This window comes from Suricata suricatta, chromosome 5, assembly GCF_006229205.1.
Source record: "Suricata suricatta isolate VVHF042 chromosome 5, meerkat_22Aug2017_6uvM2_HiC, whole genome shotgun sequence".
NCBI classification, from domain to species: Eukaryota; Metazoa; Chordata; class Mammalia; order Carnivora; family Herpestidae; genus Suricata; species Suricata suricatta.
Window position 1 is genome coordinate 133,888,444 of NC_043704.1, and position 144,179 is coordinate 134,032,622.

The 144,179-nt window shown below is 39.7% G+C and overlaps 1 long non-coding RNA gene and 4 pseudogenes across 1 annotated transcript; 2 read left to right on the plus strand and 3 right to left on the minus strand.

The window, feature by feature from the left end:
• Positions 1-44,356: 44,356 nt before the first annotated feature.
• On the minus strand, positions 44,357-44,514 carry LOC115292975 (annotated as a pseudogene).
• Positions 44,515-48,769: 4,255 nt separating this feature from the next.
• Positions 48,770-49,732, minus strand: LOC115291273 (annotated as a pseudogene).
• Positions 49,733-52,356: 2,624 nt separating this feature from the next.
• LOC115291275 lies at positions 52,357-55,640 on the plus strand (annotated as a pseudogene).
• A 5,258-nt stretch (positions 55,641-60,898) lies between these two features.
• On the minus strand, positions 60,899-80,094 carry LOC115291276 (annotated as a pseudogene).
• A 6,078-nt stretch (positions 80,095-86,172) lies between these two features.
• On the plus strand, positions 86,173-114,308 carry LOC115292952. Its single transcript, XR_003909256.1, has 5 exons — positions 86,173-86,265; positions 102,663-102,792; positions 110,825-110,924; positions 112,375-112,460; positions 114,241-114,308. It is a non-coding gene; the product is annotated as an uncharacterized LOC115292952 (long non-coding RNA).
• The last annotated feature ends 29,871 nt before the right edge of the window (positions 114,309-144,179 follow it).

Here is a 144,179-nt window from a genome sequence, read left to right on the forward strand (position 1 = left end):
GGGCATGTCCTTCTCAGCCTTCAGTGATACCTTGACTGGCCTCTGCCCAATGTTGGGAAGCTCCCACTTGCTTATGAAGAAGGAAGGTGCGCACTGGCAACATAGCGAGTCAAAAGCAGCGCTCAGTTTGTATGACATGAGGAATTCAGATTCAGAAGAAAACATTTTAGACCTTAGGAATGGATGGATAATCAGTAGAGACACAAAGACAAGGGGGTGTCCAGCAGCAGTGCCAGGGAATTCAGGGACATCTCTATAGAGGGGGGTGGTAGCAGCCCAGCGACCAAGGGCAAAGTCTTCAAGTTGTGAGTGTGCTTCCTAGTGCTTGTCATATTTGTGGAAAACAGTATGTGTGTGTGTGCACTTGTGATAATGCTTGTGATAAAAGGGAGTGAAAACTGGTATGCATTACACATAGCCCTGTACATTAACATGAACCAGTAGTTTTATTTAACAAATGTCTTGTATGATTTTTGTAGCTTTTTTGGTAAATTTTATTTTTAATGTTTATTTATTTTTGAGAGAAAGAGCAAATGGAGGAGATGCAGAGAGAGGGGAACAGAGGGTCTGAATTGTGCTCTGTGCTGACAGCAGTGAGCCTGATGTGGGGCTCAAACTCAGGAACTGTGAGATCATGACCTGGAACGAAATCAATAGTCATATGCTTACCCATCTGAGCCACCCCGGTGCCCCTTGGTAAATTATTTAAAGTGCTGTAAAAATATTTTTGTAAAATACAGTTGTTTGATTTTGTAGGACATTCCTAACTGCAATTCTTTGATTAGCAAACACTGAGTTCTTAATATTACAGCTGGGTTTAATGAGACTGAGAGTTGTTAGGATTATTGGAATTAAAATTAGAGAGAGAGACTGAGAATTTGGTTGATCGCTGTTGGAAATGTGCAGTTGTGCCTGAAGTTCAAGCTTGAGGAAGTCAGCGATTGTTGCCCTCCCTGAGAATTACTAAAATGCCCCCAAAGGTCTGTGTTGGGAAACTCAAGGACAGCACCCCTTATATAAAGGAGCCCCGGTCTGTAGAGGCCAGAGCATGGCTTTGAACACTGCAGGGATAGCTTTTGACTGGAAAAATATTTCAAAGCACGAGAGCCAGTCATAGAATTCATGCAACAGGGGACACTGTGACAGGTCACTCTATAGTTCACCTTTGAAGCCTGTGTTGTTTCATGTGCAGTCCCATTCACTTACTATATGATTCTAACATCTCCAAAATTCCTTTTTATTAAAAAAATGGGTAGAAACACTGAATAGACATTTTCCCAAAGAAGATATGCACTTGGACAACAGGTACCTAAAAAGTGTCTAAACACCATTAATTATCAGGGAGATGCTCATTGAAACCACAATGAAATATCTCACACCTGTTAAAATGGCTATCAGCAAAAAGAGAAGTGTTAGCAAGAAGGTGGAGAATGTTGTGCACTGTTGGTGGGAATGTAAATTGGTGCAGCCTCTGTGGAAAACAGAGTGGAGGTTTCTCAAAAAATTAAAAATAGGACTGCCGTATGATCTAGCAATTTCACCTCGAGGTATTTATCTGAAGAAAACAAAATCACTATCTTGAGAAGATGTCTGCATCCTCATATTTATTGCAGCATTACACACAATAGGCAAGACATGGAAACAATCTAAGTGTCCATCAACAGACGAACAAATAAAGAAAATATGGTGTATTATTCAGCCACACACAAAAATAAGGAAATCCTGCAACATTTACAACAACGTGGGGGCACCTTGAGGGCATTAAGCTAGGTGAGAGAAGTCAGAGTTAAGACAAATACTATATGATCTCACTTACATGTAGAATAAAAACAAAAAAAATAAGATATGAACTTCCAGTTCTAAGGTAAATAAGCTCTGGGGATCTAATGTACAACATGGTGATTATAGTTAACAGTACTGTATTGTGGTTACTTGAAAGTTACTAAGTGAGTAGATCATAAAAGTTCTCATCACAAGAAGAAAATTGTAATTCAGTGAGATGATGGATGTATTTGTGGCAATCATTTCACAATACTTATATATATATCAAATCATTATATTGTATATCTTAAATTTATACAATGTGATATATCAATTATATATCAATAAGAGAATGTTAAATCATAACTCATACGCATATAAAATAAACACATATCAAAGATTTTACTTATCTGATTAATTACTGAGGGAATCAGATATCATAATTTTCAAAAGAAAAAAAACCACATGCAGTTGTAAACATTGAGGAGTAGTGAGATGACTTTACAAATAGATGCAAAACTGGTCTCTATCCAAAGGACAATAATCAACCACATCTCCACTGGACGCAATCATTTGCATTTGTATAGACAAAAGCATTTGCATTACAATCCATTTTCTATAACTTAAGAGTTGAAAAATAACTCAAACACAATGAAAGGTGAAGATAATCTCCAAGGGCATGCTAGTCAGGGCCTCTGGTAACTGTTTTTAAAGCCATTGTACAGTTTTCCACAATTGTTGCTGACCAATCTTATGTGCCAAGGAGTATGAATAATTTGGGAGGAATGAAAGAAAATAAAGCTTGAGATTTTTGGTAGGGCTAGGTCTTGAGGGACCTTTTATGCCATTTTTAATCTCAATTTTCATCCTGAGAGTAAAGGAGGAACCATTGAAGTTATATAAAGGGCTTTCCCACACTTTCCTTGGCTTTTATTCATAAGACAGCAATTTCTACTTTGAAAGATATATTTCTAGTAGAGCATTTTAGGTCAGTTGTGAAGTTCTTTTGGGTTCAGCATCTTCATGAGGTAAAATGGAGATCAACTGGCCATCTGCAAGGGTGCTCAGTGTAAGAAGCACATTAACACACCCAATGTTTGGTAACCAATCTTTGATCTTAAGAAAAAAACAACCCAACTCTGGGTGACTCAGTTGGTTAAATATCTGACTTGATTTTGGTTCAGGTCACGATCTCTCGGTTCATGAGTTCAAGCCCCTCATCTGGTTCTGTGCTGACAGCACAGTGCCTGCTTGGGATTCTCTTTCTGCCTCTCCCCCACTCATGCTCCCTCTGTCTCTCACAATAAATAAATAAACACTAAAAAAACCCCAAGATACTTTGTGTGAGTTATCTGTTACCATGGACAAATTACTCCCAAAATTAGTGGCTTAAAACAGCAATAAATATTTATTATCTTGCCCTTTCTGTGGCTCAGGAATTCAGGAGTAATTTAACTTGGCTGTTTTGGCTTGAGTTCTCTCATGAGATTGTCAGATGTTCGCTGGGTGGTTGTTAGGTGAAACTTGCCTGGAGTCATAATCAATTTGGCAGCATTATGAGTGAGCCACCTATACACTTCCAAGATGGCTTACTCATAAGGCTGCCAAATTGATTATTGGTGTGAGGCCTCAGTTTCTCCTTAGATGGGCTTTTCCACAGAGCTGACTGAATGTCCTCATGACATACCTCTGACTTCTCCCCAGTGGAGTAATCCAAGATAGAGAGCCAGAGAGAAGTCATCCTTGTTATAATGAAGGGTTAGAATTAAGATGGCATCACTCCTACCGCATTCCATTTATTATAAGTAAATCACCAAATTCAGCCCACATGCAAGTGGTAGAGAATTAGGCTTTGACCTTTGAAGGGAGGAATTTCAATGAAATTATTAATGTATTTTAAACCCACCACATGGATAATTAGTCTTAACTCATATTATCAGTTATTTATATTAACACTGTTGTATCAAAACTGTGCTCATCTACCCTTTCAATTAGTCCCTATTTGAGCAAGAATACAGGTTGCTATTTTAAATTGCTCCCCACTACATGACCTTTATGGGTGGACAAATTTACAGTACCCATATTTGTGTACTATACAGATTCAATTTGTGTACTACTGTACTGATGTAGGGTAATATCCATATTGTGTGTGTATATCAGTCCACAGGAACAGGCCACCCTGTTTATGAAAGTGACAGGTTTATTTACATCGAGCTTAAATTTAGAGCACACTGGAGGTTTTCAGTTGCACTCACCCATCTTTGCACACTAAACTCCCAGAAAATCTACCAAATCAATAGACTTGTCTTTTAAAAAAATTTCATATTAAAACTATTGCTCTCATATAATGGGTAGTATATATCCCTGTAAGTTAATAAAATGAACATGCTTGGATTTAGATGTTCATTTCTGGAAGCCCAAGTACTTTCTATTTTGGTTAATTGTTGATCTTGCATTTTAACCAGCTCTCTGCTGACCTTATGTACAGAACTTGTGCACTTTTGTTTTAGATGTCTTCATGTTAAATTTATAGGCAAAACACTCTTTTGGACAGAAGTTGCATTTATTTAATCTTCAGGGTTGTTGCCAGAAGGGGGCAGAAAAGGTACCCTCTGCTTGTTCTTGGGGGAGTGTAGTCAGCCAGTAGTATCCATTGTGTGGGCCGCTGATGACAGGTCCCTACGAGCGTGTTAACAGCAGTTTCCTGCTAAGAAACAGCCGCCTGTACCATATGTTTATTGTTAGCCAAGAACATTTCACAAGCAGTAAGTTTTAACACTCCAGGGTGCCTCTAATTATCTGAAGGGAGGTGGCAAAATTTTCAATCTAGTCTGTAAAACAAAAATCTATCTTAATTCATCCTATTAAAATATTCAGAACCAATAATTAATTTCAGAAAAGGAAGATGTGGAGGGAGTGGTTGTTTAGAAATTGAAGGAAGAATAGCTGGCCAGCTTCTGAGCTTGAAAATTAGGGCCTGAGAGGGAGAGGGACAAGTTGGATCCCAGGTCTTGGTTGACATATTCTCTGACCTTCCTTTGTTTGCATTTTCTAGATGGTGCTAACCTACCCTAACTTAACCCTACCTGATCAGGAACCAAGACTAGTTCTGTATGTCCACTGTTAAAATTTTAGCAAGAAGTTTTTTTTTTAATGCTAGCATAGTAATTAGGTATAATGTTAATTGATTAAATTCTGCAAAACAATGGAAATAACACTGAAATGCCCTTGAACTTCCCTGTCTGGAAAATGGGCAATGGCATGATGGTAATTGACTTGTATTTCTTGTCTTAGTACTCACATGCAAGCATGCTCCCTGAGATATATTATTAAATGTACCTTACAGTTTTAGAAATAAGTTCTTTTGTTTTTTATTTTTTAGTGTTCGTTTATTTTTGAGAGAGAGGGAGCATGATCAGGGGAGGGGCAGAGAGAGTGAGAGGGAGACAGAATCCAAAACAGGCTCTAGACTCTCAGCTGTCAGGATAGAGCTCGATGAGGGGCTCGAACTCATGAACTGTGATCATGACCAAAGTTAAAGTTGGACACTTAACCTACTGAGCTACCCAGGCGCCCCTATACATAGGTTTTGATATAGATTTTTGATTTTAAAAATGTATTTATTACTGTATATTTCAAAAACTTAGAGCTTATCCTCCACCTTTATTTATATTATTTAGACATGACTCTAAGTGGATATGGCCCTGTCAGTGACTTTGTATCTCTCTGTTGTCATTGTTGATGATATTTAGAGAGAAGATGATTCCTAAGAATATGCTGAATGGAAGCGTGTGTTTATTAACTATATTGTTTTTTGTGAGACTTGTACAGTAACATGTCTGATGCCACTTTCTGTTTCTGGAGAGGTCCTGAGAAGCCCCATCTTCATAATAAAACATGGCACCCTTAATGCTCTGTGAAATCCCCCTAAATTACTTACCTTTAAATGTCATTTATTTTATCAGTGGTTGAGGCATTTAGATAGCCAGGTAATACACAAGAACTTTTCAGTTTGTCTAATTAATCCAGGATTAACCAAGTTTTTAAGGAAACAGGATTTGAAACAACAACTTTCACTATAAACGAAAGGATTATAAATCAATATCATATCATTTACTTTTAAATGTATGGTGTTGGAGGACCCAAGACCTTCCATATTTCAGGCGTCTAGCACTTGATCTTTCCACCATTTGGGAAGTGAAGTGCTGTGGGTGTTTGTTGAATAGGGTGGGGATTGTTCTTTAAGCTGGCCGCTCTGCCTAGAATCCTCACATTTCAATCACTGCACAGAAGCTCATGCCAGGTGTACTATTCCAGGTGGTCAAACCATATAGATCAGCCATTCTAGGCATAGAGTAAGGCTACACTACATTTTGTTTGTCCATTTACCAATTGACACATCCCTCCCCCAGTTTTAGTCTCTCACCAATAATGCTATTATGACAACACCTGGGCAGTTCACTTGGTTAAGCATCCAACTCTTAATCCAGGCTCAGGTCATGATCTCATGGTTCGTGAGATGGAGCCCAGTGTTGGGTTCTGTGCTGACAGTGCCGAACCTGCCTGGGCTCCTCTCATTCCTTCTGTCTGCCCCTCCCTCCATGTGCGTGTGCTCTTTCCTCTCGAAATAAATAAACTTAAAAAATTATGCTATTATGGATATTTAAAATCAAATCTTTCTTGCCTTTTGTTTTCATTGTGGCAAATTTCAGCCACATACAAAAGTAGACAAAACAGTGTAATGAATCCTTATATGTCCATTACCCAGGTTTAACAGTTGTTAACTTATGGCCAATCTGAGTTCTCTTCTACCCCATTCACTTTTCCCATAATTGTATTAGTTTAAAGTAAATGTCTGATGTCATCACTTCATCTATAAATATTTCAGTAAATATCTCTAAAAGAGAAGCTCCTTTTATTTTATTATTATTTTTTAAAGATAAGCCCCTTTTAAAATAAACATAGGCTTTGGGGCTCCTTGGTGGCTCAGTCCGTTAGGCATCTGACATTAGCTCACAACATGATCTTGTGGTTGGTGAGTTTGAGGCCCTGGGTGGGCTCTGTGCTGACAGCTCAGAGCCGGGAGCCTGCTTCAGATTCAGTGTCTCCTTCTCTCTCTGCCCCTCCCCCATTCATACTCTGTCTCTCTCTCTCTCTCTCTCTCTCTCTCTCTCTCAAAAATGAATAAATGTTAAAAAAAACCACATAAGTCAGTTGAATATCCAAAAAAAAACACGTAAGTCAGTTGAGTATCCAACTTCAGCTCTGGTCATGATCTCATGGTTTGTGAGTTCAAGCCCTGCCTGGGGCTTGCTGCTGTCAGTGCAGAGCCCACTTCAGATCTTCTGTCCTCCTCTCTCTCTCGGCTCCTCCTCACTCATGCTCTGTCTCTCAAAAATGAATAAGCACTTATAAAAAGGATAATTAAAATACCACTAGCATACTGGAAAATAGTACTGACTCCTTCAGTTCCTATACTTAAATCTAAATTGGATAGCCTCAATGTGTACATATATAATTTTCATGTAAGTATCATAAATTTTAAAGTTTGTTTGAATTAGCAAATATGGTTCACATACTGCACTTGATTAGGACACATATTCAATGTTTCTTTTTAAACTGTAGCTTCTCCCTTCATCTGTATCTCTGTCCATCTTTCTCTCTTTTAGAATTCATTTGTTGAAAGAACTGGGCCATTTCTTCTTTGGTTTCCTGTAGCCTGACTTTTGCTGACTGTGTTCTCATGGTGCAGTTTAACATGTTTTTATGTTCCCTGTATTTCCTGTAAATTGGTAGTTGGATCCAGAAGCTTGAGCAGAGTCAAGTTTCATTTCTTTATCTGATTTTTACTTATTTCTTTTTTTGCAAAAACACCTCATAGTGGGTGTTGTTCTTCCTTCTGGAGGTACATAATGCATGTTTTCCCCCCTCTTTTTGGGATAGCAGCTACCTATGAACCTCATTCATTTATCCTCAGTTCATTAGTAGTTGCAGCGTATGTGATTCTAGTGCTTTATAGCTTATTCTACTTTAATCAAGAGAAATTACCCTCCTCTACTGTTTTGATTACTCAGTGGTACAGTTGATAAAAGAAAGCAAGACTGAATGCTTTATTTTTTCCCCTTTACGTACAAGTTTTCAAAATAGTGAGCTAGTTCCCTAGCATCCTTCAATGGTGACCATCTTTTTAAATTATGTATTTTTTAAAATAGCATTATAGATTAAAATTCAGTCACATTTGATACAATTCTATTTTAGTTTTATTTTATTTAATTTTAGAGAGAGAGAGAGAGAGAGAGAGAGAGCATGAGTTGGAGGAGACAGGCAGAGAGAGAGAGAGAGAGAGAGAGAGAGAGAGAGAATCCCAAGCAGGCTCCACTACACTCAGTGGAGCTTAATCCCACAACCCTGGGAGCATGACCTGAGGCAAAATCAAGAGTTAGACACACAGCCAACTGAGCCACCCATTTGCCCAATATAATTCCATTTTTTTAAATTAAAATTTTAAGTTTTATTTAACCCCAAGTTAGTTAATTTACAGTGTAATAATGATTTTAGGAGTTGAATTTAGTAATTTGTCACTTACATGTAACACCCAGTGGTCATCCCAACAAGTGCCCTCCTTAATTTCCATCACCCATTTAGCCCATCCCCCACTCAACACCCCTCCAGCAACCCTCACATTGTTTTATGTATTTAAGAGTCTCTTATGCCTTGCCTCCGTCTCTTTTTATCTTATTTTTTCTTCCTTTCCTCTATGTTCATCTATTATGTTTCTTAAATTGCATATATGAATGAATTCATATATTTATCTTTCTCTGACTTATTTTGTTTAGTTGTAATACACCCTAGTTCCATCCACGCTGTTGCAAATGGCAAGATTTCATTCTTTTTTGATTAACGAGTAATATTCCATTACATGCACACGTGCATGCACACACACACAGACACACACACGTGTGTGTGTGTGTCTGTGTGTGTGTGTGTGTATAACGTCTTCTTTATCCATTTGGACTTTTGGATGGACATTTGATGGACATTTGGGCTCTTTCCATAACTTGACTATTGTTGATAGTTCTGCAATAAATATTGTGGGGCACGTGCCCCTTCGAATGAGCGTTTTCTATCCTTTGGATAAATACCTAGTAGTGCAATGGCTGAGTTATAGGGTGGTTCTATTTTTAATTTTTTGAGGAACCTCCATACTGTTTTCCAGAGTGGCTGCCCCAGTTTGCATTCACACCAGAAGTGCAAAAGTGTTCCCCTTTCTCCACAGCCTCGTCAACATCTGTTGTTTCCTGAATTGTTAATTTTAGCCATTCTGACAGGTGTGAGATGGTTACTCATTGTGATTTTGATTTGTATTTCCCTGATGATGAATGATGTTGAGCATCTTTCCATGTGTCTGTTAGCCATCTGGATGTCTTATTTCAAAAACTATGTTCATGTTCTTTGCCCATTTCTTCACTGGATTATTTGTTTTTTGGGTGTTGATTTTGATAAGTTCTTTCTAGATTTTAGATACTAACCCTTTATCTGATATGTCATTTACAAATGTCTCCTCCCATTTCATTGGTTGCCTTTAGTTTTGTTGATACAATTCCACTTTAATATTAGATAGATATGTACTAACTTATATTATCACCCCACATCTGCATATGTGTCCTCAGAGTAACTGAGCTCCTCTTGCTAAGACAGAGAAAGAATCATGGAACATATTGGAGATGATATAGAGGAGGTGATGAGGCAGAATATCCTGATCTACTGGCAATTCAAACGTGCTTTTGGAGCATAAGAGAACATTTCAGTGGGATAGAACTGTTTTATACCTTGACTATGGCTGCATTTGTCAAAAGTCATAGAACTGTACATTTAAAAAGGTGAACTATCTGTATATGAATTATACATAAAAGAAAATCATAATTCTAACTTACTTTAATATATATTCATATTCTCTATTTTAAAATTATTTGTAGTGGCTTAATAAAAAATTATTATTAAAATGCTTGGATTTGGGAAAAATACTGCCATAACTCTAATTTCATTATGGTGCCTTTATGACTTAGGGTAAATTTCTTCTTTTTTTACAGTGTGAAAATTTGAGTTAGGTAAGTTTTAGTGATTCCCACAGTTTGTTGCACATTAGAATCATCTGGGAATTAAAACAAATTATTTATTTATTTATTTTCAGAGAAAGAGAGGGAGTGCAAGCAGGGGAAAGACAGAGCAAGAGAGGGAGAGGGAGAGAGAGAATCCCAAGCAGGCTCTGCGCTGTCAGCTTGGGGCCCAGTGCGGGGCTCCACTCCATGAATTGTGAGGTCATGACCTGAGCCAAAGTCAAGAGTTGAATGCTTAGCTGACTGAGATACCCAGGTACCCCTCACCTGGGAACTTTTAAGACCCTGATGTCCAGAATATCTGAGAGTTGGAGCCAAGCATCAGTGTTCAAAATTTTCTCCTTGGTGATTCCAATGTGTAGCCAAGTTTGAGAACCAATTATATGGGGTCTTCACTGGTTTTTAACCATGCTGCATAATGGAATCACTTGGGAACCTTAAAAGAGACTGCTGTCTGGACTGCTTCTCCCATTGTTTAAAGTGCTCTGGGGTTGTGGCCTGAGCATTAGTATTTTTAAAAGTCCCCCAGGTGATTCTGTTTTTCATTCAAAGTTGGGAACCTCTATTCTATATAGTGTGACCTCAAAAGTTCTCACTTCTCTGGGATTACTGTTCTCAAAGTGTAGTCCTTAGACCAATAGCATCAGTATTACCTTGAAAAGTGTTTCCAAAATCCTTCCCAGATTTACTCAATGTGAAACTCAGAGGATGTGACCCAGAAATCTGTATGCTTGAAGTCCTACAAATGATTGTGATATGCAGTACAGTTTGTGAAGCATTGCTTAGGGAATTTTGGTGACTGTTCCTTAGTTTTTGGCAGTAGAGATGGACTCTCTCATTGCTAAAACCTGCAGGAAGCTCCTTGTGGATTTGGCAATTCTAGTATCTGAACCCCAGGTCAGAGAGACATTATTTTGGTAAATTTGATTGCTCTTATTCCCAAGTGGCAGTGTGAATGGTGTAGGGCTCTAAGAATGGCCACTCTATTCACACAGAGTTATTTTAGCTAACTATGGAAAATACGAACAATAGCATCTTTTAGATGCACCCAGTTACACTGCATTGCTATTAACATGGCCTAGTTCTCTGTGATTCTGTTTTAGAATTTTCATGAAGGTCTTCCTTTGTTGGATCTGCTTTGATTAAAAAAAAATAGAGCAAAGCTCATCCTGAAAGAGAACCATATTCATAATAGAAAGTCCAGGGACTTCAGTGATTCCTCATCACAATGTCGTCTATTTTATCATAGCTCCATTTAAAAAAAATTTTATTGTAACACAACTTCATAGAAAGTTGAAAAAGACAATTTGCCCCAACTGCATTTTATCCTGATTTAGAAAGATCTAAACATGTGTACTTTAGAAAACTGTAGCATATGGAAGAGTTTTATCCTGTATGTCGGCAGGATGCGGCATGGAGCCAGTCATTTCAAATCTATGATTTGGAATGGTGGTGGAAACTAGTAACCTTGAAGTAGACCTATCTTATGGCTTGTCAAAAATAGACATAGAAAGTAAAACTGACAATATGCTTTATAAATGAAACTCCAATTGAAGATCAAAAATTTGATTATCTCCAGTGTTGTATGACACTTAACCTCTTCCTCCAAAAAAGGAAGATCTGTAGGTTCTAAAGCAGACTCACACTTTACCTCTTTTTCCCCACCTAAATATATTAATATTTAAAATATATAAATCACAAGATGTAGCAGCAAAACAGTTCTTAAATGTAGCCCTAGCCACTTTGCTAAGTATGTATACCATCTATATATTTGGACTTGATGTTTGAATTGCCCTAACACAATTTCATTCCTTCTTTTTTTTAATTTTGTAAGACTTTATATTTTTTGGAGTGATTTTGGATTCACAGCAAAATTAAGAAGAAGGTACAGAGATTTTTATGTACCCTCTGCCCCCATAAATACAGTCTCCCCCATTATCAATATCCCTCAGAGAGTGGTATATTTGTTACAGTTGACAAGTTCACATTGACACATTATGATCACGCAGAGTTGTTACTTTACATTATGGTTAACTCCTGATAGTATACATTCTATTGGTTTAGAAAAATGTATAATGGCATGTATCCATCATTATGACATCATAGCCAGTACTTTCACTGCTAACAATCCTCTGTTTTTTGCCTGTTCATTCCTCCACATGCGATCCTTGGCACCCTAGACTCCCACCCATCATCAACTACTGATCTTTTTATTCTCTCCATAGTGTTGCCTTTTCCAGAATATCATACAGTTGGGATCATGTAGGATGTAGTATTTCATAATGGTTTCCTTCACTTAGTGATATAGATTTAAAGTTTCTTCATGTCTTTTCTGGCTTGATCTTTTTAGCACTGAATGATATTCCATTGTGTAGTGGACCACAGCTTATCCACTCATCTACTGAAGGACATCCTGATTGCTTTTGCATTTCAGCAATTATGAATAAGCTGATATAAACATCTGTGTGCAGGTTTTTCTCTGGATATAAATTTTCAGCTCCTTTGGGTAAACACCAAGGAGTAAGATTGCTGGATCAGATTTTTAGTTTTGTAAGAAACTGCTTCAAGCTATCTTTGAAAGTAGGGGCATCATTTTGCTTCACCACCAGCAATGAATGAGAGTTCTTGATGCTCTCCTTTGCAAACATTAGGTGTTGTCAGTGTTCCACTTTTGGCCATTCTAGTAGTACCCCATTGTGGCTTTATATTTTTAGTTTTGTTTGTCCATTTGTTTTGTGTTTTAGAGTCCATGTGTAAGTGAAATCATATGGTATTTGTCTTTGTCTGAATTATTTCACTCTTTTTAAAAAACTTTTTTTGATTATTTATTTATTTGCAAACAGACCTTTTTTTGTGGGGTTTTCTTTCTTTTTTTAATTTAAATATTTATTACCAAGTTGGTTTCCATATAACACCCAGTGCTCTTCCCTGCAAGTGCCCCCCTCCATGACAATCATCCCCTTTCCCTTCCCTGCTCCTTCCTCAGCCTTCAGTTTGTTCTCAGCATTCAAAAGTCTCTCATGATTTGCCCCACTTCCTCTCCCCAACTCTTTTTCCCCACTTCCCCTTCCCATGGTCCCCTATTAGGTTTCTCCTGTTAGACCTATGAGTGACAACATATGGTATCTGTCCTTCTCTGTCTGACCTATTTCGCTTAGCATGACACCCTCGAGGTCCATCCATTTTGCTACAAATGGCCAGATTTCATTCTTTCTCATTACTATGTAGTACTCCATTATACACACACACACACACACACACACACACACACACACACACACACCACATCTTCTTGATCCATTCATCAGGTGATGGACATTTAGGCTCTTTCCATGATTTGGCTATTGTTGAAAGTGCTGCTCTGAACATAGGGGTACATGTGCCCCTATGCATTAGCTCTTCTGTATCCCTTGGGTAGATCCCCAACAGTGCTATTGCTGGGTCATAGGGGAGTTTTATTGATAGTTTTTTGAGGAACCTCCACACTGCTTTCCAGAGTGGCTGCACCAGTTTACATTGCCACCAACAGTGTAGGAGGGTGCCCGTCTCTCCACACCCTCGCCAGCATCTGTAGTCTCTTGATTTGTTCATTTTAGTCAGTCTGACCGGCGTGAGGTGGTATCTCAGTGTGGTTTTGATTTGTATTTCCCTGATGATGAGTGATGCTGAGCATCGTTTCATATGCCTGTTGGCCATCTGGTGTCCTCTTTGGAGAAGTGTCTTTTCAGGTCTTCTGCCCATTTCTTCACTGGATTATTTGTTTTTTGGGTGTGGAGTTTGGCAAGTTCCTTATAGATTTTGGATACTAGCCCTTTATCTGATATGTCATTTGCAACTATCTTTTCCCATTCTGTCGGTTGCCTATTAGTTTTTTTGATTGTTTCCTTTGCAGTGCAGAAGCTTTTTATCTTGATGAGGTCCCAATTGTTTATTTTTGTTCTTGATTCCCTTGCCTTTGGGGTTGTGTCGAGGAGGAAATTGCTGTGGTTGAGGTCAAGGAGGCTATTTCTTGCTTTCTCCTCAAGAAATTTTATTGTTTCCCATCTCACATTCAGGTCCTTTATACATTTTGAGTTTATTTTTGTGCATGGTATAAGAAAGTGGTCTAGTTTCATTCTTCTACACGTTGCTGTACAGTTCTCCCAACACCACTTGTTCAAGAGGCTGTCTTTCTACCATTGGATACTCTTTCCTGTTTTGTCAATAATTAATTGGCCATACACTTGTGGGTTCAGTTCTGGGCTCTCTATTCTATTCCATTGATCCACGTGTCTGTTTTTGTGCCAATCCCATACTGTCTTGATGATGACAGCTTTGTAGTAGAAGCTAAAGTCTGGGATTGTGATGCCTCCCGTTTTGGTTTTCTTCTTCAATATGACTTTGGCTATTCGGGGTTTTTTGTGGTTCCATATGAATTTTAAGATAGTTTGTTCTAGCTTTGTAGAGAATGCTGGTGCAACTTTGATGGGGGTTGCATTGAATGTGTAAATTGCTTTGGGTAATAATGACATTTTCACAATGTTTATTCTTCCGATCCATGAGCATGGAATGTTTTTCCATTTATTTGTGTCTTTTTCAATTTCCTTCATAAGTCTTCTATAGTTTTCATCATACAGGTCTTTTACATCTTTGGTTAGGTTTATAAAACCTAGGTATTTTATGGTTTTTCGTGCAATTGTGAATGGGACCCATTTCTTGATTTCTCTTTCTGTTGCTGCTTTTTTGGTGTATGAAAATGCAACCGATTTCTGTACATTGATTATGTAGCCTGTAACTTTACTGAGGGATCAGGGATCCCTTTCAGGAATCAGTTCTAGAAGGCTTCTGGTAGAGTTGATTGGGTTTTCCATGTAGAGTATCATGTCATCTGTGAAAAGTGAAAGTTTGACTTCTTCTTTGCCAATTCGGATGCCTTTTATTTCCTTTTGTTGTCTGATTGCTGATGCTAGGACTTCCAGCACTATGTTAAACAACAGTGGTGAGAGTGGACATCCCTGTTGTGTCCCTGATTTTAGGGGAAAGCTCTCCATTTTTCCCCATTGAGGATAACATTAGCTGTGGGCTTTTCATAAAGTGCTTTTATAATGTTTAGGTAAATTCCTTCTATCTCGACTTTCTCGAGGGTTTTTATTAAGAAGGGATGTTGTGTGTGTTTCAGCCCTGGCAGGCCGGTGGGGACAGCGGGGCAGTGGATGGTCGCAGGTTCCTGAGGGAGGGAGAGGGAATTGGGGAGTAGGGAGCACAGAGAGTGAAGGCAAGGCAAGCGTTTCTGTTCAAGCCTCTCTTCTTTTTTTTTGAGAAAAAAATCCACACCTTAAATAAATACAGGGCAGGAAGCGAAGCAGCTGACCTAGGTTGGTTGCTAGGATACAGAGTCAATTGATTAAGGCTAGGTAAAGGGGGAACCAAACTAAAGTTTTTAGCACAGCCCCTGATGGCCAACACCACCCTGCCTGTAGGCGGTTGATCTTTGTTCTTTTTGCTTCCCCTGACAGGGAGTGGCACTTCCCTGCCTATTTTTGTAATTCAGGTAACTCCCCTCAGGGAGTTAACATTTCCTTCCAGTAAACTGCCGAGCAGCTGAATCTTTGCAGCTTCCCACAATGTTGTATTTTGTCAAATGCTTTTTCTGCATCTATCAACAGGATCATATGGTTTTTATCATTTCTTTTGTTAACGTGATGTATCACATTGATGGATTTGTGAATATTGAACCACCTCTATAACCCAGGAATGAATCTCACTTGATCATAATGGATAATTCTTTTTATATGCTGTTTAATTCGATTTGTTAGTATCTTGTTTAGTATTTTTGCATCCGTATTCATTAAGGATATTGGCCAGTAGTTCTCTTTTTTTTGTTGGGTCTCTGCCTGGCTTAGGATTCAAAGTGATATGTGCTTCATAGAAGGAGTCTGGAAGTCTTCCCTCCATTTCTATTTTTTGGAATAACTTGAGAAGGATTGGTGTTAACTCTTCTTTAAACGTCTGGTAGAATTCCCCTGGGAATCCATCTGGCCCTGGATTTTTATTCGTTGGGAGATTTTTGATAACTGATTTGATTTCTTCACTGGTTATGGGTCTGTTCAGATTTTCTATCTCTTCTGGTTTGAATTTTGGTAGCGCATGTGCTTATTTCCCTCTCTAGGTCCATCCATATTGCTTCAAATGGCAAGATCTGCTTTTTCTGTGTGGCTAAGTAATACTCCATTGTATATATACCAGATCTTCTTTGTCAGTTCATCTCTTGATGGACACTTGTGTTGCTTCCATAGTTTGACTGTTGTAAATAATGCTGCAATAAATATAAAGATACAGTATTTTTAAAATTAGTGTTTTCATTTTTTTCAGGTAAATACCCAGCAGTGGAATTACTGGATCATACAGGTTTCTGTTTTTAATCTTTTGAGGAGCCTCTGTACTGTTTTCCAAAACAGTTGCTGCATAGCACCAATAGTGCATAAGGGTTCCTTTTGCTCTACATCCTCACCAACACTTGATATTTATTGTTATTTTGATACTAGCCATTGGAATGGAGGTGATATCTCACTGTGATTTTGATTTTTATTTCCCTGATGATTAATGATGTTGAGCATCTTTTGATTTGTTTGCTGGCTATCTGTATGTCTTTTTTTGAAGAATGTCTCTTCTGGTCCTCTGCCCATTTTTTCATTTTTAATTAGATTCCTCTTCTTCTTCTTCTTTTTTTTTTTTTTTTTTGGTGTCAATTTATATAAGTTCTTTATATATTTTGTGTTAAAAAAATTTTTTTTTATTTTTGAGAGACAGAGAGAGACAGTGCGAGCAGGGGAGGGTCAGAGAGAGGGAGACATGGAATCAGAATCAGGCTCCTGGCTCTGAGCTGTCAGCACAGAGCCTGACATGGGGCTTGAACCCATGGACCGTGAGATCATGACCTGAGCCGAAGCCCGACGCTCAACCAACTGAGCCACCCAGGCGCCCCATATATATTTTGGATATTAACCCTTTATCATGTATCATTTGAAAATATCTTCTCCCATATGAAAAGATTGCCTTTTAGCTTTGTTGATGGTTTTCTTCATGCACAAAGGCTTTTCATTTTGGTGTGGTCTCAGTAGTTTATATTTTCTTTGGTTTCCTTTGCCCAAGGAGACAGGTCTAGAAAAATGTTGCTAAGGCTGATGTCCAGGAGTTTACTGCCTATGTTTTCTTCTAGGTATTATATTGTTTTAGGTTTTATATTTAGGTCTTTAATACATGTCAAGTTTATTTTTATGTGTGGGGCTAGAAAGTGGTATTTCATTTTTTTGCATGTAGCTATCCAGCTTTTATTGAAGAGACATTTTCCCCCCATGATGTATGCTTGCCTCTTTTGTCATAGATTAATTGGCCATATAAGGGTGGGCTTATTTTTCAGCTTTCTGTTCATTTCTATTGATCTTTGTATTTGTTTTTGTGCCAGTACCATTCTTTTTTGATTACTGTAGATTTGCAGTATATCTTGAAATCTGAGATTGTAAGAACTCCAATTTTGTTTTTCTTTCTGAAGAATGCTTTGGCTATTCAGTGTCTTTTGTAGTTCCATATACATTTTAAGATTATTTGTTTTAGTTCTGTGAAAAATACTATTGATATTTTGATAGGCATTGCACTGAATCTAGATTGCCTTCAGTAGCATGGAAATTTTAATAATATTAATTATTTCAACCTATGAGCATGTATGTCTTTATATTTGTTTGTATAGTCTTCAATATCCTTTATCAGTTTTAATAGTGTTTCAGAGTACAACTAAACTTTTACCTCCTTGGTTAAATTAATTTTTAGGTATTTTATTCTCTTTGATTCAGTTGTGAATGGGATTGTCTCCTTAATTTCTCTATCCACTACTTTGTTTTTAGTATATAAAAAGCAACAGATTCCTATATATTAATTTTATATCCCTCAACCTTACTACATTTATTTATTAATTCTAATAGTTTTTTGCTGTATTCTTCAGAGCTTTCTATATATTGTATGATGTAATTTGCAAATAGTGGCAGTTTTACTTCTTCCCTACCAATTTGGATGACTTTTATGTCTTGGAAGATTGTATGTTTCTAGGGATTTATCCATTTTTTCTAGGTGGTCCGAATTGTTGACACATATTTTTTTTTTTTTTAGCACTGTAAGTAATTGATCTCCTAACTTTACTGTGTGTTTTCTTTTACTCATGAAATTTCTTCCTTCCAAAAGACTAGTTATGGTCTTTTGAAGAAGTGCTTTTTTATATTTCTTGTAAGGCTGCTTTACTGGTGTTGAACTCCTTTAGCTTTCATTTATCTGGGAAACTGTTTCTTTCTCTTTCAATTCTGAATGATAATCTTGCCAAGTACAGTATTCTTGACTGCAGGTGTCTTCCTTTCACCGCTTTTAATATATCATGGCAGTCCTTTCTGTCCTGTAAAGTTTCTGCTGAAAAATCAGTTGATAGCCTTATTAACTTTTTCTTGCACTTAACTGTTTGCTGTGCTCTTGCTGCTTTTAAGATTCTTTATCTTTAAACTTTGCCAGTATAATAGTTGTATATCTTAGTGTGGACCTCCTTGGGTTGATCTTCTGTGGGGCATTTTGTGCTTCTAGGACCTAGATATGTGTTTCCTTCTCCAAGTTAGGGAGGTTTTAGCTATTATTTCTTCAAATAAGTTTTCTTCCTCTTTTTCTCTCTCTTCTCTTTCTGGGATTTCTCTAATGCAAATGTTAGTATGCTTGACGTCCCTAGAGGTCCCTGAACTTATCCTCATTTTTTTGGTATTCTTTTTTCTTTGCTCTTCAGTTTGGTTTCTTCCACTGTTCTGTCTTCTAAATCACTGATCTCTTGTTTTGCATCCTCTAATTGTTGTTGATTCCCTTTAGTGAATTTTTCATTTCAGTTAGTACATTCTTCAGCTCTGACTGGTTCTTGTTTATATTTCTGTTTGTGGAAATTCTCACTGCATTCACACACTCTTCTCTCAAGCCTGTTTTGTATCTTTATGAACGTTACTTTGAGCTCTTTATCAGGTTAATTACTTATCTCTGTTTTGTTTATCACTTTTTTTCTGGGGTTTGCCTTGTTCTTTCATTTGGAACACATTTCTCTGTCTTTATACTTTGTCTCACTCTCTGTGTTTGTTTCTATGTATTAGGTAGGTCAGCTCTGTCTCCTACTCTGAAAAATAGTGGCCTTACATAGAAGGTGTCCTGTGGTGCCCTATAGCACTATCCCCCTTGGTCACCAGAACCAGGGACTCCAGGAGTGTCCCTTCTGTGGACTGTATGTGCCCTTTTGTTCTGACTGGGCTGCAACTGCTGCTGGTACTTTGGGTGTTGGGGCTGCCATTGACCTGGTTCTCAGCAATCATTGGCTACAACTGCTCTGAGCACACTGGTGGGCAGGGCTTTTCTTCCAGTGGCTGGCCGAGAGGCACGGTTGTACCTACTGGAGGCATGCTGATGGGCAGGGCTGGTTCTCAGTCCAGGTGGCTGCAATGAATTGCCATGGCTGCTGTGGGAGTGCTGATGGACAGAGCTTTTCTCCATTGTGGCTGGCTGAGAGGCTGGACTGTAGCTACTATGGGTGCATTGGTGGGTGGGGCCAGCTCCCTCCTTTCCCAAGGAAGGATTTACCCTGGAGGGGCATTGGTCCTATCAGGGCCTGTCTACTGTGTATGGTGGTAGAGGAGCCACTTTGTAGGGACTCCTGCCAGGGGATCCACAGGGGAATGCTGGATGGGGCAAGTGGTGCTAGCAAGATTGATGGAGAGTTTTCAGAACTGGTACCCACAAGCATCTGGCTAGGTAGGCTGAAGGAGGGCAAGAAAATGGTGCCCACCACCACTTCTGTTCCCAGAGGGAGTTCCTACAGATCTCTGCCCCTCTGGCACATGTCCTAAAATAAGTCAATAAATCTGTTCACATATTATCTAGGTATTTTTCAATCTGCTCCTTCTGAGCTTGGTCTCAGGCTGAGTGATATAGTGTGTTGGCTCTTTAAAAGCACATATTCATTTTCCTATAGATCTCTGGCTCTACTTGAGTTTAGTCCTGCTGATTTTTAAAGCCCCATTAGTTCAGCCCCACTAATTTTCAAACCCAGCCATTATGGGTTTTCCAGGGACAGAGATGCCTGGTGTGGAACTTGATCCCCTCACTGTTCCATGCTTGTGATATCCCTCCTGCTTGTGGGCAACCCCCTGGGGGTTTGGCTCCTGACCAGGCCTCTACCCCTTCTACCCTTTCGGTATGACCTACTCTTTATGATTTCAGCTATGGATGACCTCTTCTGCTAGCATTTAGGTTGTTTTCCGAGCGAGTTGGAAATACACACAGCTGTTACCTTGCTATGTTCATGGGAGATGGTAAACTTACAATCTTCCTACTCCACCGTCTTCTGGGTGACTGCCTTGTTTCTTTTCTTTTCTTTCTTTTTTTTTTTCATTTCATCTCAATCCTTTCCAAATGTTTGTGTATTATTAATAATTTTGGAATGAAGGCTTTGAATAAGAGACTTCAGTGAATGAGCTGATGATGATTAAAAGGAGATGAAGATTTTGAATTATTACAATGAAAAATTAAAAAAAGATTTTGAAATGTTAGAGAATGACATTTATATCCCCATGTTTCAAATAATTTAATCTAAATATTACCTTAATATAAGTAAGAGAAACGAAGTGTCAGAGTACTTTGTTAAAATAATTCTTGGTTTTGGATGGCAGCTGAGATTAAGAAGTGGAATGAATGTTAAAAAGAAATCTTTGATTGGTGGTTGAATGGAATTTAGGGAGGGTGCCTGTGAGTCAGAATGAAAATCTTTGGTAGTGACAGTTTTTATGCTATTTGGGACTTATATCGAAAGGGAGGTTTCCAAACTAAATTTTGGGCTGTAATTTTTATTGAAATAAGTACTTTGTAGCACCTTCAAAATATCTCCTCTGTGAGTGAGGTCCTAAGATTCGCTCTGCAAGCTGCAAGTTTGGAAGGGCCTGTAGGAAAATTCTCTTGGGCCGCTCAGGACTCTGGCACCGTTATGGGAATGCAACTGTGTAAATAGCAGGTACAGGATTAGCTAACCCTCCTGGGATGTGCAGAACTAAGCAGCCTGCTTCTGTAAACATGGAAACCAGTTTAAGAAGAACCAAAGGGATGTGGATTCTTCTACTGGAGCTAAAAAAAGTTGTACTTAAAGTCTGCATTTGGAGATACAGATATTTGCTTAAATTTAACTTTAGGCTTACTTTTCCTTCAGCATGCTGACTGGGACCAAATAATTCAGATTTTTCACCCTTCCTTTGTTGAGCTATGGAAATGCATAGTTATGATAAAGAAGAAAGAGGTGTGTTTGTGAGGAAGAGTGTGACATGGATATGGGTGTAGAGGATTTGAAAGGAAAAGTGTGAAAAAGAAGAGAATAATAGACAAATTTGAGAATTATGACTATTTAATCTGTTAGAACTTAATATAAATTAAATCTAGCTAAGGAGATACATTTTTATGGAAAATTATATTCATTTATTTTACAACATTTCATCCTGGTTCTCAAGTTTTTTCATTTTGTCTTTTAATCTTCATCTTTCATAAAGATCAACTCTGTGCCTTGTTTAATTTTTGTGCCTATAAGTCAGATAATATAATGGCATATGAATGACTCAGCCACCAAATGCACAGAGCAAAGCCTGCAGGAAGGAAACAGAGTTTGTGGGTGGGTTGTTTTATATCCATATTTCAAAAGGAGTCCACATTGCCTTCTTCTGAACTCTCTAAAACTAAGAACTGCATTTCCACGCTGTTTGTTGGTGAGATAATAAATTACATTTACAAAATTAGGGTTAGTTCCTTTGTAACACTTCTAACATTTTTAGGTCCTAGTTTTTCATGATCAGAATGCCCATCTTTTTATTATACCAGTACTTTTGTGCCAGTAACACATAAACCAAAGCCAAAAAGTGAAAAAATAACAACAAGAGAACCATCTGAAGATAAACTCTTGATGTGTTCTGGAATACAAGAGAGACATGTCTTTACATCATGTCTGAGCCTCTGAAAGTACTTGGTTACCTGTTTTTGGCTATCCAAGGGGCCTACTACATATGTATTAGTTATCCATTGGTGACTGACACATTGCCCTGAAAACATCCTCAGCGATGGCCTTCAGCAGCTTACAACAATAACCATTCTTTCTATTACAAAAGGAGTGGCTTAGGTCGTTCTGACTCAGGGTCTCTCATGAGGTTGCAGTCAAGATGCTGGGTGGACTGAATGCTGTTCTGGGGCAGCAAGTACAGTTTGCTTCCACAGAGTGTCAAGTTAGCCCTGGCTCTCAGTAGGAGACCTCTGTTCTTGCCGTGAAGACTTCTGCATAGGGCTAATAGAGTGTCCCCACAGCATGGCAGCCAGCTCCCCTCAGAGTGAGCGATCCAAGAAGAGCAGGGTAGAATTCACAATGTTGATGACCTAACTTTGGAAGTCACACATCACTTTCACAATATTCTCTGGTTATGCAGGGCAGACCTATTATATATAGATGGAAAGGTATGAAAACCAGAAGATGGAGGTCATTGGGGGCCCTTGTGGAGACTGGCTACCACAAAATGCATTTCCAAAAGTCAGGAAGAAAAACGAGACTAGGACTGTGGGCAACTATAACAGTTGATATTCTTTATTTCAGGAAGCACATAATCCCCTTACTTTAAATGTCATAATCTAGAATTTTTCACCCTATCTTGGCTTTAAAAAACAGAAGGTTATTGAGGACAAGCATGCAGCCTTTAGATCAAATAACATTGGGTCAGAAGAGAACTGACAGTCCACTAAAGGTCAGACACTTAACATGAATTCTTTCTCTCATTTATGCCTCACAACAGCCCTTGGAGGTGAATGGTGTTAGTCTCATTTAACAGAGTCAAAAATTATGGCTCAGAGAAATTCATAAATTTGCTCATAGCCATAGAGCTATTAAGTAGTTGTCATCATTCAAATCTGGATTTGTTTGATGATACAGTTTGTGAGTTTCTTATTGCATTATCTAATAGTGGGCGGTCCACTCCAGTGGGGGGGGGGTACCAGTGCCTGCTCTCCTCATTGGTGAATATAGGACATCTTGCAGACAGATAGTAGGCAATTGATTAATATTTGTTGAATAAGTGAAATTAATTAATGTCTGTATATTCTGAAATTACTATCTGAAAGATACATTTTGATCCTCAGATATAGATAGATATCCTTTAGATATATTTGAGATTTCAGACCTAGATGAATTATGTCTCAGAACATTTGAAAAAAATCTCTGCTTATAACTAGATGAAATAACCTCAACAGACATGGGTAACAGTGTCTGGTATATATCAGGTACTCAGAATTGTTTAATTCCTCGCTTTGCATTTGTAGAAATTTTGTCCAAATCACTGTGTGATTGGGGAAACATGTGTACTTCCCCCCCAAAAAGTTACAGAGGTTATAAGATATAGCTATCAATAGCTAGATAGATAGCTATCTTTGCCATCAAATTTATGACAAGATTTTAGAGTAAATTGACAAAGGAGTGTTTTAGGTGCTTTTAGAATACAGCAATCATTGGGAACTAGCCTTGGTATATATAGGCAAGGCATACTGGTCCTAGGCTGTCTGTTCTTTTGCCCCAACTTTTTAATATTTATTTTCTCTATCTTTGCCTTGTCCATAGTCTAGCAAGTTGGTTTATGGTGAGGATTTAGGACCAAGTGGTATCATTTCAACCTTCAGAGTGGCATGAGACTAGAAGTCAGTACCTGGGAAGTCACTCATGTCTATGTGGCAAAGTCCCGATAAAAACTCTGGACACCAAGGCTTAGGTGAGTTTCTCTCATGGTCAGTACCCCATGTGTATTGTTACACCTGATTGCCAAGAGAATTTAGTGCAGTCCATTTGTAATAAGCGGTAATTGGAGTATAATAGCTTTCAGTGAGCTGGTGGGTCTATCTAGTGAATTATGGAGCCTGATGGTGGTCTCAGGGACCACTCAACTTTTAATTGGTGTCAGAAGTAAACGCAGTCTTGGGGACCTCTTTAACTCCAGCAACTGGCCATCCAGTTGCACATGGAACAAAACCTATAATGGAATTGGGGGTGCTAAATGGGAACCTCTGGAAGGTGTGATTTTCTATAGGGAGTCCCAGAGCAGCAATGAGAGAGGTACTTTCTGGGTTTCAGGACAAAAGGAAGTCTATCTTGGTCTACTCTGTGGATGAATGCATCTGTCACAGTATGGATACTCCTCAGTTTATTCTCTTTATTTTGGAAGTGATCTCAGAAAGCAGGAGACAGGGAATGGGAGAGGTAGAAAGAGAAAAATCCAGTTTAAGGGGGTGTTATCAAGGTTATTGTAGGAAACAAGAACTTGATTTTTCTGGGAGCTCCTGAAAAGCATACCTCTCAAAGATATCCTCCCATAGGATAGGATCAGAGTTGTTTATCCAACCATTCTCATTTGCCCTGGGGTTGAGGACTGTGTCTGGGAGCAAGCTCTGGATGTACTTGCACATGGGCTGAGCGAGCTTCTGTGGCATCAGAAAAGGCCCTTTGGCAGAAAGCAGCAAGATGAATGACATTCTTGCCTGGGAGCACTGTCACACTGAGGGTAGTCTGAGTGCATGTAGGTTTCAGCTGAGACTGAAATTCAGCATATCCAAGACAATACGCTCTGGGACACCAGAGGTGTCTGCCGCAAAGTCAGAGGAATAAACTCTACTGGAATTGGAGTCAAAGGTCTGATCTCCAGCCTGCAGTTATACTCACTCCCAACACTGAACTCCCAGCTTTAGTTTTCTTATATAGAAGATGAAGATAATATTATCAGGACGTACTGTTTAGAGGATACGGAGCCAAGCCCAGTGTACCACTAGGAGAAGTGAACTGGCTGGCAGCCAGGGGATTTCAGGAGGAAGTCTATAACCCGTGGAGACTAGGCTTCTTCCTGTCCTGATAGAGGTGTCCTCTTCCGAGGCAAGATTTGTTAACCAAATTAATGAAGACTGACGCAGCAGGGAAATATTAATTAATTAAAGGTTTACTTATTTATTTTGAGTGAGACAGAGACAGAACAAGCATGGGAGGGGCAAGGAGAGAGGGAGAATCCCAAGCAAGCTCCACACTGTCATCACAGAGCCCACTGCAGGGCTCGAACTCACATAACTCTTAGATCATGACCTGAGCTGAAATCGAGATTTGGACACTCCACCCACAGAGCCACTCAGGTGTCCCATAAATTTTTTAATTTGAGTGAGCAAGGTGAGCATCACCAAGAATAGACAGTAATATTCTTTGATTAGGGCATATCGTCTTTGTAGGTAAACTATTTTGGAAGTTCAAAGTCAGAATGTTAAGTGGGAATAGGATTCAAATAAAGGTAGGGGGTTTCATGGTTTGAATTTTGTATCACCAGGGTAAGGGTAGCTTTCTGTATCCCTTTCTATAATAGGGATATTAGCTTCTCTGCCTTGTCATTATGAATGACCCAGCCATTGGCAAATATCTTCAAACTTGCCTTATGCATGTCTAGGATTCAGCTGACTTTTATAAATCAACTTTGCGTAACTCCACCCCTCTGCATTTTATTGATTTTGTAGTGCAACTCACAGAGGGCAACTGTTTGTTTGTTTGTTTTTAAACCAAACTCTTTAGGGAGAAATTCATCCTCTACCCTGACTGACAGGGGTTTGTACAATTTAGATGACATTGTTAAACTGATGAACATTGTATATGGTACTCTTCACCTTATTAAGGCATGGAACCCGTGGGCAGTAATGGGCTCTGTCAAGTAGAAGAGTTTGGTAATCAATGAAATAGAAAAGTACTTTTTAACATTCTTACGTTGGTGGGAAACTTAAAGGGCTTTTGTAATCATGAATAGAAGAGCTTATGTTATTTCAGCTTTTCAGTGGCCAAATGCTGTGTTTACACCTAGATTACTGTTGATCAAATTATAAATTGATTTTAAAAGCATTGTGAAAGACTTTATAAGGAATTATCAAGTCTAGTAAAAGGGGAAATAAAACAGAAGTTTGGGCTTTTTTGAACTTAAAATATAATTCTTAAAAAGCTACATATGAAAGAAATAGTGCTAGTCTGGAAATCGGAAGCCTGGAGCACTTCCCTTGCTCTGCCAAGCAGAAAGCTGAGATTTTGGCCAACTACCTCTCTGGGATTCAAGTTTCTGCAACTGTAAAGAGAGAATAAGATTAGTTAATTCTATTTATATTTCAACTCCCAAATGCTTTGGATACATGTAATTATGGAGTCTTGGGAGGGGGAGCAGTAGGAGCCAGATAGTTTTTAAAAGAGTGACTATTTGGCAGGGAACGGAGAGAGGAGAAGAGCTGCAGGTTTCTGCGGACGGGAAATCACTGACAGGTAGTCCAGGAAGTTACAGTCTCACATTAAAAAATTTCTGGCACTAAATGGTAGTGAAAATCCTTGAGGAAAAGACCACAGGAAGCCCCTCATAATGGTGAGCAGCCATCCAAGTTTTCCTGGAAACCAGTTTATCAGAAAGCGGGACTTTCTCTGTACTCCTGACATGCATTCTACACTTGTCCTCGGCTGTTCAGGCTGCTGTCCTGAAAATACCACAGACCAAGTAGTTTGAGCAACAAACATTTATTTCTCATGGTTCCAGAGGCTGGGAAGTCCAAGGTCAAGCCACCTGCAGACATAGTGTCTGGTGAGCGCCTGCTTCCTAGTTAATGGATGGCCATCTTCTGGCTGTGTCTTCACATGATGGAAGGGTGGGAGGGGAGCTCTCTGGGTCTTTTCTATGAGGGCACTAATCTTATTCATTAGGACTCCATCCTCATGACTTAATCATATCTCGAAGACCACACTTCCTAATACCATCACATTGGGGTATAGGTTTCAATGATGAATTTTGGGGTGGGGGGAGGGGACACAAACATTCAGTCTACAGCAACATTATTTCGGTATAGGCTTCAGTTGTGCCTATATTGATGGCAGCCAACTGGTTGCAATAGTTGACACCAATAAATGTGAAATCCTACAAATGGTGTTTCTAAAAGGCACCATTTAAGTGATGAATACAGTTTGAAAATCATAGGCCAGGGCATGTGCAGGAAAAGAGGCAGACTAAGAGAGAAGAGGACAGGCAGACTCCCCCCACTCCCTCCCCAGTGTTATATATCCAATTATCTGTTCATTCACGTCTTTGGTATGACTGAGTACATCCTCCATGTGGAGCACAACGGCAGTTGCTGGGAATGAAAACAAATGAATAAAAACCCAGATAATAGAGCAGGCATATCTGTCTCATGACATTTATTTTAATCTACCTTTTTGTTACTAAGCTTGTCTTCCCATTCCTCCTCCAGAGCGCTGTCCCATAAGCACCTCACTCATCTTGGTACTGAGCCCAGGGCCTAGTACTTGGTAGGCACTCAACAAATATTTGTTGAATTGAATTTCCATTATCTCCTTTGCTCTTTCTGCTTTAAAAAAAAAAAAAAAAAACCTCTTTTCCCTTTTTGGTCTCAAAGGATTCCACTAATATTTTTTCTCTAGGACCTAAAGCACTTGGCAAACATTTTCCAAGATCTTTACAGCCTGTCTCTGAAATAGATAAGAAGTACCCTGATAGCAATTGCACCCATCACTGGCTATGGTCTCTCTTGGTTCTCTTCTATCTTATTATTACTGATGGTTCATTTGAGCCTCCACAGCAGGTCAAGACACAGTTTAATAGTGCTCATGGCTCATTTTGGGCATCTGCAGGGCAGTAATCTCAGGAAATATGCGGGCTTCAAAGGTGCTTATTGGAGGCAAATTCAGATCAAAGCAAACAGCACAGTAAATTTGCCAACTGTAGGCCTCGTGTTCCACAGCACAGGGCCTAGAAAGGTCTCTTGAGGACATAAGCCAGCAGGAGCCACCTGGAGTTGTAATTTTCCAGTCCTTCTGGAGACTTAGGTGAGGTCACTGCTGTTGATTCCATTTTGAAGTTTGGCAGCAGGAAGGGATCTTGGGATTTAACTTTGTCCCAGTGTCACTACATTGAAAATAGGACAAAATAGGAAGACATTTATGACAAGGCCCTTTGCTTTTTGCATAATGTCTGAAATTGAAGAACTAAAAATATTACTAAGTTAAAACAATCCTCAATTCATTCCTATCACATTCCAATGAAATAGATGAGGAATATGGTATTTTTTTCTTTATAGAAAGGACAACTGAACCCCTTAGTAATTATTGAGGGTCACACGTCAAATTAACAACAGCAGTGTTTGCACACAGACATCTAGAGTATAACACCACAGAACACTTCTTGTTCTCAACAACTAGTGCACATTTGAAACAATCCAAACTGTTGTACTTTGCTCAGATTATAGGGTCACAAAACATGTGTCAGGTGTACTGCTTTATCTAATTTACTTCTCATACATTGATGGGACCTGCTCTTTGCATTGTTAAATGACTCTTACCTTTAGATCTATCTAAATGATTCTTCCTTTCTCAGCAGGCAGTTTGTAAACAAATGTGCCTTTTTGCGCTTGGGCAAATTCCTGCACATGGGCAGGAAATGCCCTTAAACTTGGAAGAGCAGTTGGAAAAATTAATTGATAGCAAAGTAATTAAGCCAGCCAGTCCTTCTCAATGTATGTGTGTGTGCCCATCAGAATGTCTGTGTGTCTGTGTGTTATTATAAGTCATCAGCAACTCTTTAATGTTTATTTTTGAGAGAGAGAGAGACAGACAGACAGAAGGCAAGCAGGAGAGGGGCAGAGAAAGAGGGAGACTCAGAAAGCGAAGCAGACTCCAGGCTCTGAGCTGGCAGCTCAGAGCCCAATGTGGGGCTTGAACCCATAAACTGAGATCATGACTGAGCCAAAGTTTGGCGCTTAACCGACTGAGCCACCTAGGTGCCCCGAGTCATCAGCAACTCTTAAGAAAAAAAATAGAACTGTTTACAGTTCTGTAGGGTCATGAGGGAAAGATATAGTAGGAAGCAATTAACTAATGTAGTAGTAATGCTTTATAGCTAACTTTAAAAAAATTTTTTTAATGCTTTTCATTTATTTTTTGAGAGGCAGAGTGAGACAGCATGAGCAGGGGAGGGTCAGAGAGAGAGGGAGACAGAATCTGAAGCAGGCTTCAGGCTCTGAGCTGTCAGCACAGAGCCGGATGCAGGGCTCGAACCCACGAACCATGAGATCATGACGATTATGACCTGAGCTGAAGCTGGACGGTTAACTGACTGAGCCACCCAGGCGCCCCTTTAGCTAACTTTTAAAAAGTTTTTATCTGTCTATCTATCTATCTATCTATCTTAGAATTAATACATACGTGTGGTTAAAAAAATAAAAAAATGTAAAAAAAAATTCATAGTTACAAGATTCCCTCTTGTTTGTCCCCCATCTGCCAAGACCCCTCAGCTGTAGGGAATCATTCTTCTTAATTTCTGACATATTCAGATTTTCAGAGTTTCAGAACATTTATAGAAGCCAATTAAAATCTGATTTCTTTCCTCCTTACTATTACACAAAAGGTAACGGGTTACAGACAGCCTTTTATAGCTTGTTTTCATCACCTAACAGAAGATATTGGTGATCTTGCTTTAGTGGGATATAGAGAGTGCCTTCCAACCATAGGTACTTCACTGTTTAGATCAATAGTTTTCAAATTTTGACGTGCATCAGAATGACATGCAAGGCTTGTTCGAATACAGATTGCTGAGCTCTATCCCCAAGTCTGATGCAAGAGGCCTGGGGTGGGATCTGATCATTTGCACTCCTGGTAAATTCCCAGGAGCTGCTGATGTTGTCTCAGCACATGCTTTAAAAATCACTGTTCTGGGGCACCTGGGTGGCTCCGTCTGTTGAGTGTCCAACTCTTGATTTCAGCTTGGGTTGTGATCCCAGAGTTGTGGGATCAAGCCCCACATTAGCATGGAGCCTGCTTAAGATTCTCTGTCTCTGTCTCTGTCTGTCTCCTGTCTCTCTGTCTCTCTCACCCTCTGCCCCATCCCCACCTCATGCTCTGTCTCTCAAAAAAAAGAATCACTATTCTATGGGTGCACAGGTGGCTCAGTGGGTTAAGCAGCTGACTCTTGATTTCGGTTCAGGTCATGATCTCCCAGTTCAGGAGTTCGAGCCCCACGTTGGGATCCATGCTGACAGTGTGGAGCCGGCTTGAGATTCTCTCTCTCTCCCTAGCTCTCTGCCCCTCCTCCCCTCTCAAAATGAATTACACTTAAAAATAAACTTTAAGAATCACTGATCTAGATGTACCATAATACATGTAGCCTGTGAACAGAAAAAAAAGATTTTTCTGCCCTCTTGCTGTTATAAACTATGCAGAAGTGAATATTCTTATTGTTATTTCATATATATATATATGTAAGCATTTCTGTCATGAATTTTGAAAAGTATGAAAAGTATATTTTCTAGATTGAGGGTTATGAAAATTTATAATTTTGATATATAGTGCCAAACTTGTGGTGGTTATAATTTATCTACCAGCAGTATATGAAAGTACCTATTACACTGTACCAAAAAAAGTCTATTATAAAACTTTTTTTGCCAGTCTTATAGGCAAAAAACAGTTTTAATTTACATTTATCTTTTTAAAAAATGAGGGCCATATATATTTCTTTTCCGAAATTTACTTTCTTGTGTAAGTTATCTAATCATTCTATATCTCAGTTTCTTTATATTTAAAATGGAAATATTAGTAATTCTAAGGAATTAGGCAGCCCAAGCTGCTGACCCCCAAAACTTTATTTTTGATCCTAGATAATCAATGTAATTCCACTTTATTTCATCACAAAGTTTCATTCATTTGTCCATTCATTTATTCATAGAATAATTATTTAGCACCTACAAGTATTGTAAGTATGGGGGATAAAGAGGTGAAAACCTTATCTTCAGGGAACTCGCTGTTCTAGAGAAGGCCATCATACAAAGGATTACATCACAGTAAAAGAATGGCTGTACCGGTCCTTACAGAGCTGAAGAGGCATCAGGACAAGGAACCCTACTGCTCCTTGGAGGAATCAGGGAAAGCTTTGTGCCTGAGGTGCTTTGAACTGACACTTGATGAAGAAGAGTTTGCCAGATGGATGGGTTGGGGAGGGTGTCCTATACAGAAGAACAGCCCAATCAAAACCAAAGAGGTATGAGAAAATATGGGTATTAGTGAACTATAGCACTGTTAATGCTTAAGGAGTAGGAATGGAAGAGTGACCGCTCTGATTTTCTAGTTCTCCTTTGCAATGGGAGAAGGACCTCAAACTCTTCAAATTGGCTCATTCAAAACCCCAGACTATCTCTTGAAAGTGTCCCTCATATTTCCAGTAGCCAGTTTTCTGTCTTAGTTCTCTCATCTGGTCCTCTTTTGACCATGGCATTTATGATTTGGGCTCTTCTTTGTTTCAAATGAAGATTTATCTGCAGCCTTGCTGCATGAGCTTGCCAATTTAATGTTCCATCTATTTCCACATAATTCTTAATGAGAGAGTCAGAGGTTAATAGAAAAATAACATAGAGGGAATATATTTTAGGCTATAACTTTACGAGTGTATGTTCTCAAGGACTATTTGTGGAAATGGGGAGATGCTCAGATGTATTACTGAGTAAAGAGAGAGGATGCAGGATGTCTTAAAGCTATAACAGGTGTTGTGTCTGTTATCTTTCATACATAAATGCATCCACCCATCCACCCACCAAGCCAGCCATCCTATTTATTTGGCTATACAACTTTTCTTTTTAAAGTTAATGTATTCAGATACATTACTGCATCATTCAAACTCTCCACAGACACCAGTTTTAGGTTGTCATTGGCTACCATCCATGTATCATTCGGTGGATGGACCACAGTTTGGTTGTTTATCCTATTATTAGACATTTGGGTTTGTACATTTTTTCTTATAGTAGAGTTTGTCTTGAATAGAAGACAATGGGTAAAGAAGATCGTTGTATAAAAAATGTTTGAAAAAATAAGCCAGGTATAAGAAAGGTATTTTGGCTGTCATAGCAACAACAATAATGTCAACAATGAGTGTTTCCATCAATTTAGCACTATTGGACCTGGCATTATGTTAAGATCAAGAGTCTGGCACATTTTGTATCTTGGGCTGCATAGTTCTCCAAAGGCTGCACAATGAGGTCTGTGTTGTTATCAACCCTATTTGACACATAGAGAAAAATTTTATGTTTTAATAATGTAGCGTACCTTTCTGGGTTGTCAGATTTTGATGATTCCTTGTCTTCAAGCTGTTTTGTATCTCTGCAGATAGATGAAAACTCTGTCTTTTCCAGTAGAGATTTAATTAACTTTTCTCACTGTTGCCCACTCATAAATAGTGTAGATTTAGTTCTTTGAATTATCCTTTGAACCGGTTGTAACATCTGACTGGTTTCCTCAATAATTAATGCATTATATAAAATCTTTGACACATGTTCATTTTCTATTCATTTGTATGAGTCATGATTGTGCCTTTTTTTTTTTTTTAATTATCGTCCAACAGGTAGAGAAGTTGGTGTAATGTAGCTTACATAGCTAGTGGAGACTTGTCTCACACAAGACACAGAGACAACAGGGCACATGCTCTTACTCTCCATGATATGCTCAGAAGCTACAAGATAAAATGGAGAAGGAAAAGCATGTTGCCTGTTGAGACCCATGTGCTAATGGGTAAAGCCATTGTTTCCTATGGGGAACTCAAATTGAACAGATAAGTTCATTTAGGAAGAGTTGGAAAACCTACATTTTGCCTGGAATAGGTTCCGCTGAAAGGCATCGCCTGGCGTTTGGGAGTCAGAGCAATTAGCAGAGAAACCAGGCTGCTCTGCTGGGCTTAAGGACATTTCCTAACAAAGTCTACTCTGAACTTGGAATTTTTAATTAACATTTCGAGAGAGTGGTCACATGGGGTAGCGTGCCCAGGGTGCTGTAGCGGCTGCTTTGTTTGAGTGAAGTCTCTTAGTGTTAACAGTTGGATATCTGCAGATTAAGCGCAGACAATACTTGGAGAGACAATTGAAAAAGTAATTTTTTGATGCTTTCCCCAGCTGCTGCTGAGAGATTAGCTGGGAGGTTACCCAGGCTCTTTCACTGTAGCTGATAAAACTTTATGAGAGCAGCATGTGAATTTCTACATTAGTGTTGAGTTAGCTGGGCAAAGAATCTGGAAACACTGTTGCATTCCTTTAATGGGTTGTGAATCGACGAGTCTAGGCTTTGCCTGCTGGACATTGCTCCTGTTGGGAGGAAACCTATCACTGAAGGTAGTTAAAGAAACCTATACAAAACAGTTATTTTAGTTGTCTCTCTGGCATCCATTCCGCTTCGTCCCATTCTGTGGCCACCATGATCCATGTCTTCTATACCGGGCTCTGGAATAGGGAAAGCCATTCATGGGTATTTGTGTTTCATTGCCACAAAGATTGGTCAAGGTGGGTATGACTGACCTGGACAGAAGGCGACCTGTGGATGATATTTACCAGCTACAGTCATTGTTTAGGGATGGTCCAATCAGAGTAAAGTGTAGAGTTTTTGTTCAATTGTTTTTTTGTTGAAAACTCATATCAACCCTGGATGTGTTTGAGGAAACAACCACTTCCTGTTAGCAATGCTGCTAGGTCCATAGGAAAAGCCATCCTAAAGTCAACTGGATGCAGACAAGTGTCTAAAGAGTCGCAGAAAAATAAAACTAAAGACTTAATGAAATTGCACGTAAGGCCATTTAACCTCTGGGCTTTTCAGTGACTTGAACCTGTAAATTCCCCTAATAATTTCAATAAATCTGATTTGGGTGTTCTGTCACTTACAGTGAAGATTCCTACCACCAAACATGGGATCTTTTTGTGGTCACTGCTGCTTCCTGCTCTTCACATGGTGCTGTATTAAGTGTGAACAGGGGGCTTCGGATCACGACTGGCTCGAGTCTCACCCATAGTGGAGCAACTGCGATTATGCTCACTAGTGTCCTCTGCGAGCTCGAAGAACCTCTTCAATCTTGCAAGCTCTTCACCTTTTTCTAGCCCTTGAAGTTAGACGTGTAATTTTTGACTGGCTTTCTGTGACCTTCCAAGGAAGTGAAAATTCCAAGGAGAGAATGGAATTGACCCCAATTAAGGAGAGCTGGAGAACTCTGGACAGATAGTGTGTCATGGAATTTTGTCTGGGGAACACAATTTTATAGATTTATAGAGTATACTTACATTTGTGTATCTTTAAGACGAAGGGAGTCTTCACGCCTGACTCCCCTACCAGCTCCGTAAGCTCCCTAAAGACCAGGAACCATGTTTGTTTTATACACTACTGTATGTATCCCCAGTGCCTAACATGGTGGCCGGCCCCCGGGAATCATTTAATAATTATTGGTCAAATTAGAAGGATCAGCAAATGAACAGGAGTCAAATGGTACAGAGGTTTTGGTGGGTTTCTCTTCTTACTCTATCAATAAAGGGTTTTCGTTTCAGAACTCATGATCATAATTCCAGGTTCCTCTAAAACAAGATTACTGGAAATTTTACCCCCTCCCAAAATCTTTTTTTAAACCTTTTCTTCTACTTGCAAAATAAATCCATAATCCGAATTTCTCTAAGAAGAAAGTTGTTTCCTTGAATACTGTTGAACAAGTGTAAGGTTGAGGAAAACCCTATAAGCTATGTGCAAATGGATGAATACTATGTATGCACATGAAGAACTACATCGCATTGATTGTTTAAAATCATGAAATAACTTGCAGAGTCAAGGTCCATGTATTTGAGCTGCCCACTTTTGGTATTAACTACTTCAGTTCCAAATAGCTAAACATGGTAAAGATAGAAAAAAAAAAAAGAAATGCCACAGTTAGCTCCTTTTCTTTGCTGTAAGACATTTGTTGAAGTATTAACTTTTTCCTTGCCTAAAGGGACAGAAACTGCAAATCCAATTCTGCTAACTTCCAAGGAAGACTAGATAAGGACCGTTCAATTACAAGTTGCTTATTTATCTAATTCTCTTGGCAGGATTTGCTTTTGGTGAAACAAATCACCTGTTGAAGGGGGAAAAAAAGCCATTTAAATGATTAAAATCTACTTCAGCTAATTTCCTCTTTAACCTATTTGTAAGCCAGCAAGAGCTGATAATTGTAATAAATAGTTCTAATGGGAAGCTTTAGTTCACATTTGGATCTTATTAAACTTTGAAAAACTTCCACCATCTTCTTTTTGAGCTCTTTTGCTGGGGCACAGTTTTCAAGGTAGGCTTCTGTGCATAGGGTTTAATGCATGAGCTTTGAAACTTCAGAGTCTGAGTCAACTTTGCCATGACCAGCTGTGTGAAGACTGCTGTACGAAGACACTTCTCAGTTTTTTTTTTGAAACTCAGTGTTTGCAGGTTTGAAATGATTTTCATGATTGTTATGATAACTAAATGAGCTAATATAAATGCTGAGATTATAGGTGCATAGTACTTAACAACGTCTGGGATACGGTAAGCACATATTAACAGCTAGGGTTCATTATTAATATGAAGCTCTGAAATGGAAAAGCTAACTGGATGAAGAGGGGGTCCTAAGAAAACACAGATCAATTTCCTCTTTATAATTAATTATCAATTGCTAGGAAATTGCATATAAGTAATAGACATCCGCTCTATTATTAAGAAAATACTAGGGGTCCCTGGGTGGCTCAGTCAGTTAAGCGTCTGACTTTGGCTCAGGTCATGATATTATAGTCCATGAGTTCAAGCCCCACATCAGGCTCTGTGCTGACAGCCTGGAGCCTGCTTCAGATTCTGTGTCTCCATCTTCGCCCCCCCATCCTCATGCTTTGTCTCTCTGTCTCTCTGTCTCTGTCTCTCTCTCTCTCAAAAATAAACATTTAAAAATTAAGAAAAAAAGAAAATGTTAGAAACAGGCATCTTTTAAAGTTATGGTACCAAACTACTTCTGTGATATATATACCATCCATTTGGATTTCTTCTTTTAAAGTATATTTTATCTTAGGGGTCAGAGTGTATAACATTTCTTGGATAGGAACATCTTAGTCCCAGTGGAGAATTAAAATCAGTTAATGTGAATGTCAACCTTTCCTGTTGGTGTTTTAAAGTATATATCCTTTAACAGTGAAGAAAGTGTAAAATGGAGAAAGAAGTTGACTGCAGGACCCAGTGAATGTAGATGGTGTGAGAATGTATGAGAATAAAAATGGAGAGAAAGATTAGTAGCTACTTGATGCAGTATATGTGTGTGTGTGTGTGTGTGTGTGTGTGTGTGTGTGTGAGTAGGGGAAATCATATTGCTATTTTGTAGGCATGTCATTAACCTCAATTTTTACTCTTTCTTGAGGCTGTAGAATATGAATAATAGTCCTGGACAAATGAGTCAACTTTTGGTCTTCTGTGCGGAGGAGAGAGTGGGATCTGTAAAGTGACTTAAGTATTTATTAGAAATTTTGTTGCGTGAGGGGAACAGTTTGGTCTACTGTCTCAAGATATTTTGTTCAGGCTAAGCTTAAAATTGATTTATGTTTTGAAGAAACATCAATTGTTTCTGTCTCTTAGAAGACCAGTTAAGGCCAATTTAGATGAATTTAACAGTAGACAAAAAGCCTTCATAGTATAAGTAATCTATATGCAAAGAGAAATAATAGGGAATGCCTGTTTTTATTTATTCAGCACTATGATTTGATTTTAGATCTAACTCTTATTTATAGTGGAAAGCTGAGGAATTTTTCCCTAGTCCGGAGTGGTTTTAGCCCACAGATAAAAATAGCCACACATCACAAAAAGCACAGAGTTTGGTACCTCTGCTCTCACTTTAATGTTCCTTGATTTCCTAACAATGTGCTGATTAGACATAACAGAGTTCTGTGGTAGAAAGTGAGGCAACATCCTGAGCAGAAAAACAAACCGAGCAGTCGAGGCAACGGGCGGGGCCTCAGAAGTTGGTAGTTGTCTCTGTCTCCTAGTTCGTCATTTCTCTATATCACCAACATTGTGTTCTTAGCTATCATTCGGTTCTGCCTTGATGGCTGACCTTGTCTTTATCAACCTTTCTTTATCCTCGCTGTCTCAGGGCCAGTTTCTAAAATGGCCTCCTGAACGCCATCATCTTACCTCCCTGGATGAGGGGGGATAAATCAAGAACAGGAGAAAGCACAAAGCTTCTTATTGTTTTCTTAAACAATTCTTAACTAACAATTCTTAAACTAGAATTAAAACTGAGTTGCCATTTACTCTCATGATCTGAATTCTTGGGTCTCCAGTCCGCTCAAGTCTGTGTGTTTCCATTTGGGGAAGAGTCTCTTCTTACCAGCTTCCTTCTGGGAAATAAAATCATTTCGCTCCTGCTGAATCTATATTGTCAAGGAGTTTGCAAAGTGTAGGTATGTACTACAGGTTGTTTTTGCTTTTTGTGCTTGTGTTTAGTGTATTCTATTGGAAGGTATTATGAGGGCTGGGGAGAGAGAGAGAGATTAGGTGGTGTCTGCAGCTTTCATAAACAGCTAGGACTTGGATCAGAAACTCTCCGAACTGCACATTTGCAAGTAGCTTCTGCCGTAGTGGAGCAACAGAGCTCCAGGGACCCCAGAAGAGGTAAAATTTCTTGTGGTTTTAATGCCAGACCTCAAGAATAGAATTAGCCAATAAAGAGTAAAGCGATTTTCTTTAGTGTCTCAGAAAACACAGCTAATAGGATTTCAGTCAGTGTGAAAAGCGTGTGCACTGTGACTGAAGAAGCAGGGGTTGTTGGAGATGCTATAAATTAGTTTGAGGGTTGTGGTTCCCAAAGTGTGGTCTTCAGACCATCGGTATCAGTATTACCTGGGAATTTGTTAGGAAGACAAGTTCTTGGTCTCCAACCTAGGCCCACTGGGTCAGAAATTGAGGGAAGGATCCAGAAATCTGTGGTTCAATGAGGTGATTCTGATGCATGCTAAAATTTGAGAACCATTATTTTAGGGCATTGGCACCATTTGTCTTTCCCTAGTAACCTTCCTGAAGAAGTAGCTTCCTTCAGTTTCCACAACCCATTGCTCCAGGCCTGAGAACAAATATATGTGTTGATAGCAGAACAAGAACTGATGACACAAACCTTGAAGGGCTTTGTATTTCATTTTCCTAAGACCTGAAGTGACCCTCTTTTAGGTGCTTCCATTTTCTCCCAAGCCTTAGCTACCTCAGTCTCTCTTACCTTTGGTAGATGCCATCACTTGTTCTTTTCACTGCGGAACTGAGCTGTTCAAAATGGTAGCCACTAGCCACATATCACTATTTAAATTAAAATGAAATAAAATGTAAAAATGTACCTCAGCCACGATAGCCACATTTCAGTTGTTCAGTAGCTACATGCGGCTAGGAGCTACTGTATTGGACAATATAGACACAGAACACCTGTATTTCTCTAACACTAAACTTGTAAATCTACGAGTAGTTTGCTCATTTCTGTGGTGTAAGTACTACTACCACAGACATGTAGTAGAAATACTACTTCCAAGTTGTCAACATATCACTGAATGTGGAGTTAGTTGCAAAGAGCTACACAAACTTAACTTTTGAGAGACAGAGTGAATTAGTTCCAAGGTACCAATTTTATGGAAGAAATTCTTCCTTGATGGCAAAAAATGGTGATTCTGTTCTTGACATTCTAGTTTCATTTTACAATGATACTGGCTTTCCAAGAATACAGTATTAATAGCATAAGTTATTGGCCACCTTAAGTCTATTTTAGGTGTAAGGTGGAACTATACAATATACAATTTAACTTAAGACATCTTTTCCATGTCAACGGGGGAAAACGGATTGGGACTAGTGTCTTTTTTTAAGTATTTATTTGTGTGTGTGAGAGAGAGACAGAGTCAGAGTGTGAGGTGGGGAGGGGTAGAGAGAGGGAGACATAGAAGGCTCCAGGCTCTGAGCTGTCAGCACAGAGCCTGACGCAGGGCTCAAACCTATGAACCTTGAGATCATGACCTGAGCTGAAGTCAGAAGCTTAACCAACTGAGCCACCCAGGCGCCCCTGGCACCAGCGTCTCATAGTGTTTGTGCCCAAAGCTAAACCACAGAAGATGCTAAGGTGCATATGTTCTTGTCTGAATATTATATTGAGTCAACAGTGGTGCTTCAGTGATTCTTTCTATTAACTGACGGTGTTTATAATCCTATCTGGTTGTATATAATAAGCCTAATAGTAATGACTTGCTTATTAATAGAAAATGGAAGGGTTGTTTTTGATCTTTGAGGCCATGAATGAGTTGCAAATATGCTGTTAAAGGTGAGCAATGTGCTTAACTTTTTAAATATTTGCCATTTTTAAAATGCTTAGAAATTCTTTTTGAAAGATTGAAGATTATTCATTTAAATTACACAAGTTAAAGAAGACCCAATTGATATGCAACCAAGGCTAGCTTTTAAGTATCATAATCTTATTTGGCAAAGACTTTTTTTGACCAGGACATTACCTAATCTGTGTGCGTGCGTGTGTGTGTGTGTGTGTGTGTGTGTGTGTGTGTGTGGGTGGTGACCTGGAGGTTTATGGGCTTGAATGATGCTCTTGCATCACTAAGATAGCACCTCTTCTGTTAGATAAAAGTAAATTTTAGTCCATGGATTTCACACCCCAAATACTTGGAAATGAGAAAGGTAAATAATTCTTACCATATTTCCTTTATCAAAAAAGAAACTCCCTTAAGTCTGAATGCCTCTGTTGCTAAGACTGTTTGTTAATTGTGGTAGTCCTAATCAGATAAGAATTATTAAACTGATAACCTCAGTGAATCCATTTATTTCTGCAGAAAGATTATACACCTCTGTGTCAAACTGGGTCATTTTTAGGCCCTTGGGAGACTGCATTCTAATGCTGGTCCAGCTAAAGTTGGGTGTCCTTGAATGACAGCTGCTAAAAATTCAATCAATAAGTGGTGTCCAAATGTCAGAGAGAGCAGTATGAAGCAGGGACAGGTTGAGACAGTGTGCAGGATTTGATTCTGGGCATCAGAGTTTAAGTTTGACTCAGAAAAGAAATAAGTCAGCATCTTTAATCCCCAAACATTATATGCCATCTAGTCAGTAGACTTAGCAAAGGTCAAGCAATCAATATCATTGGCATTAGCAGAAATATGTTATGGGAGATTATTTTACTCCTTGAAATTGTTTTTTACGTTCCAATATACAAAAAGGTAGGCAGACTGTCAGGTGGAGTAAAAAAGAACTTGTATGACAATGGAATGAACAGGTTATTGGTTAAATTAAGATATTCCGTGAAATTGGAAAGTAATGGAGGGGTCTCAAATGGCTTCCTCATTTGTCTCTGTTAGGGGTTTAATATTTTGAATGTGCACCTATCCCTTGGGAAAAATTGGGCTGCCTCTTGTATCATCAATTCAGTAAGATGGAAACACCAGGAGAAGCATAGCATGGTTCATCATGTTGTTGCTGTAATCTTGACTTAAACCAGAAGAAAACCATGAGTCAGTTTTTGCCCTTGTACCTGCAAAATCACTTGGAACATAGTAAAGGAAAGATAATTAGTGAAAACATTAGATTCTCCTGTTAAATTACATTTATAGATTTGCAAACTGAGGGGAGAGGGGTCATATATTTTCCATTTGTATATTATTTCTAGACAGGTAGAAGAACAGTTACGGAATGGAAAAAGATGGATAAGAAACTGAGAAGGAGGAAAAATGACTTGGTTAAAAGCCTAGTCATTTGAGAACTGAATAGTCATTATGTGAACATATTCAAATAAGAGAATTCATCGAGGCCATTCAAAAGTCAAAAGCTGAAAGCCCTCCTCCCACCCACCCACACACAAAAAGAGTTCTTAGTTCCTTTCTTCAAGTAAAAAAAAAATTCAGATAGTGTGTGTGTTTTGATTTTTACCCAGAAAGACTCATATTGTAATTGATCAAGAAATTCTCCTATGGTACCCTAATTTTTAAAAACTTTATATCACACATATCTGCAATTTAAAACATTTTAGATATATATATATATACATACATATATATCTTTAAAGTTTATTTTTTAGAGAGAGAGAGCAACTGCATGAGTGGGGCAGTGGCAGAGAGAGAGAGAGGGAGACAGAATCGAAGCAGGTTCCAGGCTCCGAGCCAAAGCCAGACACTTAACCGACTGGGCCACCCAGACGCTCCTTTAGATGTATATTTTTTAACCAAAGGTTGTGACATAGTTAGGAGACAACATCAGTGACATTTTTCTGCTTTTTCTTAAATTCGAGATTGCTTTAGAATGAAATTGGGACCAGGTATTAATGAGAAATTGATGGTCTTAAATGGTAATTTATGTCAGATCCAAAGGCTCTCCTACAATATCTTCAGGTAGCTGGGCGTGTTCCAGGTTTCAGTGTAGAAAAGTGATCTTCTACATTGCTTGAGAATCTCCTTTCTGTTCAATCTTATCAGGACAATCTGGAGAGCACAGTCTGTGGTTCATCCACTGAGAAGAGTATGTGTGAAAAAAGGGTATGCTGGGAATGTGGAGGGTTCCCAGCCAATTGTATTTTCTGAGCCGGTAGTAGATACCCGTCAAGGCTCCGGGGCTCTAACCTGTCCCTGTATCTACACCTTTTGCCTGGAGACTGCATTTCCTCCATGAGTAGACAGAGTCTGCTTGCCTTGAATGTGGACATATCCTATGAATTGCTTTGGCCCCTGGAATGTAGAAGTGACAGCCTGCTGTATCTGAGCCTGGGTCTAAAAAGGATCAAGAAGATGTGGTATATATATACATTGGAGTACTGTATGGCAATGAGGAAGAATGAAATCTGGCCATTTGTAGGAAAGTGGATGGACCTCGAGGGTGTCATGCTAAGCGAAATAAGTCAGGCAGAGAAGGACAGATACCATACGTTTGCATTCATAGGTCTAACAGGAGAGACCTGGCAGGGGACCGTGGGGAGAGGAGGGGGGAAAGAGAGCGGGGGAGAGTGAGGGACACAGATCAAGGGAGACTATTGAATACTGAAGACGAACCATGGACTGAAGGGGGAGGGGGAGGGAGAGGGAGGGAGGGGATAATGGTCATGGTGGAGGGCACTTGTGGGGAGAAGCACTGGGTGTTATATGGAAACCAATTTGACAATAAACTATTAAAAACAAAGGCATCGTGTTTCCCATATGTCCACTTGCTGAGAACGCTGCCAGGAGAACAGTGTCGGCCTCGCCTGACAGGGGACGTAGTCTCATCAGCCGGAGACGCACGAGAGAGCCCAGGCAGTACCCATCAGCAAGGCCATTCTGGTTGACTACCCCAGACACGAGAGCAACAGATGCTTAATTCTGGATGCCATTGAGGTCTGAGGCTGTTATGCAGCACTGTTGAGGCAAGAGATAACTGATAAGGGGCGCAAGTTTCCAGATAGACTGAAAGTGGGGAGTTCTGATGAGTCCTTCGAGGAACCCTTGATGCTTTATTAAAATAAACAAGAAGACCTTGAAGCAACAGGCTTGCTTAGCCTACCCACCCCCAGGAGGCAGTTAGCTGACTGAGTTGAGTTGACCTGGGGACAAACGTTTCACCCCCCCCCCCCCCCCCGCTTGGTACTATCAGTATGCAAATGTTATTTGTGTCCCTCCAAACCTGACAGAGAGACAGGTGTCTAGAAGTTACCAACTTAAGACTCACACGGGACCTCCTTGGGTCCGTATTCTCCAGCAAGGAGCTTAGAAGTGGTTTAATTTGTCTTTGCCATCAAGGCAGAAAGAGCAAATTTTCCAATAGAATGTATTTTAGGAATTTAAATATATATTCTTCTTCTCCTTTTTTTTTTTTTTAAGTTACCAGGCCCCTTTCTGGTATATGGAATCACTCTGTGTGCTCTCCTTTAAAGGCTGTCACTGAAGTGTCTTCTGGCTTTTCCTTGTACTTCTTCCCCTTACTAGGGAAAACAATGGAATTCTGTGAAAGCCCCAGGGGTTTTTGAATCTCAGAGGGACCAGCTTTTACCTCTGAAGAGAAGGGGGAATTTGATTGAAAATAGAGGCTGCTTATGATTCATTCAGGGGAACTTTTCCTCTCCATCATCTTATTTGCCTAGTGATTTGATCCTATGTGGCTCTTCAGAGCCCACTGTGAGATGATTTGCTTCAGCTGCCCTGGATCTTTTTCAAATATTTTCCAAGGACAAACACCCTCCCTACAGGTTTCTGCGGCTGCAATGATTGTCTTGTCTGGGGATTGTATTCTGATTAATTTAACTTTAGCTTCCTTACTGCTTCAGTGGATTCCAAATTTGTCATGGTTTAAAAAAAATTCTCTGGGGAAGTTTCATAAAAGAAGTTGGTGAGAACAGGGCTTAGGATTTATTCCGCTTAGCAACCTTTAGAATGTGGCGGGGGGCTGAGAGGCACAGAGATGAAGAACGGAAGGGGTGCCAAATTCTTCCTGATGCATGTTCATAGGTCAGGCATAATTCTGTTCTGCAGAAATTTCAGTGATCATTATTCTGCGTAGAGGTGCTCCAGCCAGTAGAGCAGAAAGCAGTGAAAGGCATGCAATACGTGACTTCAGCCAGCAGGGGGCGAGAGCGCCACAGCCATAACCCACAATCTCTACCGAGGTTGCTTGGATCAGGTATTGCACACTGTTCTGGAAGCCAGCTGGTTCTGAACTCGGTGTAAACCTTTATTTTTGTAAGACGTTTGCCGTCATTAACTCTCTTCTGCGGACAGTATACGGAGTACAGTCAGTATGTCAGGATTTGAAACTTGGTGGCTCCGTTTGTTAGCTTTGTCATTTCTATGTACCTCCGTCTTTCTTATCCGAAATAACGGGAAAAGAACATTTGCCCGGAGGATGACTGAGCTAACTTATATAATGCATTTGGAACAGCGCCTGGCTCTTAGTAAGTACTTGATCAATATCAGCTAATAATAGTACATAGCCTTTCCCTTTGCTCTCCACCTTCCTTCCTCTCAAGTCTGAATGTAAAAGCAAATTAGTATAGCGATAGATTATGCAGGCTGATTTCTTCTCATTTTCCAAAACTCATCTCAAAAAACACAAAATCAACTCTGTGGCATTTCTGCCAAAAATGCTTACGCTAAATCTAATAATGAGAAAATATCAGATAAAACCAAATTGAGTGGCATTCTACTAAATAAATCAATGGTGTTCTTTCCTAAAAAGCGACAAGGTCAGGAAAGACAAAGGAACAGTTCTAGACTGTAGGGTACGAAATAGACAACTGAATGCAGTGCCTGAGCTAGGAATTTATTTTGCTATAAAGTATATGTTAATGCGTGAAATTTGAATAAGGTTTGTATGTAGGTACGACAGTAGTATGAGATAGTATTAATTCCCTGATTTTGCTAATTGTAAGCTATGGGAGAGAATGTCTTTGCTTTTAGGAAGTACACACCGGAGTATTTAGGAGTAAAGGGGGCACAATTTCTGTAAGTTACTCTCAAATGACTTTAAAAATGTATATTTGTGATATACGTATCATACATATGAGAGCATATTTGGTATAACATTTAGCACACCTGGAGAAAGGGCATATGAGAATCCTTTGTACTATTCACGCAACTTTTTTTTGTAAGCCTGAAACCATATGAAAGTACAAAAAAAAAAACCTAGAAGTAAAAATAAAATCTCTCATCTTAGATACTACCCTTGATCTTAGCCAAAAGGCCAAGAAGTGATAAAATCCCTCATCTTCGATGATGCCTTCTTCACTAAGAAATTTTTCTGATGTTCCCCTCCCTGAATCTTAGGTGAGGTAGACGCTCCCTCCCTATGTGCCCTTGACCTGTGGCCCGCCTCTCTGTCACAACAGCCATTACACTGTATTGTAACTGCCTGTTTATGTCATTAAACTGTGAGCCCAGCCAAGGGGAAGGCAGGGACTCTGTGTTACCCTTCACCTTTGGGTCACCTGAGCCTAGCTAATACCTGGCACAGAGAGGAAACTTCTCATGGATTTGCTGAGTGATAAGGTAGTGAAACTCGGTCTTATATCCAAGGTCTGATTTTCTAGGGGCCTGTTACGAGTTTTAGGCTCGCTTTTTAGTAGGGATGTGGCACTGGTTTGGGACTTGGCACATCTAGTCAGGAAGCTGAGTTCCGTCACAGTGCACATGAGAGTCTCGTTAGTTTATTTATACCTTAGCTTGAAGATACTGTGAAGATAGAATTAGAGCTCTTTGAAAGAAATCCAAATAATCAGTGGACTCTCTTTGTCTAGGTGTTTAATTGGAGGGAATTCCATTGTTTATGGTCAAAGTCAAGGGTGTTTAGTATTAAAAGAAACATGTTTTTCCATAAAATGTGGCCCCTGAATGCACACCATGTGGTGTGCAGTGAGGAGAGAGCAATCTGGGCTGGCTGCAGAACTCACTGTAAGGGCACTAGTGAGACGCGTGTGTGCTCATGGGGCTTCCTATTTGTTCCCTGTTTTATGGGTAATGTCTGGGATTTACAAAGGGTAGGTTCGTCTGTCCATAATGAGCTGACGTTAAAATGTAATGTCATAAAGAGGCTTCTCACTCCTTTATTTGATTTCCATATTAACTCACTCTCTTAATAGGATATGCAGAGTGGGCACTGCTTCCCCTGCCGTTCTTATCTAATATTAACTCTCAAGCTAGATATTTTGCTATTTGACAAAGATAACAGTGCAAGAGATAATCAGTATAACTTTTATCTTTGCTAGAAGCCATAGAAGCCTATCTAGAAAAAGTGCAAATGTGCACACATGACTCCAGAGAGGAAACTCAACAACACGCTGTAAGCACTGTGAGAACTGTTTCCTACTGAGATTCTTTACGTGTAACCTGGTGGACGGGGTCATAGCATATGTTGTCGGTAGGAATCTCTGTGAGGGAGAAAAATGGGATATAGGGGCTCTGGTCAGTACGAATAAACGAGCAAGAGCTCTAACTTCCCCACACCTCAAAAATAATTCCTATGCATCTCATCAGAGATTCATTCTGAATAACAGGTTCTTCTAAAAACTGCTGTGGAAGTTAAGACTCCCCCCACCTATGCTTCAGTGTGAACTGGTTTTCATCAGGCATTTTGAATGCTGCTCCTCTAACACCTCGCTGCAAAGATGAAATAGTTAGTGGTCTCGTTTGGAGGAGGAGGAAAGGGCAATTCTAGAGGAGGAGATAGTTTGGAAAATGTGCTGACCAGGGGGAAATGCTGAAGTGGGATGCTTCGGAGAGCCGTTGACAGTATCTTAGCTCTTGGAGTTTGGGGAACAGGGGAGGGAGAGGAGCGGAAGTAGTCAAGGCCCCAGAAAGAAAAGGATGCAGTAGACAAATCACATGTTGACCACGTAGCAATGGTGGCAGGAATCCCACTTAGCATGTCACCAAATAATATTTAGGTCACAGTTCTGGAATTGTCTGCCTTGATGAATTACCTGGCTTATTTCTCTCAAAGAATGAACCGTCATATGCATCAATGTTTATCTTAGAATAAAGATCAGTGAACACTTAATTAAACAGACAATGTTCCTGACACATTGGCCATGCCTACTGACACTTGTCTAGGATCTTACCCCCTGGAACTTAATTTCTCAACAAAGTTTGCTGAGAACTTCAACAAAACTAACTTCCACTGAACTTTAAAAAAAAAAAAAAAGAACAAATTCTAGAGCAACCAACTGAATAATTCTGTTATATGAACCATCACTATAAATGGCTCACTTATCTAAATGGCATTCGATTTTACATGGGCATTCATGATTTTTTAAGACAGACTATGGCTATTTCTCCAAACCTTAAAAATCCCAAAAGATAGGAGCAGCAGGAAGAAAGGTTTCATTTTTGTCAAAATCAGTCTTGACTTCGGTGGATTGCAGTGTCTACACGTCATTGTCACATTCTTATCCACTCAGGCAGATGCCTTTGGTCTATGTAGCCATAGGAGCCTTTGCAGTATAAACCCAACAGCTGAAGAGCAGTAAAGGTCAGAGCTCAAAATTAGAGAGAAGGTACCTGGCTGGCTCAGTTGGTATAGCACACGACTCTTGATCTTGGAGTTGTGAGTTCAAGCCCCATGTTAGGGATAGAGATTACTTAAAAAGAAAATTTTAAAAAATTAGGAAGAAAGGAGCCAAGAAATGGCTGGGAAGAGCTTGAACTTGCTGAGGGCTTTATGGGGAGGGAGTTAAAGGAAGAAAGTCTGTAGGAATGAGTTAATAGGGCACAGCAGGCGAATAGTCTCGTCGATTTTCTAGTTCTTTGTTCTCTCCTCCCCAATTTTCCCCGATAGTCTCTGAGGGTAACTTATTAGAGGAAATAGACTCTTTTGGGGGATAAATAAAGGTTTATATAAGGCTGGTAAATACATTTATGGGCCATTCCAGTCCACTTTCCCTGCCATTGCTTTTCTTCTGGTGTATGTTTCCTGTCCTCTGGACAGCTACGGTCATCCTAGCACCTCTCCCCGAGCCTTCAGAGTCATCCCTACGTTGCTACAGGGAAGTTTTTTAAAATACAAGTATTAATGTTTGACAGCCCTGCTTAGAAACGTTCAGTGAATTTCTATTTTCTGTGGAATATATCTCAGGGTTTATAGCATTAAGAACCTTCATATTCTTTTCCTCAACCTTATCTCTTATGACTTTCCTTTATTCGTTCTGGCTTCACAGAATTTTTATAATTTATGTCTGAGCTTTCTTACACATGCCTGACAAACTGCTACGCTACCTTCCAGAGGCAAAGTCAGGAATTTTTTTCATCTTTGGAAGCACAGTCTTATAGCTTTACCTCCTAATTCTTAAATGTTGAAGTGAGTGAGTTCACTGATGTGACCACTCTACCTGGCACACGTATCTAACTGCGTGTTTTCTTACAACCTATTGTAATTGTTTTTGCACTCATCTCACTTGCTAGCTTTTGACCTACTTCAAGGTTGATACCTAATTGATTTATTTTTGTAGATGTAACACATGGCACCTAATAAGTGCTTAACAATTGTCTATTGGATCAATGAATGAACTGTTCATGCTTAAATCCCACTATTTAGTTAGTAGCTCCATAAGTGAAACTAAGGACTATTTGCCTACAGTCAGCCCAGCCCCGGGCTGGGTCCCTGTGGGGGATGGGAAGTGAGGGCACACTGGCTGGAGAGAAGGGTTTGGGCCAATGCAGATGTGGGTTCATTTTTTTAGGAAAAAATAAACAATAGGTGATGGGAGTGCCATTATTACAGATTGGAGAGATTCATGATATGGCAAGATAATTATTCGATTAAGTAATGTGAATGGGAAATATACATTGTAGAGGCGGCCATGTGCATGTGTTTGGACAGGGATGTAATATATGGAAATAGTAGAATTAGATAAACATGAGTTGGTCGGCAAGAAAGTACCTGTTGTGGTGAGTAAAGTACTTGAAGCTATGGGAGCAGTGAGGAGCTGGGAGTTCTCTGGTTCTGATATCATGTCACCTGTAGTGAGAAGTTTGTGTGAGAACAAAGTCTGTGATCTTTTTTTTTTTTTAATGTCTGATCTTATTTATTTGTTACTCTTATAGAAAATTTTGGGTTTTTTTTTTAAGTTTGTAAAAAAATGTTTAGGGGCACCTGGGTGGCTTAGTCAGTTAAGCGTCCAACTTCAGCTCAGGTCATGATCTCATGGTTCGTGAGTTCGAGCCCCACGTCTGGCTCTGTGCGCACAGCTTGGAGCCTGGAACCTGCTTTGGGTTCTGTGTTTCCCTCTTTCTCCGCCCCTCCCTTGCTCACACTCAAAAATAAATAAACATTAAAAAATATTTTTTGAGAAAGAAGGAGGCAGAGGCAGAGAGAGAGGGAGAGGGAAGATCTGAGGCAGGGTTTGTGCGAACAGCAAAGAGCCTGATGTGGGGCTCCTACCCATAAACTACGAGATCATGACCTGAGCCGAAGTCAGACGCTCAGCTGACTGAGCCGCCCAGGGCCCCTGAAAATCTCATTTTTGACTGGACTCAGAGGTAGAGGCGCTCGGGGAGGACAGCCCCTGTCTCTTGGCCGTCTGTTCCTGGCATTTTTCTTTGGCCTCCTTCATTCTCTTGGCCAGAAGTTTAGCCTATTCTGCATCCTCTTCCTTATTTTACTTTGTATGTTGTTTCTCCAGAGCAGTGCACCGTTTGTGTTACAATAACAAGATGCTGAATCTTGGGCGCTTCGGTTGTAGGTTTCTTACCTTCTCTATTTAGGGGCTTTCTCACAACATACTGGCGGACATCATCTTCTTTAGAGAGACTGGAAAGTCTGTGGCTTCTGCTAGCTCTTTTAGGCCCCAGGTGATGAGGCAGAGTAGTATCAGTGGTCCAGGAATATCCTTCTCCCCTTTTATTACAAGGACCAAGTTGAGAACATTGAGATTGGCATTCACAGTGCAACTCCAGATTTGTGCTCTCTTTCTCCAGTCCTCCTTGGTCTGTACCAGGAACTCCCTTTACTCAGCAGCAGGTGGACATGGCCATGGGTCAAGACACCCTGTTTCATGGAGAAGCCTCGTTTGTCATTGCCGCCGCTAATTGGGACCGTGTGACCCTTCCATTCTTCACGCAGAGCATCAGCAGCAACTTCGGTGGCCATTCGCTTCTTATAAAAGGTGCAGAGTTTGCATTCATCATCTACTCCGATGAATTTCTGGCAGCCAGGAGCTGGGAAAGAGTAGTTCAGCCTCTTCCTAACGTGCCCTGCCGCCTCTGAGGTCCCACAACAAAGAGTGACTGTGATACTATTTTTTACTGCATCAGGACCCTCCTCCCCAAATATGAGGAACCTCCTCACACTATGCAGCAATGTCTCAGTGACAGTGAGCAATAAAGGTTCATGAATTTTCTATTTATTGGTGCTGTAACAGCTGCTACAGTTAGAGGCGCACAGCTTGGTACCTCAGCTGTACACAAGTTTCTGACGCCATGTGTAGCTCTTTAAAAAATATTTTATAATGAAAATATTCAAACACACAAAATAGAGAGATTTTACCCATGTACCCATGAGCTAGTTTTAACAAATATCAGCATTTTGTGGTCCTTTTTAATGACATATGTTAGAGCAAATTCAAGGTTCATATTGCTTCAGACATCAGCATATCATGATGCATCTCTGATAAGGATATTAAAAATAATATAACCACCAAGCCATTATCACAGCCAGGGCTGCTTTTAATATGTTCTGGGACTCACTCCCTTCCTTTCCCCTCATCCCACTGCCCTGGCAGGCTGTGCACACGGTGCCCCATTATGTCCGAGCTTTGCCTTTCTGAGAGAAGAGTGAGCCATTGTACCCATTCTCCCTGAGCGACCAGTCTTCCGTTTGCCAAACAGCGTCTATGAAGAATGAGGTTTCCTGGCATTTGCCTTTGTCCAACCTGTACCCGATTTTAATCAGCAAAAAGATGTATTCACTCTGTACCCTAATGTAGCACAATTTCAAGTCTCCCCTCTTCCTGATAGGACAAAAAGGTTCATTTTTAAAAATCAGAGAGCGTATTTAAAGATGTTAAGAGAAGAAAGAATGTGGATAGATGGTAGGGAATTTCAATTTATCAGAACTTCTGTTTTGATTTTTAGTTCAGAAGCTAGGGTCTTGAGATTTATATCTTAACCATGAGAGGATGCTTTTAGAAGTTTTATAAGTGATGTTTAGGCTAATAATAACAATCACTTTTGCAATTTATATTTCTGAAGAGAGTGATGGGAATGAATCCCCTGGTGCCCTTAGCGTGTTGAAAGTGTAGTATGGAGTTTCTAGACGAGCCCACAAGCTCCATCAAAGCACACACCTAATTATCTTGTACACTGCACTGGTGATTGCACCGGGTGTATAGTAAGTTCTAAGCATCGTAATTTCCCTGTGAGTGTATGTTGAATGAACCAATAAAGGTAATGTACAGTTTATCCTCCATTTAAGATGTCCTGTTAGCGAGGCTGAGATCTAGCAAGATCTATGAGCTATTCCTTCCTCTCCAGCAGAAGCCACAGATGTTGACTTCATCCTGTACTCCTTACTCATCTCCTCCCTGGTCTATGGCTTGGATTGTGTCTCTCCTTCACAGCTTTCAGCTGCTGCCGTCCGTTAGTGGCACATGACTGATCCAGCATCTGTTCCTTCTTACCGAAGGCAGAGCTGGGAGGGAAAAGCTAGAACTCTACGATTTCCACTAAACCACAAGCTTACATTTAGGGAGGCATGTTGTGGGTACCAAGAGGGAGAAAGAGAATCAAGTGGGTGGAGATATTTGAGTAGTTTATATAGGAAATTAAGCAGCGATTATGAATGGGAGCCATGGTTATGTGCCACACTGTCCTCCTGAGTTTTTAAGATGAGAAGTCACCATTTACTGTAATATCAGAATCCAGGTGCTCCTTGCGTGGGGACTTTTCTCCATTTTAGAGAAAAATTGCTCTCATTTGTTGGTAACATGTAGGGGCAGGAAGGAAGGGATCTGTTAGTTTCAACGATTGCACCTAGCTTAGTGTCTCTTGCATTCCTAGGATTGTAGCCTTTGTTAGTAAAACCTGCACAAAGATGTTTGCACGGATGAACACCTACCAGTTCAGATCATTCGGCTTTTTTTCTGAAGGTGTGAGAGGAGGGGTTGAAGGGTGACTGGGTGGGAATGGCTTTTAAAGAAGACCTGTTAACTGTAAATTTTCGAGAAATGAATCGTGACTTTATTGCTTTATTCATTTATGCAAATTTACAAATAAGATGGTTTCAGGCAAACAGGCAGAAAAAAAGGAGGAAAATGTGACTCCTAGCTTTTTCATCATGTTATTTTTAGAATCTTGATCGTTACTATTTGTAATTGCTGGTTTAATGACTTTAATAGTTGCCAGTTTAAGTCTTTTAACCTGGGTATGCTGACTGCAGTGACCGGTAGACCTCATATGTCTCAAACATAATAGACGCTGATTTTTTGTTCATGTAACAGTAGTGGGAATGTGCACAGGTGAGCACATTGCTCTCCTGTACGGTTACTCAGGGACGCGGGCTAACGAAGCCTCTGCCATGTAGAGGCTTTAAAATGACCCCAGTGTTTCTTTTTCTTTTTCCTTTCTAGTTTGTTTGTATAGAAAAGACCAAATTTGTATGTGTCAACTTTGGAAGTGGGATACAAAATTTCTTCTTGTAATCCCTGGGTTAGATATGCATGGGCATATCTAATGGCAAAGGAGTCTGAATAATGGACTGGTTTAACCTAGGTTCTCTAGAAAATAGAATCGGAGACAAGGACTAGGTACTGATGCTTTATTTGAGAGATGCAAGTCCAGGGCAGCAAAAGTGAAAGAAAAGGGAAGTGAGGCAGGGAAGGACGTTAAGCAAGGCAAGGTAACATATAGGCTATTACTTCACAAGAAGCTGAAAGAGATAGCAAGTCACTTAGCAGGTCAACACACTTGGCCAGGCTGCATGGTGAAATCACTTTTGGGAACATTCCATTGGAGGGAGAAAAGGAAAGAGAATTTATCTACTTGGTTCTTTTTCCTCTCTTTCCTCTTATGGGTCACAGTTTGCCCCACAGTTTTCCCTTTAGCACTAATGGTTTGCCCGTCCAACATCTTCAGCAGCTTCTTAGAAGCAAAAACAAATGGTCGTTGGTGTGGCATTTCACCTGAATCTCCGTTAGAAGGAGGTGGGAGAAGACGGGGACCCCACAGTGTGGCTGGTTGGTCTCAAGTAACAACAATGCTGAGAATGTTGGTTGTGATGGCAGCTTTCTGGAGGGTAAGTGAAGTCAGTACAATCTGTAAATTGCAAAAAGATGCCTTACAGTCTGCCCCTTGCACCGCTGAGATCTATGTATGCCCTCCACTTATATCTAGTTCACAAACCAAAATATGGAAACAACATTTTAGGTTTGTTTGTTTGCTTGTTTGTCAGAACAAAAGGACATCTTTCTGGAAAGTAGAGGTACAAGTCCAACCAGTCACAGAGCCACTTTCAAGGTGCATTTTCCTAGAAGAGGTAAGGCAGGAACGCCAGTGAAAAGCTACTACAGCCCCTGCTTCTGCAGTGGGTCCTGAGGCTGTAACTGATACCTATCACTTCTCTCCTCCACCGTCCATTGTGGAGTTCCTCACCCTCAGCAAGTACTTCCACTGGTATGCTTGTCTAGTGGGGCAACCCAGACGTTCAGGGAAGATTTTTAAGCCCTTTGTTGCCTTGTGTTACTGGATAATGGTTGTTCTAATTGGCCAATGACAGTTAGTAGTGGGTATAGAAATACTGTTCTGAATAATAGTAAGTATTCACGATAACCACACTTCTGGTTTTGTGGAGGAATAATTTATTAATTATAAGGGGAAGGGAATATAAGGAATTAAACAATTATATAATAAACATAAAGAGGGAGAGAAGTATAGAGAAGAACAAAGAAAGCTTAATGCATCAAATCAGGTACTTAACAACATCCAAACTTCTGGCTGGGGAAACCCCATGTTGAACAGCCCGGTTGGAGTCCCGATTGAGGGGACAATCCTCATTGTGATTTATGGTTAGTCATTAAGTTTGCCTATGTGCAGTCCTGAGTGAGCTCGTGTTTCTGTCTCTTTTATTATACCTCACAGTCTTAGGAGTCTGGGCATCTGCATATTTCTCTTCCCTCTCTAATCCATTCCAGGGTGCCAGCCTGGTCTGGCTCAAGTTGGTGAGGTACAGTGATACCTCTTGGCATCAGGAATGAAGGATTAGTTCTGAGCCTGAGGCCAGATACAGAGTACAAGCCAACTAAGGCCTCCCATGATTGTGTATGTGTGGCTCTGGGAAGAAATGCATGACAAGTCACATAAACAATTTCTATACAAAACAAATACTAAGAGATGTCTTAGTGGATGTCTGTATTCTTAGATATTGTGTAAAAGTAACCCTAAGATCTTATGGTCATCAGGGTTGATTACCTCAGCCAGTACGGTAGCTCCTTTCTGTTGTGGCCACAGTCATGGAGAATTCAAGCAATCCCAGTGGTAGATACAGCTTCCAGTTCAGTGGAACCACCATGGCATCCTCCAGAAAGTGTTCCATTTCTGAGAATTGGAACCTGAACCCAACAGAGCCTACGGTTGTGAGATTGAATGTACAAATGCCACAAGTGGGCTATTGAGTGTAATGATAAGACTGGACACTCATATTCCTCTTTGTCCTTGGACTTTTGTATTCAGGTTATTGGAGACATAGTACCACATGATAAATATTGGTGTAGCATCTACACTGCATCCTGGAGGTCTGAGTTGCAAATCTTCAGTGTGTTGTTCCTTAGCTGAACCTTTAACAGATCATTCCATTATTATTATTATTTTTTGCATGGCTACTTCTGAATGATAAACCCATTTGTTAGAAAGGCATGGATGATCTTAAAAATACACTCCTTTAATCAACAACAAAATGGATAGGTTCTCTTACATTGGCTCATGCTGTGACTCTTAACTGTGCAACAACCTCTCCTCTTCCTCTCTGCCATCTGCCTGGCAGCTGCAAAGCAGCAACCAAGGGTGAGTGCATCTCCATCCCTGTTGGCCAGGCTGATGTCTAGATTGGCAGTGCCGGATGGGAGCTCTGTTGCCTGGAACACGGCCTTCAGCCTGACGGCCAGGTACCACGTGATGAGGCTGCTGGGGGAGGAAATGACTCCTTCGACATTCTCTTCAGTGAGACAGGTGCTGGCAAGCAGGTGCCCAGGCAGTGTGTGTAGACCTGGAACCCACAGTCATTGATGAAGTTCACACTGGCACCCACTCCAGCTCTTCCACCTTGAGCAGCTCATCACAGGCAAGGAAGATGCTGCCAATAACTATGCCCGAGGGCACCACACCACTGGCAAGGAGATCATTGACCCTGTCTTGGATTCAGTTCAGAAACTGGCCAACCAATACACAGGTCTTCAAGTGCTTCTTGGTTTTCTCCAGCTTTGGCGGGGGAACTAGTTGTGGGTTCACCTCTCTGCCAATGAACATCTCTCTGTCAATTATGGCAAGAAGTCCAAGCTTGCCCCCCAGGTTTCCTCAGGTACAGCTGAACCCTACAACTCCATCCTCCCTACCTATACCACCCTGGAGCACTCTGATTGTGCCTTCATGGTGGACAATGAGGCCATCTATGACATTTGTTGTAGGAGCCTCATTATTGAACGCTCAGCCTACACTAACCTAAATATGTTGATAGATCAAATTGTGTCCTCCATCATTGCTTCCCTTAGATTTGATGGACTCCTGAATGTTGATCTGACAAAATTTCAGACCAACCTGGTGCCCTAACCCTGCATCTACTTCCCTCTGGCCACAATATGCCCCTGTCATCTCTGCTGAGAAAGCTACCATGAACAGCTTTGTGTCACAGAGATCACCAATGCATGCTCTGAGCCAGCCAACCGGATGGTGAAGCGTGACCTTTGCGGTGGTAAATACCTGGCTTATTCCCTGTTGTACGGTGGCCATGTGGTCCCCAAAGATAAAAATGCTATCATATTCACCATCAAGACCAAGAGTATCATCCAGTTTGTGAATTGGTGCCACACTGGCTTCAAACTTGGCTTACTTACCAGCCTTTCACTGTAGTACCTGGTGGAGACATGGCCACCAAGGTACAGCAAGATGTGCACGTGCTGAGCAACACCACTGCTATTGTTGAGGCCTGGGCTTGCCTGGACTACAAGTTTGACCTGATATATGCCAATCGTGCCTTTGTTCACTGGTATGTGGATGAAGGCATGAAAAAAAGGAGAGTTTTCTGAGGCCCATGAGGACATGGTTGCCCGTGGGAAGGATTATGAGGAAGTTGGTGTGGATTCTGTGGAGAGAGATGGTGAAGAAGAAGGAGAGGAAAACTAAAGTTAAAAATATCACAAAGGTATTAGTTTTACAGGGAAGCTTATTCTGCTTTGAACATTGAAAAGTTGTGCTCTGATCAGTTAATTTGTATGTAGCAGTGTATACTCTCATATACAATTATTGATTGATGCCTTAAAACACAATGCTTTGTTACAGATCTAAGCTATCTGTTTCTCTGATGGGTTTGAATAAAGTATTCCTGTCTTAAATGAAAAGAAAAAAGAAAAAAAAAAGGAAAACACAAAACAGGGTATGTCAATAAGCCTAAGCTTTATGTGAAGAATCTGAATACTGTACTCTTAGCAGAGGAAAATATTATGTTTTATTATTGGATAGAAACTTAAGAGATCAACTAATTTTACCAGCCCATTTTACCAAAGAAAATGGAGGTCCAGATAGAAAAGAGTGGCTTAATGTGGAGCAACAGCTAATTAATGCATGAATTTGTGCTGCATCCAGGTTTTCTGACTTCTAGATCCTTGAAAATTTGATTCTATAAAATCATTTTAAACAAACAAACAAAAACATGGGCTCATCTTTTGAAATTTCAGAGTGGATTTTTAGAGACACGTTAGAATAGTTTCAAGGTTGCAATTGTCTTTGTTTATCTTTTGCCATGAGATATAGTAGAATTGGGGGAGGGGGAGGTTGTTATTCTTGGAAGTAGTACAGTTTTCCATGGGGAAGCCAGGGAAACATTCATCCTCAGGCAATAATTACTTTCCACTCCTTCTGGAGTTGCTGAAGCCTCACCTCCTCTAGCAAGCCTTCCCTAAATTCTTTACTTTGTGGCAAGCTTGTCTTAATTCCCATGGGAACTATTGGCCATCTTTTCGTTATTTTTACTGCAAAACAATTATTACAAGATCACAAGAAAATAAATGAAAAGGAAGAAAAGCTACCATCTTGTCATTTCAACAAATTAAACTATTTTCACTTTTCAAAGTTACATTCAGCATTTCACATGCAGATATAATTTGTATGCCATTGGATATTTTTGTAATCATGGCATAGATATATATTTGTAGTCATTTCCTCATTTGGCAATGCATGATCACTTTTTCAAGTTGCTACATGATTTTCATAATTTTATTTTAAATAGCATTACTCATTACCTTTTGGATATTTCATAGGAATATTGCAATTAACATGTCTGAGTGGACTCAGCTTTTCCATTCAGCATCATGCAACTTCAGGCAGAAAAAGTCCTCAGCTTCTCCCTTTCATTGCTATCCACTACTTCCATTCAGTTGAAAAGCCCAATTTTCTACTGCCTCAATATTTCATAATTATAAACTCTTTTTTCCCACTTCATCACTGGTTTAGGCTTCTTGAGGCTCACCAGTCCAACTGCAGTAGTACTGGTTTCTACTAGTATCCTTCTTATGGATGTGCAAGTAATCTTTCTAAAATGAAAATGTGATACAGTACTTCTCTGCTTAAGAACCTTCAGTGACCTTCCTTGGTCTATGAGGAGGTTATCAGTACTTAAACCTGGGGTTATTCTGCACAAAAATGTAGATTTCTGGTTCCTCTTGGGGCACTGAACATCTGGGCACAGTGGGTCTGCATTCCAGCCTGGCACCAGAAGGCAGAACGAGAGGAGGCTGTTTCTATAGAAAGGTCATATGCTTCCCAATCTGACCTGGGGTCCCCCTCAATCTGTCTTGACACTCATGGGCTTTGAGTGTGAGATCCTTTACTATCCAAGCTAAAGCCTCGATTCCTGTGAATGGCCTGTAAGGTTCTTCATCACAGGCCCTGTTGAGTTCTTTAGCCTCATTACTGCACTTATCCAGAGATAGAGAGTGGCTCCCAAACGTGCTCACTGTCTTTCCTCACTTTCTCATGGCTAGGGAAACTCCTTTTCTTCCTTTCAGATGTGGCTGCATCGTCACCATCATCTCCTCTATGAAGACTGTCCTGAGTTCTAAAAGCTACCAGGTGGCAGAATGATCTGGAAGGGCATTTTACTTCTCATCCTATTCTACAACTAGTATTTCCCTGTTCACGTGAGGAGATCAGGCAAGAAGCTTTCCCTTGCTGCTGCCTCCTTAATCCTTCTCCTTTCCTTTTCTGTCTGGTTCTCTTTCCTGCTTTCCTAATCTTTTCCTGTCTATAAATCTATTTAAAAATTTATAGAAGGGCTGTTGAAGGCACTGGATGCCTCGGGGGATGAGTGATGTTCCTGCAGTGGCAGGGCTGACATCTGTGTGAGACCAGCAAACGTGTGATGGCGGCACCATGGGTAGGTGGTTTTTTTTTTCCCCAAATATGTATTTTTGAGAGAGAGAGAGCATGAGTCGGAGAACGGCAAAGAAAGAGGGAGACACAGAATTCAAAACAGGCTCCAGGCTCTGAGCGGTCAGCACAGAGTCCAACGTGGGGCTGGAACTCATGAACTGTGAGATCATGATCTGAGCTGAAGTTGGATGCTTAACCAACTGAGCCACCCAGGTGCCCCATGGCAGGTGCTTTGAGTCAGGTATGAGCAGTGTGCTGTGAACGGGTGGAGGAGGGGGTGCTGGCCAGCCCTCTTTGGCAAAGGCAGTGGAAGGTGATTTCTTACATTTTAAAGGATTTCTTAGCAGGATAATGGAATCATGTGTTCCTCATAACTCTGTCTTATGCTTTCTTCTCATCTTTAGATTCCCTTCTAAGCCTCCCTAATATTTCATTTTAGAATGTGACAGGTTGTCTTATTTTGATTCTAACCCCATTACTTATCTCTGTGACACTGGCTAGACCACTTAAATTCTCCATGTCTGTTTCTTCATTTTATTTTATTTTAAAAGTTTTTCATTTTAGAGAGAGAGTGTGCATGAGTGAGAGCAGGGGCAGAGGGAGAGGGAGAGAAAGAGAGAGAGTGAGAGAATCCATGCCCAGTGCAGACCCCCTACTCTCCAGCTGCACAGGCCAGAGAACTAGGGGTTATACTTGATTGTTGCTCTTCATCCTCACCTATTCAATCAACCACCAGTACCTGTGGCTTCTTACTCTGAAAGGTCTCATATTTGTCCATTTTTTCCTGTTTTCACTGCCTTCCACACTCGTCCAAGTTACCATCATTTCTTTTAGAGTAAATGCAGTTACCTTCTTATGAGCTGTATAATTGCTTAATGAGACACAGAATATTATTTTCACCTTGTGTCCACTGAAAGCATTCTCTATCTCCATTGAAAGAATGATTGGAATAGAGGACCCCCCCAAACACAGTTCCCACACTTGAATCATATCACTGTTAAGGATATTAGGTGATACCAAGATATGGTAGGGCAAAAGGAAAGTAAATTTTTTATGACCATTTTGTGGTCAAATATCCAGTAGAGAAGACGAGGATAGAAAAAAGGAAAGAGAAGGGAGGAGGAGTAAGGGTGAAGAACTAGAAGATGGTAAGAATATGAAGGCAAGTGAAAATTCATAGCATGGAGAGTCAATAAATATATATTTTTTTAGTGCTATAGCTTATGTCTCCAGGGCTGAAAAAAAAAACCCCATACAATGCTACAGCTTAATTGTCATTCTCATTTGCTTGTCTAAGAAATAAATCTTTCCTTCTTCCTTTTTCTTCTTATACAAGTTTTCAAAATCTTTTAAGAATTTGTCAGGGTATAATCTGTTTTGGGGCATGTGAACCTCGTTTTACGGGTAGGTAAATGCAGTATGTCACAGAGGAACCTTGAACCCAGAGGACAGAGGTGGCCATGAGCAATAGGCCCATGCGAAGTTCCAGAAACTGGAGCAGAGCTTTGGTCTTTTGTTAGGTCATGGAATTGTTGAGAGCTTAAAGACAGTTATTCCTAGATCTCCAAAGAGACGAGGGGTCTCTAGCTGACATCTGATTGACATTTGCATCTACACAAAATTGGTCCTTCCTACATGACCAAATGATATTCCGAGAGAAGCATGTACATCTCAGAGTTTCTTTTCTTCTTTGTGAAATATAGCCAAATAATTAACTGTTTTAATTTCAGGATTGAACAAATCAGAAACTGTTTTGGGAATGGCATTCCAACAAGCTGGATTTTATTCACGGCTCTGCCTCTTAACTGGGTTCTGAGGGATTTGCCAATGGGAAGTAACTGAACTTCTCTGTGACCTGCTGTTTCTCATCAGTAAAATAAGGGATTTAGGTCAGCCATTGTTTCCTAAGCTTTGATCTATGGATTCATATAATAGAAGATGTGAGGACTTCCACATTTCCATTCACAGCTAGAACTACTTGATGTCCGATTTACTTCATACAGGCCCAGTTTGTGCCTGTTCTCTGGGATCATTATTAACAGTGCCCCATTTCACTCTCGGAGATGTCCAGATGTGGGTAATACCCTCACAATTACCCCATTAATAGGAGTTCCTGGAATAGAAAAATTTAGGTTAAATAATTTTAAACAGGTGTTTTAACAGCAAAACTTTGCAGAATCTTTAATATGTTAATTTCTCTTACAATTCTTCAAAAGAGAAGGATTGTAGTTTCTAGGATTTTGGCTTTGGAATCCTTAGTTTGCTTCTTCTGGGAATAGGACAATGGGACTTATTTTGGGAAAGAGTATTAAATCATCCTAATTCAGTAAATATTTATCAGCTACTATGTGCCAAGCCCTGGAAGAGACAATGGAGAAATAGTGATGGATAGAACCTAACTTTGCCCCAAAGTAGTATATAGTCTGACCCATGGGAATTAAGATTGTACACAAGGAATCACAAGGTCACATTCTAGTTTTAACATTTTATTATGATGCCATGTAATTAGATGCCAAGATAAAACAGAGTTTAAATCCTGAGTGGTATAATCTGTTAGCATTGTGTCAAGTGAAGGTTTCTTTCTTTCTTTTTAAAAATTGATATTATTAATTTTCTTGCTCTTGGGTCCACATTTATTAGAACTTGGAAGCCCACCCAGCAGCCCTCCTCCTAGTCCTAGGAGTGTGGCCCCGAGGGCCTTGTAACTGGCCTCTCCAAAGCAAACAGCCCAGAGGCTCTACTTGGGCCAAAACAAACAAAACAGTCAGAAATGTTTTCTGGAAGGCATATGGCTCCTCCCACACTTGCAGATGTTCACACTGGTCTGAGTGCACATCCTCCCCAGAGCTCCCAGCCCACCAGCTCCGTTCCGGTACACCCTCCTTTCCCCTCTAGCCCCAAGGTTTCCTTGTGCTAGGGCAGCCACTTGGCAGGGTCCTGGGGCCAACAGAGGCTGGGAAGTCAGAGGGGGAGACTGGACCTGAGTGCCTTTCCCACTGTGTCCTCTCCAGAGCCTAGCTGCTCTGGAGTTCCTGCTGGAACTTCTGGAAGTCTTCCTCAGTGAACATGATGCCCTCAGCTACCTTCTTCTTCATCTTGGCCAAGGGCTGGTCACAGGACTTGCGGCCCCAGTTCTGGCCCACAGTCTGCTTAGTGACTGACTCAGCCACTGTGCTTCTCACACTGGTCATAAACTTCAGGTTTACTCCGAGGTAATCTTGACACTCTCACTTCTGGAACTCAGCAAATGCCAACTTGGGCACCTTTCACTTGGCGGAGTTTTGTGTGTTTCTGGGCTTGGGTTGTCTTCGCTTACCAGGTGCGTGTCACAGGGGCACCCCTGGGCTTGGCCTGGCCTGGCCCAGGGTGCCTTGGGCACCTCCAGCAGCTCCAAGCCCCACTGAAGCAGGGCCAATGACACGGCTGCACTTAGCTCCACTCACAAGCGCACAAATTATTACTATTCTTAATCCCAGTAGAGTTAACCTACAGTGTTATGTCAGTTTCAGGTGTGCAAATAGTGATTTAATCAACCCTTCCATACATCACCCAGTGCTCATTACAAGGGCCTCCTTAATCCTTATCACCCATTATCCCCCCACCCACTTCCCTTCTAATAACCATTAGTTTGTTCTCTATAGTTAAGGCTCTGTTTCTTGGTTTGTCTCTCTCTCTTCATTTTCCTTTGTTTGTTTGGTTTCTTAAAATACACATATGGGTGAAATCATATAGTATTTGTCTGTCTCTGGTAGGTTTATTTACTTAGCATTTTATATTCTCTAGGTCCATCCATGTAATTGCAAATGGTAAGACTTCATTCTTTTTTATGGCTGAATAATATTCCATTATATATATGTATATAATTACATTATATACATATATATATTCCATCATACACACACACACACACACACACACACACACACACCCCACCTCTACTTTATCCATTTTCCTGTTGATTGATATTTGGGCTGCTTCCATTATTTGACTATTGTAAATAATGCTGCTGTAAACATAGAGGTACATGTATCCCTCTGAATTTGTTTCTGTATTTTGGGGCTAAATACTCAGTAGTGGGATTATTGGGTCATAGGGTAGTCCTATTTTTAACTTTTTGAGCAGCCTACATACCATTTTCCAGAGTGGCTGCACCAGTTTGCATCTCCACCAGCAGTGCCAGAGTGTTCCGTTTTCTCTATATCTTCACCAACACTCATTTAAGTGAAGGTTTCCTAGATTCAATACTAGATGAATATATTCACTAAGTCTTTCAGAATATTCATGCCTATGAAGACCATCTTATTTTAAGATTCAGAGTCTCAACAGTGCCTATGAGGAGATGATTGGTAGGGGTGTTTGTAAAAAAAATGTTGGAAATACTACTTTGTTGAAGGCTCTTGTGAGTAGATTGTGATTAGACAGTTACCTGGAGGTGAGTTTTTGGTAGAATTGTTACGGTTAACAAGAGTTAGCACTTAGGAGGAAACAGTCACATGATAATTTATTCACATATAAACTCATTTATTCCTTACAAGAATCAGATTTTATTAGTATTTGCTCTTTACAAAAGAAAAAGTGAAGCCCCGACAGGTTGAAAAATTTACCAAAGTTGTCATAGCAGAGCCAGGATTTACACCCCAGCAGTTTTCTCTGGAGCTTGCGTCCTTCTTCACCACTAAATGTCAGCAGATATTTGTGTGGCTCACTGTGTGAGGGTTTCGGTGCCCTCACCTTAGTAGCCTGAAGTCAGCCCTGCTGAGAGTGTGTACACCGCAGAAATCAGTAAACACTACAAATCATAGCTTCTCCTCCCGACCAGAGGTGATTGTTAAACATTTAGCAGCACGCTCCTGGCTGCAGACACATTTGGAAAGCTGGGACTGAGAAGTGCGGGTGTTCATTGGGGAATTGTTAGTGCTCTTTGTGTGTTGTCTGCATATTTTCATCAAATGGGGGTCCATTTTAGTCTGCATTGGAAGAGGATATGCAAAATGAGAATTCTCATGATCACTAAATAATTGGATCTGGAGAGTCTTTTCAGAAAATTAAGTGCTCTATGTGTTATGCCCAGATTTCAATATCGTCCCCCAAAACCAGAGACTGCAGGGAGACTGAGTCACGCATGCAAAAGCAAAGGGCTTTATTAGGATTATGGGCTCGGGCTCACAGACTTCACCAGCACAGTGGATCCGTGCTGAGAGCCCCGGACAAAGGCGGGGTAGGGCCTTTATGGGTTTGGGAAGGGGGAGTTACAGGAAATTGTGACCCAGGTACAGGGGTCCAATCATTATTGCCTAACATCACTGGCAGTAACTTTAACCATACACATTGCTTAGAGTGTTTGTTACTTTTGACGGGACCCAATCATGACATTTAGAGTATTAACCAATTACAGAGTGGACCCAGGACCCTCACGTAGGGTGTAATTAGCCTTAAGCAATAAGTGATTATCTGTACCTGCTATCTCTAGGCCCGCCCTTAGGAGTGTTAAGCATTTTAGCTGGCCGCTTCTGATTGGGTGTTACTAGGGTGGTCCCTGGTTGAGCAATCTGTACCCTTTTTTGTCTAATGATTCTGAGAAACCGACACTTAGGCCTCCAAGGTCAGAGGGAAACTTGAAGCCTGTCATGGAGTCAGTCTGGTTCAGACCTGTGTCCTTACATATGCAGGTATTTCATTTCAAGAAATTCTGGGAAGGAGTTATTGTCCAACTACAATTCTGCTGAAACCCATCATTTGCCTATTTCTCATGGCAATTACACTTTGAATTCATATTCTAGTTATGTGTGTATGTGTATTTTCTCCCAATTAGACTACACAATCCACGCTAGAATCATGTCAGATCAGACCACAACCCAGGAGACCGCTTAGTAATGTTTCCAAAGTGAGTTAAATGTTGATTGCATTAATGACTTTTCTTTTCTCTTTCAAATACTATTTGATTATTTAGGCAGACTGGTAAAGGAAACACTTCAAGAAAGCACTTTCTCTAATTCTGAATCACAAAGATTTTCTCAAAACAGACAATCCAATCTGTTAACCTATTGAAATCATACATGCCTTCATAATGTTTCGGATTCTATTCTTGAAGATGTAACTTAATTATAATTTTATTATTGTTGTTTCAAGTAGTACCAAAAGACTGACTTTTTTGTTTCAAGACCTACACTAAGGTAACTACTGGGTTGTGTTTAAACATCTAGCTTTAAACCGGTTTTATTTTGTTTTTGTTTTGTTTGCTCTTTTCTCTTGTTAACTCTCATCTTAGCTGTTTGCAAACCATTTTTTTTCTAGATAAGCAGCCCTTTAAACGTTAGATTACAGATTCTATTTTGAAAGGCTTTTTTAAAAATGTCTGGATGGTTTATATTTATTCAAACATGTTTAGGCTCAAAAAAGTGATTTTATCTTTTAAAATTCCTTTGATAATTAAATCTATTTGGAGTATTGTTTAGAAAAGCTATTCTTTAGAAAGGGTGAAGGGGCAGATTTGGTCTTTTCTCCTTGCTACTCATCAGTCTGCTAGCTACTCAGCTAAGGACCCATAACTTTCGTGTGACCTCACTTGGGAATTTGATAGAAATGCAATGTCTTAGACCCCACCCCAGACCTACTGAATCATAATATGCATTTTAACAAAATTTCCAGGAGATTTGTATGCGCATTAACGTTTGAGAAAAACCAATCAATTGGGTCTTTTTCTGAAATTCACCCTGCTGCAAAAGCAGCTGACTGTAATGTATTCTTCAATGCAGACCACATTTTGGAATTCTGATTTATTTGATGGCTTAATGTTTATTGACTGCACCTGGTGTGCTAGATGCTGCAAAGAAAATTTGAACCACCCGGCCATTGTTCCATAGTTACTTTACTCTAAAATAAGAAGATCTAGGCAATTTACTGTTTTTTTACTTTCATGTGTGCTTTCAAAAGTATATATATATATATATATATACATATATATATATATATATATATACATTGAAAAAAGTATGTATATATATATATATATATACACATTGAAAGAAGAAAAGGAGTTGGGTAGAGGAAACAGTGAGAAAACAATCCAACTACAGAGGATGTGGTCCATTGTTAAAATAAAAGTAGATGAAGGATATTCACATACACAAGTAGAAATGAGAGGAATTCTGTCAATCATGTGTTTGATGCGGGGGGAAGCAAACATCTGGATGGCTGAATTTTGTGTAGACGAGGTATCTGGATAATTGCTTGTATTTTCCACTTTTCCTCCAGATGTTTTAGTGTTGTGTTGATGCAGCTCAAGACATTGCTTCCGGACATTTCATGCATTTTTAGTAGAAAAAATTCTGGAAACACTGATTTTATGTCTCTATTTCATTCTTTATGAGAATTATAGTATTCTAAATCTAGTATTTGGTCACGTTTTGCCCCCTTGTATAAAAGTACCATTTTACATAGTGGATGTAGGAGACATTCTTAGTCGCTATTATGAAGATATGTTGAAATAAAAGTAAGAATTTTGAAAATGTCCAGAATGTCTCCCCCAAATGTGCCACTTTGGCATAAAGATTATGAAGGCAATTGAGAATCCACACATCAGGAAGGGGGTTTTTTGTTTGTTTGTTTTGTTTTTGTTTTTGTTTTTTTGCCTTCCCCTGATCTGCTAAAAGCAGGCATAGATTTCTCTTTGTGAGGGTGTCTCCCTCCTCTGAGCTAGGGAGAACAATTCTTTTACTGCAGTCAACTGAGATGAGTCTGCACAAACGAACCTTACTAAGATAACCCTCCTATTCCACTACTTTCCCTCATACATTTCTTAGTGACTTTCATACAATTTATTATTCCTCAAAGCCTAACTCCCTTTTCTTTGTTAAAATGGTATATAAATCCCACAGTCCAACTGCTTGAGTTTCACTTCTTTACTGTGAACTCCTATGCATGCAAAATATTAATATATTTGTATTCTTTTTCTCCAGTTGATGGGTCTTTTGTCAGTTAAGTTTGCATGCCCCCAGTCACTGAATCGAAGAGGGTACAGGAAACACATCCTGCCTACCAATTTTAACTCTACTAAAACTTTCTTTTAAAACTTTAATAAATCCTTTTATAATGAGGAGAAGGAGAAGTCAAGAAGGAAGGACAGGAAGGTAAGATATGAAACATGTGGAAAGGCTGAGACATCAGTAGAAATGGAATGAGAGTTTTTTGGAATTAGCTATTTAATCATGTGTTTCATCTAGTCATTACTCACCCGCCAGTGACTGCAGGCACACTGTATGGAGAGATTATTATTGTCACACCCTAAGCCTGCAGTGAGGTCAACTGTTAGATCAATAACAACTCTGCTCCATCAGATAAGGAATCTAAATGAGAATTGCCACTGTTAATCAGGTATCTTGAAATCCTTGAACAGGGCAGTGTGATAAATGATTGCTGACTATTCTTCTCTCTTTAACCTCAGTGGACTTTGCTCACCCACATTTTTAATTAACTAATTTAGCTCAGGACATTTAAAATGCTCAGATCCTTTCAAAATTCTCCCCCAGGAGGTTATTCCTAGAGTAGACATCAGTAAGAATGTCCTTCCTTTCATTGTAGAGCTATATTTGGCACATTTTGATTTTTTTCTTGAAGAAATACATTTCTAGGGAAGACTATGGTTTCACATTTCACTTAGCACTTAGTTCTTTACCTCCCAGAATGGTAGCATTTTAAAATTCAGCAGAAATATGTTCTTTACGGTATATTAAACAAAAGTCAAAGCTGTGGAAAATTACAACCTTTGGTGCAAAAGGAGATACCCTCTGCATTTTTGAAAGCTAATTAGTAATGAAAAATAAATTTTTTTTAATTTAATTTTTTTGTTGTTTATTTTTGAGAGACAGAGAGAGACAGTGTGAGCAGGGGAGGGTCAAAGAGAGAGGGAGACACAGAATCTGAAGCAGGCTCCATGAACTGTGAGATCATGACCTGAGCCAAAGTTGGATGCTTAACTGACTGAGCCACCCAGGCACCCCAGTAATGAAAAATCTTTTAGAAAAATTATTGAGTTAAACTGGGGCTATGGAGAAGTCTTAAAGTTAAAAGATATTTTGTACTTTAAAAAAGATTAGGATTTTGGCAGTTATAAGTAATATTTAGTTTTATATTTTATAGTCATTATCTTCTAACATGTATTAAGATCTGAAATTTCAAAACTTTGAATTTACAGTTTCTGTAGAGAAGCTACATTGACAAAAGCCCATGATGTTATTTATTTTTTTAATGTTTACTTTTGAGAGAGAGATAGCAAGCAGAGGAGGGGCAGAGAGAGAAAGAGAGAGAGAGAGAGAATCTGGAGCAGGCCCCACCCTCTGAGCTGTCAGGACAGAGCCTGACGCAGGGCTCAAATCCACAAACCATGAGATCATGACCTGAACCAAAGTCGGATGCCTAACTGGCTGAGCCACCCAGGTGCCCGTATTTCTTTTGAGTAATTTCTTAACGTTTGAGTTGATGTAGTTGACAGAAACAAGCCTATATCGCCTGCAGTTTTACTTTCCAGCTTCTCTCATATCCAGGGAATGAGATTGATGAGACAGTAAAATAAAAACTCATGACTTCTTTTTCTTTCTCTAACTTGACCGGTAAGGTAGTGAATGCAGATAAATTCTGGGTTTGCGGTGTCCCACCCACCTGCAGCTCCTCAGCCCCAGGCCAGAGGCCAGATGGGAGAACTTCGCTGGGCATCCCTGGAATAGGGCAGTGGCTGGACAGGAAGTGAGGAGGGCACTGATGGCAGCAAGTGGGTTGAGGGAGATGGGGATCCAGGTGCAAAAGGTGTGTGGAGTCCGGACATGGAGCAGAGTTTCCTACCTGCCGTGTGGCTGATGGAAAATCGTCCTGCCTAGTGAAGGCCAGGGGCATGGTGGGAATGAACAGGTCACCTGCTATAGTGGGCTGAAAACAGGGAAGACCCAAACCCACAGACAGGTCTTCAGGCACATCCAGAGTTCTGGCCTGAAGGAGAGCAAGGCAAGTCCCGTCCAAGCTCAAGGCCTTGCATATGGACCAGGTTTCCAAGGACAAGACGTTCCAAAGACAAAGTAGCACCACATGTACTGCCTGGTCAGGGACTGAAAGAGGACCTCAAAAGTGGCCTTCCTCCCAGGAAGGACCTCCAGCTTTCTTCATGCTTATTTGGAGAGCAGGCTGCTCACTCTTAGAGGGGACCTTAAACACTGGGTGGTGAGTTGCAAGGATGAATCCTGATATTGGCATGTCACAGTGGCGTCTGAAGGGACAGGTCACTCCAGAGCCTCAGGCACTGGGGACAGGAGTGAGACAACCCTGAGACAGACATGGGGTGCTGCACTGGTTTCCCAGGCTCTAACACCTGCCATCCCCCATCTGGCTCTGGATGTTCTGGAGGGCCTTAGATATGTTGGTTTGTCCCTCTGTTTTCAGCCCCCACCCCTTTCCCATCTGCCTCTCTTTACCACCCCCACCCTGTGACCTGGAGATCAAATACTGAAGTTTAACCCTTTCTGTGCAGAAGCAGAGCCAGATGGGCCCTGGAAAAAATGTGTTTTTAATATTATAAAATATAAGTGGGTATTAGGGTCATGACACTTTCTCAGCTGGACAAGCAGCGGGGTGAGGCTTTTAAGTTTCAACCTCTCTTCCCTTTTTTCATGTTTATTTTTGATGGGGGGAGGGAGACACAGAGTCCGAAGCAGGCTCCAGGCTCCGTGCAGTCAGCACAGAGTCCGATTAGGGACTTGAATACACGAACTGAGAGGTCATGACCTGAGTCAAAGTCTGACGCCCAACTGTGAGGGCTGTATTGTGTCCCCTCCCCTTACCCTAAGCTGTGTTGGTTGTTGGTTTTGACAGAGGATAAAACTATCCCCTCCAAAAAGCCCATGAAACGAAACAGCAAACCCCAAAACCCCACTATGAGTTGTCCCAGCAAGTTGTTGAAAACTTGTCTATATTTGAGTCCAACTTTCCATTTCCAGAAACCTCTTTATCTGTTCAGATGAGCTCTGTATGGCTTCCAGCATGAAAACACACACGCATCTCTCCTGGTTATCTTAATGCTAGGTATTTTAATTGTTGCCATGTATGGCATTTATGAACCACTGTTTTCAGTGATTTATTGTAGCAAAGCATCCCCAAACATAGTAGTGTCAAATCACAATGGGGAGTCAGAAATTCCAAATATATGATGGAGAGGGTTTGTCTCTGCTGCATTTGGGCTGGGGCCTCAGCTGGGAAGACTCACGTGGCTAAGTGGTGGCTCGAATGGACGGAGGCTGGCAGTTTTTGGAAACTTCCCACTCACGTGTCTGACACATGGGCCGGGATGACGTCAGGGCCGGGCTCAGCTGCGCTGCTGGCCGGCGCACATCCACGTGGCCTCTGCACGGGGACTGCGCTCCCTGGAGCCAGGTGGCTGGGTTCCGAGTGGGAGCGTCCCAGGAGGGAGCATCAGGGCCGTGAGCGTTCTGAGACCCAGGTGGAGTTGCATGGCCTTTTGCGAGGTGCCCTCAGAAATCACAGAATGTCACTTCTCTGCTGTTTGTCAAAGCTGTCACAGGTCTGCCCATGTTCAAGAGAGGGGATATTGATCTCACCTCTTGATGGAGCAGTATCAAAGAGCTTGTGATCATTTAAAAAAAATTTTTTAATGTTTATTTTTGAGAGAGAGAAACAGAGACAGAGAGAGAGAGACAGACAGAGTGAGAGTGGGGGAGGGGCAGAAAGAGAGACACAAATTGGAAGCCATCTCCAGGCTCTAAGCTGTCAGCACAGAGTTCAAGGAGCTGAACCTGAGCTCATGACCTGAGCTGAAGTCTGATCCTTAGCCAACTGAGCCACCCAGGTGTTCCTGTGATCATTTTTTAAAACCACTGCAACACCCGATTCATAGTGATGTTTTTTTCTAAGAGATTTTTCCCTACTAATTATCTTAACAAGCAGCAGAAAATACCTGGCGCTTTATGGGGGGAAACCAGAGGTGAGGGCTGTGCTTGATGATAAAGTGCAGGAATCTCCTCAATGAGTTCCCTTCTCTCTCCCAGTATTACCCAGTTTATCAACCTACACACTGGGCTCCAGAAAAAATGTTAGGGGGAAAATTAATTGCTAAGAGAATTTTGTGTGAATTATGTTTCTCCCAAGTTCCCTTACGGTCTGTCAGGCTGTTGCATTAGCGTCCGTGCTGATGCAGCCTTCAGTAACTATGGCTCTATTAGCTGTTCATTTGCGGCATACAATAGACCCCAAAACAGAGGATTGCTTTTGAATCCAGCCATTGTTTCATGGATATTAGAACACAAATCACTGCATATTGACCAGGGTTGTATAGATGAATGTGATAGCATTGCCCTCAACAAAATATCAAAAAGATGCATAAGGCTAGAACAAAAATAAGAAGCACTTAAGCTTTTCAAGGTATTGAATTTTGGGTACTGAGCTAATAAGTTCATTTCTTCAGATGCTTGAAGCTGTATGAACAGACACGACTACACTTTCTAAAGCACTCATTTCGGTGTGGATAGTGGGGGGCAAGAGGCCAGAGAAGCACAATTACTGTAGGTGACACTCCCCTGACACTTTAACAAGCATAGATCATTTTTATTGACACTCAAACATGTGCGGTGAGTTTTAACATCCCAGATTTACAGATGGGCAAACTGATGTCAGGGATTTTCTGCAGCTTGTCTAAGGTCACTCTGTTTCAATGGTGAAAAGATTTAAACTCCTCAGATATAATCGCCTTTGGAAAGTCATACCTGATCCTCCTTAGCCAAATTAAAGTACTCTTCCTCTGTGTTCTTATAATACCTTGAAATTTCTCCATCTCCACCACTTTGGGTTATAATGGTGTTTTGTGTTTCTTTCTCTCCACTTGACTTGACGGGAAGGATCGTGTCTCATCTATCCGTACCCACTAAGGATGTGAGCTACAGTGACCTGTGCGGGCTTGTAGAATGAATGCATGATGGTGAGTCCTTTAACATTAAAATTCTCCCAACCAACCCACGGTGCATTTCAAGGAAGAAGCATTCTATTAGAGTATGGTGACGAAGAGCTGGTATTTGTGGATAGGACGGAAGGAAGCTATAGACATAAAGACCTGTGAGTCATTGGTGGCATTGTTTTATCTTATTCTCTGGAATACACCAGGAACAGTAATAGGGCCTGTGTGCTGAACAGAGTGATATAGGTGGAAATATTAGGAATATTAGGAATTGAGGTCAAAGAGTTAAGCTGCAAGAATCAGATCTAGTTGAGTCTCGTAGGACAGATACGAATTTCTGTTCTGACCAGACTTGGCTATTGAGTGATCCATTAATTTTTTTTATTAAAATTTTTTAATGTTTATTTTTGAGAGAGAGAGAAAGAGAGAGAGAGAGAGAGAGAGAGAGAGAGCGAGAGCGAGAGAGAGCGAGCATGAGTAGGGGCAGGGCAGAGAGAAATGGAGACACAAAATCCAAAGCAAGCTCCAGGCTCCAAGTTGTTAGCAGAGTCCAACACAGGGCTCAAACTCACAAACGGTGAGAATATGACCTGAGCTGAAGTTGGACGCTTAACCAACTGAGCCACCCAAATGTGCGTCAGTGATCCTTTTAAAATATCTGATGAGAGTAATAGAGCAGGTCTGGGCAAGAGTGGAGGCAGGGAGCCATTTCCTGACCGACTCCTTGCAGTGACTGAGAGGCTGCGATTGCTTGGACAAAAGTGAGAAGTAGTTGGATTTTGGATATATTCTCAAAGTAGAGCCAACAGGATTGATCAGATATAGGGTGAAAGAAAGAGGAGTGCAGGTGAAGCGGAGCTTTGGGGCTGGAACAACGAAAGGGATGGAATCCCCTCAGTTAAGATGGGAAAATGTATAGATGACCCGGATGTAGGAGCGCAGACAACACTGACTCCATCTCTGGCTCTCTGTCTTGTTCATGCCGGTGCAGTGACTTCCCCTGGAACGACATGTGCCAGGCCCTGTGGAGGTCAGGGGGTGACCTGAGCAGAATGTGGGGCTGCTTGTTCTGATCTTCCCTAAGGTGACTCACCAAAGGCCCCATTTAGGTAACTAGTAGAGGTGATTGGTGTCCAGAAGGCCTCATGTTAGATAAGTACCCTTCATCTCAACATCATGCCCCTCTCCCTAAAAGTTGGAGATTAAGGTCTGGACTTGGCAGAGAATAGCTGAATTGTCCCAAGATTCTTTGGCCAATCCCCCTTCAGGAAGTTACCCTGAATAAAGCTGTGTGTAAATGTTATGGAGTGGCTTGCTTCATGTTTTGGTCTCCAAGTGCCTTCTCAGTCTGTAGGATACATTACTGACCCCTCCTTCACCTTCTAATACACAGATTTTGAGAAGGAAGATGAAGAGTTCAGCTGTGGACAATGTAGACACATAAAGGGATAACACTAAGTAGACAGTATTATTGGAGTTTATGATTGACAGAGATGATTCTTGACTTTAGGAGAGAGAGGTCATGTCAGAGACATCTCCTGTAGAGAAGGTAGTAAAAGCCAGGAGACAGAATGATAACATCAAGGAAGTGTGTGCATACAATAAGAAGAGATCCAAAGTCTGAGGCTTGAAGCATTCCAGATAACAGGTCCAGAAGAGATAAGAAGTCTGAAAAAGAGACCAGTAATGACATACCAGTGAGAGGGGAATATAACTATGATGTTTGAGCCCAAGAGAGGAAAGGACATCAAGGAGAAGGTGTGGTCAGTCATCAGTGCTGTGTCAAGTGTGCTGTGGACTGAGAATTGATTAATGGTTTTAGCAACATGGAGGACATTGGTGACCATGAAAAGAATAATTTTGGTGGCATATTGGGGTGTGAAAGTCTGACTATAAATAGTTCAAGAGAGGATTAGAATTGATGCTGGCAATTCATATATGATGCTTCAAGTTTTGCTACAAAAAAGATCAGTGAACAAACTGGAATTTGGGTTCTAAAAGTTTTTTTGTTAATTTTAAGAATATATAGATATAGCTCCTAATGAAATGCAGTATGGAGTACACAACATTAACTGTCAAGTATATAAAATTTCCCTGCACACAAGTAAAAAGGCTCCATTAGACTTTCGTCAGCAATCGTTCATGGGTGATGTTGTGCACTGTATATTGCATTTCATTAGGAGGCGCTAATGTCAGGTTGTCTAGTGATTCTGCATTTCTGTTTTTCTGAATCATTTGATTAGGGTCGTGTCCAATAGCTATTTCTATTTATAAAAGCACAATTTCCCTTTTATAATTAGCAAACAATCTGTATAGTGATATTTTGGCACTGTGTGGACATTTTGTTTTTCTATTTCATCTAGTGCCTAAATCAGTTATTTAATTGGAGGATTTTAGATGATGATTTTCAAATTTATTGTTTTTCCCTACATTTTTAGCTGGCTTTTTTTTTGAAGAGCTTTTTTCATCAACTGAGAATGAACTATACTTTCTCCTAAAAGCTTAATTCTTTCCCTTTAATTACTAATTATGAGATAAGAAATTATTTATTATAGAAATTGGTTATTTTTTAAGACAAAGGTATATATGTGTGTGTGAGAGGGATGTTATTGTTTGTTTCTTCAAATAGGTGCAATGATTGCATATTTACAGGTTGAAGGGAGTGATCAATGGTACAGGAAAGAGAGGGGAGAACCACTGGAGTAAGTCCCTGAAGAAAAGAAGGAGATGGATTTGGATATACAGAAATGGCTCACTTATTTTAGTGAATGAAGAGTAGATGGCTCTGATGCTATTAGGTAGGTCGGTAGGTGTATTTGGGGAACGTCCGTGGGACATCTATTCTGATTTCTTCAGTTTTCTTGGTGATATATGAAGCAAGGCCAGAAATGGGATGCACAAACTAGAGATATGGAAGGGGTGAATTATTGTAATGATGGGTTCTTCTAGGCAGGACCACTGAGTAGTGGGAGGAATACTTTATGATACAGAAGTGGTCAGGGAACTAGGCAGAGTGTTGGGTCATTTATTTATATACTGACATTGGCAAGAAATGGTACAATAGCTATCTTGGGGAAAGGGATAGTGAATCAAGAGCTGAAAATATTAATGACCAGGAGTAACCCATGGGCAGTAGGTGACAACTAATGAAGGGTAGATGGTAACTTTTATGATGATGTAATTCAAAGGTGAGACTATTTTAAGGGAAGTGTGAGAAACAATGGTCCAGGAGTGATGATGAGGACTGAGAAGGACACCTTTCCACCTGCAGGTCAGCAAAATGGGTTGTAGGAAAGTAGTTTCCTTAGGGGACAATTTTCCAGTCATTTGATTACAATGTGTTTGGTGTTGGTTTCTTCATATTACTTGTGCTTAGAGGTTTTTGAGCTTGAATTTGTGGTTTTATCACATTCATTGAATTTGGAAAAATTGGAGCCAAATATTTTTTCTGTCTCCACCCCTTCTACTCCTTGAAGAACTCCAGTTACACATATTAGGCCTCTTAAAGGTTTCCTACAGCTCACAGATGCTCTGTTTTTTCTTTTTTTATTTATTCATTCTTTATTATTATTATTATTATTATTGATAGTTTCTATTGCTGTGTCTTCAATTTTACTAATTTTTTCCCCTCTAATGTGCAATCTTCCATTAATCCCATCTTAAACTAGATGGGATTTCTCATCTCTCACATTACAGTTTCATCATTAGAATTTTTATTTGAATCATTTTTCATCTTTGAAGTCTCTTCTACCACATATTCTAGCTCCCTGAATATGTGGCATACTGTTATAATAACTGTTTTAGTGTCCTTGCCTACTAATTCTATCATCTGTGCCATTCTGAGTCATTTTGTATTGACTTTCCTTTTTACTAGGTGTCATATTTGTCTGATTTTTGCATATCTAGTAAGTTCTGATTGTATACTAGACACTGAATTTTACCTTGTTGAGTGCCAGATATTTTATTTATTTATTTATTTATTTTGAGAGAGAGAGAATGTATGAACAGGGGAGGCAAAGAGAGGGAGGGGGAGAGAGAATCTCAAGTTGGCTCCCTGCTATCAGCACAGAGCCCAGCTTGGGGTTCAATCTCACCAACCATGAGATCATGACCTGAGCCGAAATCGAGAGTGGGATGCTTAACTGACTGAGCCACCCGGGCACCCCTAATTTTCTATTTCTATAAATATTCTTGAGTTTTGTTCTGGAACATGGTTTAGTTACTTTTAAGCAGATTGACTTTATCAGGTCTTTTAAGGTTTGTTAGTAATTTTCCCCACTAGGGAGACAAACCCTTCTGAATATTCTACAGAATCCCCAGTCAGTTATGAGGTTTCCCAGTCTGGCTGAAGGAGCTGGATGGGAGGGATCAGACACTGTTCTTAGCACTGAGTACCAGGCACGTTTACTTTTAGTCCCTTTGGGCAATTCTCTTCCTATCTTTGGCTAGTTTTCTCACACATGTATGCTGATCAGTACTCCACTCCACTGAAGCCTGGAGGTCTCCATAGCTCTCTCTGCATAATGTTTTCTTCTCTGATGTTCTGTCCTACAACTCTAGCCACCTCAGTCTCCTTGGACACACAGCTTAATTTCTTCAACTCAGGAAGACCAATGTGTTCTCCTTGGGGTCTCCCATCCTGTTCCATGACCTGGAAAATTCCTACAGGCAGTAAGCTGGGGTATAGGTCACACTTCACCTGTTTCCCATCTTTCAGGGATAGTTGTATTTTGTTGCCTGATGGCCACTGTTTTGAAAACGAGTTTCATGTGTTTTATTTTATTTTGTGTCTTTTTTTTCTCCCCTCAAATCTAGACAAATGTGAATAGCTTATTTTTTGTTTGTTTTAGTAGTAGCCTTTCTGTAGTAAGGTGAAGATAAAGCACTGCAATTACAATCACTATAATACTTTCATGGTCTATATCCATCAGCAAGAAGCAATTTTCATGAAATGAAATAAATGAAGACTTTAAAAGAGTAAGAAAAGGAAGTTAGATTTGCAGAGATAGAATCTTAATATCTTAATAGAAAAGTAATTATTGGTAAAAGTTCTTATGAAGGAAAACTCAATCACAAATTTACATAAAGTATTTCTAATTAATGGTTTCTGTAGGGTTAAAGGGCACTGTCCCCAAACCCCATCCTTACACCTCCATCATTACCATCAAACAATGACCTCAGGAAGATTTAATCAATTACAAAAACACAAAGTAGCTATGTTTTCTTTGCAAACTGAGTGTTGCCTAAAAGCATTGTGCTACCTACTCAGGGACTATAGATTAAGTGTTATCTTGATTCTTGCCTGCCCACATTCCCTTAGAAACAGGACATTCTACTCACACGTTACACTTCATAAGTGAGAGTGGGAGCTGTTATCTTCCATGACACAATGAGCTATTCAATTTACTATTTTGGTAGAGAAGGAGAGAAGGAAGCAGAAACTTGGAGACTGAATTGAATATAACACAATTTTATCAGTGCATTGATGAGTTAAAAATAAAAGTAGGGGCGCCCGGGTGGATCAGGCAGTTAAGTGTTTAACGCTTGATTTCGGCTCAAGTCATGACCTCACAGTCTGTGGGTCTGAGCCCCGCACTGGGCTCTGTGCTGACTGCGTGGAGCCTGCTTGGGATTATTTCTCCCTCCCTCTCTCTCTCTGCACCTTCCCTGCTGGTTCTCTTAATGTCTTTCAAAAAAAAAAACTTATTCAAAAGAAATAAAATGAGTAAAAAAGTAGAGTTAAAAATTAAGCAGGGGGGGGAGTTGGTTTTTTTTTTAGCTCATGGTTCCATCCTTCGTGGGTGGGGAGTTTTCAGGCTAGGTATGTTGCCAGACTTCAAGGGGGTTGAACTGTGAGTGCCATGGAATGGCTCCCGCTCCCACTCAGCACCAGAGGGCTCATGTAAGTGTGCAAAACTTTGGATAAAGCTGGGCACCTCCTTTAAACCTGGGGGTGTAGTAGCTAATTGTGCTGGAACAGGCACCATTCTGGGGAAAAAACAAAAACAAAAACAAAACAGAAACAAACTTGCCAGGCGCATTTGCCAGTGCAAAGGTAGCCAGATCTGTATCACTAGCATGCTCCACTCTGTAGACAGAGGGCTTTTGGGGCACCTGGGTGGCTCAGTCCAGTAAGCTTCTGACTTCGGCTCCGGTCATAATCTCACGGTTCGTGGGTTCAAACCCTGCATCAGGCTCTGTGCTGCCAGCTAGCTCAGAGCCTGGAGCCTGTCTTTGGATTCTGTATCTCCTTTTCTCTCTGACCCTCCTCTGCTCACGCTCTCTCTCTCTGTCTCTCAAAAATAAACAAAAAAACATAAGAATAATTTTTTTAGACAAAGGGCTTTTGCACTCCAGACAGGCACGGTGAGGGCCACATCGCTATTCATACACAGCATAGGAGGCAACAGTCATTCTATGGAACAAATGTAGGTTTAAGCATTATAAAAGTTGGGTGCCGTGTGTCTTTCGGGCCTGGCATGGACATTATTCATTTCATCTTCACGAGAGTATTAAAATTTTCAGCGTGAAGTCCTTGTACTTGGTGAGTTCTAAGCTGATCTGCTGGAGAGTTGCTATTGTCATAATACTCCACAGACAGTGGCTACAGTGCTATTAGTTCCTCTGCCAAGGTCTGTGTATTTGGGTACAGTTTTTAGGGAGTGAAATTCAGGCACGAGAAGCCCGAAGCATGCTGGAGTAAGCGATATGATGAATGTCCCTTTCCCTTTAAGTGTATCATATAGAACTAATGAAAATTCTTGATTCTGATAAAATATATTTTGTAATATGTTTGTAACAAATGCTCACACAAGTTCTATGAGAAATGAAGGTTCAGTTTTGGATAGATGTCAAATGTCTAATTATTCTGAAAAATTGCTCAGAATGTATGTTTGGTAGTGTGTCACACTTACACCCACTCTACACACATGCCCACATACACTTATACATGGATTTCCATGTAGTCAGTCAGCAGTTAATGAGCTTCTGTATTGTACTGTGCTCACTACTGGGGATGAAAGATGAATAAGACACTCTGACTTTAAGGTTCTTGTGTATAGTTCGGGATGATTGGAGTGTAATTTTTATTTGTTGTGTACATTTTGAAATTACATTAACTGCATTGATCAGAGTCCTATAAAAGAAAAGTAGAGGGTATGAATTATGAAATGAGTTTCAAACTGTCTTTGGAGAACTGGTACTAACATAGATGTGAGGAAAGGGTTAGAAGTCATCTGTTTTATTAAGAAATTGAATTCTGACTTACTTTTTGCCTTCAGGGGCACAAGTATTTTGCTTTCCAGGATTGGGACCAGATCCTGAGTTCTTTTTTTTTTTTTTTTTTTCCAGCAGTTCCAATCATTTTAAAGTTTAACTGATGAGTAAGTAGCAGAATCATGCAGTGGAAGCGTGCTGGGCCCCTAAAATTATAACTGATGTGTCGTCTGTGCCTTCATATCCCTGATGCCGTCAGGGATCACACCTTCCCTGTGAGGGAAGCCAGGCCAGCAGTGGTTTTACTTCCAAGTTACAGATTGACATCCAAACAGAGTAAGCCACTTAGTCCAAGGCCACACAGCTTCCAGGTGTCGGAGTCGGGCACAGTTGGCTTCTGTGCCCAGAGCCCACTAACCGTATTAAACCAGCTGAAGTTGTCTCAGGTAGATAATTCTCCAGAGCTGCCGCTGACAATTTTAAGAGCAACAGACAAGTGGTCCTCCCACAAAACCTTGCCACCTCCTTTCCCCTCTACAGAAGGCTGAGGATGAGCAGGACAGGCAACAGGAAGGGGGCACGACCTGCCCAGTTTCTTACTTGGGAATGTTGGTTTTGAGAGGGGAGAACCTTTCCTCGGCTGCAGATCCTACAGAAGTGTCCCACTCCTTGTCCCCATCATCCAACAACAGAGAGGGAGAGATCACGTTCCTTCCCTTCAGCTGAGGAGACCGAGGCTCAGAGGGTTGAAATCACTGGCTCATAGTTAGACAGCTTGTAATTACTTATGTTGATTCAGGTCACGTCAGCCTTCCGGTGCTCTTTATCCTCTGCTATTCTAGGTCCTGAAGCAGAAGTGTAGAAGAAAAAAAAAATATATATATATATATATAGGGATAGCTAGGTTGTAAAAGGAAGTGAGAAGAGTAGGGTGAATTAGCCTTGGTAATGGACAGCAGGAGTGGGGCAGAGGTGGAGAGGAGGGAGGGAAGCTGGCCTGTGCCCGGGATCTTTGGTGTGTGTGACTTTAACACACTGGCTTCTCTTCAGGTAGAACAATTCTCCATACTCTTGCTCCACCTCAGAGGTTCAATAATTCTGCCTGTGTTCTTCTCATGGATTTAATTACAGGAAACCTCTTAAAAATACAATTTACTTGAAGGGAAATTATATTAAATTGTATATTTATAAAACATATTATCTTAGTGTTTGAGTCCTAAAATTAAAATTCCAATGAAGGCTTTTTATTCACAATTATAGCAGGGTTTTTCACATGGCTGATATTGCTTCTAATGTTTTGGACCCACAGAGTACCTTTTTAATAAGGAGCTCACATTATTCCAGTGGGTGGCTGCTTAGCACAGAGGTTAGGAGCAGAGACAGATTGTTCTTGAATCCTGGCTTTCGCACAGCTCTGTGACCTTGGGCCAGGGTCTTAACCTCTTTTAACTCATGTCCTTATCTACAAAATGGGGGTAATTTCTGCCACGCCGAGATGTCGTTGAGGATTAAATGGCACATATGATATGGGGTCTAACGCAGGTCCTCGGGTAAAACACGAGCTCAGAAACTGTTAGTTTTCTTCCTTTTTCCTCCCCGCAGGATGGAGGATTGACTTCTGTCTGCCTCGTTATACAGAGGGAGAAATAGGAGCAGAAGTGAAGGATTTCTCAAATTTCCCAGCAGAATCCAGTCCTATTAACTTTGAATTTGCAGTTACTGACTCTGTTAAACCTGGATCTATAGTCAGGGAGGAAGCCGGTAGGAGAGAACGATCCTATTTTGGGGCTGTTGAAAGATGCCCATTCTGTGTTGCTTTGACATTTTCTGGGGTTGTGGGAAAAGTACTTTCACTGAGGAGCTGTGTGCCTTTGGTCAAGTCATTTGACCCCTCTGGGCCTCGATGCTTTTGTAACAGTTGGACTTCATCTCTCTTTTAGGACTGACATGTTTTCCCTTCTACTTTCATTACATATGTACTTGCCTGTTTCCACCATTAGATCGTAAGTATGGGGAAGACAGAGATCTATCCCACTTACCTGGCATCTCGCCCTGTGTCTCTCCCAGTGCCTCCTGTATTGCGAATCAGAAAAGCTGCAGTAGGTTTTGTATGAGATAGTATGATGATGTTGCAATTGATAGCAAACTAATGAGTCTATTGTAACAATTAAATACACACTCACATGTACTCACACTCCCATACCTGCATCCACTCAAGATATCACCATTCAAAGGAAAGAGTGTGACCAATATGGTTGACTGTATCCTTCTCAAATGGGCTTTCAGGTGAAATCCTCCAAGGATCCTCTTGAGTATTATGAAAATAGCCCTTGTCAGATTTATTTGTTGCTTGTTTATTGTTTCTCTTTCCTGCTGGCACATGGACACCACGAGAATTGGAACCTGTTTTGTTTTGTTCTCTGCTGTGTCTACTGTACTAGAATAGAGCCTAGACATGGGAAGAGTTCCACATATGTTTGTTGAATGACTTATAGTGAATCAAGAAAAAGTCATCACTTCCTCATACTTTTTGCCTGGAGGGCAGGAGAGTACCAGGAAGACGACAAGATTCTAGCCATTGTTACAACCAGATCACTGTACAGGAAAGTTACTAGATTGCTGTGAGGAGGGGCCTGTTGGGACTGTTATGGGTATTGGGGTTCACAACACCTGTAAGTGACCCCATCAACAGGCTAAAGAATTCCAGTAAGATCCATATTATGGGAGCCTCCCATATTAACCTAGAAGTTGATAGAAATAGAAACTTGATGCAGTAACTCTAAATGAGGATGACAGAAGCTACATTTAATAGCTTTAAAGTGAGATTATAGAAGCAGATAAACTTTCGCTTTTAATTTTGTCTTCAAGTTACATCCTGATTGAACCCAGATATTGCCCTCCTCCTGTCTTAAGCTTTTCTGGCTTCACACTGTAGTCACTCCTGTCATCTCTTACATCTCTTTGATTTACTTTTTACTCACATGTCCATTTTTTCTTTCTCTTTTGGTCTCAGGCCACATCCTTGCTCTTCTGTTCATCCTTGAAGAGGAGGGGCCTCACACTTAGGATGATACTTTTTACTCCCAGCTGTACAAGCCCAGCTTGCACATACTATGTCAGCAGGAGAAATCCCTTCTCTAGGTGCTCTCCTAAGACATTTAGGAATTTTGCATGAGTTTCTCCTGCCTGGCATTTAATTCCATAATCCATAGATTTCAGCAGATACAAGTTCCAGATGGATGCAGCTCTACAGAGGAACCCAGAGATGAATATTCCCAATTGCCCTGGGGAGAGGCTACAAAAGAACCAAGAGAGCGGAGGGACTTTTGGGAGCAAGAGGCTGCAGGACCAGAGATCAATGGTCAGAATCATGGGCTCCATCCAGGGGTGGATGCATGAGTGTTAGCTCCTGTCCACGCCAAAGGCCAGTTTCACGGTGACTCAGTGTCAGTGCAGGGAAAAGCAGAGAACAACCACAGCATAGTGTCTTCAGAGACACTAGACATTGGAGGATTTCATTTCCTAGCCATCACACTGTCACAAGGCCATATAAGCCATATAGACCCAGGTACCATCTTGGAGAATAATAAGGGGGAATACGACCTTAAATATTTGAGCATTTACCTAGATCATTCAAGCTGGGGCTAGATATAGACTGGCCCTGTTTTCATTACCCGACCTCACTGTGCAGGTGGGTTCTGGCCGTGGGGCTGTAGGAATCCCCTGTTCACCACCATCTCACAGGCTGCTAAACTCTTCACGTGAAGAATGTCCATTCTGTCATATAGCAATCATTTTAATCATCAGCAAGACGACTTCTGGGCCCAAATTCAAATCAGTACATGTAAAGGTCAAAGAGTTTTATAAATGATGTATTATGACTATTTCCCTGGACCAATCCATATCTGTTTATTTGCAATCTTCTTAGCGTTTAAGCCTAAAATATTCACTAATGCTGAAAGCAATAGATGTTTTTAGCATTTGACCTCTGTGAAAGCCACAGTTTTCCTTAAAAAGCTTTCTTTATGCCTAGATCTGTCACTTTGGGGTCCAGCTTCTAATGTGCTAATGCTCCAAGTGGTTATCCTTCTTAAAAAATGCCAACCCCAGAACTACCAAACTATATCAGCTTTATGTCTAAATGAAATTTTTGTTTCATTATAACTGTTATAGTTATTGATAGCAAGGGTTAGTATCTCAGCTGCCCTGGGAAATGTCAAAGATTTGAAGAGGTTGGACTTTGTAGAGAAATGCTTCCTCTTCCTAATCCTTAATGGTTGCAGACGTCTGTGGGCCATACAGTTGTTTCTTAACATTGTCTGGCAGATCGATATGATGCTTTCATGCCCTTCGGGTTAGAAACTTCTGGCTTTAAATCCCCTCACATACACTTGAGGATTAGGGCTAACGTGCAGCACACAGTCTGTGACCACTCAGTGCTTCACAGGTCACACTTCACAGGCTGCATCAGTGATTACTCAGGTGCAGTAGGAACCTGGCAACCTTAAAGGTGAAGTGGGGGGCCTTCCCATTATTTCACTGGTATCTGTCTCTCCTCCTTCACTGAGTCGGGTATAAAGTGTGTGTCAGTGTAAAAGTGGCATGGCAGACAAAAGGCTGTCAGGCAGGCATTAAATTCAAACGTTCAGGGTGAATGGAGGGGAACAGTGCCCTGACAGCCAACGTTGTGATGTTCGTTTCTTGCAAGTTTCTGTTTGGGTGTAAAAGACCCGGATACGTATGCATCGCCCTGTCCAGGGCAGAGCACGGTGTAAGCAGTGGCTACTCATGCGATGACGGCTTTTGGTGTCCCATTGTAAAATTGTCCGAGAATCTTTTAAGATAAAGTTCAGATCAGTTCAATTAGTGACTCTGTGGCTTGCAGATGGGGGCAATTTGTCAACATGTTCATCAGACAAGAGACTGCAAGGCCGAGCATCTAAACTTTGAGATGACAATATTTTCCTGATCAGAGATCTATAAAATTGGACCTTGGATTATCATTGCTTTGTTTTATTGCAACAAGTTTTAGAACATGCTGGGCACATTAATTCTTTAGAGTTTTTAAAAACTCAAATATCTGAAAGAGATTTCACAGGGTGATAGTATTTGTATATATAGATATGGCATGTTTGTTTGAAGGCACAGAGATGAGACAGTTGACTTACCCATAAGTTTCATACATGATATGCTTTGCCACCTACATTTCTTTGCTAATATTTTCTGTTCTATTATTTTTATATATTTATAACATTCATTTTTGAGAGAGACAGAATGTGAGTGGGGGAGGGGCAGAGAGAGAGGGAGACAGAATCCAAAGCAGGCTCCAGGCTCTGAGCTGTCAGCACAGAGCCTGATGCGGGGCTCCAACTCACGGACCACAAGATCACGACCTGAGCCGAAGTTGGACGCTTAACTGACTGAGCCACCCAGGTGCACCCATGTTCTATTATTTTTATATGATGACTGGCACTTTTGAGCTGGATATTCCAAAATTCTCTTTATGTTAGTAATTTAGATGTGACATATTTTTCAAAGATGGCTGTAGAAATATATATGTATATATATCCTGTGCAATATATTATTTTCATAATATGACTAAATTTTTTCTGTGAGAAAGGGAAACCATGTTTCTTTCCCTTGAATCTTGGTAAGGAGCTTGTGATTGCTTTGACAAATAGTGCGTGCCAGAAGTGATGCTATGTGATGGCCAAAGCTAGATGATAAAAGAATATAGGACTGCATGGCTCTCTCTTGGTGGGATGCTTGCCCTGGGGCCCCAGCCGCCATGCTGTAAGGAAGCCCAAACTAACCCATGTAGAGTGACCGCATAGAGAGGCCCGAATGGAGTGGAAGCAATGTCCCCAGCTGACACCTAGCAGCAATGGCTACATGTAAATGGATGTGGCTTCCAATGATTCCAGTCACAGCCTCTACATCTTCCGAGTGAGACAGACCCCAGACAGATGTTGTGGCACAAAGACAAACCTTCACTGGCCCATGGAAACCATGAAAGAATAAATCATTACCGTTATTTTAAGCCAGTGTGTTTTGGGGTGATCAGTTATACAGTACAGTAATTGGAACACTGGAGCATTTTTGAGGCTTCTTTTGTGTGCTTTGGAGAACTGTAGATTACTCCTGACATCTGAGTTGCATAAATGTCCCTGTTCATATGGGGTGATATGTTGGTAAGTCCTCTGGCCATCTGCCTTCTTACAAGTCTAAGAGGTAAATTCTTTTTCATGCTTCTACATAATTCACAGACAGGGCCTTTTCCAAGAAATTTTTCTCTAAAGCTTCTAGGTTGACTTAGCTACCATTTTTCTGGGATCCCTTAGCAGTCTGTTAACTATGGTCACACTGTGCTGTAATTACCAGTTCACTCGCCTTTTCTTTCTCTTATACCCTAAGTCTCAGACAGCGTGGGTTCTTTTGTTTCCATATTTGTCGTTTGCTACACTGAATAGCATTCTGGCACATGGTAGGCGCCTAATACATTCTCACTATAGAATTATGCAATTAGGACTTAGTTTATCCAGGCCTTAACTCAGAAAACAATGGAAGAGAGCTGAAAGAGTTTCTAGAAGTGGGAAATCATGAAACAGTATTTCTAAGTGAAATTCTTTTTTTAAAATTATTTTTTAATGTTTTTTATTTATTTTTGAAAGACAATGAGAGACAGCATGAACAAGGGAGGGTCAGAGAGAAAGGGAGACACAGAATCCGAAGACCGGCTCCAGGCTCTGAGCTGTCAGCACAGAGCCTGACGTGGGCTTGAACCCATGGACTGTGAGCTGAAGCCTGAAGCCAGACGCTTAACCAACTGAGCCACCCAGGCGCTCCTCTAAGTGAAATGCTCAGTAGATTTTTAATGATGTCCCAAAGAGAAATTTTCCTTCTAAGAAAATGTGCAAAACCCTAGCTGCCTCCAGAGAACATACAAGTCATTGTTGTGAGTTGGCATCTAGAGGGAAAGTGAGTTGTCCTTTGTGGCTGTTCCAGAAACACTGGAAATCTTCGAAGACAGTGTCACCGGGAGCTAGAGACAGCACATAGGCTAGGGAGGTTAGCGTCCCTTCTCTTGCATGTTTGACTTTGGGGTCAAATGCAGCAGGGGCTTCAGTCTGCTGTTCTTCTTCATCTCAATAGTTCATGAACTCAGTGTGCCTCGGATGTCCCTGGAGACCTTGTTTTGAATGCAGATCCCAGGCTCTAGGTGCAGAACTCTTGAAGTGTTAGATCTTGGTTGAGCTGGGAAGATGTGTTTTTAATAAGCTGCCCAGTTGAATTCAGGACCATACTTTGAAAAAAACATCTCCTAAAACAACATGGTAAACTAAAGAATAAAATTTTCTTTCAGATACTGCAACCAATTATGGAAACCATATACAAAAACTTGATCCTTGAATTTCTAACTGGGAGTATGTCAAAGATTATCCTAGAAATTACTTTAAAGAAGTGACGTTGTTGGGTTGTGTTTAGGATTAAGTTTAGTCTCTCGATGATATGTAACATATTCAAGGTTTGCAGTGAGAACAGAGTTGGATCCTGAGTACACTTCCTCCCTCCAGTGCTGAGTATTGATCTCCCCGCTCTCCTTTTGCGTTGCCTCTAACCCCGTGTAACTACTTCTCTATTATCTCACGACCCCCCACCCCTGCCAGCTGCACCTTCTGTTTCCTCCCAACCTCATGCTCCCTTTATGTATTAAGTTCAGCCTGACAATTTCCAAGGCAAATTTATCGCCAGAACAATGTGGCTGTGGTTTCCGAGATTCCAGCCCCGTTCCAGGGGGACAGAAATAGGTTCCTGAGGTAGAGGACTATGACATGGACCGCATAGCTGCTTTTATCACATTTGGCTTTTAACCTCAAATGTTGAAAGGGTAGTGCAAAAACTCACCCAAGTCAACTGTAATTAAACCATACTTCAGCTCTGTTTCGTACCTCGCATGGAACCGGCTTTCTGCTCTGATGGTCAGTGCACTCGTCAACTGTCACGGTGTCAAATGGCTTGATTCCTAAGTGGCTGCATTCCCCTCAATATGGTTTCTTGTTTTTATTTAATGTAATGAATGATTTTTTTCCTCCAGGCTCGTCTGAACAACGTGTTGGAAGTGGCACTTGACCCATCTGCTTGTCCTGGCTTCGCTACACTATCTGCCTTGATCAGAGTCTGTCCACTGACAGGAGATCATATTGTCACATCAGAGAGGTCTGGAACCCACATTTAACCCTTTGCATTTACCTAGATTCCTGTACATGAAAGATATATCGAGTTTTCCCCCTAAGAACAAAGAGAAAAACGAAGAGAAAAAATTAAAAATGGAATTTTTAAAAAATTTAGTTTGAGAGAGAGAGAGACAGAGAGACAGAGAGAAAATTCTAAGCAGGCTCCACATTGTTAGCACAGAGTGAAGTGGGGCTCGATCCCATGAACTGTGAGATCATGATCTGGGAAGAAATCAAGAGCTGATTGAGCCATGTAGGCCCCTCCGCCCCACTGCCCCTCCACCCCCCACAATGGAATGTTTAAAAAAATTATTTTTTATGTTTATTTCTTTTTGAGAGAGAGAGATGGAGCACAAGCAGGGGAGGAGCAGAGAGAGGGAGATACAGAATCCAAAGGAGGCTCCAGGCTCTGAGCTGTCAGCACAGAGCCTGGTGCAGGGCTCAAACCCACAAAACATGCGTTCATGACCTGAGCCAAGGTCGAGCCCTTAACTGACTGAGCCACCCAGGTGCCCCTGCAATGTTTTTAAATGCAGAACAGTCTAAGGGCACGTGGATATGTGGGGACAATGAAGAGAGACTCGTTCTTTCCTGGACTCTGAGGAAAGCTAGTGTGCAGGTGTCTGATGGACTGGGGGGCCCAGGGCAGCAATACCAGGGCACCGAGACTCTATGGGATCAGCCAGCAGGCAAGAGATTGTCTTTGCATTCATGTCAAAGTGTTTATTTTAGAATGGGTACACTATAATAAAAATGCAACTTAGTTTTGTCCCTCACTCTCTTAGGGTTCTCTAAAGCAAAGCCTGCATTGTAGATTCCTGTGCAAGTGACTTATTGAGATGTTATTGTTGGAAGGGGAGTGAAGGAAGCAAGATAAGGCAGAGGATTAAAACTCAGTGAGGATGTGGTCTTGACCGAGGTTTGCCTGCAGCCTTGTCCCGTGGGGATCTGTGGCTCACATATTGCACCACAGAGTTAAGCTCCCATTGACGGTTCAGCTTTTGTCCCCCTGGGTCTGTCATTGGCCACTGCCTGTTGGGGGGTGGTGGTGGCGCACAGTGATGTAACCTGGGTGAGGCGGCTTGTGTTCTGTCCAAGGCGGTCCCTCAGAGGAGACAGAGCCAACGTTCACAGCAGGGTATGCGCAGAGACCTGCTGAAGGGGGTCTGGGTGGGACACGAAAGACATCTAGTACGCTTCTTGTCCATTTAAAATTTATTTGGTGTGGGACTTTCCCCCCACCCCCATCATGAGCCATAGTTTTCCTGGTCACTGCTGTGCAGCTGATAGTTCTATAGTCTTTACGTAGAAAGATGGCATTTTGATTAAGAAGCTAAAATGTCCAGTTTCACATGTAACATAATACTTCTGACTTTATGTCATATCTGTTGTATCTTCCCTCCCTCCCTTTCACCCAGGCCAACTTCCTTAGGAATATTAGGATAAGGCTGGCCATATGTGCATGAGAATTGCTTGCTCACCACCTTCCCTGGTCGAGCTGCTCTTACTGCCTATTGGTAGGGTGTCAGTGGATCAGAAATCAGTGACAAAGTGGCAGATGTTCTAACTTGATAAGTACTAGTATAAGATGACTGTGTTCTCTGGGCCTGGTAGGTGCGGATTTTCCGTCACCAACACTTGTGTGAGTTTTTCAGAAGCTCTCTTGCTGGGCCCCTGTGACCCCAAACCTCCCGTTGTGGATAGTACCTTCCATTCCTCTAGCCTTTGCCCTCCCATGTGGTCCTCTTGGGCAGAAGCCACAGCGATCCAGACTGGTCTCTTTCCTGTAGACCCCACAGTTGGTCCATAGGACACACTCACTCACACATCCTTGCCCTTGCAACCTGGATGGGTGGAGAGGTAGGCAGACTAAACACGGTGGCAACCTTTCATCTACCGCCAAAGCATCTGGCAAGCCTGTCTCTGTTGCCCTTCGATTTTGCAGACCAGAGACAGACACTAATCTATCGTGCTTGTCTAATTCCAGGAGACGGAAATCAAGTCCAGCAAGGAGTCTTGTTGAAGCCACTATTTTATTTTTCTCATTAGTTTATCATGACGATTTTCAACTATTCAGTGAAATTGAAAAGGTGTCCAGTGAACATCTATATATTCACCACCTATGATTATATTTTACTTTGCTCATTTTATTATGTATATATCCACTTGCTCATCTCTTTATGCATCCATCAATCCATCTTATTTTTGATACATTTCAAAATAAATTGCACACATCTGGGTACTTATGTGGAACACCTTGCATGTACATCATTAACTAGAATTCAGTATATGTTTTTACATATAAAATTTACATGCAATGAAAATAAGCATCAAGTAAACTTTTATTGAGTTTTGAGAACTGCATATCCCTCAAAGAACTGTACAAAATCTCATCAAGATATAGATATTATCCCAGAAAGTCCCTTAGTAACTTTTCAATGTAAATCTCTACACCTCTCCCCCTCGAGAAGCAACAACTTTGTTTTTTCCCCACCCTGTTAGATTTAGTGTTGTAAATTCTGTGAGAAATGAAATAATCCAGTTTGTATTCACCTGTGTATGGCATCTCTCACTTGAGTGTTCCTGCGACTTGTTTACATTGTTATGTGCTTCAGTACTTCCTTTTTTTTGTTTGTTTAAAGTTTATTTATTTATTTTGAGAGAGACAGCGAACACCAGTGGGACAGGAGCAGAGAGAGGAGAGAGAGAGAATCCCAAGCAGGCTCCACACTGTCAGCACAGAGCCCGACGTGGGGCTGGAACTCACAAACAGTGAAATCATGACCTGAGCCAAAGTCGGATGCTTAACCAACTGAGCCACCTGGTCACCTCATCAGTACTTCCTTTTTATTGATGACTAAAATTCTTTCTTATGACGGTGGCATAGTTTCTCCATTCTTCTATTTATGGGTACCTAGACTGTTTCCAGTGTTTGACTGATACATAAAGGGAAGGCTCTGTCTTGGTTTAAGATGAAGAGAGGAGCTGGTGTGCGTGCTGTCCGCTGTTGGAGGAATAAAGTAGGGCACGAGGATTGGAGGGAGGGAACAGATCTCTCCACGGAAATTTCTTCACAAATCCTCTCTCTCTGATCTCCAATACTCTTGATCCTTTTACATTTTCACGGAAGCTCTGTCATCAGATTAATTTATGTCGCCTACTTTGAAAACATCAATGTTTTCTTCTGTTTGACTGCATATTTTGCTGTCTGATATCTATAGTATTTTGGTGCCTGAGTTGAAACTTCTGGTCTAACAAACTGTGGTACTCATTACTCTTTGAGTTTCAGCAGAAGGAAGGAGCTGTTTTGGTGGAGAGGGACTAATGAGGCTCTATAGGCTGAATAGTTGAGAGAGGCTGAAGAGGAGGAATTTGCTCACTAATAGCCGTGGCTGTCAGGTAGTGTTCCAGGCATGAGCTTCTCACTTAATGTCAAATAACAAAACCAACTGCGAGGCTGCTCTGATTCCTAGTGTCTTGCTGAAGGAGGGCCTCAAATTCCTGGCATCATGAGTTGGTCGATGTCAATGACCTCCACCAGTCACTATTAGTGAAGTTCGCCACAAACAAAAAGTAATGGTTTCATGACCAGCTTTGGGCCTGTGACAGTCTTGGCACTGGTGTCTTTGCCACATCTTGCGTTATCACCAGCTGCACTACTACCGTGGAGATGAAGATCTGTGGAGGCCCGAAAGGACTCATCCCTTAGTGTGAGCTGTACCGATGTGGTCACGCTGAGGAGGGGTGGTTATCAAAGTTATCGTCTTATTTTAAGTAAGAGCAAGGAATAATGAGACTCTTGAAGTAAAACTGATTCTGCTTCATTTTAGCATGTAAATTTGCAACGAATCTCCATTAACCTTAGTAATTTGGTTCACTAATTCTAAAATATTGGGATTGTTAGCTAAAGTATATTGGATCTAGTGAAACGCAAGAGAACATTCATATTTATATATGCAACAAAAAGTAGAGATGAAGAACAGTTAAAAGATGGGTGATAAAATTATACCTCTTCTGCCAGAGGATGTAGGAAATGAAATGAGACCTCCAAGCCTCTAAGGATGGGAGCAGAGACTTAAGTGTTGTAAATACTCAACACATGTTTGTTATTGATGAAGAAGAGCATGGTTCTCTTTAAAGCCCAGTTATTATTGAGGAAATAATTCAGTAATTTCTCCTTTTCTTACCCCCAAATTCAATCCTGAGAACCGTTTATCAAAGATTGCCTTTCTAAGTCCCCAGTCACTGTGGAATAAGATAGGATTCAATTTATTTTTATAAATATGTAATAAGCCAAAATGTACTTAATTTATCAGGAAAGTAATGACTCTTAGCAGCTTTATTTCTTTTAGGGAGAAACAGTGATAAGGTTCTAAACATTCCCAGAATAATCTCTTTTATGATCCCGAAAATCCTTAGAGAATTTCCCATCCATTCTTGTTATTGATGGATGTTTGCCTTGGCTTATATGTTCAGATGCCACTCAGGTATTTGGATTACAGGATGTCATAGAAAAGGTATCATGATACCCAAGGAAATACTATATAAAGAGTAGATGCTCAGTTAATGGAATTAAATTATTTTTAATAGTATTTTCCTTCTCCCTCAAAAGGATTGACATAATGCTCTACAGCCCTTGAAAGTAACTAATCAAGGAAAACACAACACTAAAAATAAAGGTAGAAACAAAAGCAAAGGTAAAGGTAAAAATAGGTAAAAGGTAAAGGTAAAAATAAAAGTATAAAAAGGTAAAGCTAGGGGTAGAAATAAAATGCAGGACACGTACTATAAGATCCTGGGAGAATGGTCTCAGTATTTGCCTCTGCACATTCTGGCAATCAATAAAAGAGGAAAGCAATCAAGACATACAGTCACACACCTGTAAGATTAAACCACTTGTTCAAAGGAAGCAATCTATTAATTGTTGAGGGAAAGCTTCACGGTAATGCATTCTTAGGATGACACAGGATATGGCATGAATGATGTTCTCATCAGTATCCCTGTAGTACCATGCCTCAGTGTGTGCAGGTGGTACAATACCAGTATGATTTAGTAGAAGTAGCTTTACATTTTTCCTTTAGGAAGGAGGGTGCAGAGAAGGTGCCACATCTATATATAGTTTTGTGGTATGGTTCGCTCTGAGGATAAACGGTTTTGAATGTTAGAGGAATGGATGGACTACTTGTTCTTTAAGACTGTTTTCCATAAACATTATTTCCCTTGACCAAAATTTTGATAAGTCCTAAGTGTCAGTGAATTTGAGGTTATCCTTTCTGATAGGCACGTGGTCTGGAAATATTATCTCAGACTTAATCTGTCTTTACTGTTCTGCCGTGTTTTTCTGAATTATATTGACATCCTCTCACAAAATTTACGAAGCTTGATAGGAGAAAACCTTCCCCTATCAGAAAGATGAGTTGAGAAGAAACCCAGGGCAGTGACATGATTTTCCTTGAAACAGAAAGTGGAATCTTCTCTAATACATGAACAAGTAGTTACTTGGGGACCTTTTAGTTTGACATCACAATTGACCTTGTAATTTTAATCTGGAAAAGATTTCCAAAGGCCTACTTCAGCCATAGAGAAGTTTCAACAAGGTTCCCATAAAATGTTTAAAATTTGACAGCAAATTTCTCAGTTGAATTCTTCAAGATAAAGCAGTTTGCAAAAGTAGTAACAGAGTGGGTTGATTTGCTGTATGGAATTAGTAGCTTTCAGTGCTGGAGGTGATTACCTTGTTTTTTAGCTTTGGAGAAGTTGACAACATGTCCTTCTTCCTAACAGCAATTACAAACCAGGCATAGTGTCTGCAAAAGTTATGCCTACTATTAGTTATTTACCCAGAGGATACAAAAATACTAATTTGAAGGGATACATGCACCTTGATGTTTATATCAACATTAGCAACAATAGCCAAAGTATGGAAACAGCCCAAATGTCTATCAAGCTGATGAATGGATAAAGAAGATGTGGTTTATGCATACAATGGGCCATAAAAAGGAATGAAATCTTGCCATTTGCAGCAATGTGGATGGAGCTAGTGTACTATGCTAACAGAAATAAGTCAGAGAAAGAAAAATACCATATGATTTCACTCATATGTGAAATTTTAAGAAAGAAAACAAACACACATGGGGGGAGAAAAAAACAAGAAAAAGACTCTTAACTATAGAGATGGTCACTAGAGGGGAGGTTGGTGGGGGATGGGTTGCTGGAGTCCAGCTCCAGCAGGTCCTGGGGTCCCTGAAAGGATGGACGGTGTCGGCACGAGAGAGTGATGGGAGAGCCACAGATTTTATTCTTTGTTTTTCATCACCGAGCAGGCATCTCTCCTTCCGTCTGCTTTGATGTCTTCTTTATTGGATAGACTATAACATGACATCAGAAAATAGAAATTGTTTTCAGTTTCTAACTCTTAGTGATAAGATGCTTTAATCATCAAAGGTGTACAGAAACAAGTTTTACAGGAGTATTTTTGTAGAACCATCCCAATTTATTTTGGCATCAGTCTCCAAGGTTAAGAAAGCAACAAACCTATCTTACTTTGTATGGGTTGGTCTTTGGCCAATAATTATGACTCTGTTTTTAGTTAACATGTTATTACCATGTCATGTAATGCACTTACAGTAAGGTTAAGTAAATTTTACAATCAAGAGAATAACAAGATGTTTTCAGTAAAAACCAGGATAATATGCATATTATTTAAGTTAGTAATGCTACAACTAAAACATAGGTTAAATTATATAAAGATAGGCTGGGAGTTATTTTATCTAGCTCGTAAACCATAAGAGAAAGAATGTTTGTTAACAAGTTACCAGAGAAAGTCCTTTCCTTGATGTAAGCATAATGGGGGCCCTGTGTGTGTTGACCTTGCACCTGGGTTTCTAAATTTTTTTATCCATTCTCATACCAAAGTCAGTACAAAGGAGGGTATTTGTGACTCCAATAGCAAAAATATATGCAGCAACTTACGTCTAGTCCTTGTCTGTTTCTTATCTGTAAGTTAGGCTGTTTTTTCTCCGGGACAGAGTTAATTGTAACTTGTGTGTTCTTAGCCCCCCTTAAGTTTTGGGTCTGCAAGACTCATTAGAAGAGGCTTTTGTCAAATATTCATATGTTTTGATCCAAAATCTCTTATGCAGGGACAGGAAAATGCCTTTTCTTATGGGGTAACTGTGTGGGGAATATCGGCCTGATTTGGAACATTGTGAGGCCTAATCAAGAGCAACAGGCTTAATTTCATGTGAGCAATAGTAGCAGAAGGAGATACCAGTTCCGCCTCTCATGGTAGGAGCCGTGCAACATCTGCCATTTCCTTACTGTGACCGTTTCATCCAACAAGGCTGGTGCGGCTCCTGGCAATGGGTAAACTAGGTGATGGGGATTAAGGAGTGCATTTGTGATGAGCACAGGGTGATGTATGGAAGTGTTGAATCACTGTATTGTGCACCTGAAGCTAATATTACACTGTATGTTGACTAACTGAAATTTAAATAAAAACTTGAAAAAAGAAAAAAGTCATTCTTAGAGTATAATAATAGGAAAACATATTTAAATTGAGACTTGACTCATATCTATGCAAAAAATTTCCACTAGAGAAAACCTATTTTCTTTAATATAGCATGAGTAGCAGGTAAACTATGTTTATTTTACAGATGGGTCTGTTGAGGAATAGTCAAGTTTACAACGAATGTTTCTGATCAGCCTCAGTCTTACTACACAGGACTGAGAAACAGTCATAATAATTAGCCAGCTAAATAATCATTCAGCTAACTACTCCTGCATATCTTGGTTTCTCTCTTCAGTGGTTTCCATATATATGATATATGAGCAATCCTGCAACTATTCTTTTTAAATAAAATTAAGTGGAGAAAAATGATATTGAACTTCTATCTTATAACACTCACAAAAATTAATTTGAAATGGTTTAAAGACCTAAACATAAGACATGAAACCATAAAACTCTTAGAAGAAAACAGAGAGAAAAAGCCCCGTGACATTGGTCCTGGCAATGATGTTTTGGATATGACACCAAAAATGCAAGAAACAGAAACAAAAATTAATTAAAATTAATTGGGGTTACATCAAACTAAAAAGCTTTTGCACAGTAGAATAAATAATGAACAAATGAAAAGGCAACCTACCGAATTGGAGAAGATATTTGCAAATGACCTATCCAATAAGGGGTTAATATCCCAAATGTATCAAGAACTCACAAAACTTGATAACAAAAAGCCCCAAACAGTCAGATTAAAAATGGGCAGAGGAACTGAAGAGACATTTTTCCAAAGAAGACATACAGATGACCAACGGACACATGAAAAGATGCTCAACATCACTCATCATCGGGGAAATGCAAATCAAAACCACAATGAGATACCATCTCATACCTGTCAGAATGGCTAGTGTCTAAAAAACAAGAAATAAAAAATGCTGGTAAGAATGTGGAGAAAAGGAAGCCTTCATGAACTGTGGGTAGGAATATAAATTCATTCAGCCACTACAGAAAATAGTATGAAAGTTCCTCACAAAATTAAAAATGGAACTACTACATGATCTAGCAATGCTACTTTTGGGATTATATATAAAGGAAATGTAAACAGGACATTAAAAAGATCCCTGCACTCCCATGTTTACTGCAGCATTATTCATAAAGCCAAGATATGGAGACAACCTGAGTGTCTGTCTGCAGATGAATAGAGAAAGAGTGTTTATATAACACATATACATATAGAATGGACTATTATTCAGCTATGAGAAAGGAAATCCTTCTGTTTGTGATAACATGGATGGAGCTTGAAGACATTATGCTAAGTGAGATAAGTCAGATAGAGACAGACAAATACTGTATAATATCACTTATATATGGAATCTAGAAAAGCTAAACTCCTAGGAACAAATTTCAGATGGGGCCAATAGGGGCTAAGGGGTAGGGGGGATTGGGGAGATGTTGGTCTAAGTGTACAAACTTGTAATTGGAAGATGAATAGGTTCTGAGGTGCTGATGCGCAGTCTTGTGATTGTAGTTAAGAATACTGTGTTATATCCTTGAAAGTTGCTAGAAGACTAGATCTTAAATGTTCTCACCCCAAAAAAGAAATGATAATTATGTGATGTGATGGAGGTGTTAGCTAACACTATGGTGGTAATCCCATTGCCATAGATAAGTGCATGAAACTAACACGTTGTAGATGTTAAACTTACACATGTTAGATGTCAATTATATCTCAATAATGAAAAGAAAGAAATTGAAGCCTATTTGTGAAGTGTATCTATTTTGTCTGATCTTCCCTTGTCAACTCAGCCAGCTTAGATTTATTGATATTAATTAGTATAACAAGGATTCACATTAGAGAAAACCCAAAATGGTTTCTTCTCTGTTACTCTCTTCCTCAGTGGGTCAAGCATTAGTCTGGCCTCTTAGCCATACTCAGACCTGTAACCAAGGAAATTTTAGCCTAGAGAGAATTTAGGAACATGTCACTAGAAGTGTTCGTTGGATATAGTTCTTTCTCCTTGTCCTGTACCCAAGCAAGGCTGCTGTATAGTACTAAAAAGAATGATCTGGCTGAAGGATCAGCTGAGACTTAGCATGATGAGGATATCAACCTCCTGTCAGAAGCCAACTGACCTGAGTTGGCTGTGTCTGCTTCCCCTTTCATTCTTCTGCTCCTGTATTCAGTCTTCTTTGCTTCAGATGAATGGCTAGGCTAATAGTGGTGCCCTGCACCTGCCTATCTAACAGCACGCCTCTGTCGTGATTTGATGGTGGACCCCCTTAGGAATGGATTTCCCTTGAACGGGATGATCCAGCCTCATGGAGTCATTGCCATATGCTTCAAACCTGGGAAGCACATTCATCCCCATGCGTATGTGTGTTAACCAAAGTAAGGTCCACAAAGAGGTGGTGGCTGGGGAAACAGGAATCTTAATTTGTAGACATTGATAATTATTGGTAGACAATTGACCTTTAACAAATAGACATCTATAGATGTGTTCTTAGATAACAGCTAAAGATAAAGCAGTCAAAAGACAGACTGCACTGTGGAGTTAAATATTGTGCCTTTCTTCTGTTCCTGCACATTGGTGTGAAACCCATCCCACCGCTTTCTAGGCAGGAGCAGAAATTAATATTGGAAAAATTATCTGAGACACAAAGTCCCCACCACAGGCCTGAAGATTTCCATGACCCAGAGGAGACTGGACCTTGTTAACTTGTGGGGAAGAGTTAGCAGTTGGGGAAGATGGGAGAAGTAGAGATTTTAGAGGGGAAGGCAAGAAGATAGAAGCTACCTGTTAAAGAAGCACAGGCATCTGTGTGGAAGTGCTTCTGTGACCTAAGGAACGTCCAGCTAGACAAATAGTTCTGCGCAGTGAGGCATCAAGCCTTTCTACAGGGCGCAGGTCTCAGTGAGCAATACCATAGTGCCTGGGTTTTTACTTACCCCAGCTTCTCTGCTTGAAGTTTTATCACATGGATCTACCTACCAGAGGACACCCAGCAAGAGAAACAAACAGGTTTATTCTGTGGGGCTGTCCCCTTACTTCCAAAATAAAAGAAACTCAGTAACACGCCTTTGAGAAAAAGGGCCTCATGCCAGGTTATCTAAACACGGTGACATGACACGGGTCACCCCCACTCTGCTGTCTACATTTCCCATCTCTAGTTGTTATTAAAATAGTGTTTTGCACCAATGCTGATCTATGAAATTGGCTTAACTTTTCCAGACAGTCTCCAAATGAACAGTCACTCTGCATTAATAAGACTTGCAGTAGTCAGGCATCCCTGGGCATTCCATCTCTTTTACCTAGCTCTGCCATCTGTCACTGTAATACCTGTGTCACTGAGTTTTGAACCATAATACTTATACCTCATCAGCTTCCAAATGGTTCCATGATCTGTCAGCAGTGATCAAGGCAGTGCAATGAGACATGACAGGGCATTTCCAAGTAATTTTTAAGGAGGCCCGAGAAGGGAAAAGTTGAAGCCTGGGGGTATTTGAGTCACTCCACCTTGAGATGCTTTTACCAGGTCTCCAAAGTTTTTGATATGTTTGTGTGTGTGTGTTTCCTTTTTTGTTTTTAAATACCCTGAAGCAAAAGTTCATATATCTGACTTTAACTTGGTGTGGTAGGCAGATAGAGGCCTACTACTGCACCTCTATACACCTAATGGGTTGTCAACATAGTGAGACAAATCAAAAGAAAAGGTAGGGGTGTGGTGGGAGTGTGAATGGAAGTGTTGTATGTGTCTGTGTGTGTGATGAAGGGGAGGGACTTGGGAGGTAGTTCACCTTGAATGATGGAGAATGTCACAGATGTGGATAGGGGAAGGTCACTGATATTGATTTATGTAGAATCTGCTTTCTTCTAGGCATTGGGCTAATGCTTATATACGCATTGCCTTATTCAACCCTTAAAAGAATTCCATGGATTTAAGCAGCAGTGGGTTCAGTAGCAGGATTTGTATTGGTTTTTACAGATGAAGACATAAACATTTTTTACAGACATAGAGATTGGATCTTGATCAAGGTCATACATGCAAAGAGTGTGTGTACCATATAAACTTGGGCAGCCTAACGTGTCAGATTTTAGACTATCTGCTATTTCCATAATGAATGAGAACTGTGGGTATCAAGATTTTTCAGCTGTCCCTTTGAACCCCTTATCCGCCAGAACAATTTTGGGATGGCTCCAATTCTCAGGAACTATTATCTAAATGTATCCAGCAAGGTCTTTTCCAGCCCTATTTCCTATCATTTGAAAAACATTTATTCTCTCTTTACCACTGTGGCAGTCTGCCTGGAAATAGGTGCAATGTATCATTTTCCACAATAATGGAAGGTGGGCTAAGAATTACCTATAATTTGTTTCTCCATCCAGGCACGTCAAACTAAGTTATGATGAAAGTGGAGCAGCAACCTTGATCACCTACCGTTTTATAGCTGATGTGATTGTTTTTATGAAGCCTGTAATGTTTTTAACGTTATTGTTGTGATGATCCCGATTCTTGTCTCAGCAGAACAATATTACAAGAGTTGAGTCAATTCTGATTGCAGAAGACGGGAGTATGGTTTGCTAGTGATAGGGTTGGAGAGAAAATTGCACAAAGCCCGCTCCTGTTGCGCTTCCCCCCCCCCCCATACACAGAGAATGTAGGAAGCTTTGGCCAGAATTCTGCTGCATCCATGAATTATTCAGTTTTCTGTTTGGCAGGGGGGAAATGAGTTGTGAGCAAGTCATTCTCAGAGAACTAGGAATTTAAGCTGAAATTTTCTCTAGATCATTCTATTCAAAGAGAAGACAGGAGTCAAGGGTATTTAGTGAAACCAGTCTCATGTTTTGGGGAGATTTTGGAGCAAGATACTGTAGCTGTTTTCTCTTGGCTGAATATCTGTAGTAGAAGGAGGAGACATATGGGGAATTGTGGAATAGCATTAGCATCCCATCATAGTCCTTAGTAGACAATATTATTGAACAAATATGTATAGAACATCCACTATTGGCCATAGTTACTCTAGATTCCTTGGATAAAATAAAGATGACATCATCCCCAATGAAATTGAGGGATCCTGACCCTTACCATTTTTAATCCATCTTGATAAGTAACATAGTAATGTTATGAAAACACGAATGTTGAGACTTCTAGGAGAAAGAATTAAGGAAGATGATCAAGAGTAGTATCATGTGAGCTGATCCATGCTGTCTGAGTAATGGGACTTGACAAGGCAAGACGAGAACAGGAAGGATACTGTGAGCATAGAAGCCAGCCTGATAATAAGCACAGAAACATGGCACATGCTGGGGGAGGAATAGTGGTGGGGGGTGTTTATGGGAGGGGTGTGGCTAGAAATTAGGCCTGGCATAAGTTTCAGTTGGAACAGTATCGTGAAAGACTTGGAAAGCCATGATAAAAAGTCTAGATTTGATACTGTAGGTTATAGGTCAGAGTTAATTGTCTACAGAGGCCAGGGAGGTAATACAAATGAGCGATACTGACCAAGTAGTGACTCTGGTAAGCTGGTCAGTAGGAGTCCTTCTAAGGAAGACAGTTGAGACTCCATTCTCACTGATAGCGGTTTTTCTAGTGTATGAACCCTGTACTGCTGATATCCCAATTTCCTAAGAGAAGTCTGAAGTCACATAATGTTGTTTAATGTGAGCTCTCATGATACCTAAATGCTGGCAGCTAATAATTTTTTTTTTTTAACATTTGAGGGCAAAATGAAGCCAATCTTAAAGGTTTGTGTCTGTCCATATGCCAGTGGCTTGTGAGCTGGAGACAAATGGAAACCCTTACATATATATACTTAAAGAGCTGACTCAGTCTTATGGAAGAGGACACTTGAGTCAAGGAGACAATTGGATGGCTGGAGTCTGAGAGATGATAAAGGCTTGACCTTGGGCAGCTGTGGGGGGAGGGAGTCGAGAGGGGAGAGAGGAGTGGAGGCAAGAACCTTGAAGCACCTGGTGATCACTGGATGTAGGAGGGAGGATGTGACGCCATCATAAATGACACCAGGGAAGTTGTAAGGCTGTTAATGGAATTGAGGAGACAATGGCAGGAGCTACTGTCGTATGCTCCCTGGATAAGGATTCCATTTTGCTTTTTACCATATGTTTTATACCTGTACTCTACCACCCACTCTACATTTCTGCAATACAGAATATAGATAATACACTTTTTTCATTAAACCAAATAAATTATACTTTTCCCGTTTCCCCATTTGTACTCCAAGATGAACCGTTGCCATTAGCTGCTAGATTTCAGGCTTTCCCTGTACAGCATTAAACACATCGATGTGATTGAAGCAATGAGCTGAAGGTATTTTAATCCTGGATGGATAGCAGAAGAGGAATTGATGAGTCCAATTCTTTTCGAGTTTGAAGATAATGCTTTTTGCCTTTTCTGCCTCCGCTTTCTTTCCTCTGCATTTTACATTTTTGGGGCAGTGAGTCAGACACACTATTATTCTGTTCATTGACCTTGACACCCACAGCAAATTTACATGAACTAAGAAAGGGTTGCTTCTATATCATTTTCTTTCATTCCAAGTGGTATTTTATCACAGTGGAGATTTTAGGTGGTCTCTCCACTAGAACATCTCATTTATAGGAACCTTCCAGATTGTCTGTTGATTTGCTTATAGGACTATTCGAATAGCAAGAGAGCCTGGTTTCTTGGATGGTGAGTTGGTCCAGAGAGATGAAGGCATTAACTGAACACTGCTCAGTGCAGTTATGGAAAAGCTGAGTCTATGGTAGAATCCCATCTAACATGCCGAATTTACTGGAGAAGGGCTTCTCAGATGTCTCCTGTGCAGGATGCCTTTTTGTTACTTACCAAAGTTAGGACCCCTGCTTGTACCTGACTTCGTCAAAGGTTGTGCCTCTTTTTCTTTTCCTTTTGCTCCACACTCAGGCTTTTGTTACTGAACCAAGCAAATTGGGTAAGTTCTCTTTATATTGGACACAATCTTTTTACACGAAGATGTGGTGAGCTCAGTGGAGTTTTTAGTTAACTTGCGACACGAGATGCAAGGGGGGATTTGAGCCATCTTTACATGCCATCTGGGCTGTGTCAGTTTCTCTCAAGTAGTCCACTAGGGACCCATGGGATATGAAGGAATCTATACAGTCTGTTCCAGCATTCTGTTCCTTGTACCGTAGCAGAAAATAAGCAGTTATATAGGACTGTGTGCTTAGAACTTAATAGAGCCTGCATTTACCTGAAAAGCTTGTCAGGCAGCAGGTACCTTTGGTGCTTTTATGGCTGGGTGGCTGACACATTGGCAAAGAACTAGTAGGAGAGTCCCTTTCTTTCCTCTAAGGGGGCTGCATTTTTTAAACATCCTTTTATTTTTTAAAAATTTATCCTTTCTTATTTTATGCTTTTTATTTCTTTTTGAGGAACAGAGAGAGCGCAAGTAGGGGAGGGTCAGAGAGAGAGGGAGATACAGAGTCCGAAGACAGACTCCAGGCTCTGAGCCATCAGCACCAAGCCTGAAGTGGGGCTTGAACCCACAAACCACGAGATCATGACCTGAGCCGAAGTCGCTCAGCCGACTGAGCCACCCAGGCGACCCTATTTTTTAAAAAATATGTCAAAATTAAGATTTTTTTGACCACGTAATATATGCACATGGTAAAACATCCAAATAGCAGAAATTATTCTTTAGTGTTTCTTAGATGGAAAGGAAGAACAAAAGGGCAATTTCACTTTCAGCTCTGCCACTGCTTTATTTGGTACCATTGGCCCAATGGTATGTTTTTGTGTCTCAAGTGTCTTTACCTGAAACTTCAGAGTGGGAATCTTCGCCCAATATTTCTTGAGGATTGTCGTGAGACCTTAATAAATATGCTATGTGCAGTGGTTTCAGTGAACAGGCACTAAAGGACTTTTCATACCGTTTCCTCTTGTGTCAGTTGAGTCTCCAGCCAATATCTACTGTGTGTGCATGGTAGAGGCTCGACACTGAGGTAGAACTTTAAATTATTAACTCAGGCCTCATAGTGATTCTATTAAATAAATACTATTTTTTAAAAATGTTTATTTATTTTGAGAGAGAGAGAAAGAGAGAGAGCGAACATGAGCTGGGGAGTGGCAGAGAAAGAGGGAGAGAGAGAGAATTTCAAGCAGGCTCCACACTGTTAGTGCAGGGCCGGGCACCGGGCTTGAACTCACACACTGTGAGACCATGACCTGAACTGGAATCGAGAGTCAGGTGCTCAACCGACTGAGCCACTCAGGTGCCCCAAGTGAATACTGTTATTATCTCAATTTTATAGTGGGAAAATGGAGGCACAGAGAAACTAAGTAACTTGTCAAAGTTCACACAGAAAGCAAAGACTTAAAGGTAGTCTCTTTTTGCCTTTTCCTCTCTCCCTCACTTTCTCTTTATATACACACATATGTCATATATCCGTATGTTTATATGTATCAATTTATCTATCCAATCTAGTCATGATATAGCAACTGGCTCTTTTACTTATTTTTTATATGCTGAACACTGTGTTTGTATCATTAAACATTCCTTTAAAACATATTTTCTAATGATTTCAAAATACATCACATGTCTGCAGCACAGTTACTTAAATGATTTGTGTTTGCTAGGCTCCTTCCTTCCTTCCTCCCTCCCTTTTTTCCTTCTTTCTTTCCTTCCTTCCTTCCTTCTTTCCTTCCTTCCTTCCTTTCATCATTGTACATAAGGCAAATGTCCTGGTTCATAAGGCTTTGTGGGCACCTGTGATTATTTCCTTAGGAAAACACAAAGCAGACATGGAATTGCTATCTCAAAGAGTATGGGCGTTTTTAAGGCTCTTGATATATATTGCCTAGTTGCCCTCAGAAAAGGTTGTGTCAATTTATTTTTCCTCCAGACTCTATATTCCATTTTCATGAGGATGACAGAGCAATTACGGGAGGCTTGACGAGGACAAGACCTTACAGATCCGCACCTGCACCTGTGTGTGTGCTTGTTCCCGTGGACTGTGGACAAGGAAACAGAAGGTGAATACCTTGTCCAAGGGCACAAGGCAAATTAATAATGGTTGAATCCAGTGATACTGGCTAATGATAAGCATTAGATAAGGTAGGAAATGCCTGCATGGGAGGGGGAGTATTATCTTTCAGTCATTTTACAGTCTCATTACCAGATGTCACCCTTCCATTTTCTGGATGCTTTATTTGGATGACCTCAGAAGCTTCCCACGTTGTTAGAACAGAATCAATCTTGTGCCAAGCAGCAATTTCAAATGGCGGTGGGGAACCCAAGAGGAGGAAAACGGAGAGAGTGCAGCCGCATCTGCAAAGCTCCCTGCAACTGTTGTGGGGCTTTGTATCTACAGGGTGAACACCAGTTGTTCATAAATGAAATGTTGTTGCACAAACAACCTAATAGCAGCATGAAAGAAAATAAAAATGAAAAGAATTAAAAAAAATTTTTTATGTTAATTTCTTTTTGAGAGAGAGAGACACACACACACACACACACACACACACACACACACACACAGCATGAGCAGGGGAGGGGCAGAGTGAGAGGGAGACACAGAATCTGAAGCAGGCTCCAGGCTCTGAGCTGTTGGCACAGGGCCCAACGTGGGGTTCGAACCCATGAACCGTGAGATCAAGACCTGAGGCGAAGTTGGACGCTTAACCGGCTGAGCCACCCAGGCGCCCTAAGGATTTTTTTTTAAACTTAAAGTTTATTACTCACAGGTCCTGGAGAGCATGGGGCCTGCCCGATGGCCATTCTGGGAGGTCTCAGAGAGAGAGATTAAGAAGGAGAGAGAAAGTGCTGCTGGTCCATGGGCAGAGTAGCTACGGGTTTGCAGATTCACTTTTTACTGGCAAATTTAAAGCATAGAGTGGAATTGGGGGATGTGCAAAATGGACAAAGGGGAGTGGGAGCCATGGGCTTCCAGTTATGGAACGAATAAGTCACAGGAATCAAAGACACAGCATAGGGAGCATATAGTCAATGATAATGTAACCACGTTGTATGGTGACAGATGGCTGCTACCATTGTGGTGAGCACCACATAACTCATAGAGAAGGTGAGTCACCACATGGGTCAGTTGCAACCAACACAACACACAGTCGTGTATCAACTATACTTAAAAAATTTAGAGAAAATAATAAAACAATCTCCTACAGCACTTAAAAATAGCAACAATAAAACTCATACAGAAAGCACAGTGATGGAATTTGGGCATAGAGAAGGAAAAGGAGGGTCACTCGGGGTCAGTTATCTAGATTACCCAGCGCTTTCTAAAGGGGTGCTTCATGGAGGAGGGACTGACTTGGGTGCTTATATGAGTATTGTGACTTAAAAGTGGCATTAAACTGGATTATGTTTCTTTGAATGGTGGTCTTTTAAAAATTATTTATTTTATTTTATTTTATTTTACTTTATTTTAATTCCAGTATGGATAACCTATAGTGTCACAGTAGTGTCAGGCATACAAAACAGTGACCCAACAACCCCGCACATCACCCGTGCGCACCCCAAGTATGTGCCTTAATCCCCATCTTCACCCATCTTCCCACCCACTGTCCCTCTGGCAACCATCACTTTGTTCTCTACAGTTAAGACACTGTTTCTTGGTTTGCTTCACTCTCTTTTTTCCCCTTTGTTCATTTGTTTTGTTTCTCAAATTCCACGTATGAGTGAAATCATATGGTATTTATCTTTCTCTGACTTATTTTGCTTAGCATTATACTCTTTAGCTCCATCCATGTTGTTGCAAATGGCAAGATTTCACTCTTTTTTTTAATGTATTTATTTATTTGTGAGAGAGAGATCACAAGTGGGAGAAGGGCAGAGAGAGAGAGAGAAAGAGAGAGAGAGAATTAGAAGGAGGCTCCAGGCTCTGAGCTGTTAGCACAGAGCCCGATGTGGGGCTTGAACTCACGAGCTGTGAGATCATAACCTGAGCTGAAGTCAGGCACTTAACTGACCGAGCCACCCAGGAGCCCCAAGATTTCACTCTTTTTAATGGCTGAGTATAATTCTCTCTCTTCTTCTGCCCTTCCTTTGCCAACCAATGGACATTTGGGCTGCTTCCACAATTTGGCTGTTGTAAATAATGCTTCTGTAAATGTAGGGTGCATATGTTCCTTTGAATAGTGTCTCATATTTTTTTGGGTAAATACCCAGTAGTGTGATTACTGGATTATAGGGTACTTCTATTCTTAACTTTTTGAGGAACCTCCATCCCATTTTCCAGAGTGGCTGCAGTTTACAGTCCTGTCAACAGTACAAGAGAGTTCCTTTTTCTCCACACCTTAACAACACTTGTTTCTTGTGTTTTTTATGTTAGCCATTCTGACAGGTGTCAGGTGATATCTTGTAGTTCTGATTTATATTTCATGATAATGATTGATGTTCAACATCTTTCATCTGTCTGCTGGCCATCTGTATGTCTTCTTTGGAGAAATGTCTGTTCATGTCTTCTGCCCATTTTTTAATTGTCATTTGCAAATGTCTTCTCCTATTCAGTAAGTTGCTTTTTCATTAAAAGTTAAATTAAAAGTATCTACAATTCTGCCGCTATAGGATTTTTTTTCATATTTTTTACATGAAGTATATTTTTACATAGTTTTAATTGTATCATAGGTATAATATTGTATTTTACTTTTTTCACCTCTCAAATAATATTTTTAAAAAATTGCTAATTCTGCCTGTGAATTATTATTTTTCAAAAATAGCTTCCCAGTCAAGTGTCTTACCATGCTTAATTAAACATCTTCCCCTTGTTCACCATCTAGGTTGTTCCCCAATTTTTAGTATCATTAAATGATGTGGCCAAGATACCTAGATGATGTCTATGTATGTCCTCTTTAGTTACATGATATGTAACTCTTCAGGAGGAGATTAACTACCTTAAAAAATATGAACATTTTATTGGGTTATAATACATGCTGCAAAAAGCTTTCCAGAATAGTTGGATAACTAGAACATGTCAACTCACAGTACCGAGCATTTTTAGATGCAGTGCAGTATTCAATGATTTGTTCAGAAAGAAAATTAAGTCATCCAGGCCAACTCTTACTTCTGCCTCGGGAGCCATGGCTGCCAGCCTTATAGATGGTTTGCTTGTAACATTCTTGGTCAGGTGACTTTGTCATTTTGGCCCGGCTCAGAAGGAATGCTACAAGATTAATGACTGTTTAACTGATTCCACTCCTACATCTGGCTGGCTCTTAGCTGACCTCTGTACATTTTGGCCTGGACTTGTACTGCCTGGGGCTTCCTGATTTGTGGAAGTTGAGGACAGAACTGCTCAATTTATATACTTATTCATCCTGTCTAATTCTGGGCATAGTCTGAAGTCCTCTGTTTATTTGAGTTGGAATTAGCTCAGTGTTTTCTAGGGCCATCCTGAATTCAATAAACAGCCAACAACTAGCTTGCTGGCTAGAGCACCATTTCGATTATTTCCTCCATAATAGTTAAGTCATTTTGATGAGACCCTTTCTTCACGATAAAAGAATACAATAGTTTCCCAGGCATATTTTACCAAACTGCTTTATTGGGTAAATACTATTAACAGAAATTGGGATGTAGGAAGATTGCGGAGAGAAAATGAGCCCAATTTTGTTATTCAGTTTGAGGGCTAGAAAGACATCTAATGGTGATGCTGAGCATGAAAAAGCTGTGCAGGCTGATACCCCAGAAAGTTGTGGTAAATGAAAATGAGATTTGGAATTCAGAGAGGTAGTAGGAAAGTAGTTATGATTCTAAAAAAGAGGAGAAAAAAGCATTATAGAATAGAGGTTAAGTATATGAAATGTGGTGGACTTGAGTTGAAATCTTGATTCTGCCTCTTTGTGTCTTTGGGGATGTTATTTAACTTTTGGGGGTTAGCTTCCATTTTTACATTTTGGGGATAATAACCCCTGCCTCATAGAGTGGATGGGAGGATTGAATAAGATAATAGAGTTTTTAAAAATCAATGATATTAGCTGTTGTTATTGCTATGACTGATGGCAGTACATGTGTAGGTTGTCACAGAAGGGGTCAGTTGAAGACAGTATGTGGTCAGAGAAAAAAAGAAAACCAGAGTGATCCAGGAAGCCAGGAAAAGAGGGAATCTAAGAAAGGCAGAAATGAGCAACAGGGTCACATATGAGACAGAAGCCAACAGAGATCAAATTTAAAAGTTTTTTTTTTCAAATTGGGGATAATTAGGTCTCCAAGAGAATAGTTTTTATAGAAAAATTGGGCAGAAATACCATTGTAGGATATTAGCCAGCAGTGTGGAATATTTCCTAAGACCTACTAAACTCTAAGCAGGTTAAGTGTATTTCCAAAGATAGGTGAAACTATTAGCCTTGTGATTGTCATTGAATTAACTATAGACTTAGATTTTACAAGTGCTCACTTGTCCTAGGTACACCCAAAGAGGTTGACTTCCATGGTCATATGAAGCTGAAATATGTTATGGTTGCAGCCTTCCTTATAGCCTTGCTTATATGTCAACTTCTGATTTAGCAGCAGATACATTTCCTGCCTTTGGCCACATTTCAGCTGGTTATGGGAAAATATGATGAAATCAGCAGCCATAGGTTTGGATTCAGCGTATTTATAAAAAACTGATGGCATTTAGCTGTTATGTGCCTACTACACGCACACGTCTCTTAGAGCCAATTCACCTGCAATTAAAAGACAGAATGTTAAGTTAAACCCACCCAACCCCTCCATTCTGTGGACTTATTAAAAAAGTCATTTGTTATGAGTAGCTTTTTGCCTTTGATTTCATTTCTTCTCTGGCAGTCACAAAGATGAGTGTCTTTCTGTCATCTTGCTGAAAATTCGGGTGGGATGGACTCATTCAACTCAAACTGGAAATGAGAGTTAAAAGGAAATTGCAAGTTTTCTCAATGACACAAAATTATGGCACACAGTCTTTTAATTTCAGAGGATTTGATCTAACCATAAACCAATAAGAAACCAACCAGAATCATTTCAGTTTTGGAAAACCAATTGAAATCTCTCTCTTTCTCTCTCTCTCTCTCCCTCTCTCCTTTTATTTTTCTATTTCTCCCTCTCTATTTTTATCTCTCTTACCTTTGTACTCATTATTCTCATTCTGGGTTCAGAATGAGACACAGAATCCTAAGCAAGCTCCAGGCTCCTAGCTGTCAGCAACTGGTTTGCTGACATAAGTATTTGGTTTGCACAGTATTGAAAAAAATCATTTAAAAAAATTTTTTTAATGTTTTTTATTTATTTTTGAGAGACAGAGAGAGACAGCATGAGCAGGGGAGGGTCAGAGAGAGAGGGAGACACAGAATCCGAAGCAGGCTCCAGGCTCTGAGTTAGCTGTCAGCCAGTGCCTGACGTGGGGCTCGAACCCACAAACCATGAGATCATGACCTGAGCTGAAACCGGACGCTCAACTGACTGAGCCACCCAGGTGCCTCGAAAAAAATCATTTTAGATGGTTGTCAGTATTTAAGAGAATCTTAAGGTTTTCCACATAAATTTCGATCTGTGTTTCTTGAAAAAATTGGGTGATCTGACATTAGGCTTTGATTTCGTAGGTCACTAATAACTGAAGTTGAGTGGCAGCTGTCCCTATTAGATGGCCTGACTGCCTTCCATGCAGCATTAGTGTTGGAGCTCCTTATTCACATACAACAAATCTCTCCTTATATATCCCCTCTTAATGCAGCTTCTTCCAATAGTCATGTAATCCCACATCGTGTAACAATGGGAACCATTAGTGTAAAAGGGCAAACGGTGAATAACCTAGGTATTATTTTTAGGGCTTCATTCAGAATCTCATCTTTACATCTGTGAGAGAGTTGCATATTTGCTTTTGCCAATCAGCACATTAAATAATTCCTCTTTGGGTCAAGGTTCTCTTTTTATCTTTGCTCTAGGGTTAGTATCCAGAGCAGTAATGTCTTCTCCAACATCAAGCATCAGTTAGTCAAAGATAAAGGTAATGCTATAATCACACTGATCCTACAGAATAAATCCTTGGTCCACAAACCATATCCTAAGCTTGAAAGTCTATAAAACATCACAAGATAGAATGGGATGTGGGATGTCACACCGTGTGCAGACCAGGTGTATGGGGCAGGCTTCAGGGAGCTCAGGGAGCCAAGGGAGTTTGCCATGGTTAAACTCCAAATATCTTCATTTTAAGCCCTCTATCTATCATAGTTACCATAGTTACCATTGTACAGATTCAGAAGTTTAGGAAGTGCATGTAATCTGACCTGGGAGCTGGCAATGAACCCTGACAATGCATATCTATGTCTAGACCTATGTTTATACTTATATCAATGCATATCTATGTTTATGCCTATCTATATAATGTATGTATTCTATGTATAATACAATATATACACACATCTAACTTTATCTATTTAAAATTACATTCATTGTTAGCATTAGACTTGAAAGTAGTATTACCGCTAGCAACGTTTTCACTTACTAAAGTAGCTGCAGTCTCCCACGGGGCATCCTAAGTGTAGGCAATTTGATGCCTGAGTGACAGCTCAAAGAAGAAAACTTGAACAAGCTGCCAGAAATGAGCCTGCAAATGGAGTTCTCCCTCCACCCCTCCTACTGTGTAGGAATTATTAACAAATGATTCACTTGGTAATCTCATGAGGCCTTGACATACACTGGCCCACTTGTATTTTAGACTCCCATTTGGGGGTCAGGATTTCTGTTGGGTTCTCCTATGTCTACGGACTGATAGGCAAATAACAAATTCCAGCTTTGTTTATTATATCCTAAAGTTAAAGAGACTCTAAGATGAAAGGGATTCAGGGTTCAAGAATAATAAAAGCACCATCTAGGGTAATTAAGGGATTTAATTGGTGTAGACCCTTAGCCTTCAAGCTGGATGTCCAATAGCTCTTACTTTAGTTGTTAGAATATCTTTTTAAAATAAGGTTTCCCGGGGAGCCTGGGTGACTCAGTTGGTTAAGCGTCCAACTTCGACTCCGGTCATGAACTCATGGTTCATGAGTTCGAGCCCTGCATCAGGCTCTCTGGTGACAGCTCAGAGCCTGGAGCCTGCTTTGGATTCTGTGTCTCCCTCTCTGCCCCTCCCCCACTTGCACTCTTTCTCTCTCCAAAATAAAGATTAAAAAAAAGAAAAAAGAAAGCCTTCCCAACACCTAGGACATCAGATTCTGTCTACAAAGACTACTCTTTTTATTAAAGCACAGATTGTGAGTATTAGTATTGTCTTTATTAATAATATAACTTTGGGCCATTGCTTTCCTCTCTTTTATAGTGAGTTTTCTTATCTACAAGATGAGGGTGATAAAACACTAAGACGTAGAATTATAGAATCTCCTTGATAGGGTCATTGACAGATTTAAATAAGGCACAAAGCTTGTAAAGCAATTCGTAGTGTGCTTTTCACATGCTAAGAATTTATTAAATGTAGTTGGTATCATTTTTATTACCCTAAGGATAGGAGAAAAGGACTGAGCCTTAGATATTACACTCCAGTGCTACTACATTTTTCTTTTCTCAGTAAGTGCCAGAGATACAATTCTAGTGTCTCTTTATAATAGCCCTCATGAGGTGGGGCACCTACATGGCCAGCCAGTCTGTCGGCCAGGAAAAGCCATTTTCATTACATCTGCCACTGTCTATATCCTTCACCTTGAAGGATTCACCTTAGCTTCTTTGGGTCCAGGGACAGAATCTGTGTCCTTCTTTGCCACATGTGCCTCAAGCAAATTTACTTCTTGATTTAGGAGCTTGGGTCTGAGTAATTAACTTAACTTAGTCTTTGTGGGAGAGTAAGAGAGGAAAGTGAGAGCCAGGTCCACTACTGTGATGGATAGTTCTTTGTATAAGCCTGGTTTCCTGTTCAAGACTTTTAATTTCTGGAACTCAATACTATACTACTCAATACTAAATGTGCTTAAAAACAGATGACCACAGTGGCTCTTAGGATTATACTATTGGTATATAAGAGTGTTTATTCTGAAACAAATATATAGAAAGTTTGGCTAGAAGAAAAATGTCCTGAATGTCCTCTATGTGTCTTTTGTGCAGTTTCTCAGGAGGTGGCCTCTACCATCCAGTGCTTGAATGAATTTCCCATTCTGTGAGCCTGGAGTCCTCTTATCTCTCTGGTTGGAATAACTGATATTGCGTAAGTAAAAGGAGATATTGCAAAGAAGTGTATTTGATAATACCAGTGAGGTGGAAGGGAGAGTGGATGGAAAAATGGGCCAAATCAGATTATTGAAATCTGCTGTTAAGCCATTGAATATTAGACCTTAAATATTATATAGGCCAACTGCTTCAGTTTGATGATGATGATACCAAGGCATGGAGAGATTTTGTGCATGGCTCAAGGTTATTTCATGAATTAGTAGTTAACATAGATTTACTGCCTTATTTCTCCAAAAATGGACTTCCTTACAGTTTCATAGCCTTCTGGGGTGCCTGGGTAGCTCACTTGGTTTGAGCTCACATCCAATTCTTGGATTTTGGCTCAGGTCATGATCTTACAGTTTGTGGGACTGAGCCCCCACATCGGGCTCTGTGCTGGCACCATGGAGACTGCTTGGGATTATCTTTCTTCCTCTCTGCCCATCCCCTCATTCTCTCTCTCTCTCTCTCTCAAAATAAATAAATAAAAAAATTTCATAGCTTTCTATTGATAGAAACTCAGTTCATACAATTAGCTAGACTAAAATGAGAAAATAAATATGAAAATATTTATATACTGGTTCATAGTAGGTGTTGACAAAATGTCCCTCTGCCCTTTTTCCTTCCCTTTTTCCAGCTAGTTAGGAAGGCACTAGATGTCAAGTATTAAATCAACCAGGCGATTCTCCTGTAGGTTACTAGAAATGAGAGTTCCTCATCTCTGCCAACTTCAGCTGGTCTTAGCAATATTAATAAGATATTTTTTGTTTTGTTTTTAAGAAGCTTTGAAAAGTTTCCTAGTGCTTCCATTTTCTTTGTTCTTTCTTCACTTTAGCCAGGTCAAGGACTTTATCTACCGGTCTCTTAAAACTTCCTGAACTGGAGGGTGGGGAGGGGAGAAATGATAGTGTGTTTGGACTCATACAGTACAAGATGTTATCTAGGCGATTGACACTGTTTTGTCTTAAATAGTGAGGAATAAAAATACTTTCTCATGGACCTACTGTAAATCTTTTTAAAAAATGTTTTATGGACATGTAAGAATTCGTAGCCTTTAAAAGAAAAATAGACCTCTTGCTTCTAAATGATTTTAGAAGGGCTGGGTATCAGTTTATTAAGAGAAATCACTGGTTTACTTCATCAAGATCATTGATGGGCCTGTTTCCCAGTATAGTTCAGAGACATTTCCTTCTTCTCTATCCCTTTCCTTTTTATTTATATTGAAGCTTTGATCTATTTAGGGAATAGAGGAGTAGAAGAAAGACATCTGGTAATGTCATTTTCCAGCAAAGATTGAGAATTTTATCCAAGAAATCTTACTAGTCTAGTTTTTAACTGCTTATGTCTTTTCACTAAGAGTAGATGTTCTCCAGGGCAATAGAGCCAGATGTGAGCACTTTGGCCCATGTTTTATTCCTTCTTGGGATCTCCTTTTATCTTTAATCCAGGCCCCATTTAAGGATTTCTTGCATTCAGAGTAAGCCAATAAGTTGAGAAAAACAAGACTACAAATCCTAACTGGTGCCCTGCTCAGGTAAGATTATAATTCTTATCTTAAAAAGCTAACTGTATATATTATTTGTTGGGAAATCATAATTTCTCATTTCTCAGAATTTCGCTTTCTTAGAAATTGGATTAATGACAAAAATGATGAAAATAAACTTCTTTGTGGGGCTGGAAAGGAGGGACTTAGGTAGGAAACAGATTAAGACAGAGGAAGAATATGTGACTAAGAAAGAAAGCCTTTTGGGCTTGGGATATGCTCTATTTTGATTGTTTGGTTGCATTATTCTGTAAACTTCATTATTGTGTGAGGGATATAGGAAAGATAATTAAAGAAGATTCATTGGTTGTAATTATAAAAGAGATAGGAATGAGTCCTTATCAAATATTACTCAGAAAATACATCATGAATGTCAAAAGGTTGATGCCTGAAATGACTTAGGCAGAGTCAAAATAGCATATTTTAGCTAGAAAAACTTATTGGATGTATACTGGATATGAACATTTTCATCTTTTAAATCATAGTACTTTCTATCACGAGCTACATCAGAGCTATTCTTGGCAGAACCATTTGGTAAATTGTCCGTGATCATGACTGTGATTCTGTGTGCCATTCACAGCCCCACTGGATGTTCCAGGCACGGCTGTGGTGACCAGGTCCAAGTAGATTCAGCCTGGTTCCACTTAGAAGCAACCCTGATGGCGTCTTGCTTTGCACTCATGCTGCACACTTCTTGCTTCCTCCTTAAGACCTTTTGGTACTAAGGGAAGAACATCTGCTCAGCCTTCACATATGTGGAACATGGAATGCGGCTGAGTTAATGCCTGTAGGGTTCCATGAACAGTGGAGGCAGAAACCCATGGGTAATGCTTCCCTCCTTTGTACCTCAGCTGGGCAGACTGGAATATATTTCATAAATGTTCTCAGAAGTTACCAGAGAATTGAGCGTCAATTATTTGTGGTAGTAACTCAATAACACATTCTTGAATTTGCTTTCTCTGGATTCTGAGGGTGTTAGTCTGTAACCGCTGGGTGCCGTGACTGAAACCAGCATAGAATATAAAGATGAGAAGACAGAGTAGTCATTAAGAGAAAGAAAGAGCTAGAGGGGTGGGCAGAAGCCCTGCCCATCTATGTTCTTGTTTATTTTATTTTTTTAAGTTTTTTTTTTAATGTTTATTTTTGAGAGAGAGGCAGAGCATGAGCATGAGCACGAGCAGAGGAGGGGCAAAGAGAGAAGGAGACACAGAATGGAAGCAGGCTCCAGGCTCTGAGCTGTCAACACAGAGCCCGATGTGGGGCTGGAACCCATGAACTATGAGATCATGACCTGAGCCAAAATCAGCTGTTTAACTGACTGAACCATCCAGGCGCCCCTCTGTGCTCTTGTTTATAGACATATAAATGTAGGGACTGCATTATATACCTATTTTAACTTTATAGTACCTAAGAGAGTCTTGTTGGGGAGGAAGCTTATCCAAATCAATCAAAATCAGATGTTGGTTGTCAGTCTACATTATGACGGAATCTACTCACTTGATGGACACCAAGAAAAGAGACTAGAAATTTCATTCTCAGTCATTTAGTTCAATTTTTAAAATATAGAAAAATGAGACTCATATTACAAATATTGTTCAGGTCATTATTTTTAATGAATACTTGAAGTTCTCTTTAAAATTCAGCTATAACAGTGAATTAGTTAAGAGGAATTGAATCCATTGTATTAAACTGCACATTTTTTAAGCAGCTAAACTAATAATACTTAAATATAGACCAATTCAGTCATCCATTCAATCTACTTTCGTTTCAGAAGGCATATGAATGTGTTGAACTGCGTGGATGGACCAGAATGCCCAAAATGTAGAGCATTTTCACGAGGTATTGGATAAAAAGCTAACAGGTGGCTCATGAAATATCTGGGTACACCAGGACTCTCTTTCCATCTTGAGGATTTAACATCCCTTACTTTTATGTTTCATGTTTCATATTGATACTTACAGGCCTTTATTGAATGAAACTTTTTTTTTGGTAGCAAAACTGATAGACAATTAAAGTATATCCTGGTCTGTTTTTATACAGCTACACTAAGTTTGTAATTAAAGTTCAGTGAAGAGTCTTACTTTACTACGTGGAACTAACCAAATGGATATTTTTAGGGTTTTTCCCATTTTTATTCCTTTTTATTATGGTATAGAATTGTATAATGTAGAGTTGAGACTAGTTGAATGGAAATCATTTGCAAACGGTGACTGACTTTTACAAAATGCCTTCTGTGGTTGTAACAGAGATGGGTTTATAGACTCCTGAATGCCTTTCCTCTCCCTATTCCCCAAGTTTAAACAGAGGAAATGTGCTTTCTGAGATGAATGTGGCCTGGAATACATTTCCCCCATTACTTAACTTTTTCTTTCTCTCCCGTTCTTTCTTGCCTCCCTCCATTAAGAACTTTTCCCCAATTGCTAAAGCAGACCTTAAAAACTTTCCACTGACTGCTGAGAGTTTGCTCTATTACTGTTTCAAACCCATTACATGTTTTGGATTATACTCCTTCCAAGTCTGCACTTAGCATATTCACTTAGGTGAACTGAATGAAGTAAAGAATGCGTGAAAAAGTCAGTTGAAAAAGAAATCAGTGTGGAAACACAAATAGTTTTAATGGCAATAATAATCACTTCTATATGATGAGTTTTAATATATAGTTGAAGTCACGAACTCTGATTTTCAGTGGGTCCACCCTGCAGGTAGTATTCTTGGTATTTACATTCTGAAGTCTCAAATGTTTCGGTGTTAATAGAAAGAGTAAAAATAATTGGTGTTTTTATCATCATGATTGTTTAATGAATATCCACAGGATGCACAATAGAGTCTTTTACAATTACAAAGGTGGTAATTTGAAGCCAGAAATATCAGTGTCGACAGTTCTGTCTCTTTAACAACACACAGAACTTGTATAACAGTTGTTTATTTGTCCTCCTTTGAACTGGCAGGTTTAGAGATGATGATATATAAATATGCCTGCTCTTGTCTTACTTCGGAGACTTTCATAGAATATCAAAAACAGCTGACACGAGGAAATGGGGAATCAAAGGGAAGGCAAGGAGGCAACAGAAGTGAAAGCAACCAGCTTCTCTAACCACATATGGGTGACTTCCTGGTGATTCCCAGCAGGGTTTCCAGGGCCAGAAGACCCCACCTGTCTGTCATGTCAGAAAAGTAGAGACTTATCCTTGGATTTCTGTGCATCTCATGGAGATGAAGAGTGATGGCCGGAAAAATGTAGAGTTCAGAGTCAGATTACCTGATGCCCTCTTGGTAAGTCACTTCAGTCACTCTTTAACAACCTCAGCATCTCTACCTACTTGACCTTCTTCTCTATTTACCTTGGAAATGTAGACCCATCCAAACACCGACTTCTCTTATTCCTGTGACTCTCCTGGCAGCTGCAGGGAAGAAGCCCAGTACATCACACTATTACAGAGGCTGCTATCTTGCCCTCTCTGCTCCCTGACTTCAGCAGGGCTCCCAGAATCACTTGAAAATTCCCCTTCCTGGGGCGCCTGGGTGGCTCAGTCAGTTAAGCATCTGACTTCAGCTCAGGTCACAATCTCACAGTTCATGGATTGAGCCCCGTGTCGGGCTCTGTGCTGACAGCTCAGAGCCTGGAGCCTGTCTTTGGATTCTGTGTTTCCCTCTCTCTCTGACCCTCTCTGCTCATGCTGTCTCTCTCTGTCAAAAATAAAATAAAAACATTAAAAATTAAGAAAAAAAAGAAAATTCCCCTTCCAGCTTCAGTGATTCCCTGCTCCCATTACCCACAGTGGGTTGCTAACTTAAACGTTCACTCTTCCTCTGAATTTCCTGTTAGTGCTGCTTCACTTTCGGTAGATGATCTTACCTCTTATGCACAGATAATATGGAGTTCTCAGACAGCGACTCTTTAGCCTTCTGTGTAAACTGAGAAATTATATCTGAACCATCCTGTCTCCTTCCATTCTGTTCCAGAGCAAGAGGGAGGTTAAGTCTGTGCTCTTTATATGATCTCTTTTTTTTCTGTTCCAGAATTATGTTCCTTAATCCTCTCTTCCATATTTCTACCCTCTCTTTTTCTGTAGACATCTCCTTCACAGCCTAAAACATATTCAAAGGAAGAATTCCTTTACAACTCTGTATTTCCCGTTAGCTGCTGTCTGACTTCTCTCCCTTTGGTCCTTGCTCAGTTTCTATAGAGCAGAGTTGTTTCCAAGGGTCAGTCTCAAATGTCTGTTGGAGACCAGAGAGGCAGTAATGACAGTGAGTGAAAGAGGGCTGAATGTAAGGTAACCGTGGGCTCTCCTTTGTCCGAAACCCACACTGTTCTGGCCTTGCTGTCATGGAGGAGTGGAAGTCCAGTTTGGCTAAAACATCTGATTTTTCCCCCAAGCAAAGCAGGAAATCTGGACTTCTATTTGCAACATTTCAATGTTTAAAACACTGTAATGTCCTAACGAAGTACATATGTGGACTGAATTTGGATCATGTACCCCAGTTTTTAACTCTTGGCCTGTACCATCTTGATATCTCATTTAATCAACCTACTGCAATCTGTTTTCTGCCTCTCATTCTCCTCATAAATTGCTGTAGACTAGCACTTCTCAAAGGTTTATGTGCCCAAGAATCTTCTGGAGGTTTTGTCAAAGTATAAGAATGAATTCTGATTCTGCAGAGCTGGGGTGAGGCCCGAAGTGTGCATTTCTAGCAAGCTCCCACAGGATGTTGCTGGTCTATAACCCAAACTATATAGTAAGAGGAGGCGTGAGAGGACCTGCTCATCTTTGGATACTTATCGCAAGATCGACCATCTAAGCCTCCTCCCTCCTCCCACCACTGGTAGAATTGACCCTTTCTTTTTCTGTGCATCCGCTGTATCCTGATCCAATATCTGTAAAGAGGCCTGTGATTCTTTACTCATGCACATGTTCATGTGCCTGCCTGCTGGCCTGTGAGCTCCTTCATGGCAAGGACCATGTCTTGTCTTTTTGCCTCCATGCGCTCCTGCAGTGGTAGGAACATAGTTCGTACTAAACAACGCTGTCCATTGGCTCTCATTTCACATTAGGCCGTCTCTAGGCATGTGTGTGCATGTTTCTACCCATAGGAGTTAGGTTGAAATGTGGAGGGTTCATTATGTTGAAGGATAAAGTCTCTTTTCATAAAACCTTCTGGCTTATAATGGGTTCCCAAAGAAGGACTCAATGCTGTATTTTGATAGAGTTTTCTGTTCCATGTTCAACTTGGTCTCATAATGTCATCTTTGTAATTTGTGTTGCCAATTTGGGAAAAAACTAAATTCCTTTAGTTTTTGTCTTTTGAGTGTTCTCAACACTTCCATTTGCCAGTAAAAGGGACATCTGGAAGTTTTGTGTTCTCTCTTCTCATGGCTTGGTAAATCACATCCAGGGTTTTTCTGCTTTAGAGGCAGCCTGCCAGATACTTGAAGAGATCTAATCGTGTTTAGGGGAAGAAAAGCAGAGAGTGGAGGAGAGCAGTGTAGGTAAAGAGTGTGAATTTGACTGTATTCACAGCATTTTTCTATCAGTGACAACAGGCTTCTAAGTGTCATGCTTCTCAAGTGGTTTAATACAGTGCGGTCAAGTTCAAAGAATGGGGTTCTTTAACCAACTGCCTCACTCTGATTTATCACACCCATCAATCAATCAATCATCAAGTATTTATAAATAGCCTCACATGTGTCCAACACTGTGACAAGTATCAGAAAATGGCACGATATGTCTTTAAGTGACTTCCTGCCTACGAAGCGTAGATACAGTATCTTAAAGAAACCAGCACTGATGTAAGGAAGGGGGATTAATATTTGTTGAGGATTTACTATTTGTTTTTCAAGGAGCTAGACTTTATATTATTTAATAATTCCCACTCTAAAACATTGGCACATAGGTATCTCCAGCTTCATTCTGTAACTGAGGAAATTGAAGCTCGAAGAAGTTAAATAATTTGTTCAAGATGCCAGATTGGTAAGTGGCATAGCCAGAATTTCAACTGTTCTGTCTCCAAGTCCAGAGATTTTCAATCACAATCCCCGGCAGGGATCCTAATAAAATTTGACAGGGGAAATTCAGTAAAGTCTTCCCTGCCTTTCAGCTTCTCTTCATGTCTGTTTTCTAGAGGAATCTGGGCTTACAGGGAACCAGGTTTCTGCTGTTTACAGAATCTTAAATAGCTCACTCTGGTGGTAGAAATGCAGAAAAATTGTTAAAAGTAAAATGAACCCGAGAGATTTTGATTTTTGAAGATTGCATAGTATTCTAGCCTAATGTTTCACTTATGTGTGTATGACTGGAGGGCTTATTAGAATACAGTTTCCTTGGCTCCACCCCCAAAGGTTACTAATTAATAGATCTGGGCTGAGGACCCCAAATGTGCATTTATAACAAGCCCCTGAATGATTCTGTTTTGCCAATCTGTGGACCTCAATTTGAATAATACTCCTTAAAATTTTTTTTATGTTTATTTATCTTTGAAAGAGAGAGAGACAGAATGCAAAGAGGGGAGGGGCAGAGACAGAATCTGAAGCAGTCTCTGCACTCTTAGTGCAAAGCTGGATGCAGACTTGAACCCACCAATGGGGAGATCATGACCTGAGCCAAAGTCTGATGCTCAGCTGAGTCACCCACGCACCCCTGAATAGAGCTGGTTTTTAAAATGAATATTCATCTATATATTTAATTAGTTGACAAATAACTTCTGTCTTGAATTTTTAGTACATGCCAAATATTGTGCTAGAGAGTAGGCTCTAGTGCCTGATTGGGACAATCACTCATTGTTGGTCATGTCTAATTACCCAGGATCTAATAATTACATAGTCAATACTTCCAGAGATCATACATCACATTTATATCTAATGCCTGAATTTTTCCCACCTTTGTGTAAACTTCTAGATGTGAAATTGCTTTATTATTGGATAAAGCATTTTTAAGAATTTTGATATAAAGTTACCAAATTATTTTTCAGAATAGTTTTGCTGATTTATTACCCAACAGCAGTGGATGAGCATTCCTGTTTTAGTAAAACCTGCTTTCCTGAATGGATTATGATTTCTGTTTAGGTGTTTGTCTCTTCCTTGTTGATAAGTAAGAGTTCTTATCTATCAAAGATATGAACTTTTTAAAAAGTCTGATTTTTGGAAACGATATCTAACTTGGTGCTAAATGACCTTGAAAAAAATTGCTTTGTGACTTCCTGGATCACAAAATAAAGAGAGTCTTGGCAGGAATAATTTGCCTTCTTTGATAAATAAGATGCTAAGTGATTTCTAAAACATGAATTCCTTGAGCGTGGCCTGACAAATACTAAATAGTCTTCAATGGTGATTCTGATATTTAGGTAGCTTCTTATGTATCTGCAGTGCTTTTGAATGAAAGATGTAAAACACCATTACACCAGACAGAATGGAATACCAATAGGTTCTCACTGACAAATCTAAACATGAGAAGGGTTCTTTTCTGCTTATATTCAGTAATGCAAGCAAACTGAAAGAGACAGCAAGCAATGACACTAATATATCATTGAGCTGCTTTGTATTCATAACTTTTCAGTGATAGCACCTTTCTTTAATGCAGTATTGATTCAGCCAAGAAATGTTACTCTATTACTTTCTTGAGCCGTTGAATTAGGTTAAAGGATACTGTTATGGTTTTCAACTGGAGATTGAGAATTTTTATAAACTAGTATCCCTTAAAATTTTCCAAAGGTCACTAGCAAGAAAGTTGACTATTAGGTTTATGACAAACTGGGGAGATGGGTTAGTTATAAGGTACACAGTATTTTAGGCAGCAACATAATGGTGAGGGGGAGAAATGCTTGGGAAGCAGAGAGCCTGCTAGTAACTCTGAAATTTAAAAAAAAGGTGTATGTCAATTCTGTTCATTCAGAAGTTTGACTCATTTTCTAATAGTCATGACAAATATCACATGAAGGTAGACCACAGAGCTCACTACCCAATACTTCTTTATGGTGCTAGAAGGAGGGAATTATGACTTCTCCTTTTACCACTAACCTTCTTTATTTTTTTCTGAAGATGTCAGGGATGAAAACGAAGTCTACACTAATATGATAATGGATGCTCAGATGAAAATTATGCTGGTTTGGATAAATGCAAATCCACAAAATGATAGTAAATATTTATACAGAGATTTTAGGAAAATAGACTTTCCTGTAATAAGATTTGACTAGTGGTATATATATTTACATATATATATATGGTCAATGTAGTTTTACAAATGTAATTTCTTGATGGCTAAGCTACACTTTTGGATACTTTCCTTTGCTGACCACCAAAACTATGGATCTGTTTACCAAACCCTGTCCCTTCAAGGGGAAGGCCTCCTCCTTAATCCAGATTGTTTTCATTTATTTACTCTTTAAAAACTAAGAATTACTTCTGGGGTACCTGGGTGGCTCAGTTGCTTAGATGTCTGACTTTGGGTCAGGTCATAATCCTACAGTTCATGGGTTTGAGCCCCGTGTCCAGGTCTGTGCTGACAGCTCAGAGCCTGGAGCCTGCTTCAGATTCTGTGTCTCCCTCTCTCTCTGCCCTACCCCACTAACGCTCTGTCTCTCTCAAAAATAAATAAAAATTAAGAAAAATTTTTAAAAATAAATAAAACTCAAGAATTACTTCTTTTTCATGGGAAAACAATTTTCAAAGACTCAGGAAATTTGTGGTGCAAAGATTCAATGCCATACTTTATTGCTTCAGTAATAACTTGTGAGGCTTGCAAGTTATTTTCACAGCTTGACCCACCAGTATACTCTGTGGGCTGCAAACTATTTCTCTTTCCTCTCAATTTCTCTAGTATTACTTTGTCTCCTCTATTGACAGGACAATAGAGTATAAATATATTTCTGGAGCGATTTTTTGCAAATGGGGATGGAATGGTCATGAATAGGAAGCCTTCTTTGTGACTATGTTTTCAGGCTCTTTAGAAAGGCGTTCCTTCTCAAGTTTATTTTCAGAGAGGGAGAGTGAGATAGAGAGAGAGAGAGAGAGAGAAAGTGGGAGAGCAGGGGAGGAGCATAGAGAGAGGGAGGGAGAGTCCCAAGCAGGCTCTATTCTGGCAGTGCACTCCTACCAGGAGGCTTGATCCCATGAACCGCAAGATAATAACCTGAGCCAAAATTAAGAGTCAGATGCTGAGCCACCCAGGTGCCCCAGGAAGATTTTTTTTTTAACCAAAACATGTCTTGTTGATATTTTCATTTACAGTATCATTCCTCTGTGTTAAATCTTGAAATCAGATAACTCAGAGGGAAAGTATTAATCAAAATGCTATTAGACATTTGTACGTTAGTGAAAATCAGTTTTCAGGGCTCTGAAGTTTGAGAAGAGACTTCAAGACACCTGTCATGTGGGGTGAGTAGGGAGGGGCTGGGGTGAGGGTGTTAATGGTGCGGAGTATTGGGAGGAAGGAGAAAGTGGTAGGACTTGGGCACAGACTGGACATACTTTAATTCTGACTAAGGTCATTCCTGGAGGGAATGGCACACATTACTAAAAATATATAAGGTGATTGGTTAAGAGTCTTGACATTTATTCCTTGCTCTGTCATCGATGAGGCTTGAGACCTGTCACCGAATCTCAAAGTTTGCTCACCTGACAAATTGAGCAATCAGTCCATGCCTATCCCTCCTTTGTGCCTCAGGTGCACCTTTTCTACTGCCAAGCTGTTTTCATTGGAGTGTTCTAGGACTAGTTCCACTGTGGCGTTTTCCTCACTAAAAACTTGAGTATGTTTCTCTTACCTAGAGATCATAGTCCAGAGATTTTATTTTATTTTATCTTAGTTATTTTATTTTATTTTAATTTTTTAATGTTTATTTATTTTTGAGATAGAGTGAGAGAGGGAGAGAGAGAAAGAGAGAAAGAGAGAATCTGAAGCAGGCTTCAGGCTCTGAGCTGTCAAGAACCTGACGTGGGGCTTGAACTCACAAGCCATGAGCTCATGACTGGAGCCGAAGTTGGATGCTTAACCAACTGAGCCACCCACGCACCTCAGTCCAGACAGTTTAGAGAAACATTTAGAGTTCCCTCACTCACAACAGAGGATTTTGCCAACTCTGCCTCAATTTGCCTTTCCAAGCAAATCTCCCACTAGTCATACAGAAATCTGAATTCCCAGCTCTTGTTAAATGGATCTCTGTCTCATCAATAAGTCTATGTTCTCTAACTTTCACATTGTTCCCCCTGTATACTCTGACTCACAGTACTTCCTCTCTATCTTCTACCCTTTTACCTAATCTTCAGGGTCCTGTCACTTCCCTGTCTTATCTGATACTCTGACTCAAGGTGACCTTCTTCCACTTCAACTCTGCCTGCAGTCCGACATCACAACTTGACACCCTGACTTATTGCCATGTATGGAAAGTTCTTTTATGGTGGATAGGTCTCCATACATTGTCTGGGCTCCAGGTTCCTCGGGACAAGGGAGACATTTTATATTTCAGTATTATTCCTTCGTATCTAGTGATCAGTGTGTGATAACACTGTGGGTCCCTCATGTTATGAGGATGCTATTTTTGAAAATATGAAACCAACATATATTTTATACTTCCCAAATTGTGGTATAAAGGACGTTTCCATATGAATAAGGAATACCCATATGGCTGCTAGGGGTGAGGGTACAGCGGAGAGAGTGAACCCAGAGTGAACCAGACTCCAGTGAGGATGCTGTGGGGGGAAAGAGTGAGGTCCCGTCTCCTTCCTTTTGAGATTCCATATTCTTGGAGCAAACTGATCCACCAAGGCAATTCTTTCTGGGATCTGAGGGTAAGAAAAGAATGTCAGCATGCTAGTAATTTCTCTGAAATTGCCACTTTAACTTCATCTGGTAACTGTTGGTAGGTAGTGGTATCACAATCATTCTATTGCAAAGCTTTCCTAACCTCTGTAGTGCTTCTCGTTTTAGTTCACAAGTTATTTAGAAGTGCATTTAAAATTTCCCAAGTTCTAGTTTTAACCATATTTTCATTTTTAATTTCTAATTTCATTATGATGAATTATATGATTTAAGTGATATCATTTTTATAAAAATATTTTAAGAATGCCTTTGGGACCCAGGAAATGGATAATCTTGTAATTCCTCCATGTCTACAAAAATATGTATTTTTCTTGGTATATATGTGTATAGAAAAAAAAAGATACATACACTTAACTCCAAGCCTGAACTTGGTGATTTTGTTGTTCAATTTTCTATATGCATGTCATTTTTTAAAAAGCTTGAACTATCAGATTTTGACTGACCTGTATTAAAATCTTCCAAATGATTTGGATATGTTATCCTTGCAATGATGCCATTTAAAAAAAGTATATTTCAAACTGTGATGTTAGGAATATTAGGCATATTAGATATTAAGTATTTTCTTGTTGGATTATTTTTGTTGTATAATATTCTTCTCTATCCCTATCAATGATTTTTCCATAAATTCTATTTTGTCTGCTAGTACTGTCATCACTACAGCTTGCTTATGGTTATTTGCAAGCTATACTTTTTGATACTTTATTTCCAAATTTTGTTTTGTTTTCAGTGCCAAAATTAAAAAAATTTTTTTACATTTATTTATTTTTAGGAGACAGATACAGAGCACAGGTGGGAGAGGGGTAGAGAGAAGGAGACACAGAATCTGAAGCAGGCTCCATGCTCTGAGCTGTCAGCACAGAGCCCGATGCGGGGCTCAAACCCATGAACTCTGAGATCATGACCTGAGTCGAATCAGACACAACCGACTGAGCCTCTCAGGAGCCCCTTCAGTGTACTTCTTCAAATTAGCAGCATAAAGCTGGGTAAAAAATAATTCAACCTAATAATATTTTCATTTTCATTTTCATAGATATATTATTAGCTTTATATATAATTTATTTATTTCTATATTTTAAAGTTTACTTAAGTGAGAGTGAGTGAGTGGGAGAGGCAGAGAGAGAGTGAGAGAAAGAAACTTAAACAGGCTCCACACTGTCAGCACGGAGCCCGATACGAGGCTTGAATTTATGAACCATGAGGTAATGACCTGAGGCAAATCAAGAGTTAGATGCTTAAACAACTGAGCCACCCAGGCACCTCAACATATTTATTTAAGTAATTGATCTTTTGAAACTTTTTTTTTTAAGTTTATTTATTTTAATTCTAGTACAGTTAACATTCAGGGTTATCTTAGTTTCCAGTGTACAATATAGCAATTCAACAATTCTACACATTATTCAGTGATCTTCATGATAGGTGTATTTTAATCCTCTTCACCTATTTTATCCATTCCCCCCACCTACTGCCCCTTGGTAACTATCAGGTTGTTTTCTATAGGGAAGAGTCTGTTTCTTGGTTTGTCTCTTTTTTCCTTTGTTTTATTTCTTAAATTCCACATATATGTGAAATAATATGGCATTTTTCAATGACTGACTTATTTACTTAGGATTATACTCTCCAGACCTATCTGTGTCATTGCAAATGACAAGATTTCATTCTTTTTTATGGCTGAATAATATTCCATTGTGTATATATACCACCTCTTCTTTATCCATTCATCTATCTTTGGACACTTGGGTGCTTTCATAGTTTGGCTATTATAAGTAATACTGCAGTAAGCATAGGGGTGCATATATCTTTTCAAATTAATGTTTCCATAATCTTTGGGTCGATACCAGTGGTGGAATTACTGGGTCATATGGTAATTCTATTTTTAATTTTCTGAGGAATCTCCATACTGTTTATCACAGTAGGTACATCAGTTTGCATTCCCACCAACAGTGCACAAGTGTTAGTTTTTCTCCACATCCTTGTCAACACTTGTTGTTTCTTGTGGTTTTGGTTTTGGCCAAACACATGTGTGTGATATCTCATTATAATAATGGGGTGATATCTCATTATAGTTTTGATTTGCATTTCTTTGATGATGAGTGATGTTGAGAAATTTTTCATGTATCTATTGTACATTTGAATATCTTCCTTAGAGAAATGTGTGTTCATATCTTCTGTCCATTCTATTTTCAAAAGAATTTAATGTTTAGTTTTGAGAGGGAGAGAAAGAGAGAGAGAGAGAGAGAGAGAGAGAGAGAGAGTGCGAGCAAGCATGATCAGGGGAGGGGCAGAGAGAAAGGGAGATGCAGAATCTGAAGCAGGCTCCAGGTTCTGAAGTGTCTGCTCGAACCCATGAACCGTGAGATTATGACCTGAGCCGAAGTCAGATGCTCAACCAACTGAGCCACCCAGGTGCCCCACTTCTGCCCATGTTTTAATTGTATTATTTGGTTTTGGGGTGTTGAATTGTATAGGTTCTTTATATATTTTGTACACCCTTTATCAGATATGTGACTTGAAAATATTTTCTCCCATTCAGTAGTAGTTTTTGTTTTAGTTTTGTTGATTGTTTTCTTTACTGTGCAAAAGCTTTTTATTTTGGTGTCCCAATAGTTTATTTTTGCTTTTGTTTCCTTTGACTCGGGAGACATATCTAGAAAAGTGCTGCTACACCCAATGTCAGTGAAATTACTGTCTGTACTCTCTTCTAAGGATTTTTATGGTTTCAAGTCGCACAGTTAAATCTTTAATCTATTTTGAGTTTATTTTTGTGTATGTTGTAAGAAAGTGGTCCAGTTTCATTCTTTCACATTTGTCTGTCCAGTTTTCCCAGCACCATTTGTTGAAGAGACTTTTCCCCCACTGCATAGTCTTGCTTCTTTTGTTGTAGATTAATTGACTATATAATCATGGGTTTATTTCTGGGTTCTCTATTCTGTTCCATTGATTAATGTATTTATTTTGGTGCCAGTACCATACTATTTTGATTATTACAGCTTTGTAGTATATATTGAAATTGGAATGTGATGCTTCCAGTTTTTGTTTTTCCTTTTCCAGGTTGCTTTGGCTATTTGGGGTCTTTTGTGTTTTCATACAAATTTTAGGATTATTCTAGTTCTGTGAAAACTGCTGTTGGTACTTTAAGAGGGATTGCATTAAATCTGAAGGTTGCTTTGAGTAATAAGGACATTTAACAATATATGGTCTTTCACTCAATGAGTATAAAATATCTTTCCAAGTGTTTATGCCATCTTCAGTTTCTTTTATCCAGTGTTTTGTAGTTTTCAGAGTGCAGGTCTTTCATGTTCTTGGTTAAGTTTATTTGTAGGTATTATTTTGGTATAATTGTAAATGAGATTGTTTCCTTAATTTCTCTTGCTGCTGTGTCATTATTAGTGGATAGAGATTCAGTGGACTTCTGTATATTGATTTTCTATCCTGTGATGCTTACTGAGTTCATTTATCAGTTCAAGTAGTTTTTTGGTGGAGTCTTTAGGATTTTCTATATATAGTACCATGTCATCTGCAAATAGTGACATTTTTACTTTTTAAAAAAATCAATTTGGATGCCTTTATTACTTTTCGTTTTCTAATTGCTGTGGGTAGGACTTCAGGTACTATGTTGAATAAAAGTGGTGAGAGTAGATATTTTTGTCTTGTTTCTGATCTTAAAGGAAGATCTGTTTTTCACCATTGAATATGATGTGAGTTGTATTTTTCATATATGGCCTTTATTATGTTGAAGTATGTCCCCTCTAAACCTACTTTGTTGAGGATTTTAACCATGAAATAATGTTGTACTTTGTCAAATGCCTTTTCTGCACTTATTGCAATGATATCTGGTTTTTATTCTTTCCCTTGTTGATCACATTGATTGATCTGTGAATATTGAAACACCCTTGAATAAGTCCCATTTGATTGTATTGAATAATTTTTAAAATATATTATTGGAATTTCTTTGCTAGTATTTTCTTGAGGATTTTTGCATCTATGTTTATCACTGATATTGGCCTATAGTGTCTGTCTGTCTGTCTGTCTCTCAGTAGTGTCTTTATATGATTTTGGTATCAAGGTAATGCTGGCCTCATCGAATGAATTTGGAAGCTTTCCTTCCTTTTCTATTTTTAGAATAGTTTCAGAAGAATAGATATTAACTCTTCATTAAATGTTTGGTAGAATTTGCCTGTGAAGTTGTCTGGTCCTGAACTTTTGATGTTGGAAGTTTTTGCTTACTAATTCAATTTTGTTGCTTATAATCAATATGTTCAAATGTTCTGTTTCATACTGTTTTGGTTTTAGTAGGTTATATGTTTCTAGGATTTTATCTATTTCTTCTAGGTTGTCCAGTTTATTGGTATATAAATTTTCATAATAATCTCATAATCCCTTGTATTTCTATAGGGTTGATTGTTATTTCTCCTCTTTCATTTCTGATTCTGTTTATTTGAATCTTTCCTCCCCCCACCCACCACCCTAGTCTTTTTAGTCTGACTAAAGTTTTATTAATTTTGTTGATCTTTTCAAAGAACCAGTTCCTGGTTTCATTAATCTATTCTACTACTTTTTTAGTTTCTACTTCATTTATTTCTGCTCTAATCCTTATTGTTCTCTTCTTTGGGTTATTTGTTCCTCTTTTTCTAACTCCTTTATATGTAAGGTTAGGTTGTTTATTTGAGATTTTTCTTGCTTCTTTATATAGGCCTGTATTGCTATCAATTTTCCCCTTAGAACAGCTTTTGCTGGAGTGCCTGAATGGCTCAGTCAGTTAAGCATTTAACTCTTGATTTCAGGGGCACATGGGTGGCTCAGTGGGTTAAGCATCTGGTTTTGGCTCAGGTCATGATCTCACGGTTCTTGGGTTCGAGCACTGTGTCAGGCTCTGTGCTGACAGCTAGCTCCGAACCTGGAACCTGCTTTAGATTGTGCATCTCCCTCTCTCCCTGACCCTCCCCTGCTCACACTGTCTCTCAAAAATAAATAAAAAACATTAAAAAAATTAAAAAAAGACCTCTTGATTTCAGTTCAGGTCATGATCTCACAATTTGTAAGATGGAGCCCTGCATAGGGCTCTATGCTGACAGCGTGGAGCCTGCTTGGCATTCTCTCTCTCCCTTTCTCTTTGTCCCTTCCCCACCCACATGCTTTCTTTCTTAAAATAAATAAATACACGTTACAAAAAAAAAAGAATAGCTTTTGCCTCACCACAGGATTTTGGACCATTTTGTTTACATTTTCATTTGTCTTCGTGTGTTTGTTTGTTTTTCAATTTCCTCTTTGAGTTTTTGGTTGACTCATTCATTGCTTAATAGTATGTTATTTTTTTAAGTCAATATTTTTTAAAATTTAAATTCAAGTTAATTAACATATAGTGTAGTATGGGTTTTAAGAGTAGACCCCAGTAATTCATCACTTCCATATAATGTCCAGTGCTCATCCCAACAAGTGCCTTCCTTAATGCCCATCACCTATTTAGCCCATCCCCCAACTCAATTCCCCTCTAGCAACCCTCAGTTTGTTTTCTGTATTTAAGAGTCTATTATGGTTTGTCTCCTTCTCCATTTTTATCTTACTTTTTTTTTTTCCTTCCCCTCTGTTCATATGTTTTGTTTCTTAAATTCTATATATGAATGAAATCATATGATATTTGTCTTTGTCTAACTGACTTATTTCACTTAGCATAATACACTCCAGTTACACACACAATGTTGCAAATGGCAAGATTTTATTCTTTTTCATCACTGAGTAATATTGTATTCTATATGTTTTATTATAACTTCCAATATAATATTCTATTATATATATAATATTATACACACACACACACACACACACACACACACACACACTACATCTTCTTTATCCATTCATCAGTCAATGGACATTAGGCTCTTTACAAAATTTAGCTATTGTTGACAGTGCTGCTATAAACATTGGGATGCATGTGCCCCTTTAAATCAATATTTCTCTATCCTTTGGATAAAGAGCTAGTAGTCAGTAGCATGTTATTTAACCTCCATGTATTATGTTCTTTCCATATTTTTTTCTTGTGGTTGATTTATAGTTTCATAGTTAGAAAAGATGTATGCTATGACTTCAATCATTTTGAATTTGTTGAGACTTGTTTTGTGGTATAATATGTGATCTATTATAGAGAATATTCCATGTACACTTCAAAAGAATGTGTATTCTGCTATTTTAGGATGTTTAAAAATGTGTGTTCTGCTGTTTTAGGATAGAATGTTCTCAATATATCTGTCAGATCCTTCTGATCCAATGTGTCATTCAAAGCCACTGTTTCCTTGTTGATTCTTTGTTGGATGATTTATCCATTTATGTAAGTAGGGTGTTAAAGCTCCTACTATTATTGTATTGCTATTGGTTACTTCCTTTATATTTCTTATTACTTGTTTTATGTATTTAGGTGCTTCCATGTTGAATGCATACATATTTATAAGTGATCTATCTTCTTATTGGATTGTTCTTTTGTGATTATATAGTGTCCTTCTTTGTCTCTTGTTACACAGTTTTACTTAAATTCTATTTTGTCCAATATAAGTATTGCTATCCTAGCTTTCTTTTCACTCCCATTTGCATGATAAATTCTTTCCCATATCTTCACTTTCAACCTGCATGTGTCCTTAGATCTGAAATGAGACTCTTGTAGGCATATAGATGAGTCTTGCTTTTGTATGCACTCTGTTACCCTATGTCTTTTGATTGGACTATTTACTCCATTTACATTCAAAGTAATTATTGATAGGTATGTACTTATTGCCATTTAGTTACTTGCTTTATGGTTGTTTTTGTAGTTCTTCTCTGTTCTTTTCTTATCCTGCTCTCTTTGCTCACAGTTTGTTGGCTTTATTTAGTGATACAGACTTGGATTCATTTCTCTTTATTTTCTGCATATCTATTACTGGTTTTTGACTTGTGGTTACCATTAGATTTATATCTGATGTCTTATTGTTGCCTTGACCTGCCTCCTGGGCTCTCAATCTAGTAACATCTACGAGTATGGGCTACTTAAATTTCTACCAGTGGTCATATTGGAAATTTCACAGTTCAGTCACCAAGGCTTTTAGCTGGTTTTGAACTCAAAGCTGGCTTTGAATTTTTCTTTCTTAGATATATTATCTTTTAATGCTATGTACTTGGAGAAAAATATTTGCATCAACATGTGAGTGTTCTGTGTCCTCTTGGGCAGAATCCACTGCTATCTAATTTGAACATATTTGATTGATAGTGTTAAGTTTGCTTGAAGAACAGTAAAAAGGCAAAGTAGCAAATCTAAGGCATATTAAAAAAGGAGGCCAAATTCATTTCTTAACATCTTCCTCAGAGAGCTTGGATGCGATTTGGGGGTCATCCTATTGAAATGAAAATGTGAACGGCCTGATTTATTAGTGCTTAAATGGATCATCTTACTGACAAGGACAGTTTTTCTTTCTCACTTTTTTCATCTGGACTTTGTTTCTCTCTACTGCTGCTTTTAGTATCTAAGGGTAGATTTGACCATTTTGAATAATCAGTGCTACCATATTAATGGGATTTTCTACTCTGGTTACAATGAAAGCAATCAAGGGTAAGCCTTGAAGATCTACATAATTAATCACTTCTTTTTTGTTATCTCTTTTTAGGAGTGTTTTGTAAAATAATCATTAACATTAATAGAACATCTTTCAAAAGGAAAGAAATGAAAGAATATCAATTTATATCCTAATACCAAATATCATGAAACATTTCACTACCTTATTCAGGGGACCATCTGAAACTATTGAAATTCATCTTTCAATTCACACTTTCTGGGATATCATTATCTGTTGCTACACATAATAACAGAAATGTACTCATCCTAACAGCTACAGACTTGCATTTCAGCATCAGCAAATTTGATAGCAATCCCAGTGAAGGATTGTAATAAGAACACAGTTTGACCTTGCTTTATGAATTACATGTGCTCTGTATAATGAGGTGTAAAATGAATATTTGTATATTTAATCATGACGTTAATTTTTATTATAACTTCAGAGATGTATGCCTAAATAATTGGCTCCAATGCTAATAAAACTCCACACATAAGAATCTGAATAATCAGGTCAAGGGGCAAGATACATTTGTCAAAGTATTGCCTCAGAGCATTTATTGCTCCTTTCAACACCTATAAGAAGCTAGTCAGATGAATAATTAGGCCATATAATCTTTGCACATTTGCTTATTTAAGAAGACACCTCAGTTAATGTCTTTTTCTGCTGGGAGCACTTAGTGGCTAATGGGACTTGGAAGTTTAAGCTTCACCCTGGTAACATTTTTGATTTCAGGCAAATATCTTTGAAAGACTTTTAAACCAGTGAAGTAAAGCAAAAGAGAAGCAGCTAATTCTCAAATGGAAACAATCCTGTTATCATTAAGAGTTTATAACCTCAAAAACTGAAAATCATGTCTAACAAAGACAACTTCTCCCCATAGTTAATTTCAAAAGCTCAGAGAACTCTTGGGGTTGGTGACTGAGGCAGGAAAGACATGTTTGCTGATGGACTCATCTAAAAATAGTTCTGTGCTTCCTCCAGGGTATGTGTTTAACTTGTGGTCAGAGACCTTGCAGAGGAAAGAGAGCAAGGAGATTTGTCCTTCTCTAATGTTTTTTAAAAAGTTGGTACTAGATTAAGATGCAACATGTAAAGGATCAGGCAAAAATTACCTTTTTCAAGTCACCTTAACTTTCTGTATTTTGTGACTCTGTTTAATGAGAAGGAATTAGTACAAGGAAGATCCTGAATAGAGGTTTGAGTTAACTGTCTCAAATCCTGGATTGAGACTATATCTCAATTCATTATCTTATACTTAATCAATTGCTATAATAAATAAGGGGCTGTGATTGGCCTTGGGATGATACTAATTGTGCAAGACAAAGTCACTGGGTTCAGGCAAAACAATCTCTTAAACTGGGGTGAGTATGAGGAGCCTGGGAGATGGGTTAGAGGAAGAAGGACCTACCATGATATTTTAACACATAGAAAAAACATTGTTTCCCCTGGTCCCTATATTTAAGATCAATTATATTGTATCTATATGTATATTTGAGATTGGATTTCTTCAGCGTATGGCCCATCTGTAAGACATTATGGGGATAAGAATTGGAATAGGAACATTACTTACGAAATCATCACTGGTAAGAAAGATGTCATTTTGGTGCATTGGTCAGTTCATGCTGGTCACTTCCATTTTTTGTGTCCATCTCCATTGACTTGACCATTTCTCTAGTTCTCTGCTCTTCTTCCTTGTGTTTAGCTATCTATATCTCTGTTTCTCCTCACATTTTTATGGTATTCAGTTTGATCTTGGACTCAGGTAATTATTTACTCAGTCTTTTCTGGGGTGTATTCGGTACAGTCTTGCCTTTACTTCTTTTTTGTCCCTAGATTTTCTGTCCATCATTGGCTTTTGAATCAGTATTATAAATAGAGACACAATTATGGAAGAAGAAAAATGATATAACATCTTAATGATGTTCTAAATTAAAATCCATCAGTTATTGTCCTGTAAGTTATCCGGTCTGGGTGGAGCCCTTATTTTTTAGGGTAAAATTTTTGATGTGCAGCATGAGCAGTATCATCTAAGTGGTCCCCTTTTCAGAATTGTCTAATCAAGGCATATACCATTTTTGATGCTATATGTTACACATGGAGTTCTTCCTTCTGGAGATATTTGAGCAGAAACTGGACTTCCATCAGGGATGCTATAGAGAAGACTTTAACATAAATGAATATTTGGGCTAGATCACCTGTTATTGAGTCATCTCCAAACCGTGCTCTCTTTTATCTTCAAGGTAGACTTCCACCTTTAAAACTACAGAGATCTCTAATTAATTCAGGTTATGCTTAGTTGTTAAGAGTACAACTAGTGTTCTTTGCTGTGATTCCAAACCTCCTACCCAGAAGTTTTCTCTCTTGAACCACTTAAGTCTCTCACTGAGACTACTCTTCTAGTCTCAAGCTGCGCCTCCACTTCTTGCATCCAGTCCCTGCAGAGAAGGTAGGATGATCTTTGAAACAGGTTACTCATGCCTGTTCTCTCTGTAAACCTTTAATGCCTTCCTCTTACACTTGGATTAAAATAGAAACTCTTAAACATGATCTATACTAGGAGGCAGCAAACTCTTTCTGTAAAGACCCAGAAGATAGTAAATATCTTGGGCTCTGAGAGTCATAAGGATATTATGTAAAAACATATGTAACTAAAATGTAACCCTTTAAAAATGTATTAAACATTCTTACCCGGTGGGTCTACAGAGCAGGTAGCACCCCAGATTTGGCCTGTGGTTTGCTGGATGGGCAGTAGTTTGCTGGATGTTGGTTAGAAGGTTTTTACTTCTCAGACTTGATCTCCTCTTGTGCACCATCTCCAGATGTGCTAGACTTTTCGTCTTATTCTCAAACACTCCAACTTCATTCTCACCTCAGGATGTTTGCACCTACTAGTGTTTATGCCAAGCATGTCCTTCCCTGATTTTTTCCATGTGTGGCTCTTTCACATTTATTAACTGTGAGACATCGCCTCAAGAGGCATTTTCTGCTCTTGCTCCTGTCCCCTTCCAAACCCTGATTACTTTCTACCACATCATCCCTAGTTATAGACATATATACTTTCCTGCACTTATCACTCTCAGAAGTGATCTTATTTATTAATATATTTACTGATTTATTATCTTTTCTTACACTAGAATGTGACCAACATGGAAATATAGACCTATGTCCCTTCTTCTCTTGTGACTTTATTGAATTGGTGGTTTTTTGCTATGGCTACTGGAGTGTATTGTCTCCTTAGAAAATGAAAATGTTCCACAACTTAATATTCCGAATAGTACAGGTTTATTTTTGGAGTATTAATCTCAGACATTTAACTTATAATACCTTTTGAAGCATACATCATTTCTGATACATCAAAGTATATTTAGATTTAAGTCATCATGGTAAATTACCTTTTTGGAATCCCACTATTATGCCATAGTCATGTTTACATAATGCCTACTATCTTCAAGGCTAAATTTGTATCATATTTTATATAATACCCCAATGGCTACTATTTCTATTTTGGATTGCTATCTGTTTGCCCTTCATTTTTAATTTATTATAATATTTTTTAATGTTTATTTATTTTTGAGAGAGAGAGAGTATGTGTGTGTGAATGGGGGAGGGGTAGAGAGAGAAGGAGACACAGAATCAGAAGCAGGCTCCACGCTCTGAGCTGTCAGCACAGAGCCCGATGCAGGGCCTTGAATTCATGAACCATGAGCTCATGACCTGAGCCAAAGTTGGATGCTTAACCAACTAAGCCACCCTGGTGCCCCTGCCCTTCATTTTTTAAATATGTTTTTTCTTTTTTTCCTAAATCTTATGTGTGTATATCTCTGTGTGTGTGTATGTTCAATATAAAGCTCTAGTAGAGAGATTCTAAGAATTTATCCAGGTATAGAGTTGTCAAATAAAAACTTAGACAGCAGTGAGTGGGGGATATAGAAATATTGCTCTCTCCAATACTGGTAAGACACATATTTCATATTTAACTCAAAAGTGAATATATACAGCACACAGAGACATGTGCCTAAGGATGTTCATGGAAGCATTGATTATACCAGCAAAAATTTCTAAAGAATCTCAAATGTCTATCACTAAGGGGTTGGTTATATAATTATGGAATGAACATATAATACTTGAAATGATGATGTGTATTATTAATATGGAAAAGTATCCACTACATACTATTAAGGTAATAAACAAATTACACACAGTCCATCTCATACGATTCTGTTCTTATAAAAAGAAAACAAGTTATATAAATGCAAAGACATGTGTACATAATGTAAAGGAAAAAGTGTCTTAAAGAATATCTTTTTACTCTAGGATGTTTATAGTAGTATTACTGGACTTTGTGGTATTACTAATGATCTTTAATATTTTTAAATTGTTTTTTGATGTTTATTTATTTTGAGAGAGAGAGAAAGAGAAATAGAGAATGAGCACAGAGGAAAGGCAGAGAGAGAGGGAGTCAGAATCCCAAGCAGACTCTGAACTGCCAGTACAGAGCCCGATGCAGGGCTGGAACCCACGAACCATGAGATCATGACCTGAGCCAAAATGGACACTTAACCAGCTGAGCCACCCAGGCACCCCTAATTATCTTTAGTGTTTGTATATCAGCCATTTGTTACTCTTATTATTAGAAATAGTAAAGATATAAAAATAAAATATTTATAAATATATAAATATATTTATGTAAATATAAAAAGGATATATTATGAGTTAAGTCAAAATTTATATTACCTACTAGACACCCAATTTTATTCTCTTCCCATTTGGAAAGTGTAGGCTTGCTCTGTGGTTTTAGAAGGGATAAATTGGGGGAGCCTAACTAGCCAACTGTACTAAACCTAATACTTAACATAAAGAAGGAAGGGGATTCATGTGTTTTTAAAAAATCATGCTTGGCCCAGAGAAATACTCTAGTGGCTAAATTGAATTTCATTCCTCATTTCTCCTATACTATGGTCTCTGTGCACTTCAGAGTTATTCAGACTGCGGTTTTGTTCTATGTATTTATTAGTATCATGTTGATTCACATCCACAAAAGTAAGTTACCGGATGAAGGTTCTCTTTTTTGTCACCATAATTCACTCTTTCTGGAGCCTAACTATAATACCTTTCCAATACAGTATATTGAATCGTGTCTCAAGAGAGGAATCTCCTCTGATTTATACACACATCCACTTTTGTTGTCACTCAAATACTGAAATATCTATTGCTCCATTTCAGGCTTTATTAATCTTTTTTAAAAACTCCATCTCAGTGGGACTCTCTGCTACACGCGCATATAAATGGTATTGGAGGCTTTATACTCCCAGGAAGCATCTTCAACAAGGTTAGAAACCCTGAAGGGGGTAAGGAGGAAACAGTCAAACAGGAAGAAGGAAGAAAGACAAAAATTCATAGTGACATGCTATATGTTTTTTTCTGGCTCTTGTTATGTTATGATATACTATACTATACTGTGCTATATTATGTTTATTTTGTATTTTGTACTTTCATAGACTTGTGAATACTTTATTCATGTTTCTTCACTATGTATTTTTATATAAATGTGATGTTTTGATGTGGCCATTTCATTTACATTTCAGTGAATGGCCCCTTTTTGGTTTAGTCACCATAACAAAAGATTTTTTTTTAATTTTTTTTTTTATGTTTTTTATTCATTCCTGAGAGACCGAGAGAGACAGCGCGAGCAGGGGAGGGTCAGAGAGAGAGGGAGACACAGAACCCGAAGCAGGCTCCAGGCTATGAGCTAGCTTTCAGCAAAGAGCCTGACGCGGGGCTCAAACCCATGACCTGAGCGGAAGCCGGACGCTTAACTGACTGAGCCACCCAGGCGCCCCACAAAAGTTTTTTATGTTTATTACTCTATCAGATATTAGAACATGCTTTCTTTCATTAAACATATAAATTGAGTTAATTGATTCCCTTTTTTTGTTCTTAAGGAACAAGGTTAGTGAGTGCTACTTATTTCTACAAGAATAAAGTTTATACTCTTCTAGAAATATCTTGAGCAACTGACAGCAGACACTTTCTTTTTAAGTTAAAAGCCTGGTTTTATTGAGGAAAAAGGAGAGAGAAGGATCAAGGCATAGGCAGAGAATATGAACACACCTTAGGGACGGGAGAGGGGGAGGAAGAAGGAGAAAGCACAACTTAGGTTAAAATGCGTTTTCTGGTGGAGACCAAGGTTGGTCTTAACTTCTTAAGAAACAGAATTAATCTCTTCTGAACTATCATTGGGTGGCTGTTAATTAAATGATACCACATCTTCTTATCTTCAGACTTTCATAGCTCTGCAGCTAAGTGCTGAACTTGCTTTTTCAACAGATAAGATTTTCCTTTGGCGGCTACCTGTAACTTTCGATGAAAGCTTAAAGCTCCAACTGCTTTAAAGTTCTCTTTTCATTCACTTGCTAAGCAAATAAAAGTTGCTTAATTTTGCTGACTAAAATGAGTTAAGCAGTAATAGAAAAGATTAGGAGCTGTCTTCTTACTCTCTAGTTTTCCCAGATTTAAAGGAGTACATATTATAGGTTGTATATTATTCTGCGGGAATTTCTAAGCCTAAGCCCCTTGACACTTACGCTTTCTTGGTGATTACGACTTTTTTGGTTTGTTTCTGTTTCTGTCTGATTAGCTTTATATTTAATTTTGCCTTCTTTCCTGTTTCCCCTCTGTACTGGAGCCAAGCATCGTGCATTTAGAAATGTGCTACTTTACAAGACTTGCATATAATTCCCTAAGAGGCCATTGTGTCGCTTATGGAATTTTATATTCCCCGAGGCTGAGCCAGTGTTGCTCCAGGTAGGCCCCACTGGCTCTTCTGCATGCCTGCAGTCCTGTCGGGGACCCCAGCACAGGTACGGTGGCCTTTAGTCACTTAGGAGGCAGAGGGAAGAGGGATGCAACATGGCTGCATTTGCTTCCATTCTGTTTAGCTGAGAAATTGGAATGCATACTCAGGAATGAGAAATGTGTGTAGCTTCAAAATACAGTGACTTTGAAGGATCTATAATATGTCCTTGTACTTGTCTCTGGATCTTCTTGGTGAAGAAGCTGGTAGGATACTGGGTGAGGTTTGAATCGGGCTGGATTCTGTCCTATATCCACATCCTACTTTAGGGACTTTAAAAAATGTTTATTTATTTTTGAGAGCGAGAGACAGAATGTAAGCAGAGGAGGGGCAGAGAGAGAGACACACAGAATCCAAAGCAGGCTTCAGACTCTGAGCTGTCAGCACAGAGCCTGACACGGGGCTAGAACTCACAAACTGAGAGATCATGACCTGAGCCTAAGTCAAATGCTTAACTGACTGAGCTACCACAGCACCCCTAGGGATTTTTATTGTGAATTCTTTTTCTTGTGTTTTCACATTCTCTGAAATTGTCTTTGTGTTTTTTTCCACCTGAATTTTTGTCCATTTCCTCATGCTATTGTTTTGTCTCTTGCTTCAGTGAATTTCTCATCCAGGATGCTTTCTGTAAGAGATGTTTTGTTTCAAGGGATAGGTTTAAGTCTAGCAGCTTTATTGGGCCCTGGCAACTCATCCCTGCTGCTCCTTGTCCTCTTTGAAATCAACTTTGCTGGGGACACACACACACACAATGTACACACACACACACACACACACACCCCACTGTAATAAAGGCACATGGTAATAAATGGTATTCTAGGTAAATTTTTGGGACAGGAGAGATAATTTAGACTGGGGAGAAGAAGAAAAATCCATCAACAAGGTGCCTGAGTGGCTTAGTTGGTTAAGCATCTGACTTCGGTTCAGGTCATGATCTCACAGTTCATGGGTTTGAGCCCCACATCAGGCTCCGTGCAGACAGCTTGGAGCCTGGAGCCTGCTTCAGATTCTGTTTCTCTCTCTCTCTCTCTCTCTCTCTCTCTCTCTGTACCTCCTCACTCATGCTCAGTCTCTCTCTCTCTCTCTCTCTCTGAAAAATAAATAAATATTAAAAAATCCATCAGTGAATATTTTTTATACTTTTATTCTAGGTAAGCCATTGGTGTTAAACTTGAAGAAACACAAAATAGGTTTTCTTGTTTTAGGGAGGTTATTTTACAGGACACAGACACAAGTGAGACACAGAAGCCATCACAAATCATGGCAGGAAATTACAAAGTCAAAATTAGTGGTTGAGGCAGGAAGGGTTGGAAGTCTTGGGAGAAGAGGGAGATGTAAGTCAAGAAAGCCTTTCTTCAAGATTTGGGCTTTTAGGGACGGGGGTAGGGGATGATTTGAACAGAGGTGAAAAGTGAATGCATTACTATGGATTGGTAAGTAAATTGATGAGGCTAGCATATTCCTTTACCCTGGTTTAAAATTTTTTCAGACACAGTGCAAGAGGAGTGAGTCTAAAAAAGCTTGTTCATGCTTCCAAAATGAAAGCATATGAGAAATATGTCCTTTATGTCCCCTTTCAGGCTCCTTACCTGGGAATCTTTCTAAGATAGGGGAGTAAGGGGCTCCTGGGTGGCTCAGTCAGTTGAGCGTCTGATTTCAGCCCAGGTCATGATCTCATGGTTCATGGGTTCAAGCCCCGCATCGGGCTCTGGGCTGACAACTAGCTCAGAGCCCGGAGCCTGCTTCCGATTCTGTGTGTCCCCCTCTCTCTGCCCCTCCCCTGCTCATGCTCTGTCTCTCTCTGTCTCTCAAAAATAAATAAATGCTAAAAAAATTTTTTTTAAACAAATTAAAAAAATAAGATAGGGGAGTCAGCTCACGTTCTGTACAAGAGAACTACCTACTTGCCAACTCTGGTCTACAGCACGAGGACCTCTTTTGCTAAGAGGCAAAAGGTATTTTCTGCATGACTTTGCTTTTTAGATGATAGCTTTTTGCCAGCTGACTCCTAGTTCTCTTGAAGTTTGCATCCCAAATGGTTTGCAATAGGAGGCCAGTGGTATTCCATTTTGCTGCCTGGGTCACATTGAGCAGGACCAGAAGAATAGAAAGGAATGTATATTTTTGTAGGGCATCCACCATTCATGGCAGCACTGTGTGATGTATCAAAAGAGAATGTGTAAGAGAAATGGAGCCGCTCAGCCTAGGAGAAAAAAGGCCTGATACATATTCTAACATGGGAGAGAGTAAAAGAAAAAGAATACAGAAAGGAAATATAGTTGGCAGAGACCTGATAGTCTGGTGCTGAATAAGAGAATGGAAACTTATCCTTTGGGGAATAATATCTATCATTGAAAATGACTTAGCTTAATTCATAATCATTGTCATAGGGCACAGATTAACTTCTAAGATGCCAACCATCCTGTATAATGATGCACTGTTACCTTGTTGAAAAGATATTTGTTGAATCCAATGAGGCATGTTAAACTGGAAGCAAGTAGAAACATATTACAAAGTGAGGAGAAACTAATTTGCAGTAAAAGCCAAATATTCAGTCCAGGAAAAAGACGCCGACTGAGTTAAGTGCAAGCTCCATCATTAGAAGCAGCCGTGGATGAGTGGGTAACACATATACTTGAATAGTAGTACTCCAAGCGGCTAAACTTTTACATTGCAGTACCTGGACCAGCTCTCATTTTCAGCCGTAACCCATGATGTTAGGAAAGGCTTGATATTTATTCAGGAGTTAAGAGATTGGATTGTTTCCTATTTTGACCAAAAAGAAAGCCTTGGGAATTATTAAATACAAGGTAACTAATCTGCCAATTCTCTATGTGTTGAAAAATCATGTCATAAGTTAAAAAAAATTCTTAAAAAAAATTTTTTTAATGATTTTTATTTATTTTTGAGAGACAGAGAGAGACAGTACGAGCAGGGGAGGGGCAGAGAGAGGGAGACACAGAATCTGCAGCAGGCTCCAGGCTCTGAGCTAACTGTCAGCACAGAGCCTGACGTGGGGCTCGAACCCACAAATTGTGAGATCATGACCTGAGCCCAAGCCAGACGCTTAACCGACTGAGCCACTCAGGCGCCCCAAAAAATTCTTAAAAAGATTTTTTTAATGGTTTATTTATTTTTGAGACAAAGAGAGAAAGATCACAAGTAGGGGAGGGTCAGAGAGAGAGGGAGACACAGAATCTGAAACAGGCTCCAGGCTCTGAGCTGTCAGCATGGAACTTGACGGGGGACATGAACCCACGAACTGTGAGATCATGACCTGAGCTGAAGTCAGTCACCCAACCAACTCAGTCACCCAGGCGCCCTCCCCAAACCCCCCCAAAAAATTCTTGAGCAACATCTCTGTGTCCCAGGCTGTGAAGGTTAAAGTTCAGAGTCGTAACGTAGGTGGGAAGACAAGGCAAACGGAAGGATCCACAATGCAAAAGCAGCGAAGACGATATGGCAAAACACGTGTTAGAGGAAGGACTTGCCATGGAGTTATAAGGAGAGGAGGTGACCCCTCCGGGACAAATTTAACACGGGAGGCTTAGAACATGCTTTATATACACAAACAAAAGTACAGAAGGTGGGGTGAATGGCAGAAGACACCCAAGTGAGCTTTGCAGGATGAGCGGGTTTACTGTCCAGATTAAGCACCAGTTTGCTGTGGGAGGTAAGTGACAGTTTGGCTGGAGACACAGATGAAATCCACATTGTGAGGAACTTTGCGTATCAGGTTAAGGAGTTAGGTTTTTTCCATCTGGGTCTGTGGGACACTGACAAATTCTGAAGTGACAATGTGTTTCCAGAAGATTTTTCTTATGTCAGGTGGAATGTAAAGAAGAGATATAGAGCTCATGGCATCTATTCAAAAGTTCCTGCAGAATTGAGTCATGATATGAGAGGGAACATTGAGAGAAAGAAACAGATTTGAGGTAGTAATGAAGGATGACTTCACAGGACTTTTTGAGTGGAGCTCAAATTGAGTGAAAAAAATCCGAGAAGATTCTTGTGAGCTAAGTGGAATTAAATCAGACACAAAAGGACAAATAATGTCTATTCCACTTATATAATGTTCTTAGAATAGTCAAATTCATAGAGACAAAAAATGGAATAGTGGTTACCAGAAGCTGGGGGAGGAGGGAATGGGGAATTAGTGTTTAATAGGTATAACGTTTCAGTTTGGAATGATGAAAAATTTCAGGAGCTGGATAATGGTGATGGTTATACAGCAATATAAATGTACTTAATGCCACTGAATTATGCTCTTAAAAATAGTCAAAATGGTGAATTTAGTGTCACATAAATTTTACCACAATAACAGAGAATTCTTAAAAATAGAAGATTCTTGTGGTTTGGGCATAGTGACCAGGGGATTGATGGGCTGAAGGGAGAGATCACGAGGAGTAGCCCGCTTTGGGAGCCTGGTATGGCTCATTTCAGAATCCTAAGTTTGAGGAAAGAGTAGATCCAAGTAGAAATATTTTTCAGGGTCTTGCAAAGTTCTCAATGGTCACAGAGGGCTTAGAATAATGGCTGTGCAATGATGGAAGCCCGTCAAAGCCAAAGGCACATCTAGCCAAATGTCGCCCACACCTGGAACATTGCTAGTCTGGATGCCTGGTCTAAAGTGACATGGTAATGTTCTTCCTTAGACATCTGTCTATGAAACACAGGAGAAGGAGTTTGAGGGGAACTTCATTATGCATTTGAGCTCTGTTCTACAGGGTCAAATAGGGGACGAAGGAATTAAAGAGGTCATGTCAGGACAAGGAACAGGAATATGCAAGGATTTGTCTTCTTAGAACATTTACTTTAAAATATATTTTTGTGTACATGTATATGATTTTTAGTGCATGCATTTTAACGTTTGTTTATTTTTGAGAGAGAGACAGAGCACGAGCGGGGGGGAAAGGGGCAGAGAGACAGAGGGAGACACAGAATCCGAAGCAGGCTTCAGGCTCTGAGTTGTCAGCACAGAGCCCAACACGAGATCCAAACCCGTGAGCCATGAGATGGTGACCAAAGCTGAAGTTAGTTGGATGCTTTACTGACTGAGCCACCCAGATGCCCTTCGTGCAATCATTTAAAGCTCTGTGGGTTTGTTATTTCTCCTTTGTAGGTGAATGGTTGGCTTGTCTTTTGAATGAGCTAGGATTATTCCTCCAACTGAAGTTAGATGATTCCTTCTTTGCACCAACCTTATTGAAAAGGGAAACATTTACTAAAGAGAGCCTTAGGATTAACTTCTGAGTTTATTTGGGAGATTCAAAACCTTAGACCTCCCAATAACTGGATTCTGAATGTCTGGTCAAGTTCTCATTGGTCATAGAAAGAGATATCCAGCAAAACAGATGATTGACAGTTAATAAGTTTTTACAATTTTATTGAAATGTTTTGTAAGGCATCTCGTACTTGTGTAATAGGTTATTAGACATTGTGGCAATGAACCATCTTTGCCAACTGCTCCGTGTAAGTCTTAAAGCACGTTGTTTTTAAATATATGCAGTTTACATCATATGCATATTTGAATTTATGCAATACATATTTCTAGTCACTAGAAACCCAACGAGCTTACTATTCTATCACTGTGGGGCACATTTATTTTCATTTGAACTTTAAATATATTTGGCAAGCTTCTTTATCTTATTTAATATCTTTTGTATCTTGTATTTCAAAATCATTACTTTCACTTATATTGGTCTTTAAAACATTAAGAGTCAAAAAGAATTATTTTTACAAAAATCAGCTCTTGTGCTAGTTGCAAATGTAGGCAATATTTAAAAATCTTATCAACAATACATTGCAGATGAATACTCTAAGGTTCTTAGTTCAAATAACTTTCCCAATGTTAGATAGTACTAAGTGGCAAATTCAAAGCCTGACCCCTAACATGAACTCAGTATTTTATTTGCTATGCTTCTCTTCGTTTGGCACAATTCATTAAAGATGAATTTGTAAAGTCAATTACGTCTTTGTTGATATTAAGAAAAGATGGTAAACAGAGGAGTCACGAGCTGTAGCTGACCCTTAAATATGTTTTAGTGGCTCACACTCGTTTTTAAAATTAATCACAAATGTTTAAAATCTACACACATACATAGCAATCTAGATTTTGAAACTCTCCAAAAGCTCAAAGAGCTGACAATAGTTGCACACATTCTTGTATGGCAATATTTGGGTGGGCTAATCACGTCTCCATCTCTGGTTTACTGCGTTCTCCAGGGCTTCACCATCCTTCGTACCCCATGCACTTTTGTTAATGTGTTTTTCCCAAGAAGGTATCTTAACTTATGATCATTGACATTAATAATACAGAAATTTAAAAAAAATTAAGGACCAGTAACTGAAGCACAGGCTCAGCATTTAAAAAAGAGGTTAAATAAATGATTGCACACAAAGAACTCACATCTTTTCAAGCTTCAGTAGTAAATATTCTGCTACTATGTATTAAATACTGCATGCT